The sequence below is a fragment of the Camelina sativa genome, chromosome 20 (genome assembly GCF_030686135.1).
Source record: "Camelina sativa cultivar CO46 ecotype springtype chromosome 20, ASM3068613v1".
NCBI classification, from domain to species: domain Eukaryota; kingdom Viridiplantae; phylum Streptophyta; class Magnoliopsida; order Brassicales; family Brassicaceae; genus Camelina; species Camelina sativa.
Genome location: NC_141899.1, coordinates 18178650 through 18321464, shown reverse-complemented (window position 1 = coordinate 18321464; position 142815 = coordinate 18178650). Strand labels below are relative to the sequence as shown.

General features: G+C 35.5%; 12 protein-coding genes, 4 long non-coding RNA genes and 4 pseudogenes across 25 annotated transcripts; 10 read left to right on the top strand and 10 right to left on the bottom strand.

The window, feature by feature from the left end:
• Window positions 1-22004: 22004 nt before the first annotated feature.
• On the top strand, window positions 22005-22601 carry LOC147919128 (uncharacterized). Its single transcript, XM_087503857.1, has one exon. It carries the CDS (start codon window positions 22005-22007, stop codon window positions 22599-22601), a length of 597 nt encoding a protein of 198 aa, XP_087359983.1.
• A 3208-nt stretch (window positions 22602-25809) lies between these two features.
• LOC104772612 (uncharacterized) lies at window positions 25810-27492 on the bottom strand. The gene has a single exon (XM_010497206.1). It carries the CDS (start codon window positions 27490-27492, stop codon window positions 25810-25812), a length of 1683 nt encoding a protein of 560 aa, XP_010495508.1.
• A 2385-nt stretch (window positions 27493-29877) lies between these two features.
• LOC104772611 (protein neprosin-like) lies at window positions 29878-32200 on the top strand (annotated as a pseudogene). Its single transcript, XR_015593936.1, has 7 exons — window positions 29878-30041; window positions 30133-30219; window positions 30343-30633; window positions 30991-31152; window positions 31217-31270; window positions 31365-31511; window positions 31684-32200. The product of XR_015593936.1 is annotated as a protein neprosin-like (transcript).
• Window positions 32201-42794: 10594 nt separating this feature from the next.
• LOC147919127 (uncharacterized) lies at window positions 42795-43398 on the bottom strand. Its single transcript, XR_015593542.1, has 2 exons — window positions 43251-43398; window positions 42795-43175 (listed from the first exon to the last, which is right to left on the bottom strand). It is a non-coding gene; the product is annotated as an uncharacterized LOC147919127 (long non-coding RNA).
• Window positions 43399-45558: 2160 nt separating this feature from the next.
• Window positions 45559-46817, top strand: LOC104772610 (early nodulin-93-like). Its single transcript, XM_087505395.1, has 4 exons — window positions 45559-45888; window positions 45973-46034; window positions 46312-46387; window positions 46534-46817. The coding sequence occupies exons 1-4, from the start codon at window positions 45801-45803 to the stop codon at window positions 46635-46637; spliced, it is 330 nt and encodes a 109-aa protein (XP_087361521.1). The 5' UTR covers window positions 45559-45800; the 3' UTR covers window positions 46638-46817.
• Window positions 46761-50288, bottom strand: LOC104771069 (uncharacterized). Its single transcript, XM_087505394.1, has 2 exons — window positions 47482-50288; window positions 46761-47366 (listed from the first exon to the last, which is right to left on the bottom strand). The coding sequence occupies exons 1-2, from the start codon at window positions 50084-50086 to the stop codon at window positions 46948-46950; spliced, it is 3024 nt and encodes a 1007-aa protein (XP_087361520.1). The 5' UTR covers window positions 50087-50288; the 3' UTR covers window positions 46761-46947.
• Window positions 50289-50972: 684 nt separating this feature from the next.
• On the top strand, window positions 50973-52512 carry LOC147919126 (uncharacterized; annotated as a pseudogene).
• Window positions 52513-57661: 5149 nt separating this feature from the next.
• On the bottom strand, window positions 57662-58456 carry LOC147919125 (uncharacterized). The gene has a single exon (XM_087503855.1). The coding sequence runs from the start codon at window positions 58454-58456 to the stop codon at window positions 57662-57664; it is 795 nt and encodes a 264-aa protein (XP_087359981.1).
• Window positions 58457-74970: 16514 nt separating this feature from the next.
• LOC104772609 (receptor-like protein 52 pseudogene) lies at window positions 74971-77741 on the bottom strand (annotated as a pseudogene). The gene has a single exon (XR_015592262.1). The product of XR_015592262.1 is annotated as a receptor-like protein 52 pseudogene (transcript).
• A 51-nt stretch (window positions 77742-77792) lies between these two features.
• On the bottom strand, window positions 77793-80474 carry LOC104771068 (ent-kaurene oxidase, chloroplastic). The gene is made up of 7 exons (XM_010495542.3): window positions 80127-80474; window positions 79794-79954; window positions 79423-79584; window positions 79188-79328; window positions 78849-79103; window positions 78424-78780; window positions 77793-78323 (listed from the first exon to the last, which is right to left on the bottom strand). The coding sequence occupies exons 1-7, from the start codon at window positions 80251-80253 to the stop codon at window positions 78006-78008; spliced, it is 1521 nt and encodes a 506-aa protein (XP_010493844.1). The 5' UTR covers window positions 80254-80474; the 3' UTR covers window positions 77793-78005.
• Window positions 80475-86142: 5668 nt separating this feature from the next.
• On the top strand, window positions 86143-87373 carry LOC104771067 (uncharacterized). Its single transcript, XR_764709.3, has 3 exons — window positions 86143-86333; window positions 86423-86498; window positions 86863-87373. It is a non-coding gene; the product is annotated as an uncharacterized LOC104771067 (long non-coding RNA).
• A 796-nt stretch (window positions 87374-88169) lies between these two features.
• LOC104771065 (auxin-responsive protein IAA28) lies at window positions 88170-89471 on the bottom strand. Of its 2 annotated transcripts, none has more exons than XR_002036909.2 (3): window positions 89173-89438; window positions 88650-89025; window positions 88170-88570 (listed from the first exon to the last, which is right to left on the bottom strand). XR_002036909.2 is itself a non-coding variant. In XM_087506667.1 (3 exons), exons 1-3 carry the CDS (start codon window positions 89298-89300, stop codon window positions 88486-88488), a joined length of 528 nt encoding a protein of 175 aa, XP_087362793.1. In that variant the 5' UTR covers window positions 89301-89471; the 3' UTR covers window positions 88170-88485. The 2 variants fall into 2 exon arrangements, 1 of the variants encoding a protein (XP_087362793.1); XM_087506667.1 differs by having other exon boundaries at window positions 88711-89025; window positions 89173-89471.
• A 3556-nt stretch (window positions 89472-93027) lies between these two features.
• LOC104771064 (NADP-dependent malic enzyme 3) lies at window positions 93028-97211 on the bottom strand. Its single transcript, XM_087505885.1, has 19 exons — window positions 96802-97211; window positions 96425-96545; window positions 96271-96345; window positions 96036-96187; window positions 95840-95945; window positions 95690-95755; window positions 95502-95597; window positions 95334-95405; window positions 95149-95232; window positions 94959-95057; window positions 94812-94859; window positions 94684-94737; window positions 94508-94606; window positions 94332-94421; window positions 94172-94249; window positions 94005-94079; window positions 93840-93930; window positions 93360-93488; window positions 93028-93252 (listed from the first exon to the last, which is right to left on the bottom strand). The coding sequence occupies exons 1-19, from the start codon at window positions 96942-96944 to the stop codon at window positions 93164-93166; spliced, it is 1767 nt and encodes a 588-aa protein (XP_087362011.1). The 5' UTR covers window positions 96945-97211; the 3' UTR covers window positions 93028-93163.
• A 4499-nt stretch (window positions 97212-101710) lies between these two features.
• LOC104771063 (uncharacterized) lies at window positions 101711-102532 on the top strand. The gene has a single exon (XM_010495539.3). The coding sequence runs from the start codon at window positions 101800-101802 to the stop codon at window positions 102319-102321; it is 522 nt and encodes a 173-aa protein (XP_010493841.1). The 5' UTR covers window positions 101711-101799; the 3' UTR covers window positions 102322-102532.
• Window positions 102533-104519: 1987 nt separating this feature from the next.
• On the bottom strand, window positions 104520-105451 carry LOC104771062 (uncharacterized). The gene is made up of 2 exons (XR_764707.3): window positions 105029-105451; window positions 104520-104816 (listed from the first exon to the last, which is right to left on the bottom strand). It is a non-coding gene; the product is annotated as an uncharacterized LOC104771062 (long non-coding RNA).
• A 5145-nt stretch (window positions 105452-110596) lies between these two features.
• LOC104771061 (GATA transcription factor 12-like) lies at window positions 110597-112136 on the top strand. 2 transcript variants are annotated; one of them, XM_010495538.3, is made up of 2 exons: window positions 110597-111019; window positions 111149-112136. In XM_010495538.3, exons 1-2 carry the CDS (start codon window positions 110789-110791, stop codon window positions 111917-111919), a joined length of 1002 nt encoding a protein of 333 aa, XP_010493840.2. In that variant the 5' UTR covers window positions 110597-110788; the 3' UTR covers window positions 111920-112136. The 2 variants fall into 2 exon arrangements, with proteins under 2 accessions (XP_010493840.2, XP_087360359.1); XM_087504233.1 differs by having other exon boundaries at window positions 110636-111044.
• Window positions 112137-116079: 3943 nt separating this feature from the next.
• Window positions 116080-119492, top strand: LOC104771060 (putative glycosyltransferase At3g07620). 2 transcript variants are annotated; one of them, XM_010495536.3, is made up of 5 exons: window positions 116080-116610; window positions 117051-117873; window positions 117960-118090; window positions 118181-118532; window positions 118730-119492. In XM_010495536.3, the coding sequence occupies exons 2-5, from the start codon at window positions 117076-117078 to the stop codon at window positions 119396-119398; spliced, it is 1950 nt and encodes a 649-aa protein (XP_010493838.1). In that variant the 5' UTR covers window positions 116080-116610; window positions 117051-117075; the 3' UTR covers window positions 119399-119492. The 2 variants fall into 2 exon arrangements, with proteins under 2 accessions (XP_010493838.1, XP_010493839.1); XM_010495537.3 differs by having other exon boundaries at window positions 116230-116610; window positions 117063-117873.
• Window positions 119493-125400: 5908 nt separating this feature from the next.
• On the top strand, window positions 125401-126516 carry LOC104771059 (ethylene-responsive transcription factor TINY pseudogene; annotated as a pseudogene). Its single transcript, XR_015593756.1, has one exon. The product of XR_015593756.1 is annotated as an ethylene-responsive transcription factor TINY pseudogene (transcript).
• A 2928-nt stretch (window positions 126517-129444) lies between these two features.
• Window positions 129445-140716, bottom strand: LOC104774075 (uncharacterized). 4 transcript variants are annotated; one of them, XR_015592540.1, is made up of 10 exons: window positions 140510-140716; window positions 140300-140381; window positions 139868-139935; window positions 139463-139519; window positions 133949-134064; window positions 133741-133821; window positions 133448-133522; window positions 132754-132804; window positions 130019-130100; window positions 129445-129685 (listed from the first exon to the last, which is right to left on the bottom strand). It is a non-coding gene; the product is annotated as an uncharacterized LOC104774075 (long non-coding RNA). The 4 variants fall into 4 exon arrangements; XR_015592542.1 differs by having other exon boundaries at window positions 129445-129673; XR_015592543.1 differs by having other exon boundaries at window positions 133448-133512.
• LOC104774076 (replication protein A 70 kDa DNA-binding subunit B-like) lies at window positions 129960-132485 on the top strand. Its single transcript, XM_087503854.1, has 10 exons — window positions 129960-130138; window positions 130250-130514; window positions 130618-130714; window positions 130795-130919; window positions 131003-131087; window positions 131179-131308; window positions 131394-131587; window positions 131666-131792; window positions 131875-132087; window positions 132186-132485. Exons 1-10 carry the CDS (start codon window positions 129992-129994, stop codon window positions 132483-132485), a joined length of 1683 nt encoding a protein of 560 aa, XP_087359980.1. The 5' UTR covers window positions 129960-129991.
• Window positions 140717-142815: the final 2099 nt, after the last annotated feature.

Below are 142815 nucleotides of genomic sequence, written 5' to 3'. Positions count from 1 at the left end.
ATTGATAGCAGACGGATATAGCTCATTTTCCGTCACTGCTATGAAAGATGAGATTTTTTTTCGCTTACTTTTTAATAGCATCTTATTAACGCTATGATAGGAAAATTATGTAGCGGGAAACAAAAGTGACTTTTGTCCGCCAATACTTAGTGAAATTATTCACTTAATCGCCAAATAAAAAAAAAACCCAAAAACTCGACACACTCTCTCTCTCTCTCTCGTTACAACCTAAGCTCAACCTAAGAAGATTTCTTCTTCTAAATTCTCTGTGTGTGCTCAAATTCTTCTAAATTTCTTATCAATTCTTCAGTTTTATCGCCGTTTGTGAAAAGCCCCAATTTCGCCGTTTGTGAAAAGCCCCAATTTCGCCCTAAATCTCCATATCCATCGCAATTGATAGCTCGAATCCATTTTTGAGGCATGTCTTTCTTCTTCCTCCTAATTTCGTTATTTGTTTCGATTATTTGTGATTTCAAACAGCTTTTGATTTCGATAAGGGTCAGATTTAGTTATCTGTTTTGTTAGGGTTCGATTTATCTAGATTTATTTCGTTATCTGTTTTTTAGGGTTCGATTATTTACAGATTTTGAGAATGTGGAGTTTCGAATCCATCTGTTTTGTTAGGGTTCGATTATTTACAGATTTGACTCAAAAATAGCTTTTGGATTTGAGTATTTGCGCCTTCATAAACTGAACGATTTTTTTTTTTTCCCAAGTGTTGGTGATTGAAATGTTGGGGAACTGAAGCTTCTCATTTCTCTGTACTCACACAACAGGTTAGTATCACTCAACCAATAGTTAAACATTATTATTACACACGAATATTGGTGATTGCTATGTTTTGTCCTTTGAGTCTGATTCGTATAAATAGTGATTAGATTAGTGAGATTTTACACAGTTAGATATTGGTTTAAGAGCATCTGTATGTGTCTGAAGTAGTGCAGTATTGTCTGAATTGTTGCTTAATGTGAGCTTTGTATAATATGTATCTCTATTTTATCTATAAAGGTTAAAATTTATATTATAACATATAATGTTGGACAAGGCATGGGTGCATCTATGCAGGTAAGGAATTATATTTCATAATTAGGTTTTATTTTGGGTTTGGATACTTTAAGATGTTCTTTTAGTTATGATTTTTTTCTTTAATTATCCATTGAAGAGCTGATCCTGGTTATAAAAGTGGAGCTTGGAAATTTGTAAGGGATGTGTCTGCGGCTTTAGGTGACATAGAAATGATAATATGTCCTTGTAAAGACTGTCGTAATGTAGTACGACAGTTAAACAGTGTTGTGGTTGAGCATCTTGTAATAAGAGGGATGGATGAGGCATACAAGGTGCATAGTGATTGGTATCATCATGGAGATGTGAAGTCAGTAGATGAATTTCAAAGTAAACCAACTCAGTGGAATGAGGAAGTTTTTGAGTTATATAAAGCTGCTGAATTTTTTGATCAAGAGTTGGCTTTTAGAGGTGACTTAGCTGACCAACCTGTGGGCGACTTAAGTGAGATTGCAGAGGGTGAGGACCAACAAGAGGATGAGTTCCTTGCAAAGATCCGGGATGCTGAAACCCCACTATACCCTAGCTGTTCAAACCACAGCAAGTTATCGGCTATTGTGACTTTGTTTAGGATTAAGACACATAATGGCTGGTCGGATAAGAGCTTCAATGAACTGCTTCAGACATTGCCAAGCATGTTGCCAGATGGTAATGTCTTTCACACATCATTGTATGATGTCAAGAAATTTTTAAAGAGCTTTCATATGGGATATGAAAAGATCGACGCATGTGTTAATGATTGCTGCCTCTTCAGAAAGAAGTTAAAGAAGCTTGATAAATGTCCCAAATGTAATGCTTCACGGTGGAAGACTAATAAGCGGACTAATGAGGTAAAGAAAGGTGTCCCACAGAAAGTATTAAGATATTTTCCAATTATACCAAGGCTGAAGAGAATGTTCAGATCAGAGGACATGGCTAAGGACTTACGGTGGCATTACACTAACAAGAGCACTGATGGAAAACTTCGACATCCAGTAGATTCTGTTACATGGGCTCAGATGAATGAGAAGTATCCTTCATTTGCAGCTGAAGAAAGGAACATACGGCTTGGGCTGTCCACAGATGGATTTAATCCATTCAACATGAAGAATAGTAATTATAGTAGCTGGCCTGTGCTATTGGTAAACTACAATTTGCCTCCTCACCTTTGTATGAAGAAGGAGAATATAATGTTGACATTATTGATTCCTGGTCCACAACAACCAGGTAATAATATTGATGTCTACCTAGAACCTCTTATTGAGGATTTGAATCATCTGTGGAAGAATGGAGAGCTAACGTATGATGCTTTTAGTAAAAGTACATTTACTCTAAAGGCAATGCTTCTCTGGACCATTAGTGATTTTCCTGCGTATGGAAATCTTGCTGGTTGTAAAGTAAAAGGTAAAATGGGATGTCCTATGTGTGGGAAAAATACTGATAGTATGTGGTTGAAGTTTAGCAGGAAACATGTCTACATGTGTCATAGAAAAGGTTTGGCTCCAACACACAGATATAGGGAAAAGAAGACTTGGTTTGATGGAAAAGTTGAGCATAGGAGAAAGTCAAGAATTTTAACTGGTCATGAAGTTCATCAGAATCTGAAAAACTTCCAAAATGATTTCGGAAATGTGAAAAAGGCTGGGTTCTAATGCAGTTAAAGTGTGGATAGATGTTGTGAAGGTGAAAAATGTAAAAGTTTGGAGGCCATCCGATGAAATAGAGATTATTGAAGATGCACTTAGCTCCTGCATTGCTTGGCCAGAGAACAAGGTCATTATGTCTTAAACTGATGGTTTTATTGTGTAATGTTAAGTACTTGAGATTGCTTGTTTATTTTGGATGTTCTTGAGACTTTGATGGTAAACTGATGTTCTTGAGACTTTTGTTATGTATTTTGGATCTGAGACGTTTATTAATCAGATTTTATGAGATTTTATAAAACAGGTTATGTGTGCTATAATCACATATCAGAAAATGCTATAAAAGTACAGGTAAACGTTATGATAAAAGAATATACCATAGCACAGTAAACAAGATAAAACAGCATTTCGCAACAGCTATATTAGATATGTATAACATAGCACGAAAAATTAAATATTGTATAAATTTTTGCAAAATTATAATCTTGATAATACAGCAGTTTATTAGAGCTATGCTATAAAACTATAACATAGCACGAAAAAACAAATGTTGTATAAATTTTTTCAAAATTATGATCTTGATAATATAGCAATTTCTTAAAGCTATGTTATATTTTTATAACATAGCATACGTAATAAGTGCTATTGTATATGGGGTACATATAATAACAGTGCCCTAAAACAGCGCTCATGAAAACGCTATCAAAGACCTATGATAGCGTTTTTCTCTGGTTAACAATGTGCATATTTCTCTGGTTAACAAAGAAAGGTCCTGAGGATGGATTCATGGGATGAACTAATCATTGTGGTTATCTAACTTGGTCAACAAATCTCAAGCAAACTTTGAGCTAACCTCTAGACATATAAATCTAAGACAAGTTTCTCCCACTCTCATGGTCAAGAAACAATCAAACCTATGCAATTCTAGACTTGTTCTCACACAGTAAAGAATCTACACAAGCAGGCATTAAGCAATACATCTCAAACCAAACAAGACCTCTAATCTCTTAGCAAGCCTAATGGTAAGCTCTAGATCTAGCCTTATCTATGCTTCTTAAACATTGGTGTGATGCTAAGAAGCTTGAGATCAGATCCTACCCTCTCAGATATAGGATCAGCATTAAGAACATCTAGCCTAGAAGAGATCTACAACAATCAAGCTTGACCAAATCACACAAACCACAAGATCAATCCATCCTAACCCATCCTCAAGATCCTAAGCAAACTACTCACAACAATACATGATGAACAAAGTCAAAAGCCCAGAAAATATTGAAACTTGCATTATTAGAAAGATGAAACAAAGATCTTCAATATTGATGAAAGGATCAAACTCAAATTCTCAATATTAAGAAAGTTATGAAACTAACAATATTGAGGAATTTAGTCTTTTTCAAGTACAAGATCTAAGAAAAATAAAAGTGCAAAAAGAAATATTCCCAAAAGGGTAAAAACTAGGTTTAGAGAATATCTAAAAAGCTGGACTCCTTTGGTGGCTGCAGGTACAAGGCTTTATATAGGAGGGGAGTGGAAGCCCTAAAAATACAAAAAGTCAAAGTAGTCAACGGCTCGGTCAACTCGACCAGTGCTCGGTCGAGTGGCTGGTCGAGCTGACTTCTCTCGTGCAATCTCCACTCGGTCGAGTCCTCCTCAGCACACGGTCGAGTGTCTGGTCGAGTGTGCGGTCGAGTTGGACTCCGGACCTTGTTGTTTCAGCCTTAACTCTCTTGCTTTCTCCTCATGATTGCTTCACTTCTCCTCAGCATTGCATCCATGCCCCTTAAGCTCCAAAATCACCTGTTTATGCATGAAAAGATGCAAATGCAATGCAACTAAACTCTAATGCATGATTGGTCCTAAAGCTATGCAATAATGGTTAAAATGGATACCAAAAGATGCAAAAGATGTGAATAACTAAGGGAAAACAAGGTAAAATATATGAACATCAACACCCCCAAACTTAGTCTTTGCTTGCCCTCAAGCAAATAAGCAAGACATAAGAAGGCAGGTGAGGTTTGAAAATGGGATCTCAGCTCCTAAAGCTTGCAAATAGACCATCTAGAATCAATGTCCAAGTTACTAGTACTATGATGCAAGTTGAATGAGCTGGAATAAAAGACTTTAGACAAGCATATCACAACCTTTATTGATTTGAGCCTTTGTTATCCACATGCATTCAAATAAACCATTTCCTTTAACATTCATTAATCAAGAACATGAATCAATTCTATGCAATGCTTAAACTCATTTGGCTTGGTAATAAAGGGTTTTGAGACAATGATGGTCTCTTTTTAGAGTAGGGCTTATCAACATCAAGTTTCTCTCATGAAAATGGATTGAGCTTTAGAAGAATGCTAAAGGTAAGAACACCTAAACACATACAAGAATAAAACCTTGTCTACCCAAAGGCACCCAAAGTGTTTATCCTAGCAATCTAAACCCAAATGATCCTAGTGCTACCCTTTACTTCTTCTTTTCTCTTTAACCCTTTTCTCTTTGGTTTTCAAGTCTTAGGAGATGCTTTCTTATTTGATCTTTCTAGTGGGATGGGGGATTCTTACTTATTTGCTATGGTTCTCTTTTCTTCTTATTCTTAAGACATATAAGCATTTTGCTAAACTTTTCTTTTCTTCCTTTTCTTTTTCTTAACTAGAACCATCTTAAACAACATTTTACTTCTCATCCTTTCACTAGACTTTGCTTAAACACAATCTCCTCTTAAAGACTCTACCCTTTTTCTTTCTCTTTTCTTTCTTTTCTTTTTATAATAGCCAAGTCCCAAACCCAACAAGTGAACCACCTAGTCCTATCTAGTTTGAAAAATGCAAACTAGAACTACACAAGGTCTTACTCTTGTCAGTTCAAACCTAACACTTTCTACCAAGCTCAATCCCAAAAATAGGCCTCACACACTCAAGAATCAACAAGGCTTGAAAGAAGGTTTGGTTTAGGGGTAGGGGAACTGATCTTAATGATTTAATCAGCTACTTGGATCAACAAGAGTGGTAAAAAGGGGAAAGATGATCCAAATATGTATATGGTATCCATGAGTTTAAAGCAATGCACACATTGATAATTATAAGTCAATATTAGGTTCTTATAAGTAGGAAATGGTTTCAAATCACAACATGCTTCAATTTAGACCAAATGCAATGCAAGAATTCAAGGCTTGGTTCAATCTTATGCTTCTAACTACTCAACTAACATCAAAGTACTATTAACTTGGGCATTGATCCTAGTCTAGTGAATTAAGCAAGCTAACAAGGAAATACTCATCATAGATCCCTAATGCAAATATCATACAATTCTACATGAAACATGCTAAACAAGATCATAATATGCAATGCAAACTACATGAACACTCTTTTTTTATGAAGATTTTTTCAAAATTTTTCAAATTTTTATGGTTTTCCTTTGCCTTAGATGCTTATGCAAGTGCTAACATGATGATGATAAAAATTTGAAATAAGAACACAAAACACAATGTCAAATGCTATCTCAAACCCTCCCCCAAACTTAAATCACACAGTCCTCTGTGTGAAAGAAATTTGATTGAGGATTCAAGATTAAAAACAAAACAAAACACAACATCAAATGCAATGATATTTACAAGTGAAGGTGATAGTGGTACCTTAGGGGTTGTGGAAGAAGTTGGCCACATCTATCTGCATGCTGTCATAGGAGTAGTTGGGGTCTTGTTGGTGACTTGGAGATGGACTTTGGGGCAGCTCGATGACGGCGATCGACCGTGCCTTTGGTCGAGTGTGTGTCCGAGTGGGGGGGGGGGTCGAGCTGGACCGCGGGTGTCAAAATGTTGACCTTGCTGCTGGCAAAACTGCTGGTAGAGAGCTGGATCCATGTAGTATTGAGGTGGGATGGGAGGGTATAATGGATAACCTGGATAAGCAGCTGGAGATGGGAAGCCATAGGGTGATCTGGGCTGGTACTCGGCCGAGTGCATTGGAGGTGCTTGGTCGAGTGGGTGCTCGAGTGACCCGGTCGAGTGCCTCGAAAATTGATGTTCTCGGGTACTTGAGCTCCTCAACCTCTGATTTGGCTCATACATTGAATCCCTAGCTGGTTCCACAGGATTCGCAACCCTTGAAAGTGCTCTAGTTGAGCTACTTCTCCTCAAAGGGCTTGAATGGCTAGGAGATGAGTTTCCACTCTTCAGCTCAGCAATCTCCTTCTTTAAGCCCTTGATAGACTTAGCCATGTTGGTCACCTTCTTCTTCAGCTTGTCAAACCTCTTCCCATTCCACTTGCCCCACTTTTGCAAAAGAGTTAACCTCTTGGCATTCTCCCTCACTCCTCTACTATCTCTTGATGTGGGCTCATAATCCTCAAAATAAAACTGCTCCTCTCCATCAGCTACTTGTGCATTCCCAGCTTCCTCAACTCTAGGTTGAACCACTCCATCAAACCAATGCTCCTCAGCTGGCCAAAAGTCAATGTTGGCCCCTTCTTGAATAGTGGTGAGCTCTTGGTTAGGCAATATGAATTGCTTTTTCCCAAGTGTTGGAAGCTCAAAGTTGAAGATGTGGTTCCCTTGATGCTTCTCCTTGGCTAGGATGAGAGTAGAAGTGAGGTAGCTTGAGTCAACCCATCTTGGTGAGACTCTTTCTCCTCTAAGTGTAACTCTAGCAGCTTGAAGGATTGGAGTGATGATGCCTCTAATGGTAAGTGCTCCTCTTGACCCTTTGTTCTCCAACTTTCCTACCCAACTTCTCAATTGGATCATGTGGTCAATGAGCACCATTCCTAGGTCAGTCTCCACTGTGCTCCCAAGGATGATGGTACCATTCATTGCTTGTAAAATCACTCCATTAAGAGCCAAGTCAATCATCTTTAGCTCCCCCTCAATGATGTTCCCAGTTTCCTTCCTTGCAAAGAAGGTATTGGCAAGAGCTTTGTGGAAGTACCTTAGGAATGGGCTTCTTATCCTTGAGCTCTTGGAATTGGAGGATGAGTAGTACTTGTTATCCCCAATGGTTTCCCACACAGCAAAGAATTATTCTCTTGGGATCATCAAATTCCTATTGCTCCCAAACTCAAATCCAAACACATTTGCTATCTCCTTCATTGAAAGCTCATGCTTCTTCCCTTTGATAGTAAAGGAGATGTGACCAGCTCCAGATTCAGCACTCTTCCTTGCATATGTGTGCAGCTTGACAGTGGCTAGGAACTCACAGCTTTCCTCCTTGTAGCCTTCCATGCAAAGCCCCATGAACTTGGTGAGATTGCTCTTCTCAAAGAGATATTCCACATCCTCATCAATGGCAAGCTTCTCCATGGTCTCCTTGTGAGGATATCTAGTTCCCAGGAACTCCATCCTCATGAAAGCATCATAAAGCTGCCTCTTTGACAGCCCACAAGACTCAGCTTTTCCATCATCCATCAATTCTTCTTCTTCACTCTCTTCCTCACTTTCACTTTCACTCTCTTCTTGCTCAACTTCAACAGCTGGCCTCTTCCCTTTGGCCTTGTGTCTCCTCATAAACTCATTGAGAGTAGGCTCTCTTTCCTCCTCACTCTCAGTCCTCTCAGGATCTTCCTCAACTGACTCTCTCCTTGGATACGGCATCTGGCTCGACCGACTGCTCGAACCAACACTCGGTCGAGTGGTCGATCGAGTGGTCCATCGAGTGACTCTCCCAGCTTCACCTCTTGATTCAAGGTCAGTATCACGACGTTCCATGGAGCTGGCAGCGGTTTAGTGAGACTTCTTGGTTATCTTGGAAGACATTTTCAAAAGAAACTGAAGGGAATAGATTCAAAGCTAAAAGTTAATAGGTTAGTGACCCAAAAACTTGAAAAAACAAAGCTTGAGCAAGAGATGGACTTTGAAAGAGATTTTAAAGCTTGAATTTAAATGTTTTGAGCAAATGAGAGAATGTGAGAAGTATAGGATTGTGCAAGGTCTATATATAGAAGCTAAGGGGACAAGGAGACAAGGGTGGAGCGTCCTTACAATTCAAATTTGAATTGGGAATCTTTGACTTGCTTTTGGCTGCCACTCGACCCCACACTCGACCAGCACGTGGTCGAGCTCCTTGACATAATTTTTCTCCTTGTTCTTCTCTCCACTCGATCATTCTAGAATAATGGGAATCGAATGGGCCTCAATTAGTATCCAGCTTGGCCGAGTACCTCTCGTGGCCTGGTCGAGTGGGCTTGCGAGTCTCCTTCTCCAAGTCCACATCTATCCTTACCCAACTACATTTTCACCTAAACGCCTGTCCAACAAAAACATAAAAGAAAACACATCAAAACTACTAAGAAATTAAACTATATTTACAAAGGATACCTTAGGGACTTCCTCCCTAGTGAGCTTGTTTAGAGTCACTAAGCTTGACTTTGGTTTCCTTCTTAGACTTGATCTAGATACCAAGGAGGTGATGAAATCCTCCCTGGAACCTCTTGGTCACTGTGAAGTTGATCCTTGATCACCTCACCCTTAGCACACAAACCATACTTCTTCTTTATTTTGAGCCTAGGTCTTGCTTTCCTCAAATACCTCTTGTTCAGCTTGACTTGGCGATCCTCAACCATACTAGACAGCTCTTGAACTGACCTCTTAAGCTTTTCCACAGAATCCTCTTGAAGTGGGAGCTCACCCTTTGGGGTTGCCTTATCACTTAAGCCTCCTTGACCACCTTTGTCCTTGATAGTAAAAGGCTGATCATCAATGGTGGGAAGGTTGGTTGGATTGTAGATGTTGAACTTCATAACTACATCCTCAGCAATGTTCAAGGTCACAAGACCTTCCTTGACATCAATAACTGCTCCAACAGTGGCTAAGAATGGCCTCCCTAGTAAGATTGGATCTTCAGGCTCCTTGTCCATCTCTATGACCACAAAATCAGTGTGAACCCTTGCCTTCCCTATCTTGAGTGGGACATTCTCCAACCTTCCAACTACCTCTCTATTTGTCCCATCAGCTAGGCACACATGGAGGTTAGTGGATTTGAAATCAGTTCTCCCAAGCTTTTGAGCTATGGAGTATGGCATCACACTTGTTGAAGCTCCCAAATCACAAAGGCATTGATTGTCGTGGAGGTAACTGATTGTGCAAGGCAGATAGAATGGCCCTGGGTCCTTAAGCTTGAGTGGGATAATCACTCCTCCAAGGTTCTCAAGATCCTTCTCATATTGAGCTTGAGCCTTCTTCTTTGACAAATCAAGCAAAAAATCCCTATAGAGAGGATATGGTTCATACTGTTCCAAAGCAGGTCCTCTCTCCTCTTCTTGGTAAGCAATGATGATCTCTTGAATAGCCATCACTTCTTCCTTTTTCTCAACCAAAGCTTCTTCCTTCAAAACCCTTTCTTCCTCTTGTTGCTTAGCCAACATCTCCTTTTTCTCAATGATTTCCCTTAACTCCTTGATCCTCTGTGCTTTGAAACGCCCAGGGAATGGTAATGGAGGCTTGTAAGCAGGAGGAATGTACTTAGCAGGCTTGACAGCTTCGGAGTCCCCAGCTCGATCGACCACTCGAGCATGCACTCGGTCGAGTGACTGCTCGAGTTCCTGGTCGAGTTCGTATGCGAGCTCCTATTGCTTTGCACAAACGTCACTTGGGGCTTCAGTAACTAATGAATTCCCCCAAACTTGGACTTCACTGTACTCAGTGACTTCTTCCTCATGAATTTGAAAGGCTTTGGCTGTGAACTCCCTTGGATTTTTGAACAGCTTTTCCAGGGAGTTGGTTGGGTTTTGGAGCTGAAGTAGATGCAATGTTACTCTCCATATACTTCACTCTTGAATTAAGACCCTCAAACTTCATATTCAGATCATTGTATTGTGATATTAACCTTTGGTTCAACTCAGCAAATTGCTTGGCTTCCTCAATCTTTAAAATCAATAAACAAAGAAAGGTCCTGAGGATGGATTCATGGGATGAACTAATCATTGTGGTTATCTAACTTGGTCAACAAATCTCAAGCAAACTTTGAGCTAACCTCTAGACATATAAATCTAAGACAAGTTTCTCCCACTCTCATGGTCAAGAAACAATCAAACCTATGCAATTCTAGACTTGTTCTCACACAGTAAAGAATCTACACAAGCAGGCATTAAGCAATACATCTCAAACCAAACAAGACCTCTAATCTCTTAGCAAGCCTAATGGTAAGCTCTAGATCTAGCCTTATATATGCTTCTTAAACATTGGTGTGATGCTAAGAAGCTTGAGATCAGATCCTACCCTCTCAGATATAGGATCAGCATTAAGAACATCTAGCCTAGAAGAGATCTACAACAATCAAGCTTGACCAAATCACACAAACCACAAGATCAATCCATCCTAACCCATCCTCAAGATCCTAAGCAAACTACTCACAACAATACATGATGAACAAAGTCAAAAGCCCAGAAAATATTGAAACTTGCATTATTAGAAAGATGAAACAAAGATCTTCAATATTGATGAAAGGATCAAACTCAAATTCTCAATATTAAGAAAGTTATGAAACTAACAATATTGAGGAATTTAGTCTTTTTCAAGTACAAGATCTAAGAAAAATAAAAGTGCAAAAAGAAATATTCCCAAAAGGGTAAAAACTAGGTTTAGAGAATATCTAAAAAGCTGGACTCCTTTGGTGGCTGCAGGTACAAGGCTTTATATAGGAGGGGAGTGGAAGCCCTAAAAATACAAAAAGTCAAAGTAGTCAACGGCTCGGTCAACTCGACCAGTGCTCGGTCGAGTGGCTGGTCGAGCTGGCTTCTCTCATGCAATCTCCACTCGGTCGAGTCCTCCTCAGCACACGATCGAGTGTCTGGTCGAGTGTGCGGTCGAGTTGGACTCCGGACCTTGTTGTTTCAGCCTTAACTCTCTTGCTTTCTCCTCATGATTGCTTCACTTCTCCTCAGCATTGCATCCATGCCCCTTAAGCTCCAAAATCACCTGTTTATACATGAAAAGATGCAAATGCAATGCAACTAAACTCTAATGCATGATTGGTCCTAAAGCTATGCAATAATGGTTAAAATGGATACCAAAAGATGCAAAAGATGTGAATAACTAAGGGAAAACAAGGTAAAATATATGAACATCAACACCCCCAAACTTAGTCTTTGCTTGCCCTCAAGCAAATAAGCAAGACATAAGAAGGTAGGTGAGGTTTGAAAATGGGATCTCAGCTCCTAAAGCTTGCAAATAGACCATCTAGAATCAATGTCCAAGTTACTAGTACTATGATGCAAGTTGAATGAGCTGGAATAAAAGACTTTAGACAAGCATATCACAACCTTTATTGATTTGAGCCTTTGTTATCCACATGCATTCAAATAAACCATTTCCTTTAACATTCATTAATCAAGAACATGAATCAATTCTATGCAATGCTTAAACTCATTTGGCTTGGTAATAAAGGGTTTTGAGACAATGATGGTCTCTTTTTAGAGTAGGGCTTATCAACATCAAGTTTCTCTCATGAAAATGGATTGAGCTTTAGAAGAATGCTAAAGGTAAGAACACCTAAACACATACAAGAATAAAACCTTGTCTACCCAAAGGCACCCAAAGTGTTTATCCTAGCAATCTAAACCCAAATGATCCTAGTGCTACCCTTTACTTCTTCTTTTCTCTTTAACCCTTTTCTCTTTGGTTTTCAAGTCTTAGGAGATGCTTTCTTATTTGATCTTTCTAGTGGGATGGGGGATTCTTACTTATTTGCTATGGTTCTCTTTTCTTCTTATTCTTAAGACATATAAGCATTTTGCTAAACTTTTCTTTTCTTCCTTTTCTTTTTCTTAACTAGAACCATCTTAAACAACATTTTACTTCTCATCCTTTCACTAGACTTTGCTTAAACACAATCTCCTCTTAAAGACTCTACCCTTTTTCTTTCTCTTTTCTTTCTTTTCTTTTTATAATAGCCAAGTCCCAAACCCAACAAGTGAACCACCTAGTCCTATCTAGTTTGAAAAATGCAAACTAGAACTACACAAGGTCTTACTCTTGTCAGTTCAAACCTAACACTTTCTACCAAGCTCAATCCCAAAAATAGGCCTCACACACTCAAGAATCAACAAGGCTTGAAAGAAGGTTTGGTTTAGGGGTAGGGGAACTGATCTTAATGATTTAATCAGCTACTTGGATCAACAAGAGTGGTAAAAAGGGGAAAGATGATCCAAATATGTATATGGTATCCATGAGTTTAAAGCAATGCACACATTGATAATTATAAGTCAATATTAGGTTCTTATAAGTAGGAAATGGTTTCAAATCACAACATGCTTCAATTTAGACCAAATGCAATGCAAGAATTCAAGGCTTGGTTCAATCTTATGCTTCTAACTACTCAACTAACATCAAAGTACTATTAACTTGGGCATTGATCCTAGTCTAGTGAATTAAGCAAGCTAACAAGGAAATACTCATCATAGATCCCTAATGCAAATATCATACAATTCTACATGAAACATGCTAAACAAGATCATAATATGCAATGCAAACTACATGAACACTCTTTTTTTATGAAGATTTTTTCAAAATTTTTCAAATTTTTATGGTTTTCCTTTGCCTTAGATGCTTATGCAAGTGCTAACATGATGATGATAAAAATTTGAAATAAGAACACAAAACACAATGTCAAATGCTATCTCAAACCCTCCCCCAAACTTAAATCACACAGTCCTCTGTGTGAAAGAAATTTGATTGAGGATTCAAGATTAAAAAGAAAACAAAACACAACATCAAATGCAATGATATTTACAAGTGAAGGTGATAGTGGTACCTTAGGGGTTGTGGAAGAAGTTGTCCACATCTATCTGCATGCTGTCATAGGAGTAGTTGGGGTCTTGTTGGTGACTTGGAGATGGACTTTGGGGCAGCTCGATGACGGCGATCGACCGTGACTCGGTCGAGTGTGTGTCCGAGTGGGGGGGGGGTCGAGCTGGACCGCGGGTGTCAAAATGTTGACCTTGCTGCTGGCAAAACTGCTGGTAGAGAGCTGGATCCATGTAGTATTGAGGTGGGATGGGAGGGTATAATGGATAACCTGGATAAGCAGCTGGAGGTGGGAAGCCATAGGGTGATCTGGGCTGGTACTCGGCCGAGTGCATTGGAGGTGCTTGGTCGAGTGGGTGCTCGAGTGACCCGGTCGAGTGCCTCGAAAATTGATGTTCTCGGGTACTTGAGCTCCTCAACCTCTGATTTGGCTCATACATTGAATCCCTAGCTGGTTCCACAGGATTCGCAACCCTTGAAAGTGCTCTAGTTGAGCTACTTCTCCTCAAAGGGCTTGAATGGCTAGGAGATGAGTTTCCACTCTTCAGCTCAGCAATCTCCTTCTTTAAGCCCTTGATAGACTTAGCCATGTTGGTCACCTTCTTCTTCAGCTTGTCAAACCTCTTCCCATTCCACTTGCCCCACTTTTGCAAAAGAGTTAACCTCTTGGCATTCTCCCTCACTCCTCTACTATCTCTTGATGTGGGCTCATAATCCTCAAAATAAAACTGCTCCTCTCCATCAGCTACTTGTGCATTCCCAGCTTCCTCAACTCTAGGTTGAACCACTCCATCAAACCAATGCTCCTCAGCTGGCCAAAAGTCAATGTTGGCCCCTTCTTGAATAGTGGTGAGCTCTTGGTTAGGCAATATGAATTGCTTTTTCCCAAGTGTTGGAAGCTCAAAGTTGAAGATGTGGTTCCCTTGATGCTTCTCCTTGGCTAGGATGAGAGTAGAAGTGAGGTAGCTTGAGTCAACCCATCTTGGTGAGACTCTTTCTCCTCTAAGTGTAACTCTAGCAGCTTGAAGGATTGGAGTGATGATGCCTCTAATGGTAAGTGCTCCTCTTGACCCTTTGTTCTCCAACTTTCCTACCCAACTTCTCAATTGGATCATGTGGTCAATGAGCACCATTCCTAGGTCAGTCTCCACTGTGCTCCCAAGGATGATGGTACCATTCATTGCTTGTAAAATCACTCCATTAAGAGCCAAGTCAATCATCTTTAGCTCCCCCTCAATGATGTTCCCAGTTTCCTTCCTTGCAAAGAAGGTATTGGCAAGAGCTTTGTGGAAGTACCTTAGGAATGGGCTTCTTATCCTTGAGCTCTTGGAATTGGAGGATGAGTAGTACTTGTTATCCCCAATGGTTTCCCACACAGCAAAGAATTATTCTCTTGGGATCATCAAATTCCTATTGCTCCCAAACTCAAATCCAAACACATTTGCTATCTCCTTCATTGAAAGCTCATGCTTCTTCCCTTTGATAGTAAAGGAGATGTGACCAGCTCCAGATTCAGCACTCTTCCTTGCATATGTGTGCAGCTTGACAGTGGCTAGGAACTCACAGCTTTCCTCCTTGTAGCCTTCCATGCAAAGCCCCATGAACTTGGTGAGATTGCTCTTCTCAAAGAGATATTCCACATCCTCATCAATGGCAAGCTTCTCCATGGTCTCCTTGTGAGGATATCTAGTTCCCAGGAACTCCATCCTCATGAAAGCATCATAAAGCTGCCTCTTTGACAGCCCACAAGACTCAGCTTTTCCATCATCCATCAATTCTTCTTCTTCACTCTCTTCCTCACTTTCACTTTCACTCTCTTCTTGCTCAACTTCAACAGCTGGCCTCTTCCCTTTGGCCTTGTGTCTCCTCATAAACTCATTGAGAGTAGGCTCTCTTTCCTCCTCACTCTCAGTCCTCTCAGGATCTTCCTCAACTGACTCTCTCCTTGGATACGGCATCTGGCTCGACCGACTGCTCGAACCAACACTCGGTCGAGTGGTCGATCGAGTGGTCCATCGAGTGACTCTCCCAGCTTCACCTCTTGATTCAAGGTCAGTATCACGACGTTCCATGGAGCTGGCAGCGGTTTAGTGAGACTTCTTGGTTATCTTGGAAGACATTTTCAAAAGAAACTGAAGGGAATAGATTCAAAGCTAAAAGTTAATAGGTTAGTGACCCAAAAACTTGAAAAAACAAAGCTTGAGCAAGAGATGGACTTTGAAAGAGATTTTAAAGCTTGAATTTAAATGTTTTGAGCAAATGAGAGAATGTGAGAAGTATAGGATTGTGCAAGGTCTATATATAGAAGCTAAGGGGACAAGGAGACAAGGGTGGAGCGTCCTTACAATTCAAATTTGAATTGGGAATCTTTGACTTGCTTTTGGCTGCCACTCGACCCCACACTCGACCAGCACGTGGTCGAGCTCCTTGACATAATTTTTCTCCTTGTTCTTCTCTCCACTCGATCATTCTAGAATAATGGGAATCGAATGGGCCTCAATTAGTATCCAGCTTGGCCGAGTACCTCTCGTGGCCTGGTCGAGTGGGCTTGCGAGTCTCCTTCTCCAAGTCCACATCTATCCTTACCCAACTACATTTTCACCTAAACGCCTGTCCAACAAAAACATAAAAGAAAACACATCAAAACTACTAAGAAATTAAACTATATTTACAAAGGATACCTTAGGGACTTCCTCCCTAGTGAGCTTGTTTAGAGTCACTAAGCTTGACTTTGGTTTCCTTCTTAGACTTGATCTAGATACCAAGGAGGTGATGAAATCCTCCCTGGAACCTCTTGGTCACTGTGAAGTTGATCCTTGATCACCTCACCCTTAGCACACAAACCATACTTCTTCTTCATTTTGAGCCTAGGTCTTGCTTTCCTCAAAGACCTCTTGTTCAGCTTGACTTGGAGATCCTCAACCATACTAGACAGCTCTTGAACTGACCTCTTAAGCTTTTCCACAGAATCCTCTTGAAGTGGGAGCTCACCCTTTGGGGTTGCCTTATCACTTAAGCCTCCTTGACCACCTTTGTCCTTGATAGTAAAAGGCTGATCATCAATGGTGGGAAGGTTGGTTGGATTGTAGATGTTGAACTTCATAACTACATCCTCAGCAATGTTCAAGGTCACAAGACCTTCCTTGACATCAATAACTGCTCCAACAGTGGCTAAGAATGGCCTCCCTAGTAAGATTGGATCTTCAGGCTCCTTGTCCATCTCTATGACCACAAAATCAGTGTGAACCCTTGCCTTCCCTATCTTGAGTGGGACATTCTCCAACCTTCCAACTACCTCTCTATTTGTCCCATCAGCTAGGCACACATGGAGGTTAGTGGATTTGAAATCAGTTCTCCCAAGCTTTTGAGCTATGGAGTATGGCATCACACTTGTTGAAGCTCCCAAATCACAAAGGCATTGATTGTAGTGGAGGTAACTGATTGTGCAAGGCAGATAGAATGGCCCTGGGTCCTTAAGCTTAAGTGGGATGATCACTCCTCCAAGGTTCTGTCGATGCTATGAAGCTGCATCAGTCGATGCAAGGTATGCGTCGGTCGATGCAAGGTCGTGGAATTGTGTATTATCTGGTTTTCTTGTTTGTATGTTGATTGTGATTGTTTTTTCGCTTGTGTGTATAGTCCACTAGATGGGAGAATCGCCTCATAGAGTATTTGTTATAATACTCACACATCTCATATGTGTTGTCGTGCAAGTAAAGGCAAAGTGTGATCGTGAAATCAAGGCGTTGAAGAGGAGGATGTTCTAGTGGCTCGTTGATGTGTTATTTGGCTTCTGTTAGGTTGTTAGAGTCGAGTCGTTAGAATGTTGCTGAAACGACCCGACCCGTTTTTTTTAAAATTATAAATAATAAATATAAATATAATATAATAATAAACAATTAAGCTAGTAGTCTCATACCCACTAGCCACCTAAGCACAATCACACCAAACAGCGGAAATAATAATACCAATAAATAATCAATAACCCATTAACCAATATTAAATAAACAATATTAATTCAAAAACCATAGACTAATGATCCAAACAACATAAACCAAAGAACCAGCAATTCTAAGCAACATTCTAGGACACAACTCTAGCAACCTAATAGAAGCCAGACAACAACCAAGCGAGCCACTAGAACATTCTCCTATTCATTGCCTTGATTCCACGATCACACTTTGCCTTTACCTGCACCACAAACACAAATTGAGATGCAAGAGTATTTGATAAACACTCAGTGAGGTAATCCTCCCATTTACTGGGCTATACACACAAGCAATTGAGATACTCTAACCATCAAGCAACAATCAACAAACAAACCATGCACTGCATCGACCGATGCCAACCATGCATCGACCGATGCCAACCATGCATCGACCGACACCAACAAAGGATGCATCGACCGACACAAGCATGCATCGACCAATGCAAGACTAGCCTGCATCGACCGAAACTAACACTGTATTGACCAACACATGCTCGACATTTCAAAAAAAAACCCTAGTTGCATCGACCGACGCCTCCACATGGCATCGACCAACGCTCCTAGGTCAAATTGCGCCGTCCTCGCACTTGCATCGACCGACGCACAAAGTGCATCGACCGATGCACTTGTCGAGCATCATTTTTCCCCGAACCTTCTCGCCGGATCTTCATTCCTACAACCATCAAATTCGAACCCAAGCCACAAGAAAGCTTCATAAAGCCCCAAATAACGTTCTAACAAGTCAAACAACACATAAACAAGCAGATCAGAGAAATCTCAAGCTTAGATAAGCCATGGTCATGCACTCACCTTTGCCAAGAAGATTCTGAACCTTAAACCAGCAAAACAACGCTCCTAGGAAGCTCCTACAACGATCCCAGCTACAGATCTCTACAGGAACAGCCTCAATCTCCCAAAATCTCACCAAGAACACTTATAACTCTTTCTCTCTTTTCTTTTCTCTCAAAAACAGGCCAATCTCGTCGAATGACGACAAAACACGACTTAAGGGTTTTCCCTAACCCAAAACGCAGCGTTTAACTTAACCTCGTCCGCACAGAACAAACCTTGCATCGGTGGCACCAGTGCTTGGGTGGTCACAAGTTTCAGATTTTTTATAAATTGCATGTGATAAAGTGTTAGAATTTTTAGCACATGAGGTTTGTGTAGGGATCTTATTGGTGGGCGGGTTTAGGTCCCACGTCATATTTGACAACCCATTGCTTCATTATCCCAGAGTGTGTGGAGACTGTCATCACAGGGTTCATCTGGATTATCATCAGAGTAGGGTAGAGTTTGAGCGAACAGAAGGAAAGTTGGTTTTTGAGGGAGTGAGACCGACTTCACAGAGTCTCGTGATCTCGGCCATGCAGGCTGGGAAGATGATCGAGAAATGACGTGAGGCTTACATGGTTACTATATCGATGCTGGAGTTAGTGAGAACAACGTTGATCCTCCACCTGTGGTCCCTTCGCCCAACTTTGTCCTTATTCCCGAAAGTACATTTGTGGAAGCCCTCGAATCTGCTGACCCAATTGATGGAGATCTCGAATCTGCTAACCCAATTGTGGGGTAAGTGGCAACCGACATATATTCTCTAATTTTGTCGGTGGACAACCATATACTAATTCCATCTTCTTTTGTCTACACAGAGATCTTCTAGATTCGACATCAGACCGTGTTCAAACCAACGATGGACATCTTCCTCCGCGTGTTTTTGTCGGAGATGTCCAATCTGCTGACCCAATTGTGAGGTAAGTGGCAACCGTCATATATTCTTTCATTTTGTTGATGGACAACCATCGTATATTCTTTCATTTTGTCGATGGACAACCATATATTAAGTCCATCTTGTTTTGTCTACACAGAGATTTTGTCGATGAAACCAATGAAGGACATCTTCCCCCGCGTCTTTTTGCAACGGATCGCTATCCTCTTAAGGGCCGTATAAACTCATATTCCAAGCCTGAGTATCTGCTGGACATCGTAGAGGCGTTAGATGGGTCCCCAGAGTTAGATTGGCTCAAACAGTCTTGCTTTGGTCGTCTTCTACAACTTCCTGTCCACAAGAGTTCCCTCTCCGGCAAACTTGTCCACCAATTTCTTTGTCGATCACTTGTCACCAGGAAAAAACATGAAATGTGGTTTGTGTATGGTGGGCATCCGATCAGGTTCTCTCTTCGAGAGTTTGCAGTCTTGACTGGTCTAAATTGTGATACATTCCCTTCGTCTGAGGATGATACATCTTCTTCTGAATCTGCTGCTTCTGTTGATCCTGATTACCTCAACACTCTTGTTGGTCCGAACAAGAGTTACACAATTAGGCAAATTGTGGATATTCTTAAACAAGACAAGAGGTTGCCAGTTTCAAAGTGGATGGATGGTGATCGTAGGCTCCGACTGTGTCTTGTTGTAATCGTTGATGCATTCTAATCTGCAATTCATCTAATGTTAAAGCTAGCAGCAAAGTTGTTAATTTGGTTAAAGATCTAGAGTCTTTTGTCAAATATCCATGGGGGAGGCTGTCTTTCGTAAGGACCTTGGAGAGGGTTTCCATTGGCGAGGTCATTCAAGGTACGGCAGAATTAGCTGACCAGTTATCACAATCTCACACAGCTACTCACGGGTTCACTTTATCGTTTCAACTGCTTTTTCTCGATGCAATCCCACTTCTTGAAAGAATCCTTCCAGATGGAGACGATGCCCAAACATTTACTGACCGTTCTGTGGTTCACTTATCAAAGCTGAAGAGCTTTCATAATTCTAACATTTTGGAAACCGAAATTCATCCATTGGTAAGTGTTTTAACTACTATTTACATTTAAACTCACTCATATATTCATCACATTGTGTGTTTTTCCCTTTTTTAGCTTCACGTAGAGAACATTCTTCTTGGCGAATATCTACCAGAATTTCAAAATTGCTCATGGGATGGTCTTGATGACGAGGATCCTTGTGTTGATTTCTTATTACAAAAACTGAAAGATGGTCACAAGTTTAGTAAAGAGGACTGGCATGGTGGCCTTTCTTCTTTTCCATTGATTTCAACTGTTGTGGCTAAGGACAATACAACTTTTGCAGCTCCTAAACCTACCAAATCTAGAGGTCCAACCGTTAAGAAGGCCACCAAAACCAAGTCTAATTCTAACCCGCCAGATGGAGGTTCTTCTCCTCTCCACAGAGATTGCTTATCCGGAAGAGAGCTTCTTCAAGAGGTGGATAGGAGGAACGAAGAACACACTTTGAAGATAAAGGAGATGTTAACAGCTGAAAGAGCACAATGCAAAGCTGAAGTTCTTGACGAAGTCCTTAAATCTTTGTCTGCTAAAGGAATCATTCCCAAATCACCTATCGGTATGCATTCAGATCTTTTGGCACAGATGCATGATTCTGCAAATTTGCACCAAAAGACCAAGGAAAAAACACCAATCAACTCGACAACGTTACCATAAGAGGTATTATGTTCAGTTTAATTTGATAATTTAATTTCATCACCCGTTATCTTTTTACTTTTAAGGGGCTCTATCAATAATTCACTTGTATTCAAGGACCCTGTGGACAACGTCAACAACTCTCGGTGGACAAGCTTAGGTGCAAATTTGTTTGAAAACTCAAATTCAGAAACTCACGTGGTACCCCAGCCAACTCGACTACTATCCTAGAACATGTTTTATTTTGAGATTTTTAAAGGATAGGTGGATTAAATGTCACGTTTTCTCTTCACGTTTAACACTTATTTCATTTGTATTTCAAGGATGCTGTGGACAACCTCAAGGATGCTGTGGACAACCTCAACGACTCTCGGTGGACAAGCTACGGGCCACACACCCCAGGAATCCTGAAGAACATAGGTGAACTATACGGGGAAGAACCTCCTTTGGTCAAGAAGGTATTCATATTCCTTTTTTTTTCAACTACTGGATGTAATGTCCACCTACTGAAATTAAATTGGCAGGTTAATTCCCCAAGTCACACTACCGACTCAGGGGATGGTACGTCCGGCAACAATTCTGGTGATCCGTCATTATCTGAAGATCCTACAATGGACGATGTCGAGCTTGCTAGCCCTAAGAAAAAAAGGGGGTCCAATCTATTGGAGCTCATCAATCCTCCCATCCCTTCCAAAAGAACGAGGACTATGCCAAGAAGATATGGTCAGTCCTCTTCATCTAAGAAAAAGACTTCACGACCAGTGGAGGACCCTCCGTATGAATACTCCCCTTTCCGTATTGTAAAACCTGCACTTCGAAAGAAATTTCTGACCAGACTATCCTCATATCCTCACAAGTAAGTCAGTGGACAAAAGATGTTAAGGTTTATATCTTCTATTTAAATTTGAAGAAATAAATTCATATTATCTACTTTTGATCTACAGAGAGTATATCATAGATGGCCTCGGCGTTAAGCGTTCTTTCTTTGAGGAATTGTACTCACCCAAATATTGGGTCGATACTCCAGTATGTTTTGTCCAAATATACAACTTCTCTTGATTTTTGGGGTCTCTTAATAAGGCACATACCGCTTGAACCCTTATTTCTATGTCTCTTTTACTCGGCTTCTATAGCATATGGAAGCAATGCTCACCTAGCTGTGGAGGACGATGGGCCCTTATCTACGCGAGACAAGAGTCGCAGTGTTGGATATTTGGTTTACTCACATGATCAGCACTGACTACACCCTCTACAAGAACAAGAAGAATAAATCAACATTTCAATGGAACAGCCTCATCAAGAACTATGTCCGTAGCTCTGTCTACAGCAGTCAGTGCAATCTCGCGTGGTTCAGCGATGTAGACACAAATTACACACCAATGAACTGGGGTAAGCGGCATTGGGTTGCTTTAGCGATTAAATTAAAAGAAGGCGAAATTCAGATACTTGATCCCCTTATTGTAAACCACGACCAGTCTAAGCTGCCTCGTCTCATGAAACCGCTAGTTGAGTTGTTACCTATCATCATCAAGGACCTAGTCAACCCCGACGTTACCGATTGTCCTCTACCTAAATCGTTCAAGGTTGATAGATTGGTGGACGTATACCAAAACGACAGAACCGGAGATTGTGGTCCTCTGACTGTGAAATTCATCGAACTACACGCCCAAGGCTTGGGTCTTGATAACCTCACAGAGAAGATGGTGGACGACATTAGAATGAGTTACGCGGTTGATGTCTACCAAGAATTCGTTGTTCATTTGTAATTTTGTGTCTTCTACTTCACTACTTATCAAATTTGCGGTTCGATCTTGTAACAGAGAGTTCCTCCCTTTTCACTTTCTCATTAGTATGCTGATTTAAGACCCTACTATTATGTCTACCATGGACTTCTCCATCATTTTTAGTCAACAAATATTAAAACTGTGTCCACACTTTAAAGTCTTTCTTGCCTTTACCAATTAACACAATACCTGTCCACAGGGTATACTAATGCCCACACTTTTAGGTTTTTTTTGCCTTTAACAATTAACAAAATACTTGTCCACATTAACATCAATTTAAGAACATTTCAGAGCTCCCAACTAAAAAACATTAAATACCTCACAACTACAAAACAAAGTTCATTATAGTCTCTTTTAATGAGGGCCTATAACGTTCCACTATTTAACCTACTACTACGAACACCACTATATCACGAATACAACCATTTTACTCTTACAAAAACCATTTCTTATATGGGGCAACATCTTTCACTATGTGTCCACTTTCATTAACCACGGTAAATCTCCTCTACTCATTGCCCGATCATCTTCAGCTTTGCATAATCCATCATTTAGGTAAATATGGTTTCCAATTCCTCGGACCACTTATGGCTACGGGTAAAAATGGTTTTTCCCTTGTTACTAACTCATATGTCCTCAAACAAACTTGTCTACGTACTTTTCAAGAGGCACCTTTTCTTGTTGACAAGTCTTCAAAGTTCCACCCTTTCTTCATAAGGTGTGTTAAGGCTGGCAACCCGTACGCCTGTTACCTGGAAAGTCTTTGTCTTGTAGCTAGAGAAGGTAAGATTGACGAAGCCATCAACCTATTGTTCAATACAATCCCATTTTCTGAAGAAATGCAGTTTGCACTTGGTTTGTTCTTAATCTGTGCTGGTCATTACCACGATGGTGTCTCAACGATCAACTCATTTACTGAACGTGTTGGCCCATATGCAATGACTGAATATTTTTCTGAATCGGTTTTTCAAAACATTCGTCAACTTGTCCCACGTAGGATCAAAAGGTATTGCGATACTCGGCGGTTTTATAATGTTCCAAAGTGTGCCGGTTATGGATACACATGCACCATGGATTCCCGTTGTGAAGCTTGTTTTGTCTGGTGGAGGAGTATTCAATTCATATGTATGTTTTAAGCTTTAACGTCTTCCCATGTTACGGTGGACATGACGTTTTCGCCATGTCCACCATTAAACCAAGTCTACATGTTCGTTTGCATGTACTTCAATGTTCTCCATAAATTAATGGACATATCTCTATTCAGTTCTAATTACTAACTTTGGTCCACAATTGCAACTAAACGAGACTAAACAAATATATGTAACCATCATTATAACCTAACTATATTCTGGACCAAAACGATAACGTTTGACTGTACTTGCTCCATAACGTCAGGTCGCCATCAATCAGGTAAGACATTGCTCCTTGCCACACACAATGTCCAAATCACTTTACAGCCTGTAACACATTCTTTTAAATTAAAAAAAATAATTTAATAATAAACTGTTAAAAATTAAAAACCAATAAAGGATGGATAACATACACCATCACTTTCATTATCCCCTTTCTTTCTCTTAACATTGTCTCCGTTTTACCAACAACATGGGTCGATACAGTTACAGTCAGCCTTCTTCCTCCTCGGCTGATTCTGTTAAGTCTCGCGACCGCCAGAATCAAAGGTACGGGATACCCAGGAACTGCTGGTGTGGTGGAAATCTTGAACTAAGTACCCACCAGGAAGGTGTAAACCAGGGCCGTCTTTACTACAAATGTGCTAGATCTGAGGTATTAATTGTTCCTTATAATTTCTGAAGCTCTGTTTCCATTTATTTCACTTTAAATAACCAAGATCTGGAATAACAAATTGTGGTTTCTCTTAAAACAAGGATGGCGGTTTACACCTCAACAAGCTGTGGCACGGGGCCATCAACGAGGAAATCCACGACCTACACTCAAAGCTTGATCAGCGTGACGACCTTATCAACTACTTCACCCTTGGACCAAATGGCACGATGGTCTACCCCTCTATGTTGGCCGCCCGAATGGAACATCATGGAGAAGAGATTGCCCACCTCAAACAACTTATTCGTGAGATTAGTGATGGCTACGAAGAACTTGCTTCCAACGTCCACAACCTTACACCAAGGAACAATCACCCTTCTACTCCATCGACCTTTGGGTTAAAAGGATTCACCATTGCCTTTCTCTTTTTACTACTTATTGGCCTACTTTTTTACATTATTAAGCACTAATGTGTTCGCTAGAAATCACAGTACTTTATGTTGTCTACCAGTCCAAGAATCTAGTCTACCAGTCCAAGAATCTTGTCTACCAGTCCAAGAATCTTGTCTACCAGTTCTTTCTGTTTCCTTTTGTTAAGTTATGTACTCTCTGTTTCCAATGTCCTCTATCTTTCCTTTCTAAGTTATGTACTACCTGGCCATCTATCTTTTGTATTGCTTTCAGAAGACTAATTTAAGCATGCCTTTAATTGCATATCCACACTAAAATTACTTGTCTATTACCACGCTTTCAATATTTTATATTATGTTACGTCCACAGTTTAAATACCTTTCCATCATCAGGCATAACTCAGTCACATGTTAGAATAGTAGCCAAATGCTGAAGGTGTGTGTGGACTAAAACAGTAATAGCCAAAAGAGTTTTACAACCATATCCCCCAAAAGAGTCTTACAACCATATCCCCAAAATAATCTTACAACCATAATAACCATAGCCAAAGGTGTTTGTCGACTAAATCTTACAACCATAATAGCCAAAAGAGTCTTACATCCATATCCCCCAAAATAACAGCCATACTATCCAATTTGATTTCCCAAATGCTGAAGGACATTAAATCTTACAACCATAGTAGACAAAATAACAGCCATTACTAACCGAAAGAGTTCCCAAAAGCTGAAGGACATTAAATCTTACAACCATAGTAGACAAAATAATAAGGGACTCAAAGTGAAAAATCCATCAGCATCCAAAAGATGGAATCTCAAACAACACTTCCTTAACCAATCTTCATTTCTTCAAATTAGCATCGAGCATATTTTCCTGTTGTGACCTTGTCCAAAACATCTCCCACATTTTGTTACTCTCTTCTTCTTCTGGAAAACATTCATATCCAACCAACAAATGGTTAGTTAAATGGACCATGTTTCATAAGAGTGGACATAAATGTTTAAATAGCGTGACTTACATGATGAACTTCACCCTGTGATGGAATCCTTCTCTTTTTTAGCCTTCCCCCTTGGCGCTTTGTCCTTGGTGGGTTTACAGGTACCTCTGTCAATTCTTCTGGGATGTCCACGTCTTTCTCATTTGGACGAGGCATTACAACTCCTTTGTACTTTTCCCTCCATGGTCCAACGAAATAACAGCGGCTTATAAGTGTGTATGGGTCAATGTTTCTTATTCGACCAGCAGCCAGAACGTGACAGCAAGGTACCATAAGTACGTCAAAAACCCTGCAAGTACATGTTTTTTTCTCAAGGTCAACTGTAAACTCACACCCAATCCCTTCGTTCACTTGGTAAATCCAGTCAGTAGCTCCATTGACCGCACAATTGAGTGACTCCTTCAGATGGTCAATCAACAATTCTTCAATTTTTGGTGTACACCTTGTCCTTGTCTTCCCAGCGAATGTCCTTCTACACCAAAACCACCTCATCAACATTGCTCTTATGAACTCTACCATTGACACTATCGGATAATCAACAGCTTTTTGCATTGCGGCGTTCAGTGACTCTGAGATGTTGCTACTCATCAAATTGTAACAGTTGCCAGGGAAGTGTGAAAGTGTCCAATGTGGTAGTCCAATCTTAAGTAGATACTCCGCACACTCTGGTTTTGTTTCCTCGATTTGCCTCAACCAATAACGGAAATCACCAACTGTATATGCTCTCCCTGCTTTTGAGACAAGGTTAGCCAGACCGCCGCTTTTGAATTTGTGATTAACATTATGAAAAAGATGAACGGAGCATGCTGCATGATGTGCTAGAGGATACACTTTTGCGAGTGCAGAATGGATAGAAGCATGCCTATCAGATACGAAAACAAGGTCTTCTTCATCTGGAACAAATTTCGATAGATTCTTCAAAAACCACACCCACCCAGCATCATTCTCCACTTCCACTACCCCAAAGGCCAGTGGATAAATCTGCAAATTTCCATCCTGGCCACTAGCTGCTACCAAACAGCCTTTGTACTTACCCTTCATCGCTGTACCATCTATCACTATAACCTTCCTAAGAAACTTGTACCCATCAATACATGCCCCAAATGCGAAGAACAGATATTTGAACAAAGTGTTACCCTTCTTGTCGACCGTCGTATGCAAATCTGTTATTGTCCCAGGGTTTGTTGACTTAACTAGGTGTAGATACGTTGACAGAAATTCGAAGCTTCCTTCTTTAGTTCCTCGTGTAGCATTAACAGCCAAATCCTTAGCGTTCCAGGCTTTCATGTACGATATCGTTACGTTCAACTCTGACAATACCATTTCTAGTAACTCGCATGCCCTTGGTCCTTTTTTCCCATTTGCAAATTTGCCTCGCAAAAGTCCAGCCAATATCTTTGCCGTTGCTTTTGAACCATATCTAGACCTAGCCGTAACGTCGCAGTTGTGTTCCATTGTAACGGTTCTCACTTCCAAATTCAAGGTGTTTGGAAGAGTGACAGCATAAACCCTCCAACCACAATTCTTGTCCACGCAGGCTGAAATTACTCTTGTTTTGTCGGAAGCAACTATACCGAAGCAGAAAATCCTCTTCATAGCATAAAGTGATAGCGCCTTGTGCATCTCGACCTTATCGGAAAATATTCTACCTACATATATTGCATCACCCGCTCTTTTCAAATCCATGTTTCTTTCATGGCTTGGCAAGCCTCTCATATTATCATGGCATGGTGGAGCGTCAATAATAAAGGGTCAGTTTCATCTATCACAAGTCCTCCAACAAAATCAACAAAATCAGCATCCGAACATTGATAACTAGACGATGAACCCACTGCTACTATCGCATTGTTCATTGGGATGCCGCTAGAGTTCCCCTCTACAAGAACCACACCCTCATCTTCATCATCAGTTACACCTGTCCTCACCATGTTAGGATCCCAGTCCGGAGGATACTCTTTGTTAATCCGTTCAGTCCACTCATCGTAATCATATTCTGGACTGCTATCCCCAACTATGAGATTGTCCACTGCTTCTTCTACAGTGGACAATGGACCTACAACATCACCACTTGAGTTGACTAATGTCTACATTAATCATATTGTCCCCATCTGTCTCATATCAGAAACCGGTACATCACAAAGCCGATCTTCCCCATTGACCACCACCTCAACATGGTCACCCACCATTACATTGTTCTCAGGTTCTAATGCAGTAACCACATTAACCTCATATAGACCCGCTTCACAATTATTGTCCAATCCAATCCCATTGTCTGACGACGTAGCTGTAGTGGACATCACCTGATTATCCTGGTCCACCAACGGAGCTCTTGTGGACACCCCTGATTATCTTTCTCCACCAACGGGATGCTAGTGGGCAACCCCTGATTATGCTTGTCCACCAACGGAACTATTGTGGACAAACCCCTGTTTATCCTTCTCCACCCTTTCAGCTATCCTTGCCTTATGACTTGCTTCTACCTCCTCCACAAACGCCATCAAAACTTCATCATCAAGCCCATCATCTCCTTCATCCGCAACCATACCAGCGCACACAAAATCGTCACTCTTTTCTCCATCAGGCGAACCTTTAAAACTCACATAGAGATATAGTCCTGGGTAATCCGCCATCAACCCCTTGAACTGATTCCAATCAATTTCGGATTTTAACGCAACAGGGGGCCATTTTCCTTGACTCATAATACCCGCTTCTCCTTTAAAGCAAAAGCTCAAGATTAATTTTGTCTCCCATAAGCGCACCCTGAACGCTTTTGCAACCTTCTCTCCCAACTCTACCAATGTCGTCCCTTGATTATACCCTACACACCTTGCCAATTCTCCCACGCGAGGAACAAACTTCCAAATCCCGCTTGTTGCACAAGTCCAGTCCCCAACTAAAACACAAACACTTTCTTCCATCACCTACAAATGCCATCTAAAACATGTTACGACATTTTCAAAAATTGTTCTTTTTATACTATCATAAGATGGACATTTAATGCAGCACAACGAACATACCAACTGGCTATCAAAACACTTGAAATAAAAATCTTTGTTTCCATACCTTCGTACAAAGATTTATACTTCCACAATAAATGTTCACATACCTTCGTACCAGTGTCTTCGTCCACCACAAAAACACTCTCAATCCTTCTCCTTATATTAAACGCAAGCAACTTGTCCGTTAAAAACAAGAAATTTTAATATTTTATTTTTAATACTCTAATGCTTCTTTTTACCCAGCATTCCACTTCTTTGTCCGCTATTAATGCCAATTTCACTTACCCATGTCATTAATGCCAAATCATGAGTTGTACTGACTCGCCGACCACCTATTTTATTTCGCACGCAGCAAACAACTCAGAGTAAAAACGTCATTTTCTGTAACTCAATTTGGTAGATTTCAAAAGGTTAATCGAATGTGATATAATTGAAAAGGTTTATATGCAATGTGGTATATTTTTAAAAATTACCTAGCAAAAAAACAAAAAAAAATCATAAGGAAAGTCTTTCTTTTCACAGAGAAAAATCCATCATAAAAAATAGGAGATGTGGCACCCGGGAAATTTTTTTTGAAGAAAGTGACATTTGTGATAAAGTTAGTTACTGTTCTTGGCATAAATATTAATTTTCTCAAAAAAAAAAATTCACTAACCTAATCGCTTTGCTTAATTGTGTTGAATTGGGAAACGAAATGAATATTATATCGTGATATGTCAATCAAAAGAAAGCATCGATTTCAAAGGAAAATTAGCGAGAAGGATTAAATATGAGTAACCGTTAAAAAAAGATAGTCAAAGCATTAATTTGGATGCAACTAAAATAAAAAGTCAAAACAAAATAGAGTAGCTAATAATTACAGAAGCATTCATATTTGGTAAGTTGAGCTGAGTTTCACAAAAAGTTGACCAAATATTTTCCAAAGCTGCAGATGATTATTTAATAAGTAGATATGAGGTTTCCGTTTTTCAATCTTTGTGTGTGGATACTTATAATAATAATATTAATTAAAAAATAAACCATTTCCGTTTGTGAACTCTATAAGTATGAAGGTTCAAGATTCAAAGTCTACATCCTTCAATCTAGAAAAAAAAAAACAAGAGAAAGACCGAGATGAGATTGTTCTTAATGTTTGTGATTCTTTTTGGCTTTTACAGTGAAGCCTATGGGAAAGGTTCTTTAGATATCGACATGAAACTGAAGGCTCTTAATAAGCCTGCGTTGAAGACAATCAAGGTATGGACTTAACCTGAAAGCAAATATATAACATCTTGTGTATATATTTTTCGTTTATGATCGAGTTCCAAAAATCGATCATACATTGTAGAGTGAAGATGGAGATATAATAGATTGTATAGATATCTACAAACAACATGCCTTTGACCATCCCGCTTTAAGGAACCATAAGATTCAGGTAAACAAATTCTACACCCACCTATTTGGTTTTTATACTAAAATTACGTGTAAGTTGTTCATTTATACAGAGGCATGCATGCCTAGCTTGTTTAAAAAAAAAAAAAAACATTTTTGCATGCAGATGAAACCGAGTGTTGAATTTGATGAAAAGAAGACTAAAATTCCAAACAACGGTTCTTCAGAACAAATACAAATAACGTCTCAGGTTTGGTTAAAATCTGGAACCTGTCCCATTGGGACAATACCAGTTCATAGAGTTAGTAGAAAAGACATAAGCAGAGCTTCTTCACCGTCTCATTTTGGGAGAAAAACTCCTCGTAGATATAGTTATCTCGACAACGCACTTCAGCACAAGGGAAATTTCAATATAACAGCTGAGAAAAGAAACCAAGTCGGCCCATACTTTCGGTCGGTACGTACAATGTATAAGGTGTTAAATGAATAAAGTCAATTTATTTTATTTTGCTAATAGTTTTTTCTAATTTCTGATTTTCTATTTCAATTTAGGGGGTTTTGGTTATATGGTACAACTTATACCATGAAATTTTCATATAGTTTCCAAAACTTTATTTCCAAATTTTGGCAATAAAACAAAATATATTGAATTAGTCACTGTTTTTTGTTAAAAAAAATGAATTAATCAGTGAAATTAAGACTTCTAGACTTCTAGTTACCACAACTAAACCAGATTAGAAGCCTTTTTTGATCAAAAACTAATAAAATCTTCATTTGTTAACTAAAAACACCTTATTCTTTGTTGATGATACAGGACGCATTTATTGTCGCCTTAGGGTTCAATTTTGTTGGAGCTCAATCTGATATAAATGTTTGGAACCCTCCGAGGGTTCAGGCTAGCGACTACAGCTCTGCTCAGATATGGTTGGTTGGTGGTGTCTCAGATAGTTTTGAGAGCCTAGAAGCTGGTTGGATGGTACGTTTTGTTACTTTCCTTTAAAACTAAACCGTTAACTAATTGACAATAAAACCTATTTCAGGTGAATCCAGCCGTTTTTGGAGACTACCGCACACGTCTCTTCATCTCATGGACTGTGCGTAACACCTATACAATATTTAACAACTTTGAAACATTTTAAATCCGTTACGTGAGTTAATAATTACTCTTTGATCTATTTGGATTTTCAGAAAGATGGATACAAAAACACAGGGTGCATAAACCTCTTATGCGCGGGTTTTGTGCAAACAACTAAAAGTTTTGCCCTTGGTGCAGCTGTTGAACCTGTTTCGAGTTCCTCGCACGAGCAATATTTCATCACCGTTAGCGTGTTCCTGGTAACATTTTCTAGTTTATAAAAGTCCCACACACGACTAAAACATATTGACACACTTTTCGTATATTTGTATTGGTGAATCCCCCAAAAATAAGCTATATAGAGTCTTCTTTTTGTTTTTTTTGGAACGGACAGTCCAATAATATATGTTTCACCGTCGACGGTATTTGCAGGATCCAAACAGCGGGAACTGGTGGTTGACTTGCGGAAACAAAGTGATGGGTTATTGGCCGGGTACACTGTTTAATAGCCTCAAACACAGCGCAACCGCTGTGCAGTGGGGTGGAGAAGTCCATAGCCCTAACATATGGAAGAAGCCACACACAGAAACTTCAATGGGGAGTGTTACCACACCAACCTTAGAATCAAGGACTATTCCTTGCAGATCAAATACCCTAAATATCTATCCCAATACGTTGATGAGGGCAACTGTTACTCTACAAAGCTCTACCGGAGAACATATATGGAAGAACCCCACTTATACTTTGGGGGACCTGGCAGGAACCGTCTTTGTCCTTAATCTCATGCTGATTTTGTCAATGTTCAATTCATTATTTCTCTTGTTAGTTTCACCTTAATCTCATGCTGATTTTGTCAATGTTGGAATTACATATGTCCATGACAAAAAGTCATAAACTAACAAAATACAAATGAAAAAGAAAGTTAATAAAAAATTTATTAATAATAAAATGGAACTCATTAATAACAAAGCCACAAAAAAATAATAATAATAAAGAATCACAATCGCATCAAACCCCAACGGGGCGTTTGCAACAAATCAATATGATTTTAGACTAATCTCTATATACTTATTTAATCAATACATATTATTTAATTTAATAATTAACAAAAAAAATATTTATATTAGTTTATAAAATAATAAAAAATATTTTCAAAATTATTAATAAAATTATCTAACAGATTTCATTTACTGTTTCAGAAATCTATATATAATAGCAAACTCACTTTTTTGTGTCAACTTTAATCCAACGGATGAGATTAGTTTTATTATTTCATCTAACGGTTAAAAATTATTAATGATCCCAACAGTTGCAAGTTTTTTTCTTTCAAATAATCGTGTCTTTTCGTTGTACCTCATATTTGAAAAATCGCACCTATTAATTTTTGCATCTCTTCATTGTACCTCCATCTTTCAAAAATCGCAATTTATTAAAAATACTCTTTTTGATATACCCCTTTTCAAAAATACCCTCTTTTTGGCCATTTTTATTTTTGCCCTCCTTTAATTTTTAATGACCATTTTACCCTTAGATGAAAAATATTTTAATCAATAAAAAGAAAAACAAAATTTTCCCGCCAAAAAAATTTCCGACATATTTTTCCTCTAAAAATTTTTCGAAAAAAATTTCCCGCCAAACATTTTTTTGTCAAAAAAAATTTGATAAAAATTTTCGACAAAAAAAAATTTCCCGCCAAAAAAAATTTACAAGGTTTTTAAAATGTTTTATAAGGTTTCTACCTTATAAAAGCCTTATAAACACCTTGTAAAGGCTTTTACAAGATTTTTTAAAGAGTTTTAAAAGGTTTTTTAAGCACCTTGTAAACGCTTTTACAAGATTTTTACAAGGTTTCTAAAAGGTTTTTATAAGGTTTTTAAAAGGTTTTCAAATGGTTTTTTTTAAAAAAATTAAAAGGTTTGTAAACACCTTGTAAACGCTTTTACAATGTTTTTAAAAACCTTGTAAAAGTTTTTAAAAGGGTTTTAAAAGATTTTTAAACACCTTGTAAACGCTTTTATTTTAAAAGCATTTACAAGGTTTTTAAAAGCGTTTACAATGTGTTTAAAAACTTTTTTAAAAACTTTGTAAACACTTTTAAAAGGTTTTTAAAAGTGTTTACAATGTTTTTATAAGGTATAAATTTCAATATTTTTGGCGGGAAAAATTTTCGATTTTGGCGGGAAAATTTTTTTTAGCAGGAAAAAAATAATTTTTGACGGGAAAAGTTTTCAATTTTGGCGGGAAAAAAAAATTTTGGCGAAAAATTTTTTGGCGGGAAAATATTTTCGATTTTGATGACTGTACATTTTTGTTGTCACTCAAAAAAGGGTAATTTGGTCATTTTGTATATAAAGAGGAGTAGTTTTAAAAATGGTCAATATGAAGGGATATTTTTAAAAATGGGTATGGAAAAAGAGGCATTTTTGAGAATGCCCCTTAATTTTTGCACCTATTCGTTTCATACCTCTATGTTTATACCTTTATATTTTACACTTCTTTGTTTATTATATATAAAACTTCCAAGTTAATATATAAAATCAAAGAATTGTTTGTATATATATATATATAGATTTTTATAGACTTTGAAAAGACTTTTTGTTCTTTGAGTATTGTTTCACACCTCTAAGTTTTTTCAAATTCTTTGTATTATTTTCTTTCAACTATATATAATAGCAAACCCACTTTATTGTGTCAACTCTAATCCAACGGATGAGATTAGTTCTATTATTCCATCTAACGGTTTAAAATTATTAATGATCCCAATTGTTGCAAGTTTTTTTTTCTTCAAATAATCGTGTCTCTTCGTCGTAACTCCATCTTTCAAAAATCGCACCTATTAATTTTTGCATCTCTTCGTTGTCGTCTTTCAAAAATCGCACCTATTAATTTTTGCACATTTTTGTTTCACACCTCTATGTTTTACACCTTTATATTTTATTCCTCTTTGTTTAATATATATAAACTTTTATGGACTACAAAAACAAGTTTCAAATTTATTGTTTTCTGAGTAGTTTTAAAAATTACAAATTAATAAATAAAATCAAAGAATTGTTTATATATATATATATATATATAATTTTTTTATGGACTTTGAAAAGACTTTTTGTTCTTTGAGCATTGTTTCACACCTCCAAGGTTTTAAAATTCTGAGTATTATTTTTTTTTCAATTTATTAATCAACATTGATTCACTCATCTTCCTTAAAATTTGGATTGTTTTACTTATTGATTCCTTCAACTAAATTTTTTTTGGTGTCGTTTTCCATTTATACCTACATCGATCATCTCTTCCAAGTACTAATCTAGGTAATTGATTGTGATTTCTAATTTTTTATAGATTATATGTTTATATATTATAGCAAACATACTTTTAGGGGTCAGTTTAAATCTAACGGATGAGATTGTTTTTATTATCTCATCTAACGGTTTATATTTGTTAGTGATTTCAAAAATTGTAATGTTTTGTTCCAACAATTGTGTTTTTTCGTCGTACCCCCAGCTTTTAATGTTTGCACCTGTTAGTTTTCGTACTTTTTTGTTTCACACCTTTTTGTTTCGCACCTTTTTGCTTATATATATATAATTTTGTGGACTTTGAAAAGACTTTTTGTTCTTTGAGTATTGTTCTACACCTCCAAGTTTTAAAAATTCTGAGTATTATTTTCTTTCATGTTATTAATCAACATTGATTCACTCATCTTCCTTAAAATTTGGATTGTTTTACTTATTGATTTCTTCATCTAACTTTTGTTTGGTGTCATTTTCCATTTATATATGCATCGATCATCTCTTCCAAGTATTAATATAGATAATTGATTGTGATTTCTAATTTTTCATAGATTTATATGTTTATCTATTATAACAACCCCATTTTTAGGGGTCAATTTAAATTTTACGGATTAGATTGTTTTTATTATCCCATCTAATTTTTTAGATTTGTTAATGATCTCAAAAGTTGACATGTTTTGATCCAACAATTGTCTTTCTTCGTCGTACTTCCAGCTTTCAATGTTCGCACTTGTTAGTTTTCGCACTTGTTTGTTTTCGCACTTGTTTGTTTTCACACCTCTTTGTTTATATATATAGATTTTTATGGACCTTGAAAAGAGTTTTTATTCTTTAAGTATTGTTTTACACCTCCAAATTTTAAAAATTCTGTGTATTATTTTCTTTTAATTTATTAATCAACATTGATTCACTTATCTCCGTTAAAATTTGGATTTTTTTTACTTATTGATTCATTCATCTAACTTTTGTTTGGTGTCGTTTTCCTTCTCATACTTGCATCTATCATCTTTTCCAAGTATTAGTCTAGGTAATTGATTGTGATTTCTATTTTTTCATAGGTTTAACTTTTTAGTCAATTTGGGTTGTTGCAGCTATGAGCTCTTTCACCCTGCTTCTTTTATTATTTTTTGTAAATTTCGATAGAATAATAATTGAAATTTTGTTTTATTTGAATATCTTTCAAAATTGATTATCTGACTAAGGTTCAGTAAACCTAAATTCATATATATCTTTAACATTGTTCTCTTACTATCACTGAATCGATTTTTATATATACAACAAAATTTTTATTTAATTAATTTGGTTGATTCATCTTAGTCATTATTTCTGACTTTTATACTATACAGTTAAAAAATTACCATAAAGTTTTCACTTGAAATTTGAAATTAACAATGTTAGTCATTTCAAGTTTTCACTTTTCCCGTGCAGCAAAGCTTGGTCAATGTTAATAATAACAAACTATTTAAAACAATTATAAAACTTAATTTTATTTCTAGAATTAAGATTAAATATTTGCATCTCTAATCGTTTGATAATGACAGATTTATTTTCAAGCTAAGATACAACATTGCTTATATTGTAAAAATATAAAATATTATATCTACATCGACGCGGTGATATTTTATTAAAATACTAGAATATGACCCGTGCTAGAGCACGAGTTGAAATTTCAGTTTTTTTTTATAGAATACTATGGCATGAAATCATATACTGAATATGACTTATGAAAATAACATCTATTCAGTAATATATATTCTAGTATATATAGATTTTGACCCTCGGTATAAGTTGTGTGATGAAAAAATTAATTTTTGTTTGTTAATTTTATTTGATTTGTTTAGTGTTTAAAATTATATATTGTAATTTGATTGTTAATTCTATGATTTAACCTATAGTATAACGCATATTAATTTTAGGACCAAATATGTAACAATGTTTGTCAAAATCGTCGTAACCAAGAAAGCTTACCAAACCACATTATTCCAAACTTAAATTTAATCCGAGAAATCATATTTTTAAAATTTTAACCCGTTCTTTAGCAAGAAATCATATTTATTGAATTTTTTCATATTATAGTGACATATTATTGATCTGTGCTATAACAAATCAAATTGGAGTGTTCATAATTTTTAACTTTCTGATCTATCATATATTTATGATATTCTTAAAACTATCAAATTAAACTATTTTTAAAGATTCCAAATTAAATTATTTAAAAATTATATTATAGTATATAAAACTATATAATTCAACAAAAGAAATATATGAAATGGATTTAAATATTTAAATTTTGACCTGTTACTCAGTCAAAATTTTCTGATAAAGTTAGGTAAGATTTTATGTTTTAGTATAATCGGAAATCACTTGTAATCTACGGAAGAATGATTAATTTCTATTAATTTCTGAGATTTTTTGTCTATATATGGTTAGTTAAATATTCTTTGAGTATAATTTGGAATATCTTTTTAAGAAGATCATAATCTTAAATCTATATAATCTATCAAATAATTAATCCATATAACCTATCAAATAATGAATCTTAATTATAACCTATATTAATAATATATGGTCTACCAATTTGAAGTCGTGTACTTCTGTTTTATTAAAAAGGGGATAAAAAATCATAAAAGTTACATTTTATTCAATAGAATATATACAACTAAAAAAATTAAAAAATTAAATCAATATTTCTAAACACGACCATTTCAATACATGTTTTGTTTTATTTTTGGATTTTACCAAATTTTTATAATTCACAGATTTGAACATAGTATCATGTACCGGTTGAAATTAGAGTATGAAGCTAAGTAAATTAAATTTTAAATATTATAAAATGTATATAGTAAATCGAATAAAACTTCTACTATTATTTTATGACTAACAAGTTACAGTAAAATTTACGCAAATATTTCTCTGGGTTGTACAGCACGACTAACTATCTAGCTTGTCTGCTATTTAAATTAGCTTCTTCCATAAAATGATTTCCTATTTGAGATATTTGTAACAAAAATACATTAGGATAAAATAAAATATGAGAAAAAAATTCTTGGTTTGTATGCTTTAAAAGAAATAAGAAAATTTTGTTGGCAATCAAGAAAACTGAAAAACCCAATGCATAAATAATATTTTTATTCATTTGATGTGAATTAAACAAATAATCAGTTTCCCCGAAAAGAAGGTTTAAACATAAGCTCATGACTCTTTGAACCATATTTGGTAGTAAATCTCAGTTTCATAGCTGAGGTCTGAAGAACCACATTATATTGTACTATACGTCAAATACGCAGATTCTAATTCATATTAATTAAAAAAGAAGTAAACGTTTTTTTGTTTTTGTCAAACAAGAAGAATTAATAAGTAATTAAAAAAGAGAAAATTACTAGTTTGACCTAAATTGAGCAGTTAATTCCTAGATTAGCTCATAAAATTTGAGGGTTAGTTGAGTTATTTTCATACCTAAAATACTCTTTTTTGCTTTGTTAGGAAAAGGGAAAATTACTAGTTTGACCTAAATTGAGCAGTTAATTGCTAGATTAGCTCGTAAAATTTGAGGGTTAGTTGAGTTATTTTCATACCTAAAATACACTTTTTTGTTTTGTTAGGAAAAAAACAAAGTCTATATTACCTTTGGTTAAAAATCCCAGCAATTTCTTTTTTTTTTTTTAATAAAAGTCTGCCAAACAAGTAATGGCAGATTAATTTGTAAGTGGCAGATTTTTTGTCCATGGTAGATTTTTTTTGCATACTTATTTTGGATGACAGATTAATTTGAAGAGTTTGGCGGCAGGTTTTTTTTTACGGCAGATTTTTTGAAGTGTGTAACGATATATTTTTTTTGAACAGCAGATTTTTTAGACGCGACAGACTTATTTAGAAAGTCATGACAGATTTTCATTATTTTAGAGAAAATTTTAAGAAATTTGTGGCAGATTTTTTATGATTGTTGTAACAGTTTTTTTTTCCCCCAAAAAACTGTCACATTGTGACAGATTTACAAACGGAAAAACAATTACTAGTTTGACATCTAGTGGTGACAGATTTTTTTTAGATTATGACTGATTTTTGGATTGAATAAAAAATCTGTTGTTTGATAACAGATTTTCTAAAGTCTTTTTAAAATTGCTATATTAACCTACATTAACACTATACATTGTGGCAGATTTTTCTTATTTATGATAGTTTTGTTTTTTCTAATATAAAAATTGCTGCTTGATAACAGATTTATTATATATGAATAAAATGATAACATATTTGTTTTTTGTTAATATAGTGACATGCAGTAAATTTTGAATAACTGTTTAAACGTTGCCAAATTGGGGTAAATACAAAAAATAATAATTGGGTTATTATGAAATAATAAAACTGGATTAAATCAATTTGAGAGTAAAGATAAAAAGTTAAAATATTAAACTATATATTTCGTTTGTAATTTGTAATTATTTGTGCGTAATTATATCTAATATATATATATATATATACTATATATTGCAATTTTACGTTTAGGAAAATTTGTTTGAAAAATTTTACAGAAAATAATGAGGAACTGAGGAATGTCAAATGTATATTGAAATGAATTCATACGCATTAATCAGAGATTAAGGACCACTTTAATGATTTTTTTGTCAATTAATTAGAGATTAAGGAGTACTTTTTACATCAATTAATCACCATATTCTAATGTTTATACATATATTTTCTGCATAAATCTTGTTTGAACACAATTGATCTCAATAATAAAATATTAAAATCCGATTTAATTATAGCTTTTGATCGTAAACCGAATCGCCCAATTTGAAATTTCCTCTGTTTTCAATCCTTGTATTGATCATCTTCTCTTATATCCGCAGCTTGTGAAACTCATACAACGTGTTGAAGCTACATTCATAAAGCATTTTGCAAATGGTAATAGGAGAAAAGGAATGAGCACTTTGTTCCCTCTTTATAGGTAAAACTTACTTTGAATCTTCTCCTACAAATTTCATTTTGAGGTTAAACTTGTTGTTTTGACGCATCGGTTGTTCATGCATGCAGCTTGTTCGGGTTCATCGTGCTTCACATAACTATGTATGCTATTGATATATACTATTGGAAGCGTTATCGAGTAAATTATGCCTTTATATTTGGGTACAAGCAAGGAACTGAACTTGGTTACAGACAAGTTCTGTTTCTTGGATTCACCATTGGAACGTTTGCGTTGCTTTGTGGTCTTGGAAATCTTGATATGCAAGTTCACTGCAAAACCAAAGATTACAAAGAATTAACCGAACTTCTTCCTCATTTCCTTCTTGTTGTAAGTCCATAAATCCAAATATTTAGTTTCTTTTATGTAATCTTTATCTCAGCTACATGATGATCCTAACTCTGTATGATGTTTGTTTTAGGCTCTGTTTGTAGTTTTGATCTTGCCATTCCATTTTCTCTACCGCTCGAGTCGGTTCTTCTTCCTCACATGTCTGTTTCACTGCCTCAACTCCCAGACAAACAAGAAAGTATGCGCGAAGATAGGGTTAGTCCCTGCGGCAGGCATTATCCGGGAACGATTATTCAGGAACTTACAAAAGGTTGGCGTGACACGCCTACTACTCCTCTTTACAAGGTAAAATACATAAAGCTTTCTACCGCTTGATAATCATATGGTTACTAAAGCTTTCTCAATGCAGGTCACGTTACCAGATTACTTTTTAGGAGATCAGTTAACTAGTCAAGTACAAGCTCTTCTAAGCATTAACTTCTACATATGCTACTACGGTTGGGGAGACTTCACATAAGAAAAAGCACCTGCGAAGCCTCAAACATCTACAACTATTCCTTATACATTGTTGCAGTTGTCCCATATCTTTCCCGCCTCCTTCAGGTACAAAAGGTTTCTTCCAAAGACACATGTCTAGAGCAATTTTAATAATACTATCTCTGTTCTCCTTCAATTGGTGCAGTGCATGCGACGAATGATTGAGGAAAGAAGCCTTGATCAAGGATACAACGGAGTCAAGTACTTGTTGACAAGGGCTTCAAGAACACCGGCGCCAAATCCAAAAATCAAGCACCACCGAAGCCACTAGGGTTTTTATTTCGCCGCCGGAAACGACCCAACTACGACGACCTCTGTATCTGGCTGGAACAGTGAACACCGGTGATTACACTTCTTATTCGCCGGCGGAAGATGACGATAGATCAGGTTTTTTTCTGGACTGTAAAACCTCTTCTTCGCCGGCGGAAGAAACAAAGTTTGGGTTTGTACCAAAAACCCGATGGTCGGGTTTTTTTTGTGAAGTTTTGATTTAACATTTTTTGTTTTTATTTTATCACTTAATTTTATTTCCTATTTCAATTCAAATTGGGCTTTTGGTAATTTAAACACAATATTGTGTCATTCTAGTTTTTTCCCAAGAGTGGGTGTCAATGGAGCAATTTGTTTCTAAAATTGTGTTAATCTGGTCTATTTTCACTTAAAAAAAATTGTAAGCCTATAAGTAGTAGCAAACATTTGAAGATCTGAAATAACAAAATCTATTCTATTTGCAACCGAGAAAAAAAAATGGGAAGGCGACTCGTAACTTTTGCGATTCTATGTGTCCTTCTGCATTGGAGCATACGGAAGCATTTATGACTAGAAGTAAACAGCTCTTCGCCTACTGGAGTCTGGACTGTAAGTAATAACATGACATGACTATAGGCATGGCATTCGGTTTCATGAATTTGAAAACTACTCTTTGGAATGGGACTTTGACAGATGGATATGGTAAAACAGGATGCTTCAACCTCTTGTGCTTAGGCTTTGTGCAAACAAGTATTTTATGTATCCCTAGGTGCAGCCATAAATTAAACCCTGTTTCGAGTAACTCAGGATTCAGGAAAGCAATATTACATCACCATTAGCATCTTCCTGGTAATATAATTACGGTTTATAATCACCATACTCTACAATATCATTGCAATATTACATCACCATTAGCATCTTCCTGGTAATATAACTACGGTTTATAATCACCATACTCTACAATATCATTGCACTTACTAGCTCTAATGTGATCTATCTACGACCGTACTCTAGGATACGAACAGCGGGAACTCGTGGGTTTTGTCCAAGGACATTGTGTTGGGATACTGGCCAGGGACACTCTTGAAAGAATTTAATGCTATCAAATTTTGCAAGAATTTAATCGACCATTCTCCCTAATTTCTTTTGTGATACTGCAGGATCTTGTGGGCTTAGTTATTTCAATGTTACTTCTAGGAGATTTTAGTCTAGTTTTGCTCACACTGCTCCAGTTGTATACAATGTCTATGCTGGATTATCTTTGTTTTTGCTTTATTTATATACTACCTCTTGGCTTGGAGTTACAGTTCTCCAATCTCATCACCTAAGAATTGAGCCATACGCTCTAACAACACAAATGATCACGCAGGATGCCTTGTCCACAGTCTCTCCTCTCTATTTATAGGCTAAACTCATTAATAAGACTGCTATGCACGTGCACAACTCTCTCTGATTACTCTCACATGTGCCTACTTATCATTGGGATAAATGCTTTATTTAGTCACGGACAAAGACAATCTGTTGGCCTAGCACGTGTTTAGGCCCTGTGGAATTTCATGTCCTTAGTGAACGTGGTAAGCTACTCTTTCTCATGCTTAAATGTTCTTTATAGGCGTTAGTGATGTTGCTCCATTTAGAAATATTCAGTATTTTTTTCTAACCAGTTTTGGTTAATGTTGGCAGTTTGTTGCTTTCCTCTGCGGATATGTTCACTATCACAGCGAGTCATCATCAGCTAGCAAGAAGATTCCATTCCATTTCAGACGTGGAATAACATGTGAGTGTACGTATTTTAGACGTGAAATACGTCCAATAACATGTGAGTGTACGTATTTTATTAGTTCAGCCGTTACAGTCTCTTGCTAGAGAGTGAACGAACGATGATTGGTGTGTGGATGCAGGGGCGAAAGTGAATGGTGGATATTTCCAAGAGGACTTGTGGTTTGTAAGATAATACAATTCCAGCTCTTAAACCGACATGTGGCAAACCTGGAGATACAAGACCATTCATTGTATAGTAAAAATATTGAGCAGTTTTGGCAGTCGTGACTGACAACGGGATATGATGCAAATGCTTCTTTTCGTTTGTTGCACTTCCTAAGTCGTACTGCTATAGAGAATAGAAGCTAAGGATACATACAACTAGGAAGAACTCTGATTGTGTTATGAGCCGACTTTGATCTAATGATTGGAGCCGTGATTGAAACTAGAACGAGATATTAAATCTAAACCTTCCATTTAACCCAAGTCTCTTTCTAGAGAATTAGGTTAATTGTTGGAGGCTGCATTCTTATTGATCATAAGGGGTCTTTATATAAGACCCACATACAAGCCGACTTAGCATAATTAGAAAAGCAAAATCACCAAAACCTTAATCTAATGTTAAAAGGAAAAGACTCCCAAACCCGATACTAAAATCAAAACCATTAAGCCAAATCATCAAAACCATAACATGTATCATTACTCCTCTCTTCCACTTCAAGCTTGTCCTCAAGCTTCAGCTCATGGTATGCCCCTCCCAGCTGCTCCGCGTCCGTCCACATATTCCACCCATTCCTTTGCTACATACGGTTCATCCTCCTGATCAGCTCCGTCATTAACTAATGTGATTTGAAAAAGAACTGGTTTACAAAAATGACCTCGTGTGAACATTTCATCACAGTTGAAACAGAGACCTTTTGCTCGTCGCTCAGCCATCTCTGTGGTGGTCAATTTTTTCAGAAACAGTTGTTGAGAAGCTTGTTTTCCTTTTGTTTGTTGATGCAGCAAAGCTTCCTCGTCTTTTCCGCCAAGACTCCCACGATTTCCTGTCATCATTGGCTTAGCTAATGAGACTGAGTGTCGAGCTGATGGGGCCAAATGTCCACCAAACGTCCGTGTTCGCTTGTCAATATTCAATATAATAAAATTGATCTTTTCAGAAATTAAATAAATTAAATTCTTTTTGATACGTTATCTTTAATATGTTGTTTTCAGTTTAATCTTTATCAAGTTTAATCTCCTATCTCTATTTACAAGTTTTGTGCTCAGCTTTTTTAATATACTAGGTAATAATCTTTGTTGTCGCACGGAGTGAAATTTTTGTTTGATATAATATATTTATTTAGTATAATATTTATAATACAAATTTATATTGGTTTGAATTCATCAAGTTTATGAAAGTTTAAAATAGTAATCATTTTACCATAAATTTTAGATTGACATGATAGCAGATCTGGATAGAATGTGAACCGAATTAGTGATTGTTAGATTTTTATCAAATATTGAACTATCAAATCAGATAAAAATCATAAAAACTAAAATTTTATGAACCGGTTAATTTAAATAAAATTGTTAACCCTGTCAAACCCGTCCGCTAAGTCATCTCGCAACTGGTTTAAATAATTTGAGCCGCAAAATGTCTTTGCATATGTTCTACTTGAATTCGTGAGATCTACGTGGGTTACACATGCATTTCAATAAATCATTTTTCTAATATATAAAATATATTTAAAGCTTAAACTTAATTACTATTAATAAATTCATGTGATAAAGTTTTAAGAATTACACATTTGTTTACACTACAACAAATATTCACATTAATAGCATATGACAATAGCTCATTTTCCACAACTGCTATGAAAGAGTAATTATTTTTTCGATTGCTCTATAATAGCAGTAAAACAATGCTAAAAACAAAATCATTGAGCAGAAAGCTAAAATCACGTATTCCACCAACATTTGCTCGAAAAAATTGACTTAAGCGCCATAACTTAGAAAATATTCACTTAAGCGCCATACTTTTTCCTCTCTTTTACATTGGTTTGGAGACAAAAAAAAAAATGAAAACAAAAAAATTCGACCAAAAGAAAAACAGTTCTTGAGGAAACCATCCTCCTCGCAGATCAACTCCGTCGTTGTTGCTTAACCTTCTCTCCCACCCTCTTCCATCTCAGCCACCTCATCCATCTCCCATTCCTACGACCCAGCTCACCGAAACCCTAAATCAAAATTTTGGTTGATTTAGGGTTTATGCCTCATCTTCCTTATTTCTCCCTTTCTCTCTCCGTAGCCAGCCACCACCACCATGGATTCTCGAGCTATACTCGATTCCGCTTTGTTTTAACTCACTCCCACTCGCACCAGGTCTATCTCTCTCACTTCTGATTTGATTTGCTTCGTTTGAATCTGCTGCTCTTCTGTGGGAGTAAGAATGAGAAGCTAGCTTCTAGAATCTTCAAACCTTTTGTCTCTCATCTCAAATTCACTAGATATCAGATCTCTAAAGGAGGTTACTCCATCTCTCTTCATCCTCCTTCTCACTCTCTGTGACAATCCGTCCCGCAGACCCCACTAGCCCACCGCTAGCTGCCCAACGGACCGTCCGTGGACCCCACTAGCCCACCGCTAGCCGGCCCAACAGACCCCAAGCTGGCCCTGCTGGGCATCGATCCTAACCCCTCACTGGGCAAATGGAACTATTCATCCAAATCCACAGTAGGTTATTGGTGCGCCAGGCGTTCCTCGAACCCTGGTCCCCACCCTTTAACAACCTTCCCACAGGACAAGCTGTCACCAATTGATCAATTGTATATGATTGTCAGAAAAAAAACACAATGGTATATAGTTATAAATAATAAATATAAATAATATTAAATAGTTAAATGTGTCTCGAGTTTCCTGACGGCAACACATCAACTTTTACAAGAGAATGCTTCGGCTTCTCATATTTCATAACAATTTTTATTGTAAAATTTAATCATAGACGATAAAAAAAATTTTATACATATGCAACCATATTTAGAAATTCGAATATATTAATTTTTGTATGCTTTTCATTAAAATCTTTTTTTTTTGGTTTCTAAATAATAAATATAAGAATTGTATGATTAAATATATTTGACAATAACTATAAAAATAATAATAATAAAAAATCATAGACTTGTCACGTAAGCATTTTACTCTCAAAAGTTATTCAAAATCCTTAGTATTCAACTATTCATTGACTAAACAATCTTTGACAATTTGTTTTCAATTTTGGCGAAAGATTCTTATATTCATTCCATATTTGATATTTCAATTTTGGCTAACTTATTAAAAACCCAACGAATTATTTATCTTCCTTATAATTATTTAATTCTCATCCGAACTTTAAAAAAGAGGAAAGCAAAATACCAAATCGCGACCCGTCTCTTTCTCTCTCTCTCTGTCAATCAAATTGAAAGATCAAACAAACCGGTCGGAAAATGGTTAACCGGAGCCAGCAGAATCTCTTCGTCATAGCTTCTCCCGACGAGATCGATAAGATCCGCCGTGCCGAATCTTCCAAACAAGGTCTCTTTCTCTCTTTTCATCTAAAAATCCTTCCTTTCAAATTGATGATTTAAGAAAAGAAAAAAAATTCAATTAACGCTACAGCCGGAGCTATTGCCGGAGCTAAAGCAGCCGCCGTCGCTGCCGTCGCCAGTGCAATCCCCACAGTAATCATTTCATCTCTCAGATTTATTCTATCAATACAAAAAAAAAAAAAAAATTTAGTCATTTTAATGTTCCGAGTTTATGACATGATTTTTGTGTTCTGTGTTTTCAGTATCTTGTCTTGTTGATGCTTTGGACAAAGTTTAGAGTTTTGTCTCCCTTTTGTAATCTTTGTGGAACAATGCTTGATTTTAGAATTTAGAGTCACCAAGTAGAGAGTCAGATTCTTGATAATGTATGTGTGTAAAACCTTGAACTCGTCTTTGTTTTGCTTAACAGTTAGCTGCGGTTCGGATGATCCCATGGGCTAAGGCTAACCTCAACTACACTGCTCAAGCACTCATTGTTTCTTCAGGTTTTTAGCTTTCTCTCATAACTCTTGTTTTATACATTGGTTGTAGAAGCACTGATGAGTGTGTGGAGTTTTATTTCTCCATTACCTTTTGTGTTATTTTTTTTATTCTGGTTCCTGATATCAATCTTTGTGATCAATCGGAACAGCCTCCATCGCTGCGTTCTTCATAACTGCTGACAAAACCATTCTACATGGTGCAAGAAAAAACACCGAGGCTCAGTTCAAGAAAGCTCAGCAAGACTCTAAATAAATTTCTCATTCTTATTGTTTGTAACTCGAATCAATCACTCTTATCTTTCTCCGTTTCTGTATGCTTGTTTTGCCTTTGATTTGAAATAAAGAGTGTTATTATTACTACAAGGGGAGTAGCAAATTCTGTAAAGACCATTTTCATTCCTTCATTCTGAACATAAAAGGTTTTCAGATTTCATCCCATATATGTTACAAGATTATTACTCTTTAACTAAAAACATCGTTTAGTTTACAGTTTCTAAATACATTTGTACATTCTCTATATCCCTAGAGAACAAAAACACAACCACCAAAGTTGTAATTATTGATTATACAAAACCTAAAGCTTCATCTTGTACCCTTTTACTTGTCCTTCGACCTGATAAACTAACAAGCAGAGGTGCCTCGTGTGCCTCTGTCGCAGTCTTTTTTGTCGCCTCAGCTCCTTGTTGGCGAAGAACATACAAGATCTCTTTCATGGAAGGTCTATGAGTAGGCAATGTGTTAGTACACATGAGACCTAGCTTGAAAACTGTGGTCATTGCTTCTGTCGTGGAAGCTTCTTTGATGTCCTCATCAAACGCCTCTGCGGTTGGTTTTCCAGATTGGTACTGTCTCCATGACCAGTCAGCTAAGTTTGTGTGTTCATCTCCGTTGTTTCCTTCTCTTCCAGTCACCAGCTCTAGCAAAACCACCCCAAAGCTGTACACATCTATCTTCTCATCCACCTTTGATGTATATGCGTATTCTGCAACATACAAAATGTTAGAGATCGCACAATGATATATATAGAAATGAGTTAATCAAATATATTCAAGGACTTGAACCACTCCGCTTATTATCAATTAGTGCTGAGACAATACCTGGAGCAATGTAACCGAAGGATCCAGCAACAGCCGACATGGTATGAGGTTCTTGGTTTTGCTTTATCAACAATTTCGCCAACCCGAAATCTGCAATCTTGGCGTTGAAATCAGAATCAAGCAAGATGTTGCTTGACTTGACATCTCTATGTATGATCGCGGGAGTACAATCATGATGCATATAGCAAAGTCCTTGAGCTGCTCCAACCGCAATATTCAACCTTTGTGACCAATTCAGGTTATTAGCATCAGTAACACCACTCTTCTTCTTGCCATGTAGCCATTGATCCAAACTGCGTTTCTCGAGATACTCGTACACAAGAAGCTTGGAATCCTCCCTCGAGATACAACACAGTAGTTTCACTATATTCGCATGCCTGATCGTTCCTAGAATCTCAACTTCAGCAATGAACTCCTTCTCAAGTTTCTGGTCTAGTTTCTTGCTATCCCATATCCTCTTCACCGCCACGCATTGTCCCGAGTTTTCGACGAATATCTTGTAAACTTTACCCGATCCACCACTCCCGATCACATTATGTTCCATCAGATTCGACAAGATGTCAGATTCAGCAAAGTCTACTCTATGAAACGAAGTCAGTTTCCACGTCTCTAAACTAATCCTCTTCCTTCTTTGCTTCCTAGTGTAGTCCCGAATCACAAAGAACGTAACAAACAGAGTGATTGCCAAAAGCAGAGCCGCGATTACAAGAATCATCGATAGGATATTGCCCGGCAACCCTTTCGACTTCCCGAGAACTTTCCGACAATCAGGTAAGTTAACTACCGGTTTGTCTGCACAGAGATTGGAGTTGTTCAAGAAACTTCTCTCATAAGCAAGATTATCATATTGGTCTGGAATCTCCCCGGTGAGCCTATTAGATGACAAATCAAGTATCGTCAGCCTGATATTCCCGATCTCAGGCGGGATTCCACCGGAGAGTTGATTCTCCGATAGATCAAGATTCAGCAACCGTGGCAACGATGCTAAACCTCTAGGAATCCCCCCGGAAAGGTTGTTCTTGGATAGACTTAACGTTACCAACGACTTCCATGAGATGATCTCATCCGGTAACTCACCCGAGAGATCATTCTCATCGAGAAATAACGATATGAGATTCGATAAAGCAGTCAACTCCTTCGGTATCTCACCGGAAAACCGATTGTTTTCCGCGTTAAACTCGACTAGAGAAGACCAGGTTCCGATTTTCCGAGGAATCTCACCGGAGAACTGATTGTTTTCGATCTCGATCCTCGACATGTTCCAAGCAACATTCTCCGGTAACTTTCCGGTGAATGAGTTGTTACTCACCTGTAAACTATACATACTTGAAGCAGTCCAGATACTAGAAGGAAACTCACCGGAGAAGCCATTGTTCTGTAACTGAACCGTCAAGAGCGTCTCACAGTCTCCGAGCGACTCCGGGATTTCTCCGGTGAGATTGTTCGTATACACAACCACACCTAGAAGCTTACCTCCTTTACACAAATTCACCGGTAACTTTCCGGTTAACTGATTCTCCGAAACTTCGAACCGCTCCAACTTCGAATTAAACCCAATATCCGCCGGTATTTCTCCGGTTAACTTGTTGCTGAAGATCATCAAGTTCTTTAATTCCGGTAATTTTCCGATAACCGGCGGGATTTCTCCGGTTAACTTGTTGTAAAACAAGTTCAAAACCTCTAATTTCTTTAGATTCCCGATTGATACTGGAATCGAACCGGTTAAATTATTAGCAGAGAGATCAAGCATTACCAAGTTAAGAGCCGAGATAGATTTGGGGATCTCTCCGGTTAGATCATTATCGAAGAGATAAAGCTCAGTGAGATTCTTCAACCCGAATAAACCGTCTGGGATCCGACCCGTTATATTGTTGACCGATAAGTCAACATGGATTAGATCCGTCATGTTTGCAAAATCAACCGCTGAGATTTCTCCGATCATATTCATCTCCGATAACCACATGTACTTGAGTTTCTTCAGTTTCCCAAACTCCGTCGGAAGCTTCGCCGGTGTAAACTTATCGTTCAACGCTAACCGAAGCTCTTCCAGCTCGGACAAGTCTCCGATCTCCGACGGAAACGTGCCGTCGTATTCGCTCATGTACAGATTCAATACCTTGAGCTTCGAGATCCGTCCGATGTTTTTTGGGATATCTCCGGCGAATCCGTTAGCCGCTAAGTCGAGATATTCGAGTTCCGGTGAGAGACTGTTGATGTCGTCGGGGAGTGAGCCGTTGAAGTAGTTCTGAGAGAGATCGAGATATGTAAGCTTCGTGCAGTTGTAAAGAACCGTCGGAAACTTGCCGGAGAAGAGATTAAAAGACAAATCGAGGGATCGGAGATTCGGGAAATCGCAAATCGTCGTCGGAACCGTCCCGGTGAAGTTCTGGTTCTGGAAGTTGATCCCGTTGACGTTTCCGTCGGCGCAGGTGATCTCCGGCCAATTGCACGGTGAAGATGTGTCGTTCCATAGCCGGAGAGACGGTGGATCGCCGAGAACGCGTTTCAGGTTTAGAAGCGTTGACCCGTCGTTGGTTTGGGAAAAGACTGAGAAGGGTATCGAGGATAGAAAGAAGAAGAGAAAGGGTAAGGGTAAAAGAGTCATATTACATAAATTTGTTAGTTGAGGTTTTTGCCGGGAAATTTCGGCAGCCGAGATTGACTGAGTGAATGTGAAATGGATACAACTTTTATAGGAAGAGGTTTTGTGTTTATATTAGGTGAGATTTGAAACTTAGGTACTCGTTGTTACGTACGTCACACCCTTTTTTCAACACATGTGACAATATAAATCTGTTATAAAGAAAGTAATAATAAGATCAATGACAAGAGCTTAAGGTTGTGAATGGTTGTTCAGTCTGCTCCGGACCGGACTAAAGTCGGACCAATCCGCAGTAAATTCACCATTCATCATTCCATACCAGTATGCACTATTTCATATTATAAAACTCCATACTAGTCTGCAATTGAAAAAGAAACTGCGTACTGTGTAGATTGTACTGTTAATCCGATTTTTTCTGTTTACTCCTTAAAACCTCCATACCACCTCCATACAACTCCATACCAAAAATGAAAATTGGATTAAAAAGTGCTATTTAACTAGTTTGATCTGAATGCTTTGTTCTCATTTGTTAAAATTGTGTTTCTTTGTATTTTTGAAAAATTAAATGTATATACATATGATCATTCATAACTATTAAAAACCCAAAAATAAACTAGAATGACGAGAGAGAACTCTCTTCTCTTCAATCTTAGAAAGCTAATTTTCTTTTTAAATCAACTATTTATCTCAATAACCAAAATAATATTATTATGGGATAATTGAAATAATAGATTTTGATTTGTAATTCTAATCTTAGAAAGCTATTTTTTTTTTTTGAAACTCTAAGACTTTAATGATTTATATTTTTCGTCTTGTTATAGTTTGGATTAGAATCTAGTTTGACGCCATCGCGAGTTTCAAAATGGCGACGGAGTCCCAAGAGCCGGTTATGATGGATATTGGAGAAAAAGGGCGGCCACCGGGAGATCCACCGGATACTCCTGGGGTTTGGGTCCAAAAGGTTATGGGAAGCTCTGGTGGGGGAGTTCCGACGCCGGAGAGTGTGTTGGCTGATGATTTTGTGACGGAGCGAGTGAGGCTAGAATTTCCAAATGGTGAGGATGGTGAGCCAGTAGTAACGATAGGGGATGAGATCCTTGAGGCAATGAATGGTTTGTGGAAGAGATGCATGTTTGTGAAAGTTTTGGGGAGGCCCATTCCTATTTCCGTTTTGAATAGGAAACTAAGAGAACTATGGAAGCCTAAGGGGGTGATGAATGTCATAGATTTACCTCGACAGTTTTTTATGATTCGCTTTGAGTTGGAAGAAGAATACTTAGCGGCTTTGACAGGAGGTCCATGGAGGATTTTTGGGAACTATTTGATGGTGCAAAACTGGTCTTCGGATTTTGATCCGTTGAGGGATGATATTGTTACAACACCGGTGTGGGTACGCTTAACGAACATCCCGTATAACTACTATCATCGCCAGATTCTCATGAGCATTGCTCGTGGCTTAGGGAATCCGTTGCGGGTGGATATGACAACTTTGTCGTTTGAAAGGGCACGGTTTGCTAGAATATCCGTGGAAGTCAATTTGTCCAGACCATTGAAAGGGTCAGTGTTAATCAATGGAGAAAGGTATTATGTTTCTTAACATTTGTTCGTCGTGCGGAATATATGGACATTTGATACATGCATGTCCTCTGCGAAACACTAGTCCGGTGGCGGAGATGGGTCTGGTGGCAACGGAGGTAGTTGGGGAGAAGGGGAAGAGTCCAGCGGTCACACAAAATGATGGTTTCACTGAGGTCCGTCGACGGGGCCGACAATCGAATACGGGGACGGGGACGATGGTGTTCACCGCGGGTAAGGGCAAGGGAGACCCGGAACGGAATTTACGGGATATTACCAGTAGCAAAGATTTGGAAAGTTCCAACCGTTTTGGAAGGTTAGGAGATCAATCAGTATCTCATGAATCAAGGGAGATCTCCAAGACTGTCGGTGTGAATAAGGAAAATCAGATTCCCTCGAATCTAGTTTTAAATGCGGGACGTGCGCCTCAAGCAAATGAAACACGTCAAGGTGAACTTTCACATAAGGGAAAAGGCCAGAAACATATTGGGCCTAAGGTTACGAAGCCCAGTACAAAACAAGCCCCTGAAGGAAATGGGCTGAGACGGAAACCAGCGTTAGCCCAGAAGCCTAGCAGAGGGTTAGTGTACGGTCCAATCAAAGGGGAAGAACCGATGTTCGCGAATGGCAAACGCCTGAGAGTGGAATCCGATTGTCTGGGGCGTTCAGGAGGAGTGTTTTCAGGGACGAGTGGGGATCCGATGAGCGATCAGGTTTCGAGCGGTAATTCTATGCTCGCTGTTGTTGTTAGGTCGCAGCAAGAAGAGGAGTTGCCCGGAGGGGATACCGAGCGGCAGCCGAGGCCGGTGAGCGATGAGGCTCGAGGGGGGATCAATGATATTCTTCCCCGGTAGTTGTGAGGAGTTATTGGATAATTCTGATGAATTGTATCTTATGGAACTGCCGGGGGGCGAATAAACCCACTTTCGGAGAGCTATTAGATACCTAATGAAGAAATTCAAGACGGATATCTTAGCTTTGTTTGAAACTCATGCGAGAGGCGAGAACGCGAGTCAAATTTGTAGAGGGTTGGGGTTTGAGAATTCCTTCCGAGTTGATGCGGTAGGGCAGAGTGGTGGACTGTGGTTGCTTTGGCGGTCTGATATTGGGGATGTTTCAATCACGGAATCGTCAGACCAATACATAGTGGCGAAGGTACAGAATGGTATCGAATTTTTTAATTTGGTTGTGGTTTACGCGGCACCTTCGGTTAGTAGACGAGCAGGCTTGTGGGAGAAGCTGATGGAAGTTATTGAGGCTTTAGACGGTCCTCTAGTGGTTGGTGGTGACTTTAACACCATTGTCCGTTTGGATGAAAGGTCGGGAGGGAATGGGAGATTATCTCCCGATTCGTTGGCCTTTGGGAATTGGATTCATAGTCTTTCGTTGATAGACATGGGTTTTCGCGGTAACAAATATACCTGGAGGAGAGGGCGGACCGAAAACCACTTTGTTGCAAAGCGATTGGATAGAATCTTGTGTTGTGCTCACTCAAGATTAAAGTGGCAGGATGCAAGTGTGACACACTTACCGTTCTTAGCATCGGACCATGCTCCATTATACCTCCAGTTATGCCCAGAAGTGGTGAGGGATTCAAGTAGGAGGCCATTTCGGTTTGAGGCAGCATGGCTTAAACACCCTAGTTTCAAAGACCTGTTGGTAGCATCGTGGGATGGGCAGCTGAAAACACCAGATGCTTTGAAGGTTTTACAAGTGAAACTGAAGAGATGGAATCGAGATGTCTTTGGAGATGTTCAGAAAAAGAAGGAGTTGTTGCTGAACAAAATCAAAGCGGTCCAGGACAGTTTGGAGGTCACACAGACAGATGATATGTTGCGTGAGGAGGAGGATTTGTTGAAAGAGTTTGAGGAGATTCTGGAACAGGAGGAGATGATTTGGTTTCAGAAATCTAGGGACAAGTGGATTGTGCATGGAGATAGAAATACTACTTACTTCCACACCTCTACCATTATACGACATAGGAGGAATCGTATAGATATGTTGAAGAATGAGGAGAATGTTTGGACTTCGGATGCTTCAGAGCTTGAGGATATTGCTGTGACATATTTTAAGCGGTTGTATTCTACGGATGATATCCCTGCTGTGGTTGTAGGGCTTCCACGGGATGGTTTTGTTGGCCTCACTGGAGTGGAGAAGGAGAGCCTTAATAGACCGTTCACTGCGTCTGAAGTGGCAGCCGCTACTCGCACTATGGGAGGTTACAATGCCCCAGGGCCCGATGGCTACCAGCCCATATTTTATCAGAGTTGTTGGGGAGAGGTTGGGGAATCTGTGGTGAGATTTGCTTTGGATTTCTTTGTCACAGGTCAGTTACCACCTAGCACGAATGATGCCCTGGTCGTGTTGATCCCAAAGGTGCCGAAACCGGAGAGAATCAACCAGTTCCGACCCATTAGTCTTTGCAACGTCTTGTTCAAGATTATTACGAAGACAATGGTGCTACGTCTAAAGAATGTGATTTCGAAACTTATTGGTCCAGCACAGTCAAGCTTCATACCGGGGAGGTTGAGCACTGACAATATTGTGTTGGTTCAAGAAGCGGTCCACTCGATGCGTAGAAAGAAAGGGCGTAAGGGTTGGATGCTTTTGAAATTGGATTTGGAGAAAGCATATGACAGAATCAGGTGGGATTTCTTAGAAGACACATTGAAGGCGGCTGGTTTTGATGACTGTTGGGTTCAATGGGTGCTCTAGTGTGTGAGAGATCCATCAATGACAATTCTCTGGAATGGTGAGAAAACAGAGGCGTTTACTCCGGGCCGTGGTCTGAGACAGGGAGATCCTTTATCTCCCTACCTCTTTGTGTTGTGCCTTGAACGGCTTTGTCATATGATTGATAGTTCGATTGTGTTGGGCGAGTGGAAGCCTATTGCTTTGTCTCGTGGAGGCCCTAAACTATCCCATATCTGTTTTGCTGATGATTTGATTCTTTTTGCTGAAGCTTCGGTGAGTCAAGTCCGTGTGATTAGGCGTATTTTGGAGAAATTTTGTGTTGCGTCAGGACAGAAGGTGTCCCTAGAGAAATCTAAAAAAAATTTCTCTGAAAATGTCTCGAGAGAATTGGGGCAGCAGATCAGTGATGAGAGTGGGATCAAAGCAACTAAGGACTTGGGTAAGTACTTGGGAATGCCAGTTTTGCAGAAGAGAATTAATAAAGATATGTTTGGAGAGGTTCTTCAGAAAGTTACATCACGGTTAGCAGGGTGGAAGGGTAGGCTGTTGAGTATGGCGGGCAGACTTACTCTTACTAAGGCAGTTCTCTCGTCAATACCGGTTCACACAATGAGCACAATTATGTTGCCTAAGTCCATTCTTGATGGATTGGATAGAGCCTCGAGAAACTTTTTGTGGGGTAGTACACCAGAGCAGAGAAAGCAGCATTTAGTTGCATGGGACAGAGTTTGCTTACCTCGCTGCGAGGGAGGCTTGGGGATTCGTGCCTCACAAACTATGAATAAAGCTCTTTTGGCAAAATTGGGCTGGCGTCTACTGGGGGATCAGACCAGTCTCTGGGCTCTTGTCTTGCGAAAGAAGTACAAGGTTGGAGGAGTGCAGGATAAGGCGTGGATGTCTGCTAAGAAACCTGGTTCCTCAACTTGGCGAAGTATAAGAGTTGGCCTGCGTGATGTTGTTTGCCAAGGCTATAGATGGGTGTTGGGAAATGGTCGAGATATTTGTTTCTGGGATGACAAATGGTTATCAGCGCGACCGTTAAAGGAGTGTACAGTTACAGACTTACTAGAGGAGTGGAATACACTTCGGGTTAAAGATTTATGGAGGGATGATACAGGTTGGGTTCTGAGCAGTATACTTCCGTATGTGGATCATCACACAAGGTTGGAGTTGTCTGCAGTAGTACTTGACAATGTCACGGGAGCTAAAGACCGGCTAGCTTGGGGAGGATCAGCTGATGGGCGTTTTTCTGTAAAGTCTGCCTATATGTTACTTAATACAAACCGGGTACCTCGGCAGAATATGGAAGCCTTTTATGCTAGGGTATGGAGGGTGGTGGCTCCGGAGAGAGTGAGAATTTTTCTTTGGCTGGTTACTCAGCAAGCAATCATGACAAATCAGGAGAGGTATCGAAGGCATCTTGGTGAGACAAATATTTGCCAAGTTTGTAAAGGAGGAGAGGAGTCGATAATGCATGTCCTGCGAGACTGCCCGGCGATGTCAGGGGTTTGGACTCGCCTTGTACCGGTCCGGAAGCGATAGGCGTTTTTTAGTACAACTTTATTTGGATGGTTGTATATGAATTTGGCTGATGCAGGGGATGTTGCGGGTTCATCTTGGTCCACACTATTTGCTATGGGTGTTTGGTGGGGTTGGAAATGGCGATGCGCAAATGTCTTTGGCTCTACTGGTAAATGTCGAGATAGAGTACAATTTCTCCGGGATCTAGCAAAAGAGGTTGGTAAAGCTAACAGAGTGGCTCGGGATCAAACTCTTTCCACGGGACGGGTGGTAAGGATGGTCTCATGGCAAGCTCTGACTGAGGGATGGATGAAACTTAACACTGATGGAGCGTCCCGGGGCAATCCGGGACTTGCAACGGCGGGTGGTGTATTGCGAGATCATTTGGGTAGTTGGTGTGGTGGTTTTGTTCTTAACATTGGCATATGTTCCGCTCCATTAGCGGAGTTGTGGGGGATATATTATGGTCTTTATATCGCATGGGGGAAGAATATTCAAAGGTTAGAGGTTGAGGTGGATTCAAAGTTGGTGGTGGATTTTTTAACGATAGGGATCAGTGAGTCTCATCCCCTGTCCTTCCTGGTACGCTTGTGCCAAGGCTTTATATCTAGGGACTGGATAGTCCGTTTCACACATGTGTATAGAGAGGCGAACCGTCTTGCAGATGCGCTAGCCGACTATGCTTTTACGTTACCCTTGGGTTTCCAATCGCTGGAGTTGGTTCCGGATGATATGGCTTGGTTAGTTGACGAAGATGTTCGGGGGGTTGCAGTCCCACGGTCTATTCGTTTGTAATTGTTTTTAAATTTCTGAATAAATAACAGGGGAATTTTTATCTCCCTGTCCCCTACCAAAAAAAAGAATCTAGTTTGACGCCAAATTTTTTCTTTTTCCGATATATGTGATAACAAATTATACCTTTCATTCAAAAAACAAAATATAGTGATAATTTTTGATAAAATGGGGATTGGTGACTGTTTGATGTTTTCAACAATTACGAATTGCGAATCTAATTGTGTGGTCTGAACTTTTTGTATAGTCTTTAAAATTGTTTTATTTCATTGTTTAGCAAATTGATGAAAAATCTGTGAAAAACCATTCTTATATATTCGATTCTTTGAAAAACCATTCCTATATATTCAATATTTCGGTTTCTTTATTTTTTTTTTGTAGACGCTATATAATTTATGACAAAAAAATATTAGTTAAATTTAAAACTTAAAACATTAAAGATTAAATCTTGGTTAAGCATCATTACTATTGATATGATTGATACTCGATGCGTTCTAGAAGAACATATGCGACGGGAAAATGAAAGTGCTATAAAATGCTAATCTAGAGGTGTTCGAATCAAATACGCGAGTACTAGGAAAAGGTCACGAGTTATTAAATAATAGGCTACTTATTTCTCCGAATTAAATAGCCATGAAATTTGTGCCATTTGAAAAGTCATAGGTAAAGTCAAAGTTATCTATAATTTAGAATACGATTATGTTGTTCTAGTAGGATTAGACGAGTTTATTTAAAAAGTTAGACCATCTCCAATAGTTTTCTCTATAATAGAGGAAATCTATAATAGAGCTGAGTTTTTCGCGATGAGTTTTACCTCAATGGTCCTCTATTTTTTTTTTTTTTTTTCAAACCACTTGCATTCATTTACTCAGAGGAGATAAAGTTCATGCAAGCAAACTTAGAAAGTAAAAAGAAAAGGCATTCCCCAATGCCATAGTACAAATGAAATACAACATAGATATGATTAGTCGGCAATAGGTTGTTGAGAGCTTTGAGCTAAGATCTTGGAGGGAGCTTGGTACATGTGAGATCAAGATTGTCGACAGACTCTTCCATGAACAGATCAGTGGAGGAGAGATAGCCATTGTCATTAGACATGTTAGCGTTAGTGAAAGGGTCAAGGCTGGAACTTTCCACCGGTTTGAGAAGGTCTACACAAAGTAGAAGCTTGACAAGGGTTCGAGCAAGGTTTGTGATGCTCTGGTGCTTAAAACTGTTTGGTAACATTGTCGGATGGTGTGGAGTGACCTTGGACAAACCAAAGCCGTATCCATTACTCGGACAACTTGGACTCATGATCGAAAAACCATAGAGATTCAAGCAAAGGGGTTCAAAGATTGGGGTCAAAGGGGTTACTATTACCAGGATTTTTAGGGATATCAAGTGACACCAAAGCAACAATGATGAATTACTACTCAGATGAAAATCATAGAGATAGTAATCTGGACCACACCATCGGCTAAAGATTGATGTCAACAAGAGATATAAGTAATCGTACCTGGAATTGGATAGCTTTATACTTGGAGCCACCAAAGTATAGGATCCTTCCCGGATAAAGATAGATGGAACATGAGACTCGGTGAACACGGGATAAGGGATCAGGGGATTGAGGAGGTGTCGGTAACCATCGCTTCGTAGAGGTGGGGTCATAATGCCGTCCTTCCACACCCCACAGATTTGGTTTGATACCAGGATCAAGTTTCCCAAAAGCCTAGAGCTTGGATAAAGAGTGGTTGTCGGGGAAAAGCTTTGAGCCAGCGGTTGGGGTTCATCTTCACGGATCCAAACCATATCTGTCGAGCTACAATGTAGACAGCTTCTGGACTTTTTAGTTTTGGGCTTGGTTTGGTGAAGTGTTAATGGGCCGTCAAAAGATAAAAGGCCCACCAGCAGAGAATCGCTTTCCTTGGTGGTTGACCTAGATGGATTGAGCATGCGGCGGCGGTTGTCTGGAGACGGTAAAATGATTTGCAATGAAAGGGACATCTCTGGTGGACAAGGCTTCAGTAAGAGCCAGTTGGAGGATAGATCAAAGTCTGGGACGGGGGACCATAAAAGTATTCCGTATTTGAGAGGATTTGAGCTTCGCCTGAAAAAGGAGCCGCCGTGTGCCTTCGACGTCTCCACCGGGTGGGAAGAAGCAGATGTTCCAGAGAGGAGTTCGTCTGCTAAACGCGGTGCTTCATAAGAAACCTTTCCAGGGGGAAGCAGAAATTCGATCTAGAGTTATGCATGTCGGCTGTTTGTGGATCATTTAAGTCGGCTACAGAAGTAAGAGAAAGAAGGAGGGGGTTCACCGGAGACCTCCTGCGACTTTTGTCTCTGTCAATTGATAGCTCGCCGAGATCTGAGGGGAGTTAGAGAGTTTGTAACCAAAAAGGAAAATTAAATGGGGAAAAACGAAAAGGAACTAAAGAGACTATAATAGATGGTCCTCTATTCTTACTTCTAAAATAGAGATTGCTATTTTTTCCTCTATTTATAGAGGAACTTTTGTAAAAAAAAAATATGGTTCTTCTAAAAATAGAGGAAAAAATAGCAATCTCTATTTTAGATGTGAGAATAGAGGATCATTGGAGTAAAATTCACCTCTATTATAGAGTTTCTCTATTATAGAAGCAAAAATAGAAGATCATTGGAGATACCCTTAGTTCTTTATTCATTTTTTGGATTAAAACAAATTACTCCAAAAGCAAGAAATCTTACAAACAGGATAAAATGAACCTACAAAACAAATTCTTAAACAGCTACTAATAACGTATTTTGGTGAGCAATTGGGCTTTTCCGATGTTAATTAATTTTTATAGTCTACAATACGCAAGAGAGTATTGTTGACCAAAAGAAAATCAAATGTTTTTAATTTTATTTTATTTTAATTTGTTTTTACATTAATCAGGCTTTCGAGTATGTTGGTACGGGATTTAGCACCCCCGACATACCGGTCCAACTCTAATTAATAGTCTATTTGAAGTCTGTTCGGACTAGGAGGCCCAGCTTGAAGATGAGAAGCCGACTTCCGAACTCGCACGGCGACCGACTTGAAGAAGAAGGAGCAACTTTTCATATTTTAGTTCAAGTTATAAGGAAAGTTAATATATTCTATAATCTAGCAAAGAGTATAAATAAGGGAAAGACTTCTCCATTGTAATGATCCAACATTTAATACAATAATCCAGTTTCTTCATTGTTCTTAGCGAAAGCCCTAATTTAAGTTTTAAGAGATCTAAATCCCTTTTCAATTTTGAACCTAGATCGAATTCCTTAAAAAATTACTTTTTTGAATTTGTTTCCCTCACTAAACAAATTTATTGTGAAAACCTAGTTTCTACATAGTAGAGTGATCTTAACGATAATTATTACTTAATTTGGCCAAAATAAATGGTTAATATTTTAACACTAGCACTATCTTTTATTGTGGAGTTGCGACCGATCGCACTAAGACCACTAGTATGAATTTCTAGACAGAGGAAACTAATAGGAAATTTCTAACTTTCATGTCTCAAAAATAATTTGATATGTGTATCATTTTAAAAATTAACAAAAAATAAATTGGAATTAGTTTTACCTATATTGAAAATTAACAAAAAATTTCATTGGCTACTCTGTATCAGTATTACGTTATAGAGGTTAAGAAACTACTTAGGTTTGTTAGAACAAATGTATTTTTAATACAAATAATGGTAGAATAAACCTCAGCTATGAACTAAAAATGAGTTTTTTTAAACGCTCATAAATTAGCTGAAATATTATGCGGACTATTATATTTATGATTTATCTATTAGAATGTTCCTAGAATGTTCAAAAGTTCAAAAATTCATGATTTATATTTATCTATCAGAATGTTCCGTAATACTAATATCCAAGTAAAAGAAATTGTCACTGTCTACTTTTTTAAAGAAAAAAAAAATTACTATCTATTTTTGTTTATTCGTTTAACAATTGTTGTCTTTTTATTCCATTTTTCCTATGTTGTTGCCACTCTACATTACAATAGTGGTACAAATTTTATTTCGATACCAAATTTTTATTCACCAAAACCGATTTTCTAGCACAAGATATTATGGAGAAAATATATTAAAAAAAAACAATGATTCAATAAAATAGAATACAATAATTAATTACTCAATCAAAACGATTGCAATTCAGTGGGGTATTTTAGAGGATCTTCCATAATTAATTTAATATGTACACACGTTGTATGTTTTTGAACGTTGACTCGTCAATTCAACGATCTGATTATCTGAATATCTAGAAGAGATAGATGCGCTTGCTGACCCCTTGCTGTGTGTCAAGTTCAAAGACTTTCGAATATTGAATTGTTTGTTAAATTCTGTTGTTAGTTCTCTATTTAGCACGGATTAAAATTCCTCCATTTTGTTTATTTAGTAATTTTTATTTAATTGAAAGAGATTAACAAACCCTAAACAACATTATATATTTTTGTTTGTTAATTTTATTTGATTTGTTTAGTGTTTAAAATTATATATTGTATTTTGATTGTTAATTATATAATTTAACCTATAATATAGTGCATATTAGTTTTAGAACCAAATATGTAATGTATGTTTGTCAAAATCATCGTGACCGAGAAAACCTATCAAACAACATTATTCCAAACTTAAGTTTAATCTGAGAAATTATATTTTTGAAATTTTAACCCGTGCTCTAACAAGAAATCATATTTCATGAAATTATTTCATATTATAGTGACATATTACTCACCCGTGCTATAACAAATCAAATTAGAATGTTTATAATTTTAATATTTTTGATCTATTATATATTAATGATATTCTTAAAAATATCAGATTAAACTATTTTAAAATATTCCAAATTAAATTATTTAAAAAGTTTATTATAGTATATAAAACTATACAATTCAACAAAAGAAATATATGAAATGAATTCAAATATTCAAATTTTGACCCGTTATTCAGTCAAAATTTTTTGATAAAGTTAGGTAAGATTTTATTTTTTAGTATAATTGGAAATCACTTGTAATCTACGGAAGAATGCCTAATTTCTATTAATTTCTTAGATTTTTTGTCTATATATGGTTAGTTAAATATTCTTTGAGATTTTAATTTATTCTTTGGAATATCCTTTTTAAGAGGATCATAATCTTAATCAATATAACCTACCAATAATTAATCCATATAACCTATCAAATAATTAATCTTAGTTATAACCTATATTAATATTATATAGTCTACCAATTTGAAGTCGTGTACTTCCGTTTTATTAAAAAAGAGGATTAGTTGGACAAACTAATACTTTAAAGATTATGTTTAGGTGATTGTATCTTGGGAATTTGGCACCAATAACCCAAAAAAAAATTATAATTCACTCTATGACCACTCTAACCATCCATTCCTTATATTCTCTGTATTGTGTATATTAATGTCCAAATTAACCTTTGTACATGACCAACAGTTACAATGTTTTTCACTCTCATTTGATGAACAAAAAGTGACGCAACAAAAACTGAACATGACAACCTCTAATATTGATTATTATATAATTATATATTAACTATATTATGCATTAATTCTCTTATAACTAAAAATATATACTATTGCATAAATAATTTGCATAAATTCTCTTATTAGAATTTTGTTCCTTTGGTCATATCTGATTTGTTATTAATGGAGAAACATAATATAGATAAAAATTATAATATAAAAAATATTATATCATGTATATAATACAAGGTATTTTTAATAACATTCAGGTCGAATAATTTAGGTTCGTTATATACATTAAATTTTTGTAGTATAGTAATTTTTTATTTGGTGTACGTTTAACTTGACAATTTGGGTTCTCTATGTTGTATCATTTAGGGTATAGCTTTTTTTTTTTTTGCATATTTCATTGGTCACCACTATTACTATTACTACTTCCATCTACATCACCACTGGCTATCGCAGACGCTAGTATCCTTACTACCATCGTCGTCACGACCACCACTATTACTACTACCGCTATTACTATTTTATCATCGCCACCCAAACCACTATTACTATGCTTTATTCCATACTATTTCATTTAATTATACTATTTTTTTATTTTATGAACGTTAACTTGATAGTTTGAGTTTCCTATGTTATATTCCTTAGGCTATAATTTTTTTCCATGCAATTAACTCGGCAGTAATTGGCCACCCTTATTATCAATACTTCCATACTATTTTATTTTGTTTTATACTATTTTATTTATAATTTCTATATACAGTAATTTTTATTTAGAAGAAGTTTATGTCAGTTTTCCAAAATTCAAATCATGATATATGTAGACAAAAGAGTTAGATTTTTAGAAGATTTATAAAAAATCTAAATTTATTTGCTGTAAACAAAAAACAAAAATACAAATCAAAAGGGGTAAAAGAAAAAAAGAATTCATAAAACAATTATATAATTTTCTCTCTCCTCACTCTCACGCGCGTGTGTAGTTTTGTATGTGTCACATGAAAGTAGTTTGGTAAAATCACATTACTCTTTGGTCAGTCACTTAATTCCCTCAATTAACATGCTATATTCTTCATTTCAATTGTGATTTTGGTCAGGTGCCTAATTCACCCTTGTATCTTCTTGTATATTTATCATCAATTTTTTTTTTTTGTCATTTCATTACTCAAATAGATAAGGTTCATAAAAACGTTGCTTTAATTACAAGATAAAAGGACATTGCCCAATGCCAAAACAACAATAAAACAAAGCAAAAAAGGATTAATCGACAATAGGTTTTTGAGACCTTTGAGCCAAATTCTTGAGAAAACTTGGTACATGTGAGATCAAGATTTTCGATAAGCTCTCTATGATAAATCAATGGATGAGAAGATAACACTGTCATGAAACAAGTTGGCGTTAGTGAAGAGGTCAAATCTGAGATTCTTGCCGATTTGAGTACAAGGAGAAGTAGCTTGACAATATTTCGAACAATGTTGAGAGTGCTCCGGGGCTTAAAGATATTTGCTAAAGTTGCCACAGAATGAAACTAACCTTGGACATACCAAAGCCATAGACAAAGAGGCAACTTGGAATCGGGATCCATATGCCATAAAACTTCCAACAAGAGGGTTCAAAATACAAGGCCAAACGGGATACTAGAACCATGATTCTCAGGGAATTAAAGTAAAGTCATAGCAACAATGATGAATTACTTCTCAAGTGGAAACCATATAGTACATAATCTAGATCACACCATTGGCTAAAATATGGCTTCAACACATGGATTGGGAGTTGTCCCCGAAATTGATAGATAGACCATGCCTAGGCTCGATGACCACAGGGCATGGAAGCAGGGGATTGAAAAAGTGTCGGTAACCACCGTTCCGTGGAGCCGGGGTCATAATGCCGTTCTTCCGCAATCCCTTGGTGTGGCTAGGAACTAGAAGTAGAAGTCCCGAAAGCCTTGAGCTTTGATGAGAAGATTGCGTCGAGGACTTGCTTCGAATCAGGGTTTGCAGTTGATACCTGATAGTAGTTGTCCCGAACCATGGAAGGCGATAGAAGTTGCAAAAGGTGTAATATGCCCTTACAACCACCATCACGAACGACCCTTGGAGACAGGTTTGGCAAAAATTCAGAGTTATTGGACCTGGAATTAGAAGTTGTGAGCTTTGCTTTTGGTAAGCTTAACTGGCTGGCATATAATACAAGGCCCACCCAAAGAAACCCTAGTTTCACAATCGGAGACCAAGGAGGATATTGGGTGTGGCGGCTGACCAGAAAAAGCAGAGAGTTTTGAGGAGCAGGGAGCAATTCATGTGTGTGACAGATCGGCGGGAGTAGTCAGTGGTCGAGGCTTGATTCGAGGTTGGAAACTAGGTCTACTAGAGAAAACCCTAGAGTCACAAATGCTTGCCAAATTGAGGGCTGAATGAGATTTCTGTCCGAGCGTGACGAAGAGATTTGCAGTGCAAAAATCAATTCCAGTGCGTGAAGGATTAGCTGAAACAGACGATGGTCTTGAATTGAATCAATTTTGGAAACTAGATCCACTGAGGAAAACTCTAGCTTTTCAATCATCGCCAAGGTGAGGGGTAGTTGTAGCGGCTGCCCAAATTTTGCAGAGCGTTTTGCCGAGCAAAGAACATCTCTGGTGAAAGAAAGGTCAGCGGGGCAAACAATGGTCGGGGTTTGGTTCAGGGGTAGAGGACAAAAGAGTTCGAGAAGTGTTAACCAAAGAGAAAAAATAAGGAAATGTTTTGCAAAAAAAAACACTAAAAGAAATAGATCGGAAACGCATAGAAGCTGAATCGGTGAGATCCCAACGCCGGCGAGTAGTAATCTCGCTGATGTCGGAAAGCTTGGTTAAAGGTGAAACAACCCGACCCTTTTTTTTTTAACAATTAAATACAATGTAAACAATTATGCAGCCTATACTACTAAGTTAAACCAATAACAACCAGTACACACAGCGGAAACATACCAACCTTACAAAACCATTACAACATCAATACAATAACAATCCTAAGAATTCTATCCATCAACCTAGCATATCTCTATCCAAGGTTCCAACAACATATCCAACAATCCAATAACACACAAACGAGACCCTAGATCATCTTCCTCCTCATCGCCATGATTCCACAACACAAACCTGCACACCACAAACAACAATTGAGATGCGTAAGTATTATCAAAAATACTTAGTGAGGCAATCCTCCCATCTACTGGGCTATACACACAAGCAACTGAGAAACCAATGCTTAACAAATGACAACCAAACACAAACAAACCAGGAAAAATCACGAAACAAGCAACTTGGTGTCGACCGACACCAGAGAGGTGTCGATCGACACTGGCCAAACATGGTGTCGACCGACACCTAACTGGTGTCGATCGACACTCCGTTCGCAGACGCGAACTGCACGAATCCGAACGACGAACCTCCGTTTCAATCCGCCTACAATCTGTCCCAAACTCTCCCAAAAGCCTCAGGAACCTATAATAACCATAACACAACCACAACAAGCAAGAACAACACCACAAAACACAACAAATCAAGCAAACAAAGGATTCTCAGGCTTACATAAGCCATGGTCATGCACTCACCTTATCAACTGATTATAACAACCAATACAACCAGTTGAGACCCTCCTAACGTCTGAAACAGCCCAGAAATGCCCTACAACAAGCCACACAACCAAAAACGACTTATAGCAAAACTGGACAGAAACATCAGAAAAGAACAGTCTCAAAGACGAAACCCTAAAATAAAATCCAACCGTGAACTACCAAATCGCTCCGGTGAAAAGCTATTCCTAGACGAGACCACGATCAGGAACCAGACGAGACCACGATCTCAATTACAATCTCCGATGGTTCCAACTCGCGTCTGAGAAAACGTGACTCACGAAACTGCCAATAACTCATCGAGTTTAAATCCAAAACTACTTTTGTAAAAAGGATAATGACGATGAAAGACTTAGGAATAAACCTACCAAATTTCATTACTTTTGAGAACGATTTGATACGCCGAAACTATTTCCTCCCAAACCCTAACGATTCTGCTCTTTCTCCTTTAATCTCCTTCACACCACAATAGGCTCTCTCCTCTCTCTCTATCTCTGCAAACGGCGACCTGACACCCTAAAACCCTTAATTTTTCTCTTCTCCACTTAAATACTCGGTTTAGTTAACTAAACCAAACCAACCAAACCAAAATCGCGAATTAAAACAAACCCGACGAACCCAGAAATAGTGGTGTCGATCGATGCCACAAGGGTGTCGATCGACACTCCTACCAAAACCGCATAATCCGGTTCGCGGATGTTACAATTCTCCCCCACCAATAAGGATTCGTCCTCGAATCCCGCAACACCGTCCATCCGTCAAGGACTTCCGTGCCACCGTCAACACGGCCCGCACGTCCTCCGACCGGACTAAATACCGTCAGCCAAGGTTTCCCGTGCAACTGTTGCGACAGCCCGCACACCTCCGACTGAACCATAAGGTCTCCCTCTAGTCAATATACTCACATCCTAGACATTATTTGCTCACAACTCAGTGCTTCCCCCGTCCGTTGTCGAAACCAACGAATCATGCCGGCTCGCTATCAGGCTAACCACCTTAAGCTACGGCATCCAGGAAGTCACTCACACTCCCCCCGCTCTCAGGTCGCAACCTTCGAGTCATACCGGCTCACTGCCAGGCCATAGCCTACAGCTACGGTATCCAGGGAGTCTCACACGCCCACTCCCCCCGCTCTCGGGTCGCAACCCTCGAGACATACCGGCTCACTGCCGAACCGCGGCTCACAGCTACGGTATCCAGGGAGTCTCAAAATCCCGCTTTTGGGTCGTCACCCTAAAGCGCGCTCTCGGATCGTCATCCGAAGCAAACATACCACTCCCACTCTCTGGCCACAAAGTCCATCGAGCTATCGGTATCACATGAGTTGGGCCCACACAATCTTGAGCAAACAAGTCTGATGTCATCGAGTATCTCCCGACTAGATCTACCTAAACTCTTTCCATTTCTGGAAACTTCTATTTTTAGAAACTTTCCTCTTTTAGCAGTGCGCCTTCACGAAAACTCATATCCCGAACACCACCATGACCACCACCCGGTCACCCTGGAACACCCTACCCTCAAGGTATTTTCCATACACTTTCCAAAAATAATAAAGCTCTAACTCCTATAAAACTTTCCATTTATAGCAACCTTCTATTTATGGAAACTTTCCATTTATAGAACTCCCAAGCTATTTCCTTTCCACATGACACACGAGTCAAAAAAATCCAAACAAACTCCATTTGCAATACATCCACTTACACAAGTCACCGCCAACGGTATTTCCCGATACCGGCGTGATCCACCACTTTCCAACAACTTTTCAATAGCCAATTGCACCTGGTGCACCGAAGCTCAAAACACTACACAACTAACAACACAAAATCACTTACCGTGGAATCTCATTGAAGGCTCGAAGAGGATGATACTAGGACTTCATACCACAAACAAATTGACTAACTATACATAATCAATTTCTTCACACAACATCATGCATCAATCAACAGGAAAATAATTCCACCAATTAAATTCTTAAACCGCTCTAACTCATTCACTTAACCATCCTAGAACCGTAAGGGCTCTGATACCAAAATGAAACAACCCGACCCTTTTTTTTTTTAACAATTAAATACAATGTAAACAATTATGCAGCCTATACTACTAAATTAAACCAATAACAACCAGTACACACAGCGAAAACATACCAACCATACAAAACCATTACAACATCAATATAATAACAATCCTAAGCATTCTATCCATCAACCTAGCATATCTCTATCCAAGGTTCCAACAACATATCCAACAATCCAATAACACACAAACGATACTCTAGATCATCCTCCTCCTCATCGCCATGATTCCACAACACAAACCTGCACACCACAAACAACAATTGAGATGCGTAAGTATTATCACAAATACTTAGTGAGGCAATCCTCCCATCTACTGGGCTATACACACAAGCAACTAGCAACTGAGAAACCAATGCTTAACAAATGACAACCAAACACAAACAAACCAGGAAAAATCACGAAACAAGCCACTTGGTGTCGACCGACACCAGAGAGGTGTCGATCGACACTGGCCAAACATGGTGTCGACCGACACCTAACTGGTGTTGATCGACACTCCGTTCGCAGACGCGAACTGCACGAATCCGAACGACGAACCTCCGTTTCAATCCGCCTACAATCTGTCCCAAACTCTCCCAAAAGCCTCAGGAACCTATAATAACCATAACACAACCACAACAAGCAAGAACAACACCACAAAACACAACAAATCAAGCAAACAAAAGATTCTCAGGCTTAGATAAGCCATGGTCATGCACTCACCTTATCAACTGATTATAACAACCAATACAACCAGTTGAGACCCTCCTAACGTCTGAAACAGCCCAGAAACGCCCTATAACAAGTCACACAACCAAAAACGACTTATAGCAAAACTGGACAGAAACATCAGAAAAGAACAGTCTCAAAGACGAAACCCTAAAATGAAAACCAACTGTTAAATACCAAATCGCTCCGGTGAAAAGCTATCCCTAGACGTCACCAAGCTTCCCACAAAATTTCAGCACGATCAGGAACCAGACGAGACCACGATCTCAATTACAATCCCCGATGGTTCCAACTCGCGTCTGAGAAAACGTGACTCAAGAAAGTGCCAATAACTCATCGAGTTTAAATCCAAAACTACTTCTGTAAAAAGGAGAATGACGATGAAAGACTTGGAAATAAACCTACCAAATTTCATTACCTTTGAGAACGATTTGATACGCCGAAACTATTTCCTCCTAAACCCTAACGATTCTGCTCTTTCTCCTTTAATCTCCTTCACACCACAATAGGCTCTCTCCTCTCTCTCTATCTCTGCAAACGGCGACCAGACACCCTAAAACCCTTAATTTTTCGCTTCTCCACTTATATACTCGGTTTAGTTAACTAAACCAAACCAACCAAACCAAAATCGCGAATTAAAACAAACCCGACGAACCCAGAAATAGTGGTGTCGATCGATGCCACAAGGGTGTCGATCGACACTCCTACCAAAACCGCATAATCCAGTTCGCAGATGTTATAAAAGGAGGCTTCTCGGGAATCGTGTTTGACAGTGTTTCTTGAGTTTCAGGTTTATTTCCCATGTTTATCATCAACTAGATTGCAAAATCTGGCTTTCGTGTAATATTTCATATAAATTATTTTTAAAAATCTTCACCGTTACTCTTTCTCAATTCAACTTCTCCGATATTAAAGTCGGAAAGCTTGGTTAAAAGATCATCGCTCATCGCTTATAGTGAGTGAGATATAAAAGTCTAGTGAGAAATACTTAGGTTCTTGATAGTTTATGAATCATCTTTCCAATTTTTCTGCTAAATGTGAAATTATGTTACTATGATGGGCGTTTAGAGTTTAAATTTGGGTTATTGGATGAAATAACATCTGAGAATCTGATTGCTTTATTAATTTTACACAATTTGTATTGTTAAAGCTGATGTGTATTAATCTTTTATTTTGATTAGTTTTTTCAGAAAACATGAAAAATGCTGATGAGACTCGATTCTTTTTATTATATTGATTAATTTGTCATAATTTATAACATGTTATACAATTGTATCTGACATAAAGCACAAAGTTGCAGCTCTAATGGAGATTATTACTTCAGATATTTCAAAAGATAGATATGATAAGTTATCAGTGATGTAATTCATAGACTTTTTCATTTTTAAGTTTTCAGTTATATTCATTGTAAAACAGATTCTATTTGATTAACTGATTTATTTTAATATATATTAGTGATCCTATTAGAAGTTTGGTTAGTTTGAATTTTATTTTATTAGAAACACAAAGTAAATTGAAAATTAAAAAATATATACTATATAATAAATAAAATAATGTGTCATCGGTTGTAGAAGTGATACAAACAAAAATGAAAACCGTCGCGTCATTTGATTAACCGATGCCAATATAATTTGCCTCGGACGATATAAAGTCGGTTCTCAAACAGACATCATTACTTTTGTGTCATTTAATAACCGACGTAATTAACATCAATATAAAACATCGTTAAAAGCCTTTTCTCTTGTAGTATGAGGAAATGAAGAAATGAAGAAATGAATGGTACTGCTTACAGAATTAGGAGCAGTTAATTAGTTCCTTCTTTCTTTTCTTTTTTTCCTTCTGCTTTATGATTGATATCAATCAAAAAGTGTATATTACTTACCATTGCGGGTAAAGAGAACTACCAATCAAACCCATGACACCTCCAATTTATGGATCTCTCATCCTCCACAATTCCTCCTTTTTAAGCCAATCAAACGAAGCTGGCACTCAATCTTCTATTCGTACGTATTCACTAACAACAAATAACTAGATTTTGACCCGCAGGACTATTTTTTAAACTAAAATTTGAAGTTGTATTTTTTCTTTTTTAGTGTAAGATTATATGATTGTATTTGATTGTTAATTGTAGGATATAAACCTGCAGTTTACCACAACATAATTTATTTTTACATGGTCATAGTTTAATCAACTTAACTAAATATATTTAATATTCTTATATTCATAATGTTAGCAAAATAATGAAATGATGATTACCCGTGTAACATAATTTAATGATAATTTAAATATGTATAGGTATCGACACAAACTCTTCCCACTATATAACTCCGCCGTGCGATAGTTTTTTTATATTTATAAGTATATATATTCATTATATATTAAGAAAACATAAAGTGTAAAATAATATATATACCATATAAAACGATTAAAATCAAAATTAAACTGGATACAAACATTTACTTTTGAATCACTAATTTAATAATACTTAATGTATTGTTACTTAGATTTCTATATTCCCTTTCTTCATTTTGTCTCATTTTATTAAGATGAACTGAAAAGCAAACATGAAAAACTCAACATGCACAAATGATAGTTTATAATCTCTTTTCAAATACTTATGACACTGTCTATGAATGGTATATATGATACATGTGGTTAAGTTATTTAGTAATAGTAACGACGAACATGAAAACTTAATGTAAGTGAAACAGCTTCTTGTGTTAGGACACGTAGAAATCTTTACATTGTACAGTCATGTATACCATTCATCGAGGTAAGTCAGGTAACCCTACTTTTTCTTAGCTTTGCATTATTCCATCGAGCATAACGTAAATCTTTTTGCTCTCTTCTTGAAAAACTTCCTACACTCCAACAGAGCTGCACACATATAAGTAGAGATGAATCCGAGAGAAAGGACACAATGAAAATGGAAACAATACGGAAACCATTATCAAACCATCATGAGAGCATATCTTATCTATGTATATTACAAATCTGGCATAATATCTTCAAAGATTAAGCTAGATTAACAAAACAATATTATAGAGGTACATACATTTTCAGAGTAATTAAAACAATATTATAGACGATAAAATGTACTTCAAACGAAGATGATAAAATATTGTCATTAGAGTAATTAAATTTTGCTTGCTTTTGCTATAGAGGAAGTGTTTATCGTGTTTACTGAATTTAGATGCTGAGTCTTATTTATAGTATTTTGAGAGGGTTTTGGGTTAGTAAGAGCGAAAATCTTGATGACGAAATTGAAAATATCTTCACCAAATAAATTTTTTGAAACAAAATTAATTGGTTTAAACATATATAATAGAATATGCTAGTAACGTTTATTGTGACAATATATTACAATTTCCAAAAAACGAATAAAACAGAATTTGAAACCGACTCTTAGCAATATATGGGAAGATCTAATATTTGTTTCCTTTTTTGCAGATATTTCGAAAGTAAACTAATGTCGATTGTTTGTTTTGCACCGAGTCTTAGCAATATATGGGAAGATCTAATTAGAAGAAATAAGAAGAGTAATAAAGATTTGATTGCCATATATAAATCATATATAGAAAGAAATTCGTAATTAAAGAGAGCGAAAATTTTGGAAGAAAATCATATATTACACTGACTTTGTTTGAAACCTAATCATAATTTAATAAATAGTAAATTATAAATTAAAAATATTAAATACAGTGGCAGTCTTATAAATAGGTGGCAAGTTCATGATTTATTTGCTAAATGTACTTGCAAAATGTATATATAGATTACAATATCTTCAATAAATTCTTTACTATCCTTATAACCAAAAACAATTAAAAGATTTTGTTTGAAATATAAAATAATATGTTTTAATTAAAATTACGATTTTCCTATCATTTTTGTTTGATTTATTTAGTTTGCTTGCTTTAAATCATCATAAAACACATAAAATTAATGTAATTATATTTTTTTGCATTTTTTCGTTATTTGGATTTTGAAAAAAATTAATGTCTTACTTAAGCAAGGAAGAAAAATTGTGTTTGGATATATCGAGGGATAAGTTTGTGTATTAATAAAAATTTAAAATTATATCATTAATTGTTAGTAAATCATCAGTTCATTATTTTGTTAACACTATCGACTTAGAATATTAGGCATATCTAATTAAGTTTATTAAATTACGATTATATAAAATAAACAAGCAGTACTATGTTATATCACGGGTTATATTCTGTATTTAACAATTTAAACTGGTAAATCTAATTTTTAAACCAGTAAACCTAAATAATATATAAATATAAGGGATATACATTTAAAAATTACAAAATATTAGTCACATATATATATATATATATATATTTAATCTACTTAAAATTTCTATTTTCTTTTTACTTTTAAAAATATAGTCTTGCGGTGTACCGTGGGTTAAAATCTAGATATTCATCTGCGTTACACCGCATGATTTATTTTAATATATATTAGTGATCCTATTAGAAGTTTGGTTAGTTTGAATTTTATTTTATTAGAAACACAAAGTAAATTGAAAATTAAAAAATATATACTATATAATAAATAAAATAATGTGTCGTCGGTTGTAGAAGTGATACAAACAAAAATGAAAACCGTCGCGTCATTTGATTAACCAATGCCAATATAATTTGCCTCGGACGATATAAAGTCGGTTCTCAAACGGACATCATTACTTTTGTGTCATTTAATAACCGACGTAATTAACATCAATATAAAACATCGTTAAAAGCCTTTTCTCTTGTAGTATGAAGAAATGAAGAAATGAATGGTACTGCTTACAGAATTAGGAGCAGTTAATTAGTTCCTTCTTTCTTTTCTTTTTTTCCTTCTGCTTTATGATTGATATCAATCAAAAAGTGTATATTACTTACCATTGCGGGTAAAGAGAACTACCAATCAAACCCATGACACCTCCAATTTATGGATCTCTCATCCTCCACAATTCCTCCTTTTTAAGCCAATCAAACGAAGCTGGCACTCAATCTTCTCTTCGTACGTATTCACTAACAACAAAGAATTAGTATCATACTATCATTTATCAACAAAGAATCAGTATCATTTAAGGAAAAAATATGTAAATTAATTTAGAATGATTTTTTTTTTTACATTTCATTCATAAAAACCTAATTTTTTAATTTAAGAAAAACTAGGTAATAACCCGTGTTGTTGCACGACATCAAATTTTTGTTTGAAATATTACATTTGTAAATATATTTATTTGGTATAACATTTATAATACAAACTTATATTGGTTTGAATTCATCAAGTTTATGAAAGTTTAAAATATTAATCGTCTCACCATAAATTTTAGATTGACATGATGGCGGATCTGGATCGAATGTGAACCGAATTAGTGATCAATTAGATTTTTATCAAAATCTTGAACTATCAAATCAGATAAAAACCACAAAAAAACTAAAACTTCATGAACCAAATGATTTAAATAAAATTGTTAACTCCGTCAAACCCGTCTGCTAAGCCATCATGCAATGGGTTTAAATATTTTAAGCAGCAAAATGTCTTTGCATCTGTCCCGCTTGAATTCGTGAGATCTGCAGGTAACCCACATGTATTTCAATAAATCATTTTTCTAATATATAAAATATATTTAAACCTTAAACTTAATATATATTAATAAAGTTATGTGATAAATTTTTTAAGAATAACACATTTGTTTTTTTTTTGTTAAAAAAAATGACATATAGCTGTAAATAATAAATCAAAATGAGACTAAATTAATAAATGTAAAATATTATGTATATAAATAAATTGAATAGCAGTGGCAGTTGACAAAAAAAAATAGTAGTGGCAGTTTAATGTAATATTATGAAAAATTAAGGACAAATAATAAATTGGAGACTGAGGTCTCTGGTGACGATACATTAGTTTTTTTTAGAGAATCCTTTTTTTTTAATATATAGGGAATTGGTAAAAAGAAATCATTTCCAAAATTTTATTTCAAAATTGTCGCTATATTTCAAAAATTTGCAAAGTAACGTTTTAATATTATACTCTTAAAAAAGGTAAATAACAAAAAGTTTACCCCTATCCTCTTCGACAAGACTAAAATTGTTCACTTACACAAAAAGGTTAGATTTTTATTTTGAGGACAAAAATGAAAAAATAATTGCTTAAAGAATTAATTTAATAAGATTTGGCCTTTTTGATAATTTTTTTAAAAAAATTAGCCTATTTTAATAAGTCTCCAAAGAAAAAACACAAATTACAAGTTCTGATTTGATAAAAAGTGTAGACTGAAAAACAAAACTAGTAAAATAGTAATACTGTATTAGCGATTTCACTAACATTGATTGTAAGTTTCTAAAATTGGAATTGAAATAGATACTTTTTTGTTTTTGTCAACTAAATCGATACATTAATATACAGATTTTATAAATTCAGACTATATTATTTATTAAATATAGCATCAGAACATTACCGCTCTGACTTTACTCTCTAGTGAGTTGTGGTGCTTTGTGCTTATGTGTTCGTTTCGGTCAGGGTTAAAGAGCAACTCTGGTTTGTAAGAAACCAACAATATATCCCATCGTCAACCCAAAGGCAATACCAGGTATGAGTCCAATTGCGGCTGCTGTCCAATTTATCACCTCTTCTTCATCTTCTCCAGACTCTGGCATTTCGGATTGTTGCACTGTTTTCTCGTGGATTTCTACACAAACTATTTTAAGTGAAAGGCCAACGAGTCCGGGGTTGTCCGCAAAAGAAGAGCAAGGTTGTGTTTGAAACTGAGTGCCCCCTGGTACTAGACCTGTAAATTGGTTATGAGAGAAGTTCATGTACGCAAGGTATGAAAGGTTCCCTAACTCTTGTTCTTGTGGAATTTTGAGAAACATCTAGTGATTCCAGCTCTCTCAGGTTTCCCATTGATGATGGGATGTGGCCAGTGAAACCATTGTTTGACAAGTTGAGCACATGAAGCTCTTTTAGTAGACCAATGGACCTTGGAATCTCTCCTTCAAATTTGTTGCCAGAAAAGTCAATTGCAGTAAAGATTGTTAGGATACGTACCATCTCCATTTCTATGCCTTTATTCATCACAACTATTGAATCACTGTAATAGTTTGTGCCCATGTACTGATCTCCAATATTTCCAAGTGAGAACATTGCAGTCCAATTGACAAAAAAAAATCTAGTGGCAAAGTTGCATTGAAGTGATTACGGGATATGTCGATGATTCGCAACTTAGAAAACCTCGTTTGATGTATCGATCCATGGAATGCATTGGAGCGAAGGACAAGAACTTGTAGTTCTTTAAGAGAAGCCAACCAAAAAGGAAACGTGTCATTGATTATGTTGCTCTCCACATTGAGAACTTCAAGAGAAGAGACACGGACCAAAGATTTTGGAAGCTTTCCCTCTAGTTGGTTATGACCAATGTCAAGCGATGTTACACTTGCAGATATATTCTCTGGAACACTTCCACTAAGATGATTCTTTCTAAGATTTAGAACTTTAAGTGTACTAAAATTTCCCACGCAACGAGGGATTGAACCATTAAATTTGTTGGTAGATAGATCAAGAATGACTAGAGAGCGCAGCGCACATATGAAAGATAGAATCCTTCCGGTGAAATTGTTGTTGGAGCCAAACAAGTTACTCATAGATGACGACTGCAAAGTAGATTTCGTTAATCTTTCGAAACTGGTGAAAGTGTTGTTGGAAAGATTCACGTAGGTCAGATTTGGTAGCATCCATAACCAGCCCGGAACTTGACTTTTGAATATGTTGTTGGAAATGTCTATTGAGTTAAGGTTGCGAAGGTTGTTTAATACAGTAATTGAGCCAGAGAAACCATTATTTTGTAACTGAACCGTCAAGAGCGTCCCACAATCTCCGAGCGACTCCGGGATTTCTCCGGTAAGATTGTTCGTATACACAACCACACCTAGAAGCTTACCTCCTTTACACAAATTCTTCGGTAACTTCCCGGTTAACTGATTCTCCGAAACTTCGAACCGCTCCAGCTGTGAATTGAACCCAATATCTGTCGGTATTGCTCCGGTTAACTTGTTCCTGAAGATCTTAAAGTCCTTTAATTCCGATAATTTCCCAATAATCGGTGGGATTTTTCTCCGGTTAACTCGTTGTAATACAAGTTCAAAACCTCTAATTTCTTTAGATTTCCGATTGATACCGGAATCGAACCGATTAAAATATTAGCAGAGAGATCAAGCATTACCAAGTTAAGAGCCGAGATAGATTTGGGGATCTCTCCGGTTAGATCATTATCGAAGAGATAAAGCTCAGTGAGATTCTTCAACCCGAATAAACCGTCTGGGATCCGACCCGTTATATTGTTGACCGATAAGTCAACATGGATTAGATCCGTCATGTTTGCAAAATCAACCGCTGAGATTTCTCCGATCATATTCATCTCCGATAACCACATGTACTTGAGTTTCTTCAGTTTCCCAAACTCCGTCGGAAGCTTCGCCGGTGTAAACTTATCGTTCAACGCTAACCGAAGCTCTTCCAGCTCGGACAAGTCTCCGATCTCCGACGGAAACGTTCCGTCGTATTCGCTCATGTACAGATTCAATACCTTGAGCTTCGAGAGCCTTCCGATGTTTTTTGGGATATCTCCGGCGAAGGAGTTAGCCGCGAGATCGAGATACTTAAGTTCCGGTGAGAGACGGTTGATGTCGTCGGGGAGCGAGCCGTTGAAGTAGTTCTGAGAGAGATCGAGGTACTGAAGCTTCGTGCAGTTGTAAAGAATCGTTGGAAACTCACCGGAGAAGTAATTAAACGACAAATTTAGGTATTTGAGTTTCGGGAAATCGCAAATCGTCGGCGGAACTGTCCCGGTGAAGTTCTGGTTCTGGAAATTTATCTCGGTGACGTTTCCAGCGGTGCAAGTGATCTCCGGCCAGTTGCACGGTGAAGATGTGTCGTTCCATAGTCGGAGAGACGGTGGGTCGCTGAGAACGCTTTTCAGGTTTAGAAGCGTTGACCGGTCGTTGATTTGGGAAAAGACAGATACAGGTATTGAGGTGAGGAAGAAGACGAGAATGAGTGAGGGTAAAAGAGTCATTCTAGAAAGTTTTGGTTGGTTGAGGTTTTTGCCGGGGAAATTTCGGCAACCGAGTTTGACTGGTAAACGTAACAAAATGTTACGAATTTCGAAACTTTTTTTGATAATACAAATTTGAAAACTTTTATAGAGAGTGTTTGAAAACTTTAGGTGAAGTCATCCACTAGATTTGAGCCGTTACTATCAAACCCATGACATCTCCAATCTATTGTATATTTGTATATTGTATATAACATCTTAATAGTTTGTACTAATACCATTAACTGCATCAACATCCCAACTCAAACCAGTGACAAAAAAAAAAAAAAAAAAAAAAGTCCACAGCCCAAAAGGGTAGAACGATATTTAGACAGATCATTCCATTCGAAAGACAAAAGTAAAGCTAATAAAAGAAAGAAGAGCATCGTTTCCTAAGAACGTCTTGGGTTGATAATAGCCATGAGAGGATAGAGCTTCTGAGAGGTCAAGCCATAGGTATCCACATTCTCTTCCTCGCCATCTCTAAGCTTCCATTCAAATTCTTGAACTAATCTCCCAATGGCAATGCCTGCCATGAGAGATGCTTGAAGTGCACCAGCGCAAACCCTCTTTCCTGCTCCAAACGCCATTGTCTTGTGAAGATCCGACGATTCGTATTTTCCATTATCTAGAAACCTCTCTGGCAACCATTCCTCTGGTCTCTCCCAACGCTTCTTGTCTATGTTGCATCCATATATGTTTATTGCTATCTACACATCAAGATTCCAAAACTAGACTTTGTAAATGAACTTCAAATGTAATAGGTATACAAGACTTTTTTGCTCACTCCTAGTGAAGATGAGAATTTACCTCACTTCCTGCAGGGACATGATAGCCTCCGATTTGGGTATCCTCGTGGGCATAGCGAATGGGAACTAGAGGAGCCGGACTGTACTTCCTAAGAGTTTCATGGAAGACTCCATTGAGATAAGGAACTTGAGGTAATTGCTCTTCTTTGATAGTTTCTCCTCCGCAGACATTTTGGATTTCTTTACACAGACGATCTTGGACACTTGGATGCTTTGCAAGCTCATAGATCGCCCATTCAGTTGTGACCAAAGTAGTGTCAGCTGTCTCGATGATCGTCTCCCAAACCAAGATTGCAATTTGCTCCATGGTTAGTGTTTTGGCTTCCGACATCAAGTAGTTTAGATAGCAATCATGATCCTGTTTGTGAGTAGGGATCAGATCATAGGAGTGAGTAAAATAAAGGACAACAGTTGAACAAAACATACCGTTTCAGATTCATTCTGCTTCAGTCGATCTTGAATAAGAGCATTCATCACAGCGAGTCTACGTTTATGCATTTGCTGGATTCTTGTTTCGAAACTTTTATTCGGAATCCATTTCAAGTATGGGAAGAAGTCTCTCCAATCAACATCAATTGCACCCTCCATCATGTCATGCACTAAAATCTTGAAGATCTCGTCTCTAGACAAAGTCACACCGAGTTCCTTAACGTAAATGGACTCTACATCTTTCCCAAAGGCCTGTTGAAAAAAAAACACCAACTTTCATATCTTCTTATGACCTCACAAATAATAGTAAAGTGAGTTTTCTGAACAAATACTCACTTGCTTCAAGGCCACTCCGAAAAGCTCATGCTCGAATATAGCCCTGAAGTTTACAGGTTCTTGTGGATAGTCCCTCGTGTGGGCATGCAACTTGGAAGACACATTTTCGATGAGGGTATCTCTGTAGTGTCTTTTTCGTTTCTGCAAAAAAAATCAACACAATACAGACCTTGATTCAGTTTGCTACAAAAGTATACCGAGGAGAAGCAGCAGGATGAATGAACTGTGATTTAACCTGTGCATTAGCACCCAAAAGGCCATTTAAGATACACCGTTTCACCAATTTGTGGAAATCATCATAATCACTTGTAGCAACCATAGACTTGTCACAAGTGAGGACCGTCAACGCTTTTGACAACTTCCTTGTTGAAATGGATGAAAACCGAGTAACCATGGCCTGAAAACAAAACCACACAAAGATCACCCTATCATCCAACTCTTCCAATGATCAGAGAGTGCATCAACTCCGATTTCCACATAAGCAAAATCATTTCAGATTAGTATCATATAAACAAGAAATAGGGGACCTCTAAATCATTATAAGTCGTGTTAAGCTTATATCAGTAAACAGGTTCCACACCTATCAATCAAACCTATAAAGCTAACCTCTTTGGCAGTCTCAGTTGAATTGAGAACTATAAGAGAGGAAGAACCCATCTTTATAGAGTAAATAGGACCATAAACCTCTGACCATCTAGTAAAAGTCTTGTGAGGTTTCTTCTCTTTTAGTTCCAGCAAGTTCCCAATAACCGGAAACCCTGGCACAACTGCATAGATAAAACAACAATAAAGCTCTTAAAGTTCCAATTTTTGAGTGATCCTTCCTTAATCACATAAATCAAACAAAGTCTCAAACTTTAGTGAGTTAAACAATCAAAGACCCAAACCCATGAATCACAAAACCCAGATAACTTAAAATCGGGGGGAAAAATAACAAACCTGGAACAGAAGGGAGAGTAGAAACTTCAGACATGTTCTTTCTGGTGAAGGAGAGTAGTTTCTTGAAGAAGATGATGAAGATGAAGGAGGAGACAACAAAACCAAGGAGGATGGAGAAGAAGGCCATGGAGGGAGAACGATTGGTGTGTTGATGTTATTTAAGGGAAGACAATGATGAAGTAAAGCACTCATTTTGTATAGTGAAGAGAAGGTAAAGATTGGATTTTTCCTCTTTATTGGCATTTGGGAAGTTTATTTTGTTTGGATTTTATCAAAATCTATCCGTTCTATGATCCTCCTCATGCTGCATCAGTTTTTAGGTTATCTTCTTATGACAACAAAATTTCTAAATTTTAAACGAGTGACACGGTATGATTAAATTAATGTCATAGACTCATAAAGTACAAAAGGAGAAAATATCCATAATTTATAGGTATCATTTTAATTAAGCAAATATAATAGTAAAGGAAGGATATATATTCTAATCAAGAAAGTTTAAAATAGATAACACATAAATAAAATGGTAAAAATAACAAATAATCAAACTATTGAGAGAAATTAAGAAAATAGTTATGGTATAGAAAAAGTGGATAACTAGCTTAAGTTTTTTTTATTAAATTTATACTAAATAAAAGTAAGTTCTTATGGATTTAAAACAACCAATAGGGATTAGACATGTTAATAATTAACATTTTTAAAATTTTCTAAAATTTTATATATTTAGATTTTTTAAATAACCAATTAAGACCAGACATCTCAATATTTAACATTTTTTAAATTATGTAAAATTTTTATATTAAAATATTTATAAATATATGTACGTCCCATATCGGCTACAAAATTTTTTAGATAATGGCTGAAAACCATTATAAATAAGACTAATATGATTTCAACTACGAATGAGCAGTAAACTTGATTTATCATGCACCCAAATTTAAAATTTTTAAAAGTTTAAAATATTATAATTATCTATACAAATAAAAGTTAGAGCTATAAGCTCCTTACGGCGTCCACATAAGATTTTAAATAATCTATCGGGATTCGACATGTCACTGATTTATCATTTTAAAAATTTACAGAATTTTCTATATTAGGATTTTTAAAACAACCAATCGAACAAACATCTCAATATTTAATATTTTTAAAATTATGTAAAATTTTATATTATAAATAAGTATATGTACAATGTCCCATATTGGCTATAAAAATTTTAGACATTAGCTGAGAACCACTATAAATAAGATTAATATGTTTCCTACTACAAATGAACATCAAGATTGATTTATCAGGCGTACAAATTTAAAAACTTTAAAATATTATAATTAATGAAACTTTTAAAAGGTTCAAAAATATTATAAATATTTAAACTTTAAAAAATATTTAAAAACATTATAAATACCCCCATAGAAAGTTTAAAATATTATAAATATTTAAACTCTATAAAAAGTTTAAGTATCATTAATATTTTACTCTAAAAAATTAAAAATGTTATAAATATTTAAACTACATCTAAATTTTAAAATATTATAAATATTTAAACTCTATTAAAAATTAAAATTTAAGTATAAAATATTTGATCTATTATATATTTATTTATTTGTTTCAGTATGCTTTACATATCTCATTTGTATTTTTTATTAAACTCTATTATATAATTGATTTTTTAATATCTTGAAAATATCTTATTTATCTTTCTTTGTGCTTTACATCTCTTATGAGCTGTAAACATGTTTTTGTGATAGAAAGTTTAAAATATTATAAGTATTTAAACTCTATCAGAAGTTTAAGTATCATTAATATTTTACTCTAAAAATCAAAAATGTTATAAATATTTAAATTACATCTAAATTTTAAAATATTAGAAATTTTTAAACTCTATTAAAAGTTAAAAATTTAAGTATAAAATATTTGATCTATTATATATTTATTTGTTTCAGTATGTTTACATGTCTCATCTGTATTTTTTTGTTAAACTCTATTATATATTTAGTTTTTTAGTATCTTGAAAATATCTTATTTATTTCTCTTTGTGCTTTACATCTCTTATGAGCTGTAAAATATGTTTTTGTGTATGATTTTATAGGTGATTTTATATTGGTTCAGTACATTTTTTATTTTTAGGTCTAAGGAAGAAGGATTGACGTCGCAAGACCTTGATTTGGTGATGTTTGAGTTAAAGTGACACCCTGATTTCAGGGACATGTGGAGAGGTTTAAAAGAATTGATTTGGCCAACTATGTCACCAAAGTGCACTTATCTTTTCGGTCAAGGGTCCTAAGAGAACTTCAGAGTTAAGCGTGCTTGAGCTGGAGTAGTCTCAGGATGGGTGACCTTCCGGAAAGTGATTGTTGGAACTGTGCGAGTGAGGACAAAACACAGGGAAATATCATGTAGTGATTTTTAGGGACGGTAACAAGTTTTTAAAGCCTCACGGACGTAGTAAGCCGACCGTTGGATATGGATGGGCTCACGGGCCTAGTGAGAGAGGACGTGAGGCTCAATAAGGAAGGTGGGCCCATGGACTGGGATTGGACATGGGGCGCACTAAGAGGTGGCGGTTGGGGCGTTACAAGTGGTATCAGAGCAGAACCCAGACATGTGTGGAGTCGAGGGGGCTCACACCGTCGGGGGTGACGGTCTTGGTGCGCAATGAGGACGTTGCGATCTGTTAGTGGGGGTGAATTGTGACACCCCGGTTTCAAGGACATGCGGAAAGGTTTAAAAGAATTGGTTTGGCCACGTATGTCACCAAAGTGCACTTATCTTTTCGGGTAAGGATCCTGAGAGAACTCCAGAGTTAAGCCTGCTTGAGCTGGAGTAGTCTCAGGATGAATGACCTTCCGGGAAGTGATTGTCGGAACTGTGCGAGTGAGGACAAAAAACAGGAAAAAATCATGTGGTGATTTGCAGGGACGGTAACAAGTCTTTAAAGCCTCCCGGACGTAGCAAACTGACCGTCGGATATGGATGGACTCACGAGCCTAGTGAGAGGACATGATGCACATTAAGAAAGGTGGGCCCATGGACTGGGATTGGACATGGGGACCACTAAGAGGTGGCTGTCGGGGCGTTACAAGTGATATCAGAGCCGAACCCAGACATGTGTGGAGTCGAGTGGGCTCACACCGTCAGGGGAGACGGTATTGGTGCGCAACAAGGACGTTGTGATTTGTTAGTGAGGGTGAATTATGACACTTTGGTTTCAAGGACATGCGGAGAGGTTTAAACGAATTGATTTGGCCACCTATGTCACAAAAGTGCACTTATCTTTTCGGTCAAGGGTCATGCGAGAACTGTAGAGTTAAGCGTGCTTGAGCTGGAGTAGTCTCATGATGGGTGACTTTCCGGGAAGTGATTGTCGGAACTGTGCAAGTGAGGACAAAAAACAGGGAAATATCATGTGGTAATTTGTAGGGATGGTAACAAGTCTTTAAAGCCTCCCAGACGTAGCAAACCGACCGTCAAATATGGATGGGCTCACGGGCCTAGTGAGAGGACATGAGGCCCATTAAGAAAGATGGGCTCATGGACTGAGATTGGACATGGGGCCTGCAGTTAATTTTTGAGGTTTAAAGATCGATGACAAACACATTTTTTATTAGCTATATATGTGTTCATATTACTTTCTCTGCAAGTAATTTGTAATTTTGTAGTATTAAAGATTTTGGTTCAAGAAGTTTCAATACATGTGGATCTAAAATCGAGTAAGTATACATGTGAAAATATCAATAATTGAGTGCATGTGGTGACTATACTGATCCATGAAATTTTATGAGAAAATAAGAAATAATTTTGGTCTAACAAGTTATTCGGTAGTCTAAAAAAGGTTGTAAATGATAATTAAGTGGAAAAATATGAGAAAGTTGACAAGGAGGAGGAAGAAGAAACGTATAAAGAAAAATCGGACGGTAAAAGTAATAATGAAAATTTAACAATAAAAATGATGAGAAACAATATGAAGAGTAAGAAAACAATGGAAAAAAAGCACAAAAACATAGATGGTGGCGGTCAATTAAATATGAGAAAACGAGATTAATTCATGATTCTAAAAATGTTTCATTTGTCTGGTGGTCAAAGAAATGATTTAGTATATGCAATGTTACCAGTTCGAATGTCCGATCCGCCTCGCCTGGACGTCCAGTTAAATCCATGATTCTTTTGATCAGATTTGATGTTACAATCGATTTTTATATTTTTTAAAATCTTTGTGTATCTGCAATAAAAAGTTTGGTCTTAATAGTAATTTAAAGTTTTTTATAAGATAATATTTCATAACTATCATCAATCAGATATAATTTTCACCAAAATATATCAAATAAACCCACGCGTAGCATGGGTTAAAAACCTAATAGAAATATAAAAATATTTTATATAATCATCATACGAGTTTTCATATTCTAAAATCTCTTCTTCAAAATTTCATTTGAAATATATACAAATACATATTTTTTTTATGAAGCAAACTAATTAATAACTCAAAATTGATCTTTGATCTAATTGCGTCTATGAGGTTTCACGATTTTCATTGTTAAAAAATATCTCACAATAGTTACAGTAGCAACATGCATGCAAAATCAAAACCAATTTCAAAAGCCTATGCACCAAAGAATGTGACATATTGTAGCATCCCAACAGACACTTTTTAGTCGGCTCATGTTTAATCTCAGTCGATGGGCCACTTTTTAATGGGCCTCACGTCCTTTCACTAGGTTTGTAAGCTTATCCATATCTGACTGCCGGTTTGCTACGTCCAGAGGTTTTAAAGACTTGTTAACATCCCTATAAATCATCACATGATTTTTCATGTATTTTGTTCTTACTCGTACAGTTCCAACAGTCACTTCCCGGAATGTCACCCATCCTGAGACTACTCCAGCATAAGCATGCTTAGCTGTGGAGTTCTCTCAAGACCTTTGACCGAAAAGATAAGTGTATTTTGGTGATATAGGTGGTCAAATCAATTCTTTTAAACCTTTCTACATGTTCCTAAAATCGGAATGTCACAATTCACCCCTACTAACAGATCGCAACGTCCTCGTTGTGCATCAAGACCGTCATTCCCAACGGTGTGAACCCACTCGGCTCCACACTCATCTGGGTTCAACTCTAATACAACTTGTAACACTCCGACCGATATATTTTAGTGGGCTCCATGTCCAATGTTAATCCTACACATATTTTTTGAGTTTTCACGAGAGCAAGTTCTCCAAGAGGTTTCAAATGAGAAAATGTTTCATCATTTCAAACATTATTAATGTGGATATCTAATTCTTGTTTAAAAAATATGTACATCTCATGAGTAGAACTTAGATAATTTCATCAATTTTGAGTAGTCAAATTCAAAGAACAAATCAGAAAGAGATAACGAAAAAGTACACATAAGTAATTTGGAGGGGGGTATTGAACTTAAATTTTAAAGGATTTTACAGTTTTCTTCAAATCACTTGTTATTCAATTGAGATTTTTTTTAAAATCTTATGAAATTCTGTGTTATTCAACTTAAGATGTCTATAAAATCTCTTAAAATAATTCAGAATCTCTTGTTATTCAATCAAGAATTTATAAAACCTACTTTAAATCTCCTGTTATTCAAAATTTCACAACTTTTTAAAACATACTACTTTGAATGATTTTAGAAGACTTTTTTTTGGTTTTTTAGTTAGAAAACATGACTAATAAAATCATAGGGTATGAGGTAGAATTCTGAAGGATTTCAGAAGAAAAAAAAACTATCGGATAGAAGTGCAGAGATATAACTCAATCAACATAATTTTCCTAGGACTCAAATCAAAAGCGGGAGAGAAGAATGATTGCAGAGAGAACAAAATTGAGAGCTGATAATGGTTTTTCTTTTTTATTCACTTGCTTGTTCTTCTTCTTTATCGCTCTCTCTCTCTCTCGATCACTCACACTTGAAAATGTTCACATTACCAATAACTGTGTCTTTAGTCGAAAAGTCATGCCTCTTACAGACACACCTCTTACTTAAAAAACACATTAACTGGGTAACGATGATATGTCCATACGACCAAACTCAATTATAAAACTAACAAAAAAGTAAAGGCAAATGCAAATCGCAGTATGAGCGGCGATGCTGAAGCTTCGTAATCTTGTTCTTTTATTCATGCTCCTCACCGTCGCCGCTCATATCCTTTTATACACCGATCCAGCCGCCTCCTTTAACAAGACTCCTCCTTTTTGTCACTTGTCTCTCTCTCTCTCTTGTTCTCTTTTATATCTCCGATTTGGATTTTGCAATTCTTTATCATCCTCTACTTCTTTGCATATGTCTATAGGAATCTTCGACAGTGCTCAGTGGAGGAGGAGAAGAAGTCGTGGTCTATTCCATTGATAAGATTTCACAACGGCAAGGTACTTGTGAATTCCCCTTTTATATTCAATACCAACAAAAAAATAAACTTCGTCTCCTCTAACTACAATGTCTTTTTTTCCTCACACAGTCCTTCCACCATGCTTTATCTTTCAAATCCAGCTTGGTTTTGTATATTGATAGTTTAGAAACAAGTTATAAAAGGAAGAGTTATTGTTTTAAAAACTGTTCTATGATGATGTGTAACGATGGAATAGATTTGGACAAGCTTTAGTAAATTCTGAACTCGTCGGTTTTGTTTCTTTTGTTAAGCTATCTCTCTTGGTCACCGTTCCTTTGTGAAAGAGTATATAGACAAGTGACTGACCTCTCTTGCTTTTTTTTTTTCAACCTATGTTCCACTAGCCATGTAAAACATCTGATCATGTGCTGGAAACAACCTAGGATTGCCATTGGACTACTTATCATGCTTCGTGTACTCTGGTATGTATACGTGATGAATGAAACAACGGGTCATTCCAAGGCCGGTGTGTTAATGTGTTATTTGCGGATGGGTTGGGATCTCAAACGCTTATTACAGCAAAGAGTGTACACTTGGCCTCTCTTTTCATATGTGGTTCACTTTGGATAGGAAGGGGATTACCAGTTGGACTCTCGTCATCTCACTCTTCCTTCTCTTCTCTTCCAGCTGAGGAGTCCTTTTGTTATAAAAATTGATACTGAGATACACCCCCACAAGAATACTTCACTTAGGTGAACTTTGCTTTCTTTTTAAACTCTCAATGATGTAAATTTCTAAATGATCTCTTCGATCTCATCATTATCCCTTCATGCCAATTTTTATGTAATGGAATAGTTATGTAATGGAATAGTTAGGTGTCGTTGAAGAGATTGAAGCCAAATTTTTCTTTTTGTATTTTGAAATATTCTAAAATCACCTAAAGTTTAATAATAAATCTCACAGAATCACATTTCATATTCTTGATTTAAAAACATAAAAACTCTAAAAAACAATCAAATCTTCTAAAAGCTCACTCAAATCTTTCAAAACTCTAAAAAATTAAAATCCTACTAAATCCTTTAAAATTCAAGTTCAATACCCCCTCTTGGTGTTCACCTCACTAAAACGATCGTTGAACTCATGAAGTTACAAATCCAAAATAGCATATAGACATTTTGCAAATACCCCAAAAACATTTCACAACACTTTTCTCAATTACGCTATACTTTATTTTGTGCATTGTTTATGTTCATTCACGTGTTTATATAACCGTCTTTACAAATAGTGTGTTTATAATTTAATGAAACGAAAATTTGTATTTAGATCATAGTTTTGGATTGATGTTAATTTTGTAAGATTTTTTTTTTTTTTTTACAGCAATTTTGTAAGAATTTTACAATCAAAATTAGTAATAACCAATTAACTGAAAGAAATACAATAAATTGTGTAATCACCTTTATATATGGAAAAAAAAATTAATAAAAAATTACGAAATAACATTTATTGACAATTAATTTATTCACACAAAAAAAAAGTAAATAACTCTCCTTACTAACTAAAATATTTCTCTATTTCGTGCAATAAAATATAAATTTATTAAAAGTAAATAACATGTCCATCGGTCATCGGACATTGACGGACCCCAATCTAGTAGTAGTATAAATATCCATTTCAACAAATATCAAGCACTATAATAAATGAGAGCCACTGCTTTTTATACACGCGATAAACATAATAACTCAGATTACTGGAACGAACAGCATATTTACAACAACAAAAAAAAACGTAGCAAGCAAAAACCTAGAATATAAGTTGTTAAGATAAATTCTAAATAAATAAATAAAAAAGAAAAGAAACATAGTAAATCAAGCCAAACCCTTTTTTTTTTGGTTTAATAACCAAACCCTATTAGTTTCCACAAAAATTACATTTAAAAACAAATCATCGAACTGATGATTTTGGCCAACCTCACTCTATTCCTTGCCATGTTTTCTAGCTGAGATGAAGAAAAGAATTTCGTAAGCAAATTAAACTAAGGTAGTCTTACGAGAGAGCGAGGAGGCGTTGAAGGTCTTCAAAACATGCAACCTCTTCACGGTCGATACAAACATCCTAAGAAATAAAGTAAACTTTATGATTAATTTCCCCAAATGATTTATATTATCATCAGATAAATATTCAAGACTATGACCTTTTATAAGAAAAGAATGACATGATGATGAGAAATAACCAAACTCTTTTTAAGAACTTACTCCCAAGGAACATCTCCCACCAGAACTTTATCTCCTTCAGTGTCTTCGTAGACCAAAGTGTATTGTCTGTTTAGATCCCACGAATCTTTCTTAGAGAAGAGTTGGTCAACGGCATGTGAAAGCTGTTGGTAGTTGTTAAAAGCTGAGAGGTTGACTTTTCTTCCTATGGGAACTCCTTCCATGTTGATCTTTACGTACAACTCTTTCTCTTCATGATCACTCTCCCTCTTCTTTATCTCCTCCTTTAGCTGTGCCGCTAGGTTTCGCCGGGATTGTCTCACCGGCGGCCATCCCACCACCGGTGCTGCGTCAACCCTGTTTTGTCCATGTCTAGTTATAACTTGATAACCATGGTTTATACAAATAATCATGGGAATACCGGACCTAAACCCAACTTATAGACAACAATGATTTAACTTGACTGTAAAGACAAGCAAGATTGTAAGAACGGATTAAGAGAACCTGTTATTGGAAACAAATGATGTTTCTTTGGTCGAGCTTCTTTGCCTAGATCCATTGCTCTTGTTGTTGGAAGTGAATTGGTGGCAGGGAGGAGCCAGCCTTAGCTCCAATCTCTTCTCTTCTTCCATTTTTCCAAGTTTGTGTTGTCTTTTTGGGTGTTGGGGAGTATTATTATATGGGTGGTTGTCAAAGGAACTACAATCCCAATCTTTATAAAAGTGGCCTCTCTCTTTATTTTTTCTAATGAAAAGAGATTTTATTTTGTATTAATAATCTCCTAACAGATCCTACTTTGTAAGGATTATATTCCGAATGTCAAAATGCGTTAAATACGTGTATGATTCTATGAATCTGATGCCGATTGATGGATACATTATTCCATGATTGTTCAAGAAATCTTATAAACAAATTTAGAGTTATATTTCACAAGAAATAAACATTCGAAAGAACAATATTTTTTAACCAACCATTCCTATGAAATTAACAATCCAGATTAGTTGCCCCAACCGGAAGAGTCAAAATAATATTAAACATTTAATCAAAATCATAGTTATACTAGGTTATACTTCCTCCGTTTCAAAATATAGGATGTTTTAACTAAAGCACACAGATTAAGAAGCTTTTACTTTTAATAAGTTCAACCAATCATAAACAATACTGTATAATATAAAATACTAAACTAATCTAAAAGTTGCATAGAAACTTGAAAACATCTGATATTGTGAAACAAAAAACTTCTCCAAAACATCTTATATTTTGAAACGGGGGAGTATATATTAGGCCTTCGCATAATGATAATCATTAACTGAATCATGAAATATGAAATCATTTTTCGATCTTCTGATTTCTACTATAGTGGGCTTAGTATAAACTTTTGTTAATCTATAAAACTCATCGGAAATTACCAAAGAACCATACATCATATAGCTTTTTTTTCTATAAAACTATACATCATCGAGCTAGTACTTAAAAAGAAAAACTATAAGTTGCTTCTCTTCTACATGACATGTGTGACATTAATGTCTTTAAGTTCGAAAGATCTCGTAACACATGCATTTTAGCAAATTTCATATTTTGACAACTTATATTAAGAAAAAATTATATGTAAATATGTAACCGTGTGTGCATATCATGACTCATGAGACAAAGAAATATGTATAATGCATTGTTGTTTCATCAAGTCATCACCATCGAAACCATCATCATCATCATCCTCATCGATTCATCTCCATGGCCATATCTATAGAGTTTCTTTGTGTAAATAAAAAATTGGAGAGTGGAGGCCGACATAGAAAAGGAAAGAGATTCCTAGGCATGCTTAAATGAGTGCCTACCAATAAAAGGAAGAAAGTAGTAGGTTTCCGTTTCTCCCTCGTTTACAAACCTTCTTCTGTTTATTTTTACATAATATATATATTGCAAATATTAATTGTATACTTTGAATTCCACTACTAAAAGTCCACTACCAACTTAGTTTTTGTTGCTGTAATTTGGCCTCCTTAGTCCATAATGTATTAATGTTTGTCCATTTTTTCCAGTTACATAATTGATTGGTTTACGGAATTCGTCCACCCATGAAGAATATCTTAAGTAATGATATTACCGATATACGGTAATCAAGTTTAACTTTAGAAATATATCAAGATGGTTTAAGGATCTTTCAACTCAATCTAAGAAAAGTTAATAGCTGTGACACATATATAATCAAATAGGCTGTAATTTTAGCTGGTGAAATCACCTAACTAAAATGGGTTAATTAGGGGTATTCCAATTGTCATATGCTAGAGTACCAAGGTTTTGGAGGATGTGTTGTCATCGGCTTTTAACAAATTTTTTTGTCTTTTACTCTATTTTTTCTATTACCAATCCTTCACATTTCCAAACTTTTGTATATAATTTTTTCCATTTGTTAATATATAATTCACATGTCAACCAAAAAAATATCAAGTGTAATTATTTTATAGTAAACATATCGGACATTCAAATGTTTTTAGGATACTTGAATGTTATAAAATTTGATACTACTGTAAATGGATTAGGTATTTATTGAGTCAGCAATCCCATGATGAGACACAACTTAATAACTTGCCAAATTAGTTAAACTGACTGTCCTCGTATTGTTATCTAATAGACAGCGGTAAAATCATCCCCAAGAAATATTGCACTTGTAATTCATATACTCTTATTTAACACCGAAGGAGAAAACAAACATAAAGAACTATTTATAAACTAGAAATAATGTGTTCTAACTTCTAAACTAAGAAAAAAACTTCTCTGCCTTCTCTCTAACCTAAAACCACCACCGCCGCTTAGTTTAACCGGCTCCGGTGGCTTCCTTAGCACCGGAGTCGGTTTCTCTCTTTTGTTTTAGCTTTGTTTCTTCTATATCTCCGCTCATCTATCTTCTTTTTCCCAACGGCATCAGATCTAGTTTTCAGATCTAGATTTTAAAAAGCTTAAATCTTCTTATCCTTAGCTTTGTTGCTTTGTCGTTTGGTTCTTGTGTTTCAGTCAAGCACAGTTGCAGATCTGGCCGCTCCTTCCAAGGCAGAGACAGTTATCAACCGATTTCGCTCACTGTCTCAGATGAAGAAATCTCACCATCATAGATCTAGATCCCTTTCTTTCCTCTTGAAGAAGCTTTAGGGCTTGAAGGTGTCTCACCGCCTCCGTAGTTCCACGCCGGAGCAACAAAAAGAGGATCGCACGGCACTTCATTCCAGGTCAAGTACTGTGGTAAAGGAGATTCTGGTATTTTAATCCGTTTGTGTGGTTTTTCTTATCTCAGATCTGTTTAAATTTTAATTTTATAAGAAGGGTTAAGTTTTTATTGTCTTTTTTGGATCTCTAGATCTTGATCCGGGTTGTAATCTATTTGGATGCTATGTTTTAAGCTTGTCTGGGTTTTTTCCCCTTAAGTCTCCGGAAGCGTTTTGTGCTTGCCGGCTTTAACCTCTGGAAAAATTTATTTCCTTGCCAGCTCATGTAGTTTCACCTTGTAATTCACCTGTTGTATATCAATGAAATCATTCAGACGAAAAAAAAAAAAAAAAAAAACTTCTAAACTAAGAAGTTATGATGACCGTTTTGATACCAATACTCAGTACACATTTAGGCATGCTTATCATTTTTTAAAGTAAATAATCACAAAAAGGTCAAGAACAATTATAGATGTTCAATGAATGTATAGCCATTCTAACCAAAAAAAAAAAAAAAACCAAAGCCATCATCATTAACATAAATAATTATGCTACTAATGGAGGGCCACCACTTGCAAATTTACTTTTTATCTTTCTCTTATACCATTATTTATTTATCTTTTCTTGACTTTTGAGATATGATGGTTGGGATCATTGTCTTTGCAATGATTATAATTTTAGGCCCAAAATCACTTCAAATATTCTCTTTAACAGTCCTTTTGGCTTTATACTTTACTCTTTTAATATAGTAGATGTAATAATTGCTTTCTATAACAAACAAATGGTGGTATTAGTAAAAATCAAATGAATTTGTCATTGGTGACACAATACAAATAATATTGGTGACAAAAAAAATGTGGTATGGGTAACCATATTATTTGTGTGGTGCAACATACAATGTAAAATACGATCTAAGTGTGGTACAAAAGTAGGAAAAATACAAAACTGCTACTTAAGAGATCAAAATCATTATATACTACAAAAAAATAGAAGAAAAAAAATCAGCACATAGCCTAAGCAATAAATTAAAAAGGTCAATATCCATTTTCTCTAATCCCTTAATCTCAAAATCAGCTGTCTAGCTTCTAGCAAATTTTTAAACATTGCTCAAACCTAATGAGTAAGACAACTATGATATGTTAAGCATATTTTACTATTAATAAAGAAGTTTTATCTCATTAGTAAAAAGTTAATATAATAGTAAAAACAGTTTAGAAGTTGTCCTGCATAGATAGCACCAAAACTGAAAAGCAAAAGGTCAAAAAGCTGAGGACAGTGTGCGTAAAGAATGTTTAACGGAAGTTTCTGTAGACAGGGCTGTACATGCAGCTCTCTGCCATCTTCAGGAGGTTCTTAGGACGAGGCAGGTTCGATGCCAGTCCTGCAACAAACGACAACAACTTGACATCACATTTTTGCAAGGAAAACATATATTTTGACATATCATCAGTTCATCACTTTAACAATATGAAGATTTGTGAAGCTAACCGAGTTCGTAGGTTTTGTCTCCCACACTGGCTGCAATGTTAGCAGATATCTTCCTGATGTTCGCAAAAGGCGGATAGATCAATCCGTTCGCAAAATTCTCTTCCGTCACTTGGAAGGCTAGTGCTTCCGCTGATAAAACATATAGAAACACAGTTTAGAAAAGGATACACAAAATGGTCTATATAGTAACGGTTACATTTGATATAAACTTTTCATATGAGGATCCGATTTATCGTTATTTTGTGTGGTGGATTTTCAATTGGCTAATTAATGAAATAAATGAAAAATTATGAGGAAGGATGATCAAAAATATATCTTGTGGAACTAAAAATTATTTGGCACATATTAGTTAGAAGACTATTAAAAAAAACTAATGAAAAAAGAGTGATGCATTTTAGGTTTTATGCTAACAACAATTACAGCCAGAGTGTGACATTAATGCATCAGTTTCATTAGCTAAAGAGTGCCTTGAATACTTACAAGCTGCTAGAAGCATGTCATCACGGACACGAATGGCACCAGACATGATCAAACCAAGACCGAGACCCGGGAAAATGTAGCAGTTGTTTGCCTGTACAAGGAGTGTGGAAAGGATATGAGCTGTGAATTGTCCATAGACGTGTTACAGTATAAAAATAAACAAACCTGGCCAGGCGTGAATGTTTTGCCATTATACTCAACAGGGTCAAATGGGCTTCCACTTGCAAATATTGCACGACCCTATAATCAAACACAAGCTTTTTTTTAGCCGCATCAAATTAAATGGAATTCTATATTTCTGGGGGTATCAATGAGCTTTATTAGATAGTGACCTCGGTCCATTTGTAAGCTTCTTCCGCTGTGCACTCGGCTTGAGAAGTTGGGTTTGAGAGAGCAAGAATCAAAGGTTTCTGTAACCCACCACATAAATATTAGCATCAGAAACAAGAACATAGATACGGAGAAACCAGATCAAAAGGAAGGTAATAAAACCTCGTTAAAGGTGGCCATTGCCTCCACTACTTCCTTTGTGAAAGTCTTGCCCACACCAGAGGTTCCAATAAGCACAGTTGGCTTGATTGCCTGAATTAAGACAATAACTAAACACTCTTAGAAATATTTCTCATCTACTCATGAACAGATCTTAAGATGAGTTGTATTTTGAGTACATTAACAGCTTCCAAGAGCTCCTTAACGGGCTCGTGTTCATGCGCCCATGGCTGCTTAAAATGCTGAAGAGATTCTTTCCGTGAACTAACAATCAGTCCCTACAAGATAATCCAAAAAACATGTTTCATAAAATGAACAAGAAAGCAATAACCAACAATAACGTAATCAACAATACCTTGGAGTCCACAAGCCATATATTTTTCCGGGTTTCATCTATTGATGTACCAGTCTGCATAGCAATAAAGTCATAGATTCATCGTAAGAACAATATCACAAAGGCGAAACCGCGCAAGACTATCTAACCTCTTTCGAAATTTTAAGAGCAATTAGCTCAGCGATTCCAGTTCCAGCCTTCAAAGAAGATAAAAAAAAAAAAAAAAGAAGAAAGCTTTAGCAATATAACAAATACTTGACAAAAAAGCTTTTATGGTATATGTTATCAAGTCTCACCTCTCCAGCACCCAAGAACAAAAAGGTATGGTCAGCTAGGCTTTTACCAAGTACTTTCTGAGCAGCAATTAGGCCAGCAAGCACAACTGATGCAGTACCCTACAAGTTTACACATCACAATTTTTTTTTATAGTGATCACTTTTCAAAAACTCACAAACGGTACTACTAATGTTGAACAAAACTTCTTACTTGGATATCATCGTTAAAAACAAGATGAGTAGAGCAGTACTTAGAGAGAAGCTCAAAAGCATGGTGGTTAGCAAAATCTTCAAACTGACAACCAAGAACGCATATTATGCTAATTATATCAACAAAATATTGAAGAATACAGATTTTATTTTTTATTTTTGCAAAAACCAAATCATATGACGTACCTGCACCAAAACTTTTTCTCCATAATTTTGTTTAACAGCACACATGAACTCATGCAAAAACTCTGAGTATTCCTGAATCACAAAAAAAGTAACCAGACTTCTGACTTCTGAGTCTCTAAGACACAAACACAAGAAATGTATAAAATCATAAAAAGACAATTAGTAAACCTCTCCATTTGCTCTCTTCTGTCTAAGGCCAATGTAAAACTCATCATTCAAAAGCTTCTCATTGTTTGTACCAACATCAATTGTGATTGGAAGGCACTACATGTGCAACATTCACAGAAAAAATCAATCATAATTAACAACTAAAAATTCTTAAAACATTTCAGTAGTGTTTTGGTTTCGGTGCTTACAGCCGATGGGCGGATTCCTCCCAAAGCTGTGTAAAGTGAAAGCTTCCCAACAGGGATTCCCATTCCCTATGAAAAATCACCAACCATTCAAAATCAACATTAAGACAAAAGAACAATTAAGTTTTTCTAGTGTTGAAAACTCTGTTTTACCTGGCAACCAAGATCACCAAGACCGAGAATGCGCTCACCATCAGTGACAACAATAACTTGAATCCCTCTCTGTGGCCAATTCTTCAAAACTTCAAGAATCCTCCCCCTTTTAGAATTACCAAAATTGTACTTAAAAATGCTTAATAAATGTATGGAAAAATGATATATTGTAGACAAATATTTAAATCACAGTTACTTCTCTTTCAAGCTGATGTAAAGACCTTGTGGCCTCCTAAATATGCTCCCATACTTTTGACAAGCCTCACCAACCGTCGGTGTGTACACAACCGGAAGCAATTCCTCCACATTATCAATCAATAGCTTATAAAACAATCTCTCATTCCTTTCCTATAAGATTAAGAACTCATCATCAAGCTCCCCAAGTTGCACAACAGTTTATAAACCAAAACAAAAACAGAACAATGAATCACCTGTAGATCCATGAGAGCCATGTAACGCTGCAGAGGAACCGTGTACTGACGAAGATTATGCATCACCTTCTTCTCCTATAAAACCAAAAAAAAAACTGAAAACAACATAACCATCAAACAAAAATGAAGATTTTTACTCAAACCTCAAACTCACCTGAACTTCTTGAGATAAAACCACAGGAGGAAGAAGGCCAGTAATGTAATGAGCATCTCTCTCTTTATCAGTAAAGGCAAGTCCTTTATTGTAACGAGGATCACGCATCAATGTATACCCACTGTTAAAATATAAAATAAAAATTACAAATTTCTAGTACTGTCTTTTTCTTATACGCAACAAGATCAACAGTATCAACACACTAATTTTTTAAAAAAATATGACATTTCTTGGTTTGCAAGTTTAAATAAACAAACCAATTCTATTTACACAGAAGAATCCAAAATCAAGAAACTATAAAATATTTTTTTCGCGAATATTGAAACTATATTAAAAAAAAAAAAAAAAAAAACTAAACATATATTATGATCGCGCACCTTGCGACGGAGGTAACCCAAGGAGTGACGAGTTGATCCAATGTAGCACTATCTTCACCGTAAACATCTGAGATTCCACCACCGACGCCGGACCTGTTATCGGAGTCATACTCGTCGGAGATCTGAGTTGGATTAGTACTCATTTTTTTCACAAATAGGATCACAGATAAGAGAGAGACAAGAGAAAAGATTAAAAGAAGAAAGGGAGAAGCTTCAGAGGAGGAAAGTGATATTGTGTTGAAGAGATTAAAGTGGATCAGAGAAGAGGACAATGTGAATAATAATCGCCGAAGTATAGGCGGAAACAATGACTTCTTGTCTGAAATAATCTTCTTCTTTTTTTTTTTCTTTGTCAAAGATGAGGAGAAAAACACGTCGACGAGAGTCTCGTACTTATTGTCTTTAAAAATAATTGCAAAACAGATCCAACAACTTATTAGTTTTAGATGTAGAACTACCTCATTAAATTTGAGATGTATTGTAAAGCTGTAAACCCCAAACTACCAAATGTTACAATTAAACCCTTATTCATCACATTTTGTTTCTTTCTTTCATCTAATTTACCTACATTGAGCAAAAGATCAGGCCCGTGCAAAAGAACCGAACCAGAACCGAATCAAACCAAAACCGAACCGAAAAATGGAATCAAATCAAACTTGGAACTGGTAAAGTATCTGGACGAATTTTCGACTACTATATCCGAAGAACTGGAACTGAATCAGAACTCCAAAGTGAATCGAGAACCGAATGGGTATCCAAATTTCTCGAACTATAATTATATATCTATAATATTATTATATTTAGACGATATAATAACTAAATTACCCAAATTTACAATTATAAACTCGAAAATAAAAATTATAGTTATATCAAAATAGTCAAAATACTCAAACAACCAAAATATTACAAAATTCTTAGTTTTTATTTGTCAATTTTAATTAAATTTTATGAAATTTAACCATCTTAAAAAATATTTCCAAATATTTTGGGTATCTGGAATTAAACTGAAAATATTTGGAAGCGAACCGAACTCGAACTAAAATTCTAAAATATTCAAATGGATCCTGAATTTCTATACTAAAACCCCAGAATTGAACGGATCGATCTGAAACCGAACTGCGTACCAGAACGCTCAAACTAAAAGAAGTGTAGAGTAAAAAGAACAACCTAGTATATATACAATTTTTTCTTGGGACAAATATTTAATTGTTTATATACAAATATTTAATTGTTAATTGTTTGTCACAAATAAAAAATTGTCACAAATCAGGTAAGAATGAAATATGTCACAACCCACACGACACAAGCGTTTATATCCAATACCGTCTTTTCAGAATTCATCAGTAGCAAAAGAGATTTTATCCAAATTTACACGCCACACGTAATCATCATGTTCCTATAATAACAATAGGGTTTGAATGGTGATAGCGGTTAGAGCGGACAAATCCGTCAACGGATTATACCTCTTTTTATTTACCATTCTCAAGTTTAGTTAGCAGTGGTGCGGTCCAAAATATACAGAAAGAAAAGTGTTATGGACCAACTGCGGACTATTTTTGTGTACAAATAAAGTTGGTCCGCAGCGGTCTGCTCTATTTTAGTTGGTCCGCAGCGATCTGCTCTGTTTTTAAATGGACTAAACCGCTGATGGATTTGGCTACTCCGGCTGCAGTCAGCCCCGGCTCTAAGGATGTACCGACGGTGTACAAGCACAGGGTCCCATCATTTTCCACAGTTTTACTAAGCATTTTAAGATCCAAAATTTCCAAGTTAAGAAAATATATACCACAAAATTGTTTTTTATTTATTTTGGCACCGGATCCAATTTTGTTTTGAGTCGAGTCTGGTCGCAGTCACCATTCAAACCCTTAGAGCAAGGGATTCTTCGTCCATGCAAAGTTCCAAAAACCAAAACGAAAGAAAAAAAAACTCTTCCTTCGTGTGTATTCAAACTGAAAGCTTCTAGATCAAACAGTTTTAGGGTGGCCAGGACAACAAAGCAGAAGACACAAGATCAGTAAGATGGACCACCCAAGCAAAAGACAGAAGATCAATAAGGTGGACTACTTGAAATTAACAGAAGAAATGATGGACGAGCTGAAAAAACTGGTAGAGAAAGACGAAGAGATAAAGAAAATGATAAAGAATAATGAAGAGCTGAAGACATTGATGGAGAATGATGAAGAGGTGAAGAAACTGATAGAGAATTATGAAAATCTGAAGAAAATGGTGGAAACATACGAATAGAAGATGGTGGGGAAGCCAGCTGAGGTACACAAGTTTTTTACAAAGCTAGAGCTACTGTTTTGTTAAGAAAAGGCAAGCCCAAAGGAGATGATATATAACTTGCTCCTCGTGATAGAAGGACTCCGAACCTGTGTGGAGCTCCAACAAGGACGCAACGAATTTAACGAGGTAGTGTTTATATAATATATACACACTATACATCTATTTATGTATATATTGTATATGCATGTTTAGGTTCTTGAGTGCTGATGATATGCTTGTTGTGTTTCATAGGTACTTTTAAAGCGGAACTACGAAATAGAGCTGGATAAGAAGTGTGTTGAGATAAAAGAACTAGAGGATAACCTCATGCTAAAAGAAGACCATATCAATGATGAAATGTAAGAAACACGCAAAGAATTGATTAGGGTATATAAACTTTTTTGTAACATGTTCCTAAATTTTTTTATCTTATACTTGTATTGTTTGTATCACTGTATTTTTTTCTTTCTTTCTGTAGGGATTAAGAGATCTTACGGGTGATGGATCTGCGATCGAATTGAAGAGTATAGGAGAAACAGATGTCTTTGAACTGTGGAACTTCGAACAAGGAAGGAAAGCCACACTACTGCCAGACTAAAGTATTTGGGGACCCCATACAAATTATAAAAACTATAGACTAAAAACAAAATTCAGTTAAACTAAACACCTATTTTTAAAAGTATAGATAGAAAATATCTTAAAAAACTGTAACCAACCCTTAAAATTTCTGAAAAATAATATTTTTTGAGTATTTGGGGGCCTCATTGTAACCAAATTTTTTTCCAAAAAATGTGGGGCTCTATTGCAATGTTTCATGTCAATGGGATCAGGTCCGGTTCTGCGGATGGAGGCAATTTTAGGGTTTCCTGATCTTCTGAATCACGTAACTGTTACGTGATTCAAAAGATCAGGAAACCCTAAAATTGCATCCACCCGTTTTGAAAGTTAGTATGTTGTTCTCCTTTAGTCCTTTTGTATCTCCAATATATTATTGGAACGTTCTCTTTTGAATTATATTATTGTCAGTTAGTGTTCTCTCATTTTGTATCTCCAACCTAAAATTGGAACCTTCTCTAGATCTTCTTTAAGAATATGGTGTGTCTCATATTAATGTAACTCATGTCTTTTGACAAGTCTGATATATCCCTTATTATGGTACATTTTTGTTAGTTTCACTTTGGCCACTTGCATTCTTGTAAAAGAAAACAAATGTGAGAGACTTGCAAAGAGAACGCATGAGCAAATGGGCCAGCTGTGGTCATCACCACCAGATCTTCAAATTTGCAACACAAAAAAGTTCTCACTTTTTCAGACAAATGAGTGTCTCAAAATCTACTATTGGACTAGAATTTTGTAGGTCTTGGAGATTTGTTGTAGGAAACAGGGTAATTGGTACTTTACCATCAAACAAGTTTTTTTTTTTTTTTTTTTGCAACTTGCAAGTATTGAAATTATTAGGATCCAGAACCGTAATTTGTAACGGACAAACCTTAAGGCTTACACGAAATGGGCCTATTCTGTGGGACACTAAATTAAGTAAAGTGGCCCTGCTCAAACGTTATCATATAGGATTTGTTTCAGTTACTTAGGAATTGTTTAGCTTCTTAGAAAATGATCAACTAGTCCATTGGGTCTATTTTAACCCAACCACCCCGTATCCGACTGCTGATGCCGGACCAAGACCCCACTGATGTCGTGGGGAATTGGAAGATGATACGTGACAAACCAAATTTTGTCAGTAGTTGTAAGTTTGTTCCCATAAAACATTTGATTAAACTTCGCATTTAGGTGCACAAAACAAAACAAAAAACTTCGAATTTTAATTTACTGTTAATTATCCCACTGTCATTTACAGCAATCATATAGCTATATAGTTGCTTTTTTTTTCCTAGTACAATGATAGTTTCATTGCCATTGCAAATCCGTAGCAGATTAAAATTTGTTACAACTACCATTGCAAATTAAATTTTTTTACAAAATTTCATATGTAGCTATATAAATATATTTAAATTTTCTTGTAGGTACAATCCAGATTTGGAGTGTTTTATTTTTTCATATTTGTTCGTCTTTTAATTGTTGTCAGTTTCATCTTTAACATTTGAACTGATTTTATAATTTGGATTTGTAAGAAATATGTATTGATTATGATTTTTTCCAACTTCCAATTGTTTTGAAAAAAAAAGAAAATATGAAGAAAAAAATCAGACGTACTCTGTATAACCCTAATTAAACCGACTAAAAATGAAAATATGCGAATTTTGCATATTTTGGACTAAGTTTATCACTCATTTTGAAGAACAAAGAAAAACGATGCATTACATAATTATTGATTTATTTCATTTAAATGTGGTCACCAATTAAATTATTAGTTTGTACATGAAAATGCAAAATAAAAATAAATGGGTTACCAAATATCTCAATAAACGTCATCTTTCCCACTAACAAAAGAGGAAACCTTTAATTGGCTTTACCGTGTTGTTCAAGATATACATGTGAAGTTGATCCTTTTTTAGGTCATTTAATTAAAGCTAATTTTTTCATGCTTTTATTGGCAGGACAAAAAGCAAAAGTAAATAAAGAAACAGAACCCTCGAGACTATTCTCTTAGGTCTTAACACTATAAATACACATCATAACAACATACTAATCAAACATATAAACAAGTGACTGCTACACATATATACAACAAACACAAGAAAAAAACCAAAAAAAAAACCAACATATCCTATAATGGACCGTCTTCAACGCACCATCTCGGATATTTCACACCAAATATCCATAGACGACACTCTAACAAAAGAACCATCTCCAACCGCGACCGCAACAACTTTGTTGTCTTTATCAGCGATAGCCGAAGTGGAAGATGCAAAGTGCGAATGTTGTGGCATGTCTGAAGAGTGCACGCCGGAGTACATACACCGTGTGCGCTCAAAATTCACAGGGAAGCTGATTTGCGGGCTGTGTGAAAAAGCGGTGGAGGAGGAGATGGCGAAGTTGATCAATAGTGAAGTGGTGGTGGAGAAGCGGCGAGAGGAGGCAGTGAAGGCACACATGACCGCATGTTCCCGGTTCAATAGGCTAGGCCGGAGTTATCCAGTGTTGTACCAAGCAGAAGCGGTCAAGGAAATGCTGAAGAAGAGGTCTAAGAAGATAGTTGGAGCCACCAAGCCAGAGAAAGGTGGCCTCGCTAGGAGCTCAAGCTGCATGCCGGCTTTGGCTAAGGAGCTTAAAGATCGTGGCTTAGTTAATTAGTTTATTTGTATATATATACTCACGTTACGCGTTTGTTACTATATATATACGTACAGAATTGAAGTTATATTCACAGAGCCAGGGAGATGTATATGTATTAAATATTAAGTGAGTTATATAAGTGTACGTAGTAAAAATTAAAACTGATGCAAGTTTTACGTGTGTAAATAGATATATTTTCCCCCCGTATAACCAAACGTCCTTTTATCTATTATGTATTTGTGGATCAATCATGTAAAAAGGATACGAATCTAGCTAACCATAATAGATATATATGAATGATAACATAATTGTCTATAGATCCTTCAAGCACTAGCTTAGTTGATAACATAGGTCAATGAAACTTATCTTGTTCTTAGTAGACTAGTATCCAGTGTTGCAATTAATGATCTCCAGTATATTTTATAGATAAGTAAATAATAGTCATAGCTGGATGATCTAGAATGAAAAAAAAAAAGGATTATGAATGTTATACCATTAAATTTGAGATATTAAAAACCTTTTACTAGGGGTTAAGAGAGGCTTGTCTGAAACGAAAAATAATAGCTATTGTTAAATCCGCAATCAAATATAACAGAGATATCAAACTGTTCATTCGATAAGATAATGTCTCAAGCTAAAATTTACCAAGCTTAATAAAGCGCATAGGTAGAACCCACCCAAATGTATCAGCCATTCAGCCGTGTCTAAGTACCAGACTACCAGTCACCAGTTTCGTAGACGTGTCGTGTAAAGGATACGGTACGGTATTGTTAAATATCTCATATAGCTAAATTAAGGAATTGGCCCAATTAATTTTTTTATAAAATCACATAGACAATATCACTCATACACCAATTTATGGGTAGGTTCTACAATATACCTAAAGGTTTAATTTTAGATTTTAGTGGACTTAGTTAAAAAATCTAGTATTGGATAGGTTCTTATATATATTACGATTCCACTAGAAAGTTTATCAAGAGATCAAATTAAACCATATTTTGAAGTGGACTTACAAGTTACAACATTTTCCTTGGCTGCTTAAACGTACTGAGCGAATTGAAAGCAAATCCAACGTCACGTTGTTTCTACACGTTACAAACGGCACGTGGTTCTCTAGAGCATAAAGCTTTGGGGGCTTTGCTTACTTTCAAAGAAGCATCTTTACCTAAGCCATGAGTAGACTCGTTTCACGTCCGCCACTAGCTAGCCTGAATTTAAGTATTGCATCACGTGTCTTTCCCTTTTGGCACGTGAGGAGCACTCTTAGGCATTTTTTCTTGGCCACTCTTACGCATTTCTCAGGCTCCGTTATCATTATTCACTAGAGAGATATAGGAAGATAACATAAACTAATTATTATTCTACTATTATATAGTAAGAAATAAAAGAATCGAGTGTGATGTAATTTTCAAACGCAACATGAGTCTCGTTCAAGCGATCACTGAATAGCTAAGATGAAATAACTATGAGAAAAATAACTTTTTTATAATAAGTTAGTCGAACAGCTATAAAGGAAGCAAAACCTTATCCATTATTTCGAAGGACGTTCGGGGTTGGCGTAAGATCAAAAACTATGTCCCACGGAACTAAGGTCTTCTCGAGACACGTGTATGAGATAAGCAGACAATCATGTGAAGCTACTGAATCTTTTGGTGAATCACTACTTCTCTCAAAAGAAATAAATGGTGAATCAATCTATGAATTGTAATAATATGGAAGGGATGAACTAGTGGAATAGAGATATTGATAGTATCGAGGAGACAATTTGATATCTATTCTTCTTCTTCGTTTTACTTCTTACAATATAAATCATAGTTTACTTTGAGGTGAAATAACTCAACAACAAGCATAAGAAAAACGTAAAACAAACACACTCTTATTTAAGCTATGATACCAATAACAATAAGGCAACAACCCAAAACCCTCTAAAGCCAATCCAACTTTTTGTTTTGCCGACTCAGCCTCCACGTCATTAGCTCTTGAGGCCTGGGCATTCGGTTTAATCGGGTTATTCGGTTCGGTTTATTCGGTTTTTTCAAATTTCGGTTATCAAAAATTTCCGCTGAATCAACCCGATTAAAAGTTCGGTTCGAGTTTTTCGGTAATCGGGTTTTTCGGGTCGGTTAACGAGTTTTAAATCAATTCCGAATTAAACCGAATTTTTCCCTATTTCGGTTTATTTAAACCGAATTACCAAATTAAAAAAGATAATGGACTAAAAAAAGCCTAAAGTAACCCTATTGACAAAAAGGGCCTAAACCCATTAACAAAATTATACAATTCATAAATTTACAAAGCCCAACCCATTAACACCTAGGGTTTTCACAGACGGAGACATCCAATGGCGGCGATGGAGACATCCAACCTCGACGACGGAGACATCCAACCCCGGCGACGGAGACATCCAACCCCGGCGACGACCTCTTGTTTCAATGGAGAAAGGAAAAAAGATCTACAACAGACGAGATCTGTCACATATCATCATCATACCCACATGCAGTCTTTCATCTCAACTGGAAAAAATTAGGGAAAAAGAAAATAATTCAATATCCATGAAAATCTGTGAGATCTAAAAATTAACGCAAATAGATTTCTCAAAATCTGTCAAATCTAAAGATTTTTGTTCCCAAATAGATTTCTCTTTGAAGAGCTTGCAAAACAAACGAAAGATTGACAAAATAATACAGTATTACTACACAAACTAATGCAAAAGAAGCAGACTTACTCGTTTGAAACTAGCAATTAAGGTTTGGACAGTCAAAAGGTCAATCTCTACACCACGTTTAAGAGAGAGAGAGAGAGGAGTTGTAGATGCCAAGGATGAAGAAGAGATGTGGTGATGATAATATGATGAGAGATTGAGAGATGTATTGTAATCGCCTAGAGAGAAAGAGAGGCAGACGGCTGAAGAGAGAAATACAAAATGATTAGGGTTAGGATTAGGATTAATGGAAATTAGGTATATATTACTCGGTTTAATTAAAACCGATCGGTTATGCCTTGCCGAACCGAACCGACCCGATAACCGAATTGCCAAATTAATTTTGCCGATCGGTTTGCTGATCTTCTCACATATACCGCCGAAAACCGAAAATCTCGGTTTAATCGGTTCGGTTCTTTCGGTTCTGACCGAACGCCCAGGGCGACTTGACTGATCATTCGTACTAAAATGCTCTCCTTTTATACAAAGCTTGTCCTCAAACCTCAAGTTTGGAATGTGGGAAACTGGCATGAGATATCTTTTACAATCGTCCAATGTCGTAGTTTCTCTTCCCCGCTCAAACTATTCTCATCCAACACATATTACTCTTATCCATCCATGCTCACTGCACCAATTATTGAGTTTTAAAACATCAAATTCTTATATTGATATTCGTAAAACCAATTTAAAACTAAGAACCCAAATTGAGATATAGGCAAGGACACCTTTTAAAATGGATAAGTACAGTTGAATTTTTCATTAGTAATTAGTTGAGTATTTTTAAAAAAAATTAGGCCATTGCTACTCGAAATATATTTTCATTAAAGTTCTTATGTGCTACAATTCTAGTAAGTAAACCCTTTATTTAGGTTAGTTTAGTAATCCTCCTTAAATTAATTTGTTAATGCACAGTTAGTGATCAGTACTAGATGCGATCAAACTTAAATAAGTTAAAATATTATCTTCTTTTTCTTATTTACGTTGTGATCGAGTTAGTAAACTTAGTGTTAGATTCGAAATTTACTATGGGCTTCCAACTTAAAACCAATTGGCAATAAGTGGAGAGGCCCTAACCCATTATATTACACAAGCCCTTTCATATCTATCAGATGTGAGATCTTTTCTCAACATGCCCTTCGAGATGATGGCTCTTCTAGCTATTAATCTCGACATAACCATCACGTCCCCTCGAGATAATGCTCTTTATTTAGCTATCTCGATGGAATTGGGCCTTCTTTTGGGCCATCAATTAATGGGGTGATCGGACCTTTATTCGGGTCGGATTAATTAACAGGTCAGCGATTGTAGGCTACACGCTCTGATACCATGTTAGATTCGAGCTTTACTATGGACTTCCAACTCAAAATCAATTGGCAATGAGTGGAGAGGCTCTAACCCTTTATATATTACACAAGTCCTTTCACATCTATCAGATGTGGGATCTTTTCTCAACACTTAGATACGTACTAAGACTTATGAACGGTCTAGTAGATTGACCAGGTATTATATATATATATATATATATATATATATATACTTATCTCTTCATGTATTGGTTAGATATTGTATATGGTTTTTGTGTTGATTAATTAGCTATGATTCTTAGCTATAGCTATACAATTTTCTCTTCGTTTTTCGAATTACCGTGTGTATTAGTAACGCATAATGGTTACTACAAGATTTAAAACTTGGGGGTAATTAAAGAAGAGAGTGTTTTAGGACCCGTCACACTATTTCTGATTGCGTGAGCTGGAAAATTAATTGTCGTGCTTAAAAGTGCGATCAAACAAGGAATAAAGAGATTTAACATGGGATTAGGGAGAATAGGGCTGGGCAAAATAACCGATAACCAAATAACCGACCGAAACCGAACCGAAAAAAACCAAACCGAACCGAACCGAAATTCTTCAAATACCCGAATGGTTAGTAAAAATCTATATCCAAACTAACTGAAACCGAACCGAACCGAACCGACAATTAAATGGTTAACCGAAATATCCGAAAACCTAGAAGATATCAAATATTATATACTTAATATTATGCAAAACTATAAAATAAACTTAAAATATAAATTATTTCTAGATTCAAAACAATTAAATATTTTAAATAATCAATATATGTAAATGTTATTATTTTGAATTTACAAAGTTAAATACTATTTTCTAAAATTGAATCCATATTTTTCCCTTTTTTGTATTTTTGTTATTGTATATTTGGTTAATTTTGGTTATATTCGGTTAGTTTTGGTTATATTTAGTTTATTTGGTTAATGTTAATATAATTTATGTTAGTTATGGTTATTTATTTAAATAACCAAACCGAAACCGAACCGAAAGAAACCGAACTGAACCGAACCGAAATTTCAAAAATATCCAAATGGTTACTATATTACTATATCCAAAATAACCGAAACCGAATACAACCGAACCGAAACCGAATGGTTAACCGAATGCCCAGGCCTAAGGGAGAAGGGTTAACGTGTCTATAAGATAATAATATAGTTAAAAAATGTTTAACTCTTAATATATTCTTATACAAGTCCCGAGAAATATTGTTCGATGAATCGAATCGGCCAATAGAAATATAGAATGTCTCTTGATATTAATAAGTCGTTTTCGATTTTGTTGTTCTTGATGTATAGTACAGTAATTAGCTATTTTGGTCGCCCATTTGGGACTATAATAACTCATAACTTTTGAAGTAACGTGATATATAACCTACTACGGTCCCTAATCATATTTTATTTTATTTTCTCGATTTACTAATAGAGTTCACGACAAACTGCTAAAAGATAAAATTACTTAAGAGCAACGTATTTATTCAAACTTTTTTCATAACTAAAAAACAGAATTAAAAGTATATATATAATTATATATATACACAATTTGAATAGCCTAAAAGTCTAAAACTGTTGAAAAAGCAATTAAGTTAATTATAATCTAGCTTAAAGATAAAACAAAAATACTAACACATGCTCAAGTTAGAGTCTCACTAGTAATTACAACTAACATGAACAATCACATACTCCATCAGCCATTTCATGTAATATAAATATATATGTTTTATGCTTCGATTAACATATATTATATATATTCTCTATATTCGCCTTTGCATCTGCCGCAAATGTACATAATTTGATCGACTTATTTTTTTGTATAATAGAATTTTAACTATTATTTATTTGTTATATTTAGTTAAACAGTATTTGGATTGTTCATTAATAGTATAGATAATAAAATACATACTAAGTAATTTATAAGATATTATCTGATTAAGACACAATTTTGCTAATGATTTAATTGTTTTACACAATTTAGTTAAATTACCTTGATTTAATATTTCTAATATTCTAATATTTTTAGTGTTGACGAAATAATTAAATGAAGATTTAACCCATATTTTAACATCGAGTTAATAATATTTTAAATTTATATTAATGTTAATTCAAACTCGTCAAGTCTATAACCCGTTCCGCAATATAACTACATTATATAGTATTTTAAACTACTTTATAAGCAATGATTGTAAAATTTTAATTGATAAGAAAAAATAGCAATGAAGTGGAGATATTCTAGGGATAATACCTGATTAAAGATATCAATTTAGGAATATAATATTAAATATAAATATTGTATAAGTATAAACAAAAATTGAATTAGAAAAATAGAAATTAATTTAGAAAATATATTTTAAGAATCAAATCGGTTAAACAATTTTATAGACATATTAATTGAGTACTCAATTTTGAATTTTCATATTTTAGTTATTATTTTGTGCAATTTTTCTAGATTTAATTTTATAGATAAATTTATAAATAAGTATAACTTAAAAGTTAGAACACAAAATGTACTTTATAAATATTAATATAAATATTAATATAGATATCAGTTAGGGATGAGTGTATTACCAAACCGGTGAATATATAATCGATCCAGTTTAGGAATACATTTAAATAATGTGGATTGGTTTCAACTTCCCGGTGTCGACTCTTATCGAATGTGTTGGTTGATGGTTAATCAACAGAGTGATGATCATCCATCACACGCACGTGAGTGGTACTTTCTGTAATTTTGAAGCAACGTTATGACCCTTTTGGTAAAGTTGTCCCCACCACTATACCATAATTGCACATGTTTGATTCATTAATCCTTTAAATGTAGTCAAAATTATTTCCCACCTTTCTCTTTTGTCAACTAAACAAAATTATAAATTTCTCCACTATAATCTACCTTCTCATAAATCGTATTAAAAATGAGAGACATTAGTTAGTGTTGGGTTAGAGATAGAAAACATATACAGGAAACGTGACTATACATGTTAATTATAATATCACTAATAATTAAATTTACAAAGGGGAAAAAATAAGGGTGATTTTAATCTGTACCCATCAATGATACATTAATTAAATCTGTAGCCTTGATAATTTAAAAATTAAGTCTGTAGGAAAGAGAAAAAAAGCACAAACCAAAAAACTCCTTCTTCTTACAATTAATTACAAAAATACCATTAACTAAAAAATGTTTTTCTACTTCAACTTATCGATGACACAGTTTAGTTTAACACCTAAAATACTGTTCACCCGAGATTGAACATACTATTCATTAATGATATGGTAACAGATTTTGTAATTTTAGTATTTAACTATTTAGTTAACACGCTAAATAATATGATATCAAGATAAGTATTCTTATTATGTGTTAAATGCATATGCATGGAGTTAAAATTGTGAATTATTATGATTTATGTGTGTACATATCAGTTTAATAAAAATATGTACCGAGAATATAGTAAAATATTTAGTAATTTTATTGTATAACAAATTATTTAGTATGCTAAATAATTTCATATCGCGATAAGTTTGTTATTCATTAATGATATGGTAAAACATTTTGTAATTTCAGTATATAAATATTTAGTTAACACGCTAAATAATATGATATCAAAATAAGTTTACTTATTATGTGTTAAATGTATATGTATAGAGTTAAAAATTTTGAAATATTATGATTTACGTGTGTATATATTAGTTCAATAAAATATGTATCGAAAATATAGTAAAACATTTTGTAATTTTAGTGTATAACACTTATTTTATACGCTAAATAATTTGTTATCACGGTAAGTTTATCACTGCTAAGATACAACTTATACGTTAGCATTTTAAATAAATTACTAAGTAAATTGGTACTTATAGAACTGAATCAACCCCAGAAGAACGTGACAATGGTTTTTGCCATCAACAATTCTCATTCATCCATTTCAATCAATAAATGGCTTCATGAGATCATGACTTATTTGATGATGGTGAATTGGTGATGAATAGATTAAAAAAACACATAAAATAAAGAAAAATGAATAAAATGTGTATGGGGGTGTAGTTGTCTTATATTCATGTATATATATGTCAAATAGTATCTAGGAAAAAGAACTAATTATTAGATTATCTAGGGGTACAGATTGATATTATCCAAAAAATAACTAAAATAGGTATACTAGTAGGTTTGTAAAGAAAAATAATTCCCATAAAATCTCCTTTGTCTTCGTCAAACCTTCCGAATTAGACCTCTTGTCCCCTTCAAGCGCAATAAAAATGCAAATAAAATTAAAAAGTAACAAAAGTTTTATCTTTCTACACAAACCATAATTTTCTCTAACTTTACTCCTTTTTAAACTCACATTTTCCCCTTACTTCACTCTCTCCTCTCTCTCTCCAAAGACCTCCTCCGACGAGAGATTACCGGAAAAAATAAAAACAACTCTTTTAGTTTAATCCACAAAACTCTTATGGAAGATGAAGCCCATGAGTTTTTCCACGCAGCTGATCATTTTGCCGTCGATGACCTCTTAGTTGATTTCTCTAACGATCATGACGAAGAAAACGATGTTGTTGCTGAATCCACCACCACAACCACCACCGCCTTCACCGACAGCTCTAACATCTCCGCCATCGATCTCCCCAATTTTAGTGGTGATGTTCAAGACGGCACTAGCTTCTCCGGTGACCTTTGCGTACCGGTACGTTAGTATTAAATAATATATGGTAATTCTTGAATTCTAGTCAAGAAAATTTAAACGATATGTTATGTTTTGTAATAATTGAATTTTGTAGAAGAAATATTAAATGATTGGTTTGGTTTTGTTTAGTGTGATGATTTGGCTGATGAGTTGGCGTGGCTTTCCAACATCGTGGACGAGTCGTTCTCGCCTGAAGATGTACAGAAGCTCCAGCTAATATCCGGTTTTAACACCCGACCCGGCCCGAAATCCGAATCCGGAACCTCGGAAAATCCGAATAGCACCAGTCCCATTTTCACTACCGACGTTTCTGTGCCGGCCAAAGCTAGGAGCAAACGCTCACGCGCCGCAGCGTGTAATTGGGCCTCACGTGGGCTTCTCATGGAAACTGTTTACGACAACCCTTTCACCGGAGAATCCATTCTCTCTAGCCACAACTTGTCTCCACCGACCTCTCCCCCACCACCGATGGCTCACCTTGCGAAAAAGCAAGCCACCGACGGAGGATATCGGCGGAAGAAAGATGTTTCTTCACCAGAGTCAGGTGGCACAGAGGAGAGACGGTGTCTCCATTGCGCCACGGATAAGACCCCGCAATGGCGGACAGGCCCAATGGGCCCGAAGACGTTGTGCAACGCTTGCGGGGTAAGGTACAAATCAGGGCGTCTGGTGCCCGAGTACCGTCCGGCCGCGAGTCCGACGTTTGTGCTTACAAAACATTCCAATTCTCACCGGAAAGTTATGGAGCTCCGGCGACAGAAGGAGATGAGTAAGGCCCACCATGAGTTCATACATCACCATCACGGTACGGGCAGTGCCATGATTTTCGACGTTTCATCGGAAGGTGATGATTACTTGATCCACCATAAGGTTGGCCCAGACTTCAGACAGCTTATTTGATTTTTGATCCCTTTTTATTTTTCCAATAATTTAATTAGGGATAATCTTCTTAGAAATCAAATTTTGCTAATCTTAATTTTGTTGATGACAATTTACTTCTTTTTTTCTTCCCTTTAATTTTGTGTTGTTTTGGGATTTGCTAGAAAACTTTTGTTGCATTTCCTCATGACATAAAATGATTTTTTTTTTTTTTTTAGTTTTTCCCCCTTTTGTTAAATCTACTTGTTTAGTTTATGTTAGATCTACAAAATGTTTATTAATATATTCACAAGCTAAAAATATCACTTTATAAGAAAATAATGAACTGGTTTATTCTAATATCATAATTAATATATACAAACAGAGAGGTGCATAAAATTTCAAAATGATGAAATATGGGTGGGAGAGTGTCTCAGTGTTGGTAATGTGTCACCTCAATGATCAAGGTCCCTCTACTCTTTTGTAGCATAGTTATTTCAAAGTTTCTCCTTTGCAACTATTGTAATTGTCACTAAATTGACAATCATCTGATTTTTTTTTTTTTTTTTATATAATCAATAACAAAGCCAAGAGATTGAATGGTATTTTGTAAGCTATTTTGTTAGTTTCTTCAATTTAATGATTTTGATAGTACTAATGTTTATCTGATGCATTTCTTTGAATATATGCATGGTTATATTCCTAGCAATACAAGAGGACAAGAGGAAAATATTTTCGAGTAAATTGATTGATAAATAAACATCTCGGGATATAGTAATTTATTTTTCTGCTCTCACGATCCGATGCAGCACTAATCCATAGTAATTTGTATATCCTTTTATGTTAAACTAGTCTTTTTGTTTTAGTTTACTAGTGATTCATAAGCTTAGAGATTCTTTATTAGGTTTTAAGAAATAATTGTACGTATACTCAAATAATTAATTACTACTATTATTTAAAACAAACAAAAACTACAGAGATCGATTTCATTTGTTTTCTGGCAAATAGATATGTTGCAAGTGTCGAGATTTCTGTTCATATTCTCATAGACACTGCCAAACAATAACATGAAACTAGTATTGTAACCAAGTGTTGTTTGGACTGTATTTTAAAAAGAGTCAGTTAAGGCTTAGTTTGCGGTGGTCACATGGCTCTCATGCACATGCACATAGAAAGAGAGAGTCATTTTCATGAACGCTCTCATGTATCTTAAGCACATGTATCCGACAACAACAAAAGTAACACATACTTGTGACGCTCTATATTCATACAATCGTTTCTAAATTTAGTTTTTTTTCTTCCTATTTATAATTAAATCTTGTAAGTCAGCTTCCAAGCCTGAACGTCATTCTTAGTTACATGGAAATCTGTGGCCGGATTAAATTCACATTGTACCGTGTAAGTTTTGATATACTGTATCAGTATGCGAATTTAAGGGGCCGATTGTTTCTTCATGCATCCAACCTCAATATTATTATTTTAACATCTAAATGAAGCATTCATATACTGTTTTTCTCTTTCAGACAAAATTTTAAATCAGAAAATCGCATCTTGATACAAAGTTATTGATTTAGCCTATCAATAGACTTATGTATACTTGATGATTCAGAAAGAAGAAAAAAAAAAATCTTTATGAATTAAATCTTGTATCTAATTGAATAAAGGTACATGGTTTAGCTATCAAGTAGTATATTTTAAATAATATGTTCGTCAAATTTATTTTACAATGATATAAGCGTTAGTTTTAAACAACTTTTTATTTTATTTTTTTAAAAAACAAATTTTAATAAATGAAATCATTTCCAATAGAATCATAAAACTAAAAATAATATTTTTATAAAATCTACTATATTAAAAGGTTAAAATATTTATATATACTGTATAACAATATAAGATTCTAAATCGCCACTATATCTTCTACCAACTTAACTAATTTGAAGGAGATCAAAACTAACGTAGAAATGCCAAAAAAATGGGTTCCCATGCGTATTAGCGCATATATAAAAAATGGCACATTAAATCGTGAAGAGATAGATCATTCGTGTCTCCTGACAATATTAAACGATATTCTAATTATCCACAAGTCGCATCTATCGTGATCACTGTTTTTATTAGCTGAACTAACAAAGTAGCTATGTATAATGATTCTATGATCCTCCAAATCATGTGATCGAATGGGGTAAACCGGGGAGAGATGTTAATCCAAGGAGGTTTTGGTTTCCTACAGTAGATAGCAAATAAAGGAAAATACTTGGATTGATCATTCTTAGAAGAAAATCGGGACAGTTCGTATATTTTTCTATCACCTATAAAATAATTTGAATATTTTTTTGACAATAAATATTAAAGAAGTTATTTTTTGACATTTTTGCCGATTAATAAGCCAACATATTTAAGATAACTAATTCTTGTATTTTTGAGTTAATAAATAAACAACAGATTACCGAATAAAAGATGCAAAGAACGTCGGCCAAAAAAATAAAAAATAAAAAATAAAAAGATGCAAAGAACGAGAAGTAACACCGGAGTGGTCAAAACTCAAAAGGGACGACAACAAAAAAAGTGTTTCGTTCCTTCATTGATTGTGCTGGTTTGCAGTGGGCTTGTCCCTTTTAATTTGGGCTTCCACCAAAACTAAAGCGGCTGGGGCTTTCGTCATTTTTTCTTCTTTTCAATTCAATTAGCCAACCTTTCAAGAAGTGAAACCAAAAAAAAAAATACCTTGACATGATCAAACAAGTCGTTGAGTGTTGAAGCTGGGGAAACCGTGAGCCAAAACTTGATAGTGAAGTAACTACATGACCACTAACCGGTAGCTAGGTACCTAGAGTTCGACACGAATCCTCTTGATTATCTATAGAGAAGTATCGTCTTTGTGGAAAACAATAAGTTACACCACTAATATTTTAATCAAATTTCATTGAATAAAATATGTGTATGAAATGGTAGTTCCAACTTCTAACAAGTGGGTTTAATAATATCAACTTGATTAACAAACGGACTAAACAATGGTAAATTATTATGAATATTGATGAGATGACACTTGTCAAACACGGCCTTGTCTCGACATGCATGTATATAAAAGATCACTAACAAACAATATATACTTTTCACAACAAATGAACTAATTAGTCGATAATCATATTCAGACTGTTGTCGGACGTAGAATATTCCTTTTAGTAATGTGGAGTTTTATGAGTTTTTCATTAAACAACGGAAGTTTTCTTTTATTTTATTTTCAAAAATGTAATTAAGTTGGTTATACATGAACAGTGTCAAATTTAATTCGCTAGTCAAATTATCTTAAATCGAAAATCAAATTTAGTAGTACTGTATATGATTACAAAACTAATTTAGCAAAAACAATTTGGCTCCGGCTTTCAACATTTGACTAGCCTGTTTTTGCTTTGTCCCAAAATAATTAATTTGCAATCTCGAGAAATTTGTTAAATGTAACAATTGCCGCGACATGTAAGTAACCTTAATGGCATCACATTTTTTCTTGCAAATCTTGAAATGTCAACGAGTGCTATGTATGTGTGTCATTCTTGATAATACTACGAAATTGTTAAGGATACTAGTGTCCGTCCATAAAAGATGTATTCCCCCATAAGAATTAAATATATGTACTAATCTTTATTGGTACGACTGTCAAACAGATAGGACAAAACCGAGCACTGAAAATATGTTGGTCCAATTCAGTTCGGTTTTGTTTGTTTCAATCCGAGTGATTGACTCTCATACAATTTGGATTATTTGGTTATACAATAGTTCGGTTTAGCTTAGATACCGTTTCTAACTTTTAACTAGAATTTGTTCAAATTGTTTACTCAGTTTGGAAAGACAGTCCGATTATATTTCTAAAAATCTTTTAAAATGAACCTACCAATATAATTCCATAAAAAAACGATTGCATGAAATGTAAGGTAAATTTCTCCCTTTTTTTCGGTTATAAAATGTTTTCACTTTTAGTTTTGTTAATTTATTGACAAACAAATCGGTTAATTTTAGTTTTCAAAATATCAAATAGGGCTGCTAGATCATATGGTTAAAGCGTTGATTAAAACTTCGATAGCCTTTTTTCAAAAAAAAAAAATATCAAATAGAAATATGTACTTAAATCAATATATATCTGTATAATATCTCAGATAATAAATACTATAAGTTGTATATATATATCTATAAAAGATATTAAGAAACTTAGTGATAAATGTCATTTGCACACAAAAAAAAAAAAAAAAAGGATAAATGTCAATGGCATAAACTGTAATTGTAGATGATTTGTATCTTTCATCGGATTTACTAAGATCGTTATCATAACGCATGAAAAGCGAGCAAGATTACACAGACTCAGACAAAAATACAAAAAAGGAAAAGAAAAGATTAAAAGAGAAGAATCTTTTTGTGACTTGAGAAGAGAAGAAGAAGAAGATACGAACAACAAAGCGTGGCGGCTCTTATTATCAAATTCCCAAATTACCCTCTCTTTCTTTTCTTTTTCTTTCTAAATACTAGTAAGTACCTAAAAAAAAATAATAATAATGAGTTCTTGATTCCAAAAGCGTCGTCCGTTGGGTTTCGCATATTTTATTTACACTAGACAATCGCATAGCAGCACCTCGGGTTTGACTTATTGTTTTGTTGGTGAGTCCTTGTGGTGACCATTAGCCCGATCGATTCCGAACCATGTCTCTTTTGATCTTCGTTTGACTTGCGATTCGACTTCTCAACCTGTAAGTAAAGCTTTTCAAGATTCTCTCTCTGTTTTTTTTTTTGGTGAAGCAGAGCATAAACTTGTTTTGTTAAATCATTATGTTGCTTTCTTATTGCATGCAATGATGTTTTTAAAAGATATGAAAAGTCAGTATAAAGATGATTCTGATGCTAATCAGGAGATATGATTGCATATTAGTATTAGTTTTCATTGGAAAACAAAAAAAAGAACAAAAATTGAAAAAGTTAGAAGGAAACTAATCTGTGAAAATTGTTTGACGAATTTGCTCTGTAAATTGAGTTTACAATTCTTCTGATGATTTTTTTTTTTTAATCAAATTAGAAAAAATTGGATTCAAGCGTTGACCATATCAGATTCTATGATCATATTGAGTTATGTTTGTTGTAACACATCAGATTGATTCATATGATTTTATATTGATACTTTTGAGTGTAACAGAGTAATTTGCAGGGTTTGAATTAAGATGAGGCGTGAGTTTCCATGGCTATGGAAAGTGGAAACCAGACGGCTTCTATGGCTATTGGGACTCACATTTGCTCTCGTCGTCACTTTTCAATACATCGAGCTACCGTACGCTATCTCCTCCATCTTCTCTTCCACCAAGATTCCCATTTCAAGAAACTCAACTTCACTTATAGGAAGCTTACCTCCAGCTATGTCCCCTAGCTTTTCCCAATCCGAGACTGAGGAAGAAGTTGAGGTTGATCAGATATTTGACAGCACCGGAAACGCCACTGCCCCTGCCATTTCGCCTACTACCGCTACATCCCCGCCTTTGTTGCCTACTTTAAAGGAGAACGCAACCGCGCCTGCCGGTAGTGCAGGTGCCCCGGCTGCATTACCTGGTTTAAACACGTCTCAGGTAAAGGAAAATGTAACAGCACCTGTGGCTAGTGCTGAAGCCCCAACTGCATTACCTGATTTAAAACCGTCTCCGGTAAAGGAAAATGTAACTGCACCTGTGGCTAGTGCAAAGGCCCCGGTTGCATTACCTGATTTAAAACCATCTCCGGTAGCACCTGTGGCTAGTGCAAAGGCCCCGGTTGCATTACCTGGTGTTAACCCTTCTCCGGTAAAGGAAAACACAACAATGTCTACTACTAGTCAGGTACCAGAGAAGAAGGTAACTAAAACAGATGTTGTCAGATTTGTTCCTGATGTAAAAGAGAAATCGAAAATGCCTGAATCCGGGGTGATGTCAATATCCGAGATGAGCAAGCAGTTGCGTCAAAACCGTGTTTCTCATAATCGTCTAGCAAAGGTTTATCATGATCCTTTTATATTGATACATCCCTTGACTAAGCAGTAGTAGAAATTATGTAACATGTTTCATTTTCTTGTTTTCAGAAACCAAAATGGGTTACTAAACCTGACATGGAGCTTTTACAAGCAAAACATGAGATTGAGAATGCACCGATCGATGACAAAGACCCTTTACTCTACGCTCCTCTGTATCGCAATGTTTCTATCTTCAAAAAGTGAGTTGTATTTTTTTTCTTTTTCTTGTAGCTGCACCAAAGCTTAAATATTCTGATGACACTGATTTCAGTTGATATTGAAATCCTCAGGAGCTATGAGTTGATGGAAAAGATGTTAAAGGTTTATGTTTACAAAGAAGGAGATAAACCAATAATGCATAGTCCAATACTCCGAGGGATTTATGCATCCGAAGGGTGGTTTATGAAAATCATTGAATCCAACAACAACAAGTTTGTCACAAAGGACCCTGCAAAAGCTCATCTTTTCTATCTACCCTTCAGCTCCCGGATGCTCGAGGTGACTCTATATGTTCAGGACTCCCACAGTCACCGCAATCTCATTAAGTATCTAAAAGACTATATAGACTTCATTGCCGTCAAATACCCTTTTTGGAATCGAACTTCCGGTGCGGATCATTTCCTTGCCGCCTGCCATGATTGGGTAAATGTCTCCTCTTCTTGCTATGAGACTCTTTTTATGACATTTCTCTACCAAGTTATAATGATACAATCTTTGGTCTTATGTAACATTTTTCTATGAAGTTATAATGTTGTGATCTTCAACTTTAAGACCATAGAAGATGTGATCGTTGAGACCATTTTCTAATAAATGTATGGTTTCTTTGTAATATTTTTCAGGCTCCATCAGAGACGCGGACACATATGGCGAAGAGTATAAGGGCGTTGTGCAACTCGGATGTTAAAGAAGGATTTGTCTTTGGAAGGGACACATCTTTACCAGAAACATTCGTTAGAGATCCCAAGAAACCACTAAGTAACATAGGTGGCAAATCCGCGACGCAAAGGCCGATACTTGCTTTCTTTGCTGGGAAACCCGACCACGGGTACCTCAGGCCAATACTCCTATCCTACTGGGGTAACAACAAAGATCCTGACTTGAAAATATTCGGGAAACTACCGCGGACTAAAGGAAACAAGAACTACCTTCAGTTCATGAAGACGAGCAAGTACTGCATTTGCGCAAAAGGCTTTGAAGTGAACAGCCCGAGAGTAGTAGAGGCCATTTTCTATGATTGTGTTCCGGTTATCATATCTGATAACTTTGTCCCGCCCTTTTTCGAGGTTTTAAACTGGGAATCATTTGCGGTTTTCGTGCCGGAGAAAGATATACCGAATTTGAAGAAGATTCTAATGTCAATACCGGAACGACGGTACAGATCAATGCAGATGAGGGTGAAGAAAGTTCAGAAGCATTTCCTGTGGCATGTGAAGCCAGAGAAGTATGATATGTTTCACATGATTCTTCATTCGATTTGGTTTAACAGAGTTTTCCAAATTACTGTTTAGAAGTTTGGTTTAACGAACGATTCAGCTGTGTACATGTTTTTACAGAGAAATTTTTATGAGGAAACTCAGTTTACAGAATACATCAAAACAAAAATTAAATGGCCTTAATTTATTATTGGACTGTGTAGTCTTCTTGATGGAAATCAAATTATTCAGTGTATACTCTTTTAGTAGGAGCTACGTTTTATTTTTTGCACTTGTTACATTGACATATGATGATCGAGTGGATTAAACCGGTATGAAAATAAATTAAGAGGTTTGTTTCAATAAGGAACAATGCATGTGAGAAACAAGGAGCAGAACTGAAGCTGCCATGTTCAGAAGACAATTTTCTCAATCTCTAGAATTATCTTCATATGTATATGAATATTCATCTTCTTGTTGTTTATGAGTTATAGAACCATATTGGGGGAAAAAAAATAAACAGTGGATGAGGACAATAAATGAAGAAGATGGTGATGTTTGACGTAACTGGAAACATGTTTTGTCTGTCTCTTACATAAAACCTTATCATTTCCAACTTTTCAGTTTTTAACTATTGACTGATTTAGCAATGTAAAATGAAGATAATATATTCAATGGAAAAAATAGAATAGGGCAGTCAAACGTATCCACTAAACTGTAAGGTAAAAAAAAAGAAAAGAAAAAAAGAATAATAGAATAGTACTAGCAAACTTCATTTTATTTGGCGATGTTTCCATCTTCCATAGGCTGCTCTCTTCCATATTTTGAAGGTTTTTGATTTATTATTTATAACCCTTCAGTGACATTTCAACACTTGACGTACCATATTAATTGGTTCCGGCTGCTTTCATTATTGCATATAAAAATATCTTGACGTACCGAAATAATTTGGCAACAACAAAAGATGGAATAATGAAAGCTGGATTGTCATTCTGAATGGTATCAAAAATAGTATGCATGGAAGTATATATATATGTCATCCGGTGCCCCGTGGTAAGATCGTAAAACTTGGTGTGATGATAAGATCAAAAAGCCTAAAATTAAGTTCATTCTAACATTGTTATCGTATTGGATACCGAAAGTTGCATTCTAAAAGTTAGCAATTATGATATACGCATTACAAGGATAAATGTGAAAAAAAAAGGTATATACAAATCATCATTGCAGGCAGACTGAAGTTTCAAACACTACTTTTTAGACACTACAGTCAACATGATGTCAAAACTGCTACTTGGTTACATATTGTGAAAGGTGAGGCTCAGTCGTTATCGTTTAAAAAAAAAAAAGATACTCACTGCTCAGAGACCATCCACTTTATTATAATTTTGAAAAGCTATAATCAGTTTGTACAAGATTTAGACAGTGGTGGTCCAAATTTGAATAATTTTCTAGAATCATAAATGACACTGCTCATTGATCTGGACAATTATTAATCTGTCTTTATTATTTTTTTTTTTTTGGTCAAAACCGTCGACATTTTTTAGTTTGTTTTCTGTGTGTGTTTCCTAAACTTTTCAAATTATTGATAGTTATTAGAATGTTGTATATGCGTACAAACCCGATAACGTTGCAGTGTTGAAACATAAGTATATAGCACTTCCACTTTATTATCACTGTTTTGTACATCAACCATTTTATTATTAAAAAAAATTATATATCATTTGAAAAATCTTTAGTCCGGGTCGAAACCAATCTGATCTATCTCTCTAGATAAACGTGGTTGTTGAATCATTTCTATGTAACCAAACTCGACTTGATCTCTCTATGTAAATAAAGTTGTTGAGTTGTTTATTTTTTTTATATATCTAAAATCGAGTATGAAGATAGAGGGAATCGATACCATTCCTCAAATCTTTTACCACTAACTTAACAAATACTTTGAAAGAAATAATATCAGACGCTACAAACCCCTAACTACTACAAATTTAGTTCTTTGGATTAGAATGATCTCACGTTCTTCTTCCACTCATAAAATCATCGACAAATAAACATCGGTCGGTGAATTCCTGTTCAATATTTTCGACTGACACTGAGCATCGCAATAATTGAGCTGTACTGTTACATCTCAAATATACACAACACATATATTTGCGTGTAAGTTATAGTATGAAATGAATGGGGTCCAAACGACAACCCATACGCGCGTTTCGTTGACTACACCTTTTTATACCCTCTTAACAAAATCAAAACTTATGGACATGTCTTACATTTCCAAATGTCTCTTGGACCACTATATACACAACACATATATTTTTTTCAATGGTTTTTTTTCTTTCTGATTAAATCATATGTTATCCAATGTTTTCTACTTAAATCATCTATCCAATGTTTTCTTCCGTCGACACAAAAATTGCCTTTTTCTCTCTTTTACGTGTTTCTTTTGCAGCTCATTATATAAATTGCTATGTAAAAAGAAACAATTATATATAAGAAGCAAAATCAAAATCTATAGCTTCCGTGCAATCTACCATCTCTAGTTTCTTGATTACTTTTTTCTTATTAATTTTGATGCTCTCGTTTTAGAACAGATTACCTAATACGGAGTATATAATATATGCAATGTCATATTAATAGAAAGAATATTTGCCAGAAAAATAAGTAAGAACATTTAAAATATATATTATATATATATATATATAGAAAAGGTAAAAAATGAAAGATTATATATATGCCCCACTTCAAAAAACTTATTTCCTTAGTCGTTGTCTCGTTCCCATATTATTATAATTGCATTATATTATATGTATTGCCCCCATTTCAAAAAGCTTATTGTAGTTGCGTTCTCGTTCCTTACTTTTTTTTGTGATTGCATTATATGTATGATGGAACTCATTATTTGTGGACCGATATATTTGTTGAAAATGGCAATTTTGAACTCTAGTAGTCATTTAGTCTTTAACCACCTGTTTGTAACTCAAACATGTTTCAATACGATATATCTGCAAATGCAATGTGTATTAGAGGACGTATATGAAACCGTTAATAGAACAAATAGAATGTATCAATTCCATAAACAGAACAAATATACTCGAATTTTAACAAAAAAATGTTATTAAAACAGCATGTGTGTGAAATTATCTCGACTCTGAAGTATATTAGGTCCATGAAGAAAATATATTGTATTTGTTCTGTTGATTTATTTGTTAAACACAGTATATATGATTGGTAGCTAACTGTAACACAAGGTTAGCTAGCTAGAAATTTCTCTTTTATCATTTAATAGCTAAAGGTTAATTCCCGGGGCTTGAATAAAAATACTTCAATAATTCTTAGAATCTGAACATTTATATCAGATATATCACTCACCTACCGTTATAATTCAGCTTATCATATACGTCGACAAACTTTAGCGTGTGATAACTATTTTGTGTGTGATAGATCGATCGACCCCTAAATATTACTTTACACAAAACCATGCATTGCAATTTGAATGATCATATAACAAAGATTTTTAAGTTCTCTTTCTAAAGAGTACATAACTAAAACCATCAAAATACTAGAATATATTTACATATATAAGGAGGCTATTCATCGTTTAATCGGTTTAGTTAGCCATTCAGCAAATAAGTACAGACTTACAACTTTTAGAACTCTTGTTCATTTTTTATATAATTGGGATCATATCATCCTTTAGTTTATAATTGTAGGATTAGTAGCAATTTAAAAATGCATGTATGCATATAGAAACATGGGGTCAAGGAACACACAACGTCGTTCGTTGGTGCTACTTGAATTAGTATATAGGTTTCATTTCCAAATCTGTAACTAACTTTGTCTTACATCATCAGTTTTTTTTTGTTATTTATTTCGATAGAATTTGTCTTTAATCTCGATGTGTATGTTAGACTAGTTCCAAAATATGAAAAAGTTTATAGTAAAATAAATATCGAATAAGTTGTCACATTTGGAATCATTCCCAATGCCAACCACTGCCCAGAACCAACGTATTAGAGTTTTGATTTCACATGTGTGAAAAAACTGTTTATCTTGAACTATCTGATTTAGTCCAAAAAAAAAAAAAAAAAATCTTGAACTATCTGATTTTGGGTTCTTACTTCTCAGTCTAACCCTCCTATTTGACACAAGGATAACATGATTAACTTTTTTGGTGTGTGGATATTCTATAATTAGATATTATATTTTTTATATATTATATAAAAAATAAAATTATAGACCACCTAAAATTGTATAGTCTCGATTAAGTAGTTTAAGCTTTAGACGTTGAATGTCTAACGGTTTACACCAGAATCAAAACCTTAATGATTATTAAAAGGATATGGGAGATACTCATTGACTAAAAAACATATTAGCAATTCTTGGGGTTAGATCAGTACACGATGCAGTAAAGACTTAAGAAAAGTTAAGACTTTGCAGCTTAATTAACAATCTCGAATTCAAATTTTCAAACTTAAAATTATTCTGAATTCTCTTTATTACTAGATGAACCTCTTATGCGTATGCATATACAAACACATATATTTTAAATAAAATAAGTTTTTAAGTACGATAAGATAATGTTTCTGTAGTGACAAGCATGATGATGCACACGATAAGAGATGATTCAACAGTAATATATGTTGAAAACTTTTAAATAAACCAAAAAACAGTTGACACACCATTTTCAACGTAAAGAAGACAATTCGTTAAAAAAAAAAAAAAAAAAAAAAAAAAAAAAAAAGAAAAAAAAAAAGACAATTCGTTAAATTATAAGAAAAAAAGTCACGATCATGTATATTACATAAAATATTTAATAAATTAATAAGTCGGCATTTAACAAAATAATATATCTCGTTATATGTAGAGGGGACTTTTAGATATATTAATATATATATATATATATATATATATATATATATATATCTTTTATTCTAAAGAGAACATTCATTTGCTTTGAGGAAATAGAAGGAAACAATTGATTGCATAATAATAGATCCTATCAACCTTCTAAATAATTCCATTAGTCTGCCTTATTTTTTAAAACTCTCTAACTAAACACAAAACTGTATTGTGTTATACCTATTTCCAAACCCTCAAGTAATATAATACAATTGTTATTTTTTAATTTAAGCTTACCTAAGGTCTTCAACATGTGTTGCAAACACAGATTATAATCTAGTATATTTAAATGAAAAAACAACATTTAGTCAGAAAACACAAAAAAAAAAAAAAAATGGTAGACTAATGCGGTTTTACCAATACATATTAAATCAATTATGAAACAGTTTCTTTATTTTGGTATGATATATGTGAATTTTTTCATTATGGTTAAAATTTTGTGGATTTGCTATATTTCAAAATTTAAATACATAATTTACACATCATGTTTGAGTTTTTTTTTTGGTTTAATTTTTTCTTAAGGTCTAGTATATGCTATGAAGTATGTATTTTAGCAACAAAAAAAATCATAAATATGTGCATTTTTAAGTGTTCAAAAATAGCAAATCTGTAAAATTTAAGTGCTTTTTTTTGTTTTGGAGTTTTGTGATTATTATGTAGACACTCTTTTTAACTAGCTACAAGGTTTCCACTAATGGATCATTTTCATTTTACTAATATTCGATTACTTACGTATATCATGTCAGTAAAACCCATGATTTCATATTTTAATCATAATTTTACACACTCTAATTCTACTTGATTAGATGACATGATAACAAAAGTAGAATCACATTTTCAAAATGTCAAAATTAAACTTATACCATTCATAAATCATAACGACTATAATACTATCTCTTTCTGTTACTCACTTATATTCTGTTTATTAGGAAACATAAGTAAAACAAAAAAAAATACACATTTCACAATAGTAGAAATACAAACTAGGAGAAAAAAACATAGCAATCATGATTAATAAAAAAATATGTACGGGTCTTTTAAGAGCATCAAATCAAAGTTTAGCCCGTGGGTCCTCATTTGCTTTTACTTACTATAGACTCAGTGCAATATTTGTCCCATATCTCCCTTTACCCCTACGACCCTACCATACCCCAAAACAATTGTTGCATATAAATAAGGGAGTGATTGAGAAATGCAGACAAATACCCATCAAACTCTGTCTCTCACTTTCCTTCATTAACTCATTCCCCAAAATAATACCATTATATCACATTCCCAAACTTTTCTCTACACCTTATTCCCAAAACAAAAAGAAAAATTATAATGGTTAGTGTGACATTGGTGTTTTTGGTATAAAGTTCTTCTTTATAAAGTAGATCATCAATGATAGCTTCAAAGACTACTACTCCCAAGACTAGCTTAGCGAGTCAAGAGAGCAAGGAGGAGAAAACTGAACCGGTTAGAGATTCCGGTAAGTATCCGGTTTACCGGGGAGTCCGAAAGAGGAACTGGGGGAAATGGGTGTCGGAGATACGCGAGCCGAGGAAAAAATCACGTATATGGCTCGGAACGTTTCCTTCCCCGGAGATGGCGGCGCGTGCACACGACGTAGCTGCTCTTAGCATCAAAGGAGCCTCCGCTATACTCAACTTCCCTGACCTAGCCGGCTCTTTCCCGAGACCTAGCTCCCTCAGCCCTCGTGACATCCAAGCCGCAGCTCTCAAAGCCGCTCACATGGAGATCATGACGACGACGACAACGTCACAGTCTTCATCTTCTTCTTTTTTTACGTTTTCGTCTTCACAGTCTTCTTCTTCGCTTGAGTCTCTCGTGTCTTCCTCTGGGACGGGCTTAGAGGAGCTAGGGGAGATCGTAGAGCTGCCGAGTTTGGGATCGAGTTACGATGGTTCGACTCAGCTAGGTAAAGATTTTATATTCTCTGACTCGACGACAGACTTATGGGTTTATCCACCGCTGTGGTCAGAAGGTGATTATGAGATGGTTCCTTCTGCATTATTATCACAAGATTGGGATCTTCAAGGACTGTACAATAATTATTAAGTCATAATAATCATATTAATATACTAGTAAATGCTGTGTTTAATTACTTTTTAATGAACCCTTTATTTTGTGGGGTGAGTTTAGGGTTATCAGTCTGTGATTTTTTTTGTTTTCAATCTCTGTGTGTGTGTGAGAGAGAGAGAGCTCCATATATGATGAATACTTGTACATAATTCTCATGACATGTTTTTTTTTTTTTTTTTTTTAAATCAGTGTGTGTAATTTTGAAAAATAAATAATATTGAACTAGTAGCCAACGGAAGCCACGTATCTTTTTTATATTTTGAATTAATGTACATTATTGAATCAAAACTTTGATCTTCTGATTAAGCATACATTAATCTGACCAATTGTTTGGTTTTTGCCTTTATTTTTCTTTTCCACTATCAGTTATTGGATTTTGATATTTGTTGCTAATATTATTAAGATATATATCCAACAGCTTGAATAATTTTGCCATTCGAGTATTATTGTATTAATCAAACAATGACTTTTACTCATTACATTTCCTTTTACGACCCAATAGTATTACAAAAGAATCTCTTCTTTCCTGTCTTTCGAGCACTATGATCTAGAAAGTGTACTATATTGTAATACAAGTAGCTCAGTTTGATTAGAAAATACGTGTAAACAATACTGTAATGAATGGTTGAAAATGGAACCCATTGTTTTCTTTGTAAGTCTTTGGTCTCTTTTCTTTTCGCTGTTGAAAAAAATGACATAAACCTTTAATGATTATTGTAATTAGAGTCCGTCACTATCCTTTAAATTTTCTTGAGTAGACATATATTGAAAGAAGAATCTGTTGATATGACGTATCGATAGTTAGGATTAACGTCATAAACTAATGCAATATGTTAACATAATACAGTCCTAATTAATAATTAAATGGTGATTCGATACACTCATACACACATGTCTATTAATATAATCAACAACAACAACAAAAATAAGAGAGACCAGATTTTATTTGGTTTACGTGTACATTAGACAGACTTCTAGAAAACATATATTTTTTAAAAAAATTATAATCAAAATCGTAAACGTTTACGAGTAATTGTTCGTTTGTATGTATATGTGTATGTACTATGTACACATAAAAAAGGTCACAGAGCACCAAAAAATCAGGCAAATATTACGCCAAAAAATATAAAGCAAACAGTGATAACTAAAATGCAGTAGAATAAGTTCGAATATCTCGGAATAAAATTTAGGCAAAACCTTTCGAAGACAGAACCAACTTTTTTGACAAACTTTTTTTTATTTTTAGTTTTTTACCTTACCTTTTTTTTTTCTTGCTTGCCATTTCAAGGATGCTCTCAATTATTGTCTTTGTGAAAGATATTGGATAGTGGAGTCCGATATAGTAAGGGAAAGTATATACTATGTGCAAAACCTTAATTTTATATGTTAATGTCCCGACAAAACAATGGTAAAGTTTTAGCTTTATCAAAGAAGTTATAAAAAGCTGATATTTTATTGTTGGGAAATTTTGTAATAACGTCCAGGTAATAGATGATTAAAAGATTAACTAACTTGAATAATGCAAAATTTGAAAGCCACTTTTTGTATTATTGATTGTAGGTTAACTATATAGATTAGAAGTCGACCCGCGCAAACACGCGGGCTTGATCCAATATGATTTAGTTACTTTGTTTTGTTTAAATTATTAAGTATCTATATTAACATTTTTTAAGTATATTTTGTGTTATATCATTTTAGTCTTGCTTATTTAAAATGGTTTTTTACAACAATAACCCCTAAAAAATTTCTAAAAATAACATTGCACAGAAACTCAATGACTAAAACTTCTTAAATCGACCAAAATTTATTATGTTTATTGCCATAAAATATTTGACAACATCTATACATTTCGATTTTTCCAAAAATTCTACCTATTAAAGTTTTATTCCCATAAAATCTCCAAAACTATATTTAGAGATGGTATAATCTCTCAAATTTAAATGATATCTTAATACTGCATAATAACTTTCACGGATATAATTCTTTCACGGGTTAAATCTAAAAAAATTAAACTTACGGGTTAAATTTAAAAATACTAAAAATTAAAAATATAATAATATGAAAATAGTTCTTTCACAGATTAAATCTAAAAAACACTAAAAATATAGATTTAATAGTCATAAAAAATTCAATATGGTAAAAATGTAACATTATTATAAATAAAACTAAATAGTTGTTCTGTCATGTCAGCAATATATAGCTGGTCAAATTTTAAAATTAACAATCAAAATACAATTATATCATCTTAAACACTAAACAAAAGAAACAAAACAAATACAATTTTTTAAAATTTAGTTTATTTGTTATAAAAGTATTATCCCGCGGTGTACCGCGGGTTAAAATCTAGTTGTTTAATAAGAGTTTTCATCTTTGAAGATCTAAATACAAATATAATTCAAATTTATAACTTCCTATTTATTTTGGAAAATATTATTGAAGTTTAATCATATATATATATGTATAAGTAGTTTACAAGTTCAATATCAAATTCTAATATATTTCTAAAAATTTACATTTCTCTTATCATTAACTATCTAAGTAATGGTCATTGAATACTCTATTTAAATAGTAGTTTAGAAAATAATTAACAAAATTAATAGTCATTACGACATAATCTATATGTAAAAAATATCAATTGATAGCATGTATTAACATTATGTAAACTTCCTAAGAGGAGAGAAAAACTCTCATTATATATATAATCCTCAATAAAATATGATGTATCAGGCATTTCAAATATATTATATATAAATATATCCATTTAATATCTTACTATATTATTTAAGCAACCCTTTAAATCTTTAACCCTATATTGTGTAAAATATTACACAATATGCCACTGTATATTAATACCAAAATATAATATCTACAAAATGGTTACCCTAATTAATAGCTATTTCAAATTACCTTTTATATATAAAATCGTAAAATAAAATTGTTACAAATAACTAATTACTAACAGTAAATTAAAATTACAAAAAATAATAATATAATATATATTATAATAAGAAATTTTATAACCCAAGCCCATACAACAAAAGTATTATATATTTTGCAGACAAAATCAAAATGCTATTCAACACCCCAAGTGATATATAGCATAAGAACTAACATGATTTAACAACACAGAGGTATTTTCTTTGTTGTATACATGATCATAATGTTAATGAACACCACAAGTGATATATAACATACAGATTTACATAAGTGTATGATTAAATAGAGACTGCATCTATTTAACCGAATAGTCGTACAACAATAACATAGTACATTTGTTTCCTATCTATACATTACAAAAATACATTACAAAAATACAAAAATAAGATCATCTATCACACTATGAGATCATAGCAGATTTCCGAAATCCCACCAAAATAGAATTCTTCAAACCTAAACAACAACCTGAACAAAAAAATCAGAATACAATCCCGCAACTACACAACTAAGATTCTCATTTCAACATTAACATGATCTGAATTTTGATATCTAGAAAATCTACACAACTAACATATCTTAGTTTAATAGAATATACCAGTGGTACATCTGATTAAACGAATAATCTCATCTTGATGATAAGATCAAACTGTAATCTCGGTCACTAAAACCTAACGCTGCTACAATTACTATATAAACAGCCCATTAGCAGCTTTATACAAACCATCAACGCAAACAGCCTTCTTAGCATTTTCAGCAAACTATTTACTCAAAATGAATGGTCTAATGGCAATGACTTACCTCGCTGATGTCAAGCCGTACAAAAGCACTTGGCGTGTTCAGGTTAAGGTCCTTCATTCGTGGAAGCAGTACACTGCGCAGTCTGGAGAAACAATGGAGATGGTGTTAGCTGACCAAAGGGTTTGTTATTATAAACATAGTATCTTTACGAGTATTTATTCAATAAATAGAAAACAGCTTATATTCAATGTTTTAACTGCTTCTTTTTCGTTTTACAACCATCATAATCAGGGTTCCAAGATTCATGCTTCCATCAAGAAACAACTTGTGGGTAAGTTCGAGAGGCAGATTACAAAAGGTGAGTGGAGGGTCATTGAAAATTTCGGATTAACCCAGGTGAGAGGCCAGTACAGGGTTACCAACCATCCATTCAAGATGGGCTTCGTGAACAACACTCATGTAACCCCGTGTGTGAACATATCTGATGATATGTACCTCACATTGCCCGACTTTCAAAACATCATTGTTGGGGATCTTAATCCCTTCTACTTGATTGGTTAGTTTTTGGAAGCATGAATTATTTCTTATTTAAAGTTTAAGCTGCGGTATTTCTTAATAAATAACAACTAACGTGTGTTTACATGTCATGTATTTTTCAGATGTTCTTGGTCAAGTGGTGAATGTTGGCCCAATGGATACCATTGAGGTAAACAACAAACCAACCAAAAAGCTGGAGTTTGAAATCAGAAACATAAGGTAAAAGAAATGACCTAACCACTTATTTTATTGTCAATAAAACCATCCCTATTTTTTTTACTATGTTATCATTGATGTAGCAATGACCGTCTACCATGCACAATGTGGGGCAAATTTGCTGATCAAGTTTACCATGCATGCCAAGACGCGGCTGGTCAGTTGGTGGTTTGTTTGATCAGATTTGCAAAGATTCATACTTTCAGAGGTAAGTCATATTCAACCTACCTAAAACATAGTTTTATGAATCATTAAAAAAAAAATTAAACTGTTTAATTGTTATGTCTATAGGTGAAAATCAAATCACCAATGCTTTTGATGTATCTCACATCATCATCAACCCGGATTATGCTGAGGTGATTGAATTCACGGCAAGGTAAATTAGCAACGTGACCTACTACTTAACTATTGTAGATCTTGAAGTCATATGGTGAATTTAATATTTTGTGTTTTTGTTTTAAATCCAGTCTGCCCAACGATGGTCTTAGTCTGACCATCAGTCAAACTAAGCCACGGTTGGAGCTAATGGCTCATAATGGTGACTTCTTTGATCAGTATCCTAGGAAGACAATCGACCAACTGCTGGGTCAAATGGAGGTAACTAAATCAAGAATTTAGATATAGTTTGTTGTGTAAATTTATAAATATGCAGTTTTTATATAACGCTTTTTCAATTCACCAGGTTTCGAAATGTAAAGTCATGTGCACAATCGCATCAATTGATACAGATATGGGTTGGTTTTATCTCGGCTGTAAGAAATGTAGCAAAAAAGTGGAAGGAAACAAAAAGAAGGAGACTTCTTTCCTGACAAAACCAAGAAAGCCAACTTTCTGGTGTCCTAAGTGCAATCTGAACATCACACAAGTCGTACCAAGGTAGTTTTTTATACTTCACAGAAACAAACAAATACTACAGAACTGCACAGAATCACAGACTAACTTTCTCATTCATAGGTTCAAGTTACATGTGAGTGTCATAGATCAGACAGGAGAAATGAAGTGTATGCTGTTTGATGGTTCAGCTTCTGAGATCGTTGGACAAACTGCTCATGACCTACTTGATGGTGTTTATGATGATGATGTAAGTACCATTTGTTAGTTAAAGTTTAGATGTACGTAGTCATAAAATGCTAATATTCCGTATCTCTGGCCAATAAATGTAGCTACAGGATCCATCCAATCTACCCCTTGCTCTGAAGAATTTGGTTGGGAAGACATTTCAGCTTCTGGTGTTAGTTGAAATTGACAACCTTTATGGTGGCAATGAGACATACCGAGTTGGAAAGATTTGGCCAGGAACAGAAGGGGTGAAGATAGATGACCTTGATGATTCAGAGGGACAAGGCAACCCATCTCAAATCATTTCCGGTGATCAGGTAGATATTTTATCGTCTTTAAAACATATACATTGTCAATTCTTTAATTTAGTAGAAAGTGAAAAGTTTAATAAAGAAATGTGTATTTTAAATTACAGGATATTTTGTTGCTTACCAATAGTAGTGAAACATCTGCTTCTGATTTCTCTACTCCATCATCAAAGAGGGTTAGAGAAAACGATGAAGGAAACTCAACTAATAAGAAGATCATGGGTAAGTCAATCATGTTTGAAAAACAAGATGAGAAGGTGATGAAACTGAAGGCAGTCAAACTGGAGAAAATTGAGGAACAGAAGGGAGTGAAGATTGTGAAAACGGAAGGTGGAAAACCAAATGAGAATCTCTCTCATGAGGTGGACAATGGAGATACCAAAGAATCAGAATATGCAGCGAACTGAGTCGCTAGAAATCAAGTGATCAAGTGGAGGATGTTGGCCTAATAAAACTGTGGGCAGATTTTAGACTTAAGTTAGGGTTGGCTTTTAGTATTTTTTTTTTCTTTCCAAAAAATACATTTACTATGGATAACATTAGTAGAATTCTCTTCTACTATAATATACTTAGTAATTTGTAGAACGCATTTGTATTTTGTTTAAAAAGGCAACATCATATCAATAAAAATCCACTTTTCCCGCCATATATTAAATCTTTAGACTATACACTGACCTGTTAATCTCTGCTGATTCAACAGAATCTCCAACCAATGTTCTCCTATTGCTGTCATATTAAATAAAAACATAATGTTAATTACAAGGGAAAATAAAAAAATATGACTAACTACATCATAACTTTATATACAATGATAATACCCGTAAAAACACTATACTTCTGATTACATGAAGATATAGCTAAGCTACACGAATGAATTCTAAAGAAAAATCTAAATCTTATAACTTTATTTGTTACAATTAATCAATTTATTCCTAATTTTAAGGTAGCAACAAGCATGTGTTTAGAAAATTACGATTAGGTTGTTAAGATAGTAACCACATTAACCTATATTATCTAACCCGTACTAAGGATACTAAATGGAGATCATATGAACTAGATAGTCAATCAACCCTTTCAGATTTTTTAATTTTGATCGAAAACAAAAAGCATCATAACAAAGGTAGAGTATTTGAGATATCTGGGAAACACTATAGGTCTATATAGTAACTTCGTCCTTTTTTTTTACAGTATGAAGAAGAGGAAAGCACTGTCGAGTGAACAATGCAAACAGAATGCGGAAGAGATGATGGACAATGATACGTCAGAAACTAACCCAGAGAATACCAACCCCCAACTCCAGTCTACCCATACATCTACTACAATACCTAATAGAAACGTTTTTGGAAGAATATTGCAGGATTTAACTAACCTGCCGATTGGTTCAAAAGGGTCTGCTCCAGCTTCTTTACGTAGCACTGTATCTACCAAAACTACCTGCAGTCCACTGATACCAGGTACTAATCAGATTTACACACGAATATCAAATGGTATATATTATTGTTATGTGCTACTTTATACAATATTTTAACAACATTGATCATCTATTACTTTTAGGTCATTCTGGGAAAAAACAACGTTCGTCAATGACTTATTCAAAATTTACAGACTTATTAGAAACGAGTACACCAATAGATCCGTCCACACAGAAAAGCAATTGCTTACCTCAGTATATAAGTCATTCACAACCAGCTAATGACCCGTGCAATGCTTCCCATAGAACAGACTATGCCACCGTTAAGTCTCCTACAGAAACACAGCAGTCGCATTACCATGACTTATCCGAGGGTAAAAATATTATCAAACTACATCTTATACTATTTGTAAGACATAAGAAATTGTACTAATAACAAAATTTGTTTGTATAAATTACAGAAGAACAAGATGAACAAGTTTATGATTGTTCAAGTGCCGAGGAAGATTACGCTGAAGACTCTGATGAAGAAGTAGATGACTCTGACGTAGAAGTAGATGATGCAGAAGATTTGGCTGAAGTTAAGAAAAAGCTGTACTACTTAAATATAATCAAGAATGATTTCGAGAAATTTTTTGGAGATGTCGTCTCACGTAAGGTAGAACCTGCAAAGAAGAAAACTGGTAAGTAGAAAATACACTTATAACAAATTTTAGGCATTTTGATGTTGTAATAAGAATAACATGTATAAAGTAATTGTTCATTCTCTAGCAGGTACAAAAAAAGACTCAGAATATCTAGACCATGGTGACCCAACATACGAATGTGATTATTGTGGAGCAATAATGTGGTATGATGAGCGAATTAACAAACAAAAGAATGCAAGAAAGCCTGTTTTCACTTTGTGTTGTGGCGAAGGACAAGTCAAACTTCCATTTTTACAGAAAACACCAGAGTTGTTGGTCGCCTTACTCACCAACAATGATGAGCTAAGCAGACATTTTAGAGAAAATATTAGAGCTTATAACATGATTTTTTCATTTACTTCACTTGGTGGGAAAACAGAGAAGTGTTGTGCACCAGGACGTGGACCTAATATGTTTCAACTACAAGGGGAGAACTATCACTTGATGGGTAGTATGCAACCTGAGGATGGTGAACTCCCTAAGTTTCAACAATTGTACATTGTTGATACTGAAAATGAAGTTGATAATAGAGCAACTATTATGAAGTATGGTTAATTTCATTATCAGTAATTGCGTATTGCGTTTTATAATTTACAGACTTTTGTGTCTAAATTAACTAATGTGTGTTTAACTAAGTTCACTTAATTTTGCAGCAAAGGAAAAAACTCTGCAAAGTACAAGAAGAAATAGAAACTCAGAAGGGAACTAATCGAAAAGATTATGAAAATGTTGGATGATGTGAATCCATACGTCAACACTTATAGATCAGCAAGAGACAGGTTCAACACAAATCCGGATGAAACTTTTCATATGAGGATAGTTAGTAGTCGTGAAAAGGATGGGAGGACGTACAACACACCAACAGCATCTGAAGTAGCTGCTTTGATTCCTGGAGATTTCAATTTGGAAATGGATCATCGTGATATTGTTGTTCAAGCAAAATCTGGTGAACTACAAAGGATAAGTGAATTGCATATCTCTTATCTAGCATTACAATATCCCTTATTATTTCCTTATGGAGAGGATGGTTACAGACTTGGAATTGAAAAAGGGCATTCAAAAGTGGGAAGGGTTAAGAGTAAAAAAGAAAGAAAACAGATTAGCATGAGACAGTTCTTTGCATTTCGAATTCAGGAGAGGAAAAACGAGTCAAAGACCCTTCTGCATTCTAGACGCCTATTCCAGCAGTTCTTGGTTGATTCGTATACTGCCATCGAGAGCAGCCGGCTTGGTTACATCAAATACAATCAAGCGAGTTTAAGGGCAGAGAATTATAACACTATAAAGAAGGTGGCAGAAGCTGGAAATGTAGATATGAATGAGCAAGGGAGACAGTTTTTTTTACCAAAGTCATTCACTGGTGGTCCTAGATACATGCGAGAAAACTATTTAGATGCAATGGCTATATCTAAACACTTTGGATTTCCTGATCTTTTTATAACTTTCACATGTAATCCAAAGTGGCCAGAGCTAACTAGATTTTTTCAGGAGCGGAAATTGAATCCCGATGATAGACCAGACATCCTTTGTAGGGTTTTTAAGATGAAGCTCGATTCCCTTATGCATGATTTAACCAAACGACATATATTAGGGAAGACTGTATCTGGTAATTACTAAATTTTTGTAAATGTTTAAATTGTTTTACATCGTGAGATATGAAGGTCGACATCTAATCTCTTTATATTTTATCCTATCTACAGCTATGTATACCATTGAGTTCCAGAAAAGAGGTTTGCCACATGCACATATACTGCTATTCATGGACCAAAAGCACAAATTTCCTAAGACAGAAGATATAGATAAAATCATATCTGCAGAAATTCCAGACAAGAATGAAGAACCAGAGCTTTATGAGTTAGTGAAGGACATGATGATCCATGGACCATGTGGTGCTGTTAATCCGAATTCACCATGTATGGAGAATAGGAAATGTACTAAATTTTTTCCTAAGAAGTATGCTGACGAGACTACTGTCGATAAGGAAGGCTTTCCAGTGTACAGAAGAAGGGAGACAAATGATTATGTAGAAAAAAACAGATTCAAATGTGATAACAGTTATGTTATCCCATACAATAAGAAGCTGTTGTTACGCTATAGAGCACACATTAATGTCGAGTGGTGCAACCAAGCTGGATCTGTAAAGTATTTGTTTAAATACATTACAAAAGGTCAGGACCGTGTAACTGTTGCTGTTTTGCCAAATATGCCAGAGGAAGATGAAGATGAGTACCAGACTGGAGAGGTTCTAGGGAAAGAGAATAAGAAACCAGACAATGAAATTAAAGATTATTTTGATTGCAGGTACTTTTTATAATTCAGCGTGTATTTTGTTTTCTCTTTAATATTATAGTTTTAACAATTCTTATTGATTATCACATTTGCTTTTCTTTTATCTATCAGGTATGTGTCTGCATGTGAAGCAGCATGGAGGATTTTTAAATTTAATATTCATTACCGGTCTACACCAGTTGTGAAACTAAGTTTCCATCTAGAGGGTGAGCATCTGGTTTATTTCAAGGGTGATGATGAGGCTGAAGCAATTATGAATCGAGATACGGTCGATAATTCCATGTTTCTAGCATGGATGAATCTTAACAAGGTTAGCTCTATTGCTAGGTCACTAACTTATCCAGAAATACCTAACATGTTCACATATGATTCAAAAGAGAAACAGTTTAATCTAAGACAAAAGGTTTTGCAATCGGAAGATTAAATTATGTTCCTATGGTTATGGAGGATGGATATTATTTGCGAGTTCTGTTGAATGAACAGAGGGGACCCAGAAATTTTGATGAGATCAAGACTGTTAATGGAGTGGTTTATACAGAATATAAAGATGCATGTTTTGCTTTGGGTTTGCTAGATGATGACAAAGAATACATCGAGGATTTAGTTAGAACAGGCTATTGGGGTAGTGGAAGCTTGGTTAGGCAAGTTTTTGTTGTCATGCTTTCTTCAGCTATATTACTTAGGCCTGAATTAGTTTGGGCAAAGACATGGGAGTTGCAGTGTGAAGACATTCAATTCATTAGAAGGAAAGCACTAGACAGACCAGGTATTGTATTGAGGCTTTGAAATAATCATTACACAAAATTATTTAGTAAGCGTAAATTTTAAATTTTGCCTAATATTAAACATATTTTTGCAGAGTTAGTTTTATCTGATGAAGAGAAAAAGATATTTGCGCTACAAGATATAGACATTAGACTTAAAAGAAATGGGAGTTGTCTTGCTCACTTCAAGTCAATGCCACAGCCACCTAGACGGAGTATTAGTGACTCTAACGTGTTGATAGTTGACGAGAAAAACTATAACCGTGCTGAACAGGCAGAGAAACATGCTGGCTGGATAGAGATGATGACTCTAGAACAGAAAAAAGTATACTCGGAGATAATGGATGCTGTATTAACTAAAAGGGGAGGAGCATTCTTTGTATACGGATTTGGTGGTACTGGTAAAACGTTTTTATGGAAAACACTATCTGCTGCATTAAGGAAAGACGGTGAGATTGTCCTAAATGTTGCATCCAGTGGTATAGCATCGCTTTTATTAGCAGGAGGTAGGACTGCTCATTCTAGATTTGGGATTCCATTAATTTTGGATGAGCTTTCAACATGTAGAATGAAACCAAGTTCAGATTTAGGGAAATTGGTTAGAGAAGCTTCTCTAATAATCTGGGACGAAGCACCTATGATGAGTAAGTACTGTTTTGAGTCATTGGATAGAAGCTTGAAGGATGTTGTTGAAAATGGTCATAGCAAACCTTTTGGAGGAAAAGTTGTAGTATTTGGAGGAGATTTCAGACAAGTTCTTCCAGTCATAACTGGTGGTTCTAGGACAGAAATAGTTATGGCTACATTAAATTCATCATATCTTTGGGATCATTGCAAAGTACTAAAACTTACAAAGAATATGCGTCTGCTGGCAAAGAATATCAGTGTTGAAAAGGCGACCGAAATTAAAGAATTTTCAGAATGGATATTGGATGTCGGAGATGGAAAAATTGCAGAGCCAAATGATGGGGTAGCAGAAATAGATATTCCTGAAGATTTGCTTATTACAGAAGCCACTTATCCTATAGAAGCTATAAGCAAAGAGATATATGGTGATCCACAATTTTTGAAAGAAAAGAATGATCCTAAGTTTTTTCAAGCCAGAGCTATACTCGCTCCAACAAATGAGGATGTCTATCAGATAAATGAGTATATGCTAGATCAAATGGAAGGTATTGTATTATGTGTCAGGCTCAATACTACGCTGTTTATTAGAAAAAATGATTAACATATTGTAAATTTTCTTTGTAGGTGATGAGAGAATCTATCTTAGTGCAGATAGTTTGGACCCGTCTGACAAAGTGTCCAAGAATAACCCCATCTTCACTCCAGATTTCCTCAACAGTATCAAACTTTCAGGCTTGCCCCACCATATGTTAAGGTTGAAGATTGGTTGTCCAGTAATGTTGCTAAGGAACATAGATCCTACCGGAGGTCTAATGAATGGAACAAGACTACAAATAACTCAAATGGCTGAATTTGTGATCGAGGCTATAGTTATAACTGGTGATCGTGTAGGGGATAAAGTAGTCATTCCTAGGTTGTTGATAATACCATCGGATACAAGATTGCCTTTCAAGATGAGGAGAAGACAGTTGCCAATTTCAGTTGCATTTGCGATGACAATCAACAAAAGTCAGGGGCAGTCTTTGGAGAATGTAGGATTGTTTTTACCTAGACCAGTATTTTCACATGGCCAGCTCTATGTTGCTATATCTAGGGTTACATCAAGAAAAGGATTGAAAGTATTGATACTTGATGAAGATGGAAAGCCACAGAAGAAAACTATGAATGTAGTGTTCAAAGAAGTTTTCCAGAATATTTGTTAATCAGACAGAAATCAGCTTCAGCCATTTTCGACTTATAAGTTAAGGTGCTCATGCGTGATTTCACTCTTATTTTGATTCTTTTAAATTTCAGACTTTAATAATACATTTTCACATTTGAAACAAGATTTGGATCTTCCTCAAGCTTATGAGAAGTTTTTAAAGAATTGGATGTTAGCAGTTTTCGTTACATCTATTTGTTGTTTAATAATAGTATAGGTTTCTTCTATACAATAAATAAGGGGTTCTTAAAAACATTTTGATAATTAGGATGTTCTGGCAATTTGAAAAACTGTTTTTCGTATTCTATGGAAATTTTTTTATATTTCACAGAACAGTTTTCAAACTGATTATTATGACTTGGGTTATACTAACTGAAAACACGGTAGCAAACCTTCATGTACGTACCTTTTTTACAGTCAACTGAGTCCATTTCCATAGATTTGTTTCACGAATTAGCACATCCTGCATTATGACAAAATTGTTAAAAGTTATTATATAATGATAGATGAAATTAATTTAAATCTATAAATATATCTATCAAATAGTGGCAAACTATAATGAAAGAGACAAATACATAAGTTTAATATAGAACTGCAGAAACTGAACCTATGCATGCCATCTTATAAAACTGTTTGAAGAGATATTTGCTTATATTTGAAGTTATTTCTGGATATATGATTTGTTCTCTTTAAGGTTAATTCTGTTTAACAACTCTGATCTAAACACAAATATTTATGAATTCAAACAAGAACATAACCGAATTAACACTAAACAATAAGGAAATTTGATCAGATATAGATTACTACTTACGTTTCTTATAAGAGGAGGTTGCATACTTCCACGCTATCATTCAAAGCACCAAACAAACTTAGTATGTCCTGCAAATTAATACATGTCAAGAAGAAATATATAATTTGTAAACCAAAGAGACAGAGTTGTGAAGCAAAATTTGTGTATAAGCTGTAATAATACAATAAGAGATTTACAAATTCAACAAATTGTCGTCATTGTATTATTAATTTCACTACGGTTCATAATCCTTTAAATTAGGGAAATGAAAAATTTTGAATTGAAAATTTTAAACAATAATTATTAGATTGTATCCACGATTTCTACTGAACAACTTTAGACAATTTCTAATTCTATTACATGGATAAGAATCTTTCTAAAGCTAATTACAGATACTTTGTTCAGAAAAAAAAAAAACCTTATTACAGATAATGTAAATCGGATAAGACTGACCTTATCTTAAATCCAACAGATTTCTCTCCTGATCCAGCATCAACGGATTGCTTCGCTTGATTCGATTAAATTTGTGTATAAGCTGTAATAATACAATAAGTGAAAAACAAATTAATCAAACTGTCGTGATTGAATTATTATAATTTCACTACGGTTCTTAATTCTTCAAATTAGGGAACTGAAAAAATTTGTAAATCGGATAAAACTGACCTTTATCTTAAATCCAACTGATTTCTCTCCTGATCCAGCATCAACGGATTGCTTCACTTGATTCGATTAGATATTATCGGTTGGAAAACAAATCAAAGTTTTTGAAATTGAAAAAGTATCGATTGATTCGATTAGGTTTCGCAGGGAGCAGACGAAGAGATAGACTTTCTTTGTTTTCTGATTATGCGGCTGACGGAAAAAACAAGAGTATACGAATGTGGGCTGTGTACTGGGCTTAGCTAAAATTCAATATACTGTATTAATATAATCTGTTAATTTCCCTTATGGATAGTATATGGGCCATTCAAAGTGATTTGAGATCACAGTAAAACATATAATTTATTCACTTTAAAATTACATTGACAACTAAATTAATCTACATGTTATACTTTGGGTTAAAACTTTGTTTATGATGACAATAAAACTAATTAACCACTTACACTTAATTACACTACATGCTAATTCTAATTCATATATAGTCCAACATATGTACTTTCTATATATATCTTTTTTTTTAAAAACAATTAGTTCTATAAAATGATTCAAAATGTCACTATACAACAATATATTATATAAGAACCCAAATAATTATAATCATATACTTCTCAAAAAAAAAAGAATTATTCTCCCGCGCTACCAGCGCGGGTTATTATCTAGTTATTACTTGTAATATATTATATTAGTCCTTCTTTTTTTCATTCTTTCACTTTATTAGTCGTTCAAATTCAATCATCAACATCATACTATATTTAAAGAGTTAATTAAAAAAAGAGCATTAAAAAGCCAATACCCTTCGGATTTAGGCACTATAGTAATGACTTTCAGATTTAAACATTCAACAAGAACCAAAATTTCGCTTTTGCCCTCACTCATCCTTCTTCTTCCTTTTGCTCTTCGAGACTTTCTTTCTCTCTCTCTCTCCATTCTCTTGAACTTATAAAAAACCAAAACTTCCGACGACCAACACCAACAGTATAATAGTCATCGATTAAGAAAATATCTACTGCAGCTTTGTGGTTTGAGAAACGCAGCGTCCAAGCCAAAAAATCCAAAATCGCCACATGATTGGTCGCAAATTAAGAATTGAGATTTCGATTATAGATACCGTCTGGGTTCAGGATCTCGATTATAGGTACTATTTGGGTTTAGGAACCCCCAAAGTTAGGATTTAGCTCTCCTTTGCTTATTCCCCCGAAAACGCCAGGGGGTAATTTTGTCATAAACAGTTAATAGATTACTATTATTTATACCTCCAAAAGTGCCTATTTTGATAATAATCCCATATTTAAAATGTCTATTAGAGACTCCTATGACTTGAATCCAAAACTTGCAATACTTTGAATACTGAATAGTCTTAAGACTTGAAAGGGTTCACGTCATGTCGTCATGTATCATCTTATAATTTGTAAGACTATTACTGAAAAGGGAATACTTCCAGATTTGGCTATTAAATATTTCTGCTAAGTTACCGAAAAAGGGTCACTTGGAAACACCACATCCGGTTGAAGATATCCAATTGAAAGATGATAGAAAAGAAAAAGAGAATGAATGAAGAGGAAAGGAGCTTCCCCCAAAAGATGTTCTCCGCGGAGCAGATAGAAGAAAGAGGAAGAATGTCACCAAAAAAATGCAAAGGGATGAGGAGATTGTCCTTAGTTCTAAAGCATTTTAGAAAAAGATGTGAGAAGCATGTATGACGAGTAGATTTAACACATACCCATATCCAAGCTACTGCTCAACAATCATTTGAGGTGTCTATACACACGTGACGTCTATACACATGCCAACAACACATGTCTCATTATACAGCTTGATGAGAAGAGTTCGATTTTCATATCCAAGTATCATCATTTTTGTCGGTTTTACTTTTTTTTTTTTTTTTTTTTTTTTTTGATCAAAATTTTGTCGGTTTTACTAAATTCACGTTTTCAAGACTATAAAAAAATTAATACTTTTAGACATATATACTAGTTTATAACTTCAATGAAAATCTGAAGATTTTCGGTAATGGTTTATAAATGTTTACTAGGATTTAACCCGCGGTATACCGTGGGACAATATTTTTTAATTTTGAAACTATAAAATTTATATTGTATTTATTTTTTGTTTATTAATTTTTAGATTTTATTGTTATGAATATTTATTGGATTTATTCAGTGTACCAGAAAACGATTTTAAAAATAAAAAATCTTACAGATATTTGATATAAGTATTCAAAGTATGAATATAATTTTTGTGTGTTTTCAAGGTTTTAACCTGTGGTATATGTATAGTCTAGTAATACATTTATTACCTGGTACACATCT

What these genes read in the sequence shown, in the direction of transcription:
- LOC104771063 (XM_010495539.3), top strand. Translation starts at nt 101,800, where the DNA reads ATGGACCGTCTTCAACGCACCATCTCGGATATTTCACACCAAATATCC.
- LOC104771068 (XM_010495542.3), bottom strand. Translation starts at nt 80,253, where the DNA reads ATGGCCTTCTTCTCCATCCTCCTTGGTTTTGTTGTCTCCTCCTTCATC. An exon ending in TACTCTCCCTTCTGTTCCAG is followed by an intron (nt 79,955 to 80,126) that starts GTTTGTTATTTT and finishes TTATCTATGCAG; the next exon opens with TTGTGCCAGGGTTTCCGGTT. An exon ending in ATGTCCCTGCAGGAAGTGAG is followed by an intron (nt 78,324 to 78,423) that starts GTAAATTCTCAT and finishes CTTGATGTGTAG; the next exon opens with ATAGCAATAAACATATATGG.
- LOC104771061 (XM_010495538.3), top strand. Translation starts at nt 110,789, where the DNA reads ATGGAAGATGAAGCCCATGAGTTTTTCCACGCAGCTGATCATTTTGCC. An exon ending in CCGGTGACCTTTGCGTACCG is followed by an intron (nt 111,020 to 111,148) that starts GTACGTTAGTAT and finishes GGTTTTGTTTAG; the next exon opens with TGTGATGATTTGGCTGATGA.
- LOC104774076 (XM_087503854.1), top strand. Translation starts at nt 129,992, where the DNA reads ATGAATGGTCTAATGGCAATGACTTACCTCGCTGATGTCAAGCCGTAC. An exon ending in AACTGCTGGGTCAAATGGAG is followed by an intron (nt 131,309 to 131,393) that starts GTAACTAAATCA and finishes TCAATTCACCAG; the next exon opens with GTTTCGAAATGTAAAGTCAT. An exon ending in ATCACACAAGTCGTACCAAG is followed by an intron (nt 131,588 to 131,665) that starts GTAGTTTTTTAT and finishes TCTCATTCATAG; the next exon opens with GTTCAAGTTACATGTGAGTG.
- LOC147919125 (XM_087503855.1), bottom strand. Translation starts at nt 58,456, where the DNA reads ATGGTTTGGATCCGTGAAGATGAACCCCAACCGCTGGCTCAAAGCTTT.
- LOC104771069 (XM_087505394.1), bottom strand. Translation starts at nt 50,086, where the DNA reads ATGACTCTTTTACCCTTACCCTTTCTCTTCTTCTTTCTATCCTCGATA. An exon ending in CTTCGGTTACATTGCTCCAG is followed by an intron (nt 47,367 to 47,481) that starts GTATTGTCTCAG and finishes TGTATGTTGCAG; the next exon opens with AATACGCATATACATCAAAG.
- LOC104772610 (XM_087505395.1), top strand. Translation starts at nt 45,801, where the DNA reads ATGGTTAACCGGAGCCAGCAGAATCTCTTCGTCATAGCTTCTCCCGAC. An exon ending in TCGCCAGTGCAATCCCCACA is followed by an intron (nt 46,035 to 46,311) that starts GTAATCATTTCA and finishes TTTGCTTAACAG; the next exon opens with TTAGCTGCGGTTCGGATGAT. An exon ending in AGCACTCATTGTTTCTTCAG is followed by an intron (nt 46,388 to 46,533) that starts GTTTTTAGCTTT and finishes CAATCGGAACAG; the next exon opens with CCTCCATCGCTGCGTTCTTC.
- LOC104772612 (XM_010497206.1), bottom strand. Translation starts at nt 27,492, where the DNA reads ATGGATTTGAAAAGAGCGGGTGATGCAATATATGTAGGTAGAATATTT.
- LOC104771064 (XM_087505885.1), bottom strand. Translation starts at nt 96,944, where the DNA reads ATGAGTACTAATCCAACTCAGATCTCCGACGAGTATGACTCCGATAAC. An exon ending in GAGGAATCCGCCCATCGGCT is followed by an intron (nt 95,598 to 95,689) that starts GTAAGCACCGAA and finishes TTGCACATGTAG; the next exon opens with TGCCTTCCAATCACAATTGA. An exon ending in AAGCTTACAAATGGACCGAG is followed by an intron (nt 94,080 to 94,171) that starts GTCACTATCTAA and finishes GTTTGATTATAG; the next exon opens with GGTCGTGCAATATTTGCAAG.
- LOC104771065 (XM_087506667.1), bottom strand. Translation starts at nt 89,300, where the DNA reads ATGGAAGAAGAGAAGAGATTGGAGCTAAGGCTGGCTCCTCCCTGCCAC. An exon ending in TCATTTGTTTCCAATAACAG is followed by an intron (nt 89,026 to 89,172) that starts GTTCTCTTAATC and finishes TGGACAAAACAG; the next exon opens with GGTTGACGCAGCACCGGTGG. An exon ending in GTGGGAGATGTTCCTTGGGA is followed by an intron (nt 88,571 to 88,710) that starts GTAAGTTCTTAA and finishes TTTATTTCTTAG; the next exon opens with GATGTTTGTATCGACCGTGA.
- LOC104771060 (XM_010495536.3), top strand. Translation starts at nt 117,076, where the DNA reads ATGAGGCGTGAGTTTCCATGGCTATGGAAAGTGGAAACCAGACGGCTT. An exon ending in AATGTTTCTATCTTCAAAAA is followed by an intron (nt 118,091 to 118,180) that starts GTGAGTTGTATT and finishes TGAAATCCTCAG; the next exon opens with GAGCTATGAGTTGATGGAAA. An exon ending in TTGCCGCCTGCCATGATTGG is followed by an intron (nt 118,533 to 118,729) that starts GTAAATGTCTCC and finishes AATATTTTTCAG; the next exon opens with GCTCCATCAGAGACGCGGAC.
- LOC147919128 (XM_087503857.1), top strand. Translation starts at nt 22,005, where the DNA reads ATGGGCCCTTATCTACGCGAGACAAGAGTCGCAGTGTTGGATATTTGG.